Here is a 142,839-nt window from a genome sequence, read left to right on the forward strand (position 1 = left end):
ATAGGCACCCAGACAGGTTTCAGCAAAGGGTCTTTTAATGAAGGGCCACAGCAGAAAGGATTCTGAGGTAGAGATCGCAGCAAGCAGCCCATGGGACAAAGAATAGCTCTTGCACTTACAGACTTCTAAAGGGATACAGGGCTCGATGACAATACCTACTCTAAGGGGTATCTGGGGTACCAGACACAGGAATAGGATTATAATTTGAGTTTCACCTGGCTGAGCAAATGCAGCCAGAAGCTGGGCTTCCTTTCCCTGGCCTATCTGAGACTTGAATGCTCTAACAGCAGCAGCAAGACATCTGACAGTTCTTTACATCTTAATCTGAACCAAGAACCAAGAGAGATTTAGGGAGTCCTGGCTAGAACTCCTGAAAGACAACATTTGGAGACCCATGTTGATATATCAGACCAACTTGTCCTGGTTACTCCTCCTCTCTTGAACAGAGTATACCTTTAACACGGCTGGGGCACTGTGTTTGTTTCTTCATTGTCTCTCTACACTTCCCTCCTGCTTTATTTAATCCCTGGTATCTAACTTCATCTCCTTTGTCCTTTTCCCATTCTCATTTCAGCTCTTGGCCTGTTCTCTTCCCTCCCATATTCTATCTTTGACCCTCAATGTCCACTCTGTACCTACACACTTCCTAGTTACCCTGATACACCAAACTGTTGTGAGTCAACCCTATCCACAGTGGGAATATTCAGCTAAGGATAACCTGAACTCCTTAATTTGACCTTGCCATTCTCCTGCTCTAGATCGCAAGTGCTTGAATTATAGGTACGCATACACACCACAGTTCTAGGGATTGTTAAACCCAGGGAGTCATGTATATTACCAAGCACTCTACCAATCCCACCACAGCTATCTTGTGGTGCCTGACCTGTGCCTGCTTACTACACTAGTATGAAGCCAGTGCCACACAGGCTGTTTAGAAGTTCGAGCCATTAGAAAGTGGCTGCTGAAGTCTGAGAAGGGGCTGGGTCATGATGGTCCTAAATACTCAATTTGTATATGAGGTATTTGGAGGGAGTTACTAGGACAAGTCCAGACTTGTGAGCCTATAGGAACAGGTCCAGTGTTCAGATGGCACTGGGATCCCTGATTGACAAGATTTTAAGTCATAACTTCATAGCCTTGCCAAAAGACCCTCATAGAATCACACAGACTTAGACACTGTGTGATGACACAGTATCCAGGCTAAAGTAAGAAAGCACTGTAAAGTCACCAAGGGACAAAGATACAAACTGACTACACACCCTAATTGGTAGAGAATGAACACACACCCTAGTGGGAAAAACACAGCTTCAGTTAGTGAAAGGCCATGCTCTCAGAGCTGTGAGCTGCAATTAGATTCAGGACATTTCGCTGCTGGATTTAGACGATGAACCTTCCAGAGCAGTGGAAGGTTCCACTTCTAACTTCCTAACTATTTAATACAGTTCCCCATATTGTGATGACCCCCCCAACCATAAAATTATTTTTGTTGCTATTTCATAACTGTAAATTTGCTACTGTTATGAATCTTAATGTAAATATCTCTGTTTTCTGATAGTCTTAAGAGAACCCCTGTGAAAGGGTCAAGGTTGAAAGCCACTGTACTAAGTACCTTTTCTTAAATGACTTTTCTGTGAGCCATCCTCAGAGATTATTGTGGGGGCTTCCCCTATTTCTCCTTAGTATCTTGCACTAATGTATTATCTCTATACTTTGAAGATAAGGAATTGTGTCTTTTTTGTGCCCGACACGTGGTAACTATTCAGGGAATATTTGTGAACTAAGGATTGAACCTGCATTGTAGAATGGAAATTATCTATCTACTAGAAATAAGACTGCTGCAGCCTTTGCACTGAAGGAAGCTTGACATGCTATCTTTACAATATTAATGTTTTGTGATAGATTTCTGAAATGAAACAGGATAGAAATGTCTACTGTCCCTTGACTCCTGGTCACCTGGTTTATAGAGTTATGTTTTTCAAACATTTGAACAGTATGTCTTCCCTTACTATTCCTCTTTACTAAGATTTATGTCCCTTTCAAGAACAACATTCTCTAAGCAGAGAAAAACCATTGAGAAAACTATATCTTCCTGTGCAATATCCCCCTTTCCAGGCTGTACAAAGATACGAGCATCAAAATAAAACAAAACACAAAAACATTTCATCTTTCCCTTCCCGGGGGGTTTTCAACCATAGTTACACGAACTGAGACTCAATCCTAAATAACCAGACTCTGCTACACCTGCTCAGCCTGGTTATTGTCAAGTTGCACTTGACTCAAAGTACCTGTGACTAATAACTAAGTGGGAAACTAATGCACACCGGTCTGTTGGTTATTTATTTCAGCACATTCCATTTGTGAGAAAAGCCTTTCTCTAAAAGAAAACGTAGCTAGGATGGTGTCCAGTGAAAGGGGAAGCAAGATATGAGTTTCTGGAATTGTCATGCTGGTCAGGGCTGCACTCAAGAAGCTAAATTGTGTTCTGAGAATGAAACCAGCAGTTATACTGCAGCTGTCAACACTGGCTGCTCACCACTGCCTGCCAGCAGAGCTTCTGAATAGCATAGCCAAAAGTCTAGCCATGAGCTGCCCCTGGGCTGAAAACCCACCAGGCACAGGCTCATCCCCTTTCGCATTGTCTGCTTGGATACAGCATCCTTACTCCTGACGTGTCTGGATGCTATGATGTCTGCTTGGATACAGCATCCTTACTCCTGACGTGTCTGGATGCTATGATGTCTGCTTGGATACAGCATCCTTACTCCTGACGTGTCTGGATGCTATGATGTCTGCTTGGATACAGCATCCTTACTCCTGACGTGTCTGGATGCTGAGTTTCATTTTCTCAGTGTTTATTTAATTAGCACATTTTGGGTTTGGTGAAGAGTAATTATTGGTTTTTCTTGATGCACATTTTCATTCCAGGGATGAAGTTGTAACAGTTTCTTAGATTAAAAAGTGATCTGCTTGGGTATGAATTCACTAATAGGAACTATTATTTTAGAAGCAAGCCCTCGATGCCAACCTAAGTTTATAAGCAGTACACAAAAATATCTGACAATGAGGAACATACTGTCTATACACTGATTAATTTACTAGCATAACTTCACATTAAAAAGCTGAGGATTTGAGCAAAATGATTCATTAGGAAAAGATGCAGGCCTTACAACCTGAATTTGATCCCCCGAACCTATGTGGTTGTGAGAACCAATTCCTGCATGTCCTTTGACCCCTACACATGAGTAGGCATACTCATGAGCCTTATACACATGCTTCTTCCCTTCTTCTCTCTTTCCCTCTCCTTCCTGCCTCCCCTCCTCCTCTCCTTCATTTTCTCTATTCTTCCTTCCCTCCTCTTTTCCCCTCTCCTCCCCTCCCCTCTCTCCCCTGCTTTTCTTTTCTCTTCCATACAACAAACAATATAATAAATTTAAATGGAATTTGAAAGTGTTGGCATTATAGGTACATTTATTTTATATTTGAAAATGATGACTATATATTTGGGTTCTCTAAAGGAAAAAAAACCAATGGAATGAATATATGGTTTGGTTATTCCAACAGTAGCTGCCTTCTGAGAAAAGTCCAAGACTCCAATATTTGTTCCATCCATGAGGCTGGATGTCTCAGCTAGTCTTCAGTCTATGTCAGATCCTGAGGAAATAGGCTGTAATGCCATGAGAGAGGCCTCAGCAACAGGATTATGAGCTGGCCACTGAGAATGAAAGGAAGCAGGCAGAAAGCAAAAGCTGCTTTCTTCTGAGTTCGTTATCTAGGCTGCCATGAGGTGAAGCCCTCATTTAGGGTGGATCTTCCCACCTCAAATGATCCAATCAAGAAAAATCCATGACAGACATGTCCAACTACTGGAATTTTTAGTTAACTCCAGATGCAGGCAACAAGAATAACCATCACAATTGATGTAATTCATATATCAAAATATATCTTCAGTGTAATAGCGAATAGATATAATGCTTGCTATCTGACACTGACATTTTGAATGGATCTAACTGAATACTCCCAAGACACTAGGAGACAAGGTGGTAGCACCGTCATCAGTTTTGTTCCTTCACAGTAAACACAGGAGGATCAGGAAACTTGGCCCTATCAAGCTAGCACGGGTTAGAACAGGCTGGCTGACCTGGTCATGACGTGCTGTTTTGAATCCTTTCTCCAGCATGCTCTCTTCTGCATCTCTATTGACCTCCATGAGAACAAGTTCTGCACTCATGGCCACTCCTCCTCAGGGTCCCCTATTTTCCTTTCACTGTCTCCAGCATTTACCATTCTCTCCAACTTCCCCCTGCAGCTCAGGGAGACAGCTGTTTGGGATCCCCTTATTTAATTTTCTGAGACTTCTTCAGGAGGCAGTGTGAGGATCCCTCACCCCTTTCCTCCCACTCCTTGCAGCACCTCCTTCTTGGGAAGTTTTTTGTGACTCATAGTTAGGTCTTTTTTACATTCTCTGATCAACCAATAGGTGTAACAATCTATGAATGATTTTTTTTTATTTCAAAAGCAACTTTGGGGCCTGCCATGTAGTGTATGCCTTTAGTCCCAGCACTCAAGAGGTAGAAGTAAGCCAGATATCTAGGAGCTTGAAGCTAGCCTGGTCTACATACCTCAAGTTTGCCAAGACTACATAGTGAGACCCTGTCTCAAAATAGAAACGTTTGGAGTGACTGGTTATATACAAATATGGCGTTGGCAGTTTGGTTCAGTGCATGCCTGTTTTACACAATCCTGCTTGTCCCATTCCCAGCACCAAAAAAAAAATTTTTTTTTAATTCTACTATATCCTTCCATCATTTCCAAGAAGGTTTAGAGGATGCTAAGAAAACCTGTGACCATTTTCAGGTCTCAAACACATACTTGTCAGTTATTACTCTAAGGGTGATTGTAAGTTGACTCATGCAATCCTTGTGACAACTCTCTGAGTTCAGTACTGAAATTATTTATCATCCCACAGATGAAAAAAATAGAGCCATGAATACTAATAACAGGAAAGACAGGATTTGGACAAAGGTAATTGGGCTTTAAGGTTTATCTGCTAAATTACAATATTCTCGGATAGTGAATTTATAAGTCAGACACAACTTCCTAATGTGAGAAGGGTACTTACATTCAATACATCCTGATTTATCCCTCCCCAACTTGAAGCGATTACATTAGGTCTATAAATCTAACTTAATATATTCTGTTTTATTATCCTGAGTCCGTAAAATTGAGATAAGAACATTGCTATGACATCAAAAAGTAAGACATTTTAATACCACTAATAAAATGAGATGCAAAAATCTTTTCATGACTTTAAATGTTATCTATTCATAATAAAACCAAAATTACACCCAATTTCTCCATTGTACGAAATAAGGTACAAATTGTGAAATTTCCATTAGTAAAAATATATCATCCTCCTGTCAAACTTCCAAATTAGTAATCTTCTATTAGATTTTCATAATACAAAGGGAATAGAGCTTGGCAAACTTTTACTTAATGTTGTGCTCACCGTACTTTAAAGAAGGAATGCATGTGAGTCTCTGGGTATCTCACAGCAACTGTCTTTGCTTCTGCTTATCTGTGTTTACACATTGTGATGGCTTATATGTACTCAGCCCAGGGAGTGGCATTTTCAGAAAGTGTGGCCCTTTTGGAGTAGGCGTGTCACTGTGGATGCTATAAGACCCTCATCCTAGCTGCCTGGAAGCCAGTATTCTGTTAGCAGCCTTCAGATGAAGATGTAGAACTCTTAGTTCTGCCTGTATAGTTCTTGCCTGGAGGCTGCCATATTGCCACCTTGATGATAATGGACTGAGCCTCTGAACCTGTAAGCCAGCCCCAATTAAATGTTGTCCTTTATAAGAGTTGCCTTGGTCAGGTTGTCTGTTCACAGCAGTAAAACCCTAAAACACACATCAATATGATAGGCAAATTCCTCTCCACGCTCCAGGTCTCTGTGCTCCATTTCTCTCTTTGGCACTTGGCACTGTTGTGTGTATTGTATATATTATTGTTTACCTGCTTCACTGAGTGCTCCATCGTTAGGTATTTGTGTTAGGGATTTCATTGTTCTGGAATAGCCCAGCAGCTGACAATAAGTTTGTGGACAAAGTGTTCCTGAAGAAAAGATTCCTGCAGTAGGCCTCTCTTCACCCCCAGTCAGACTGAGGAAGATGTAGGGGGAGGAAACAAAGGCAAGAGCCTCACTCTTCCTGAATGAAGACTGCAAGTGAGTGCATGGGGCTATTTGGTACCCAGGGAACTGGGCAGGGTCAGTAGGTCTTGCCATCTGCCAGTAGCACAAAGGACTCCTGTTAATTTTCTTGAAGGGGAGCTGGGAGTTGTCACTGGGATCTTTGGATGTTATGATTTTACATAGAATTCAGAGTTTAGTCTGTTATAATAGTCCTCATTATTCACAGATTCCACATTTGTGGAGACAACAAACTTCCTTCTATGTTGACTATGTTATCAGAGGAATATCTTCTAACTGCTTAGGTTCTATGGGTAGACCTTGGAGTTAGTTCACAGCAGTAACAGAAGAAATGAAGTTTTATCTAGTACATTCTGCAACATGTGTGTCTTCATAAGAAAAATAAAGACCCGAAAAAGTCATTACGTCCAACATCGAATGTATTTCCTTAAAGAAAACTGGTAAATGGTGGACATGCGACATATTGAAGAAACTTGTCCTAGGGGCAGTGAATTGGGTGCCAGTGGTCAGAAACTAGCCAGAGGTGGGAAACGAATGGAAAGGAAGAGTTATTTTTGTACGTTTATTCTGATGCCGACTTCAAGTCTCTGGTGTTAAGAATGTTCTCTCCCGGCAAAGATTGAAACAGAGACTGAGGGAACACCCATTCAGAGCCTGCCCCACGTGTGGCCCATACATATACAGCCACCCAATTGGACAGGATGGATGAAGCAGGGAGGTGCAGACCGACAGGAGCCGGATGTGGATCGCTCCTGAGAGACGCAGCCAGAGTGCAGCAAGTGCAGAGGCGAGTGCCAGCGGCAGGCCACTGAACTGAGGGTAGGTCCCCCGTTGAAGGAATCAGGGGGGGGGGAACTGGAGGAGCTTGGGGGTGCTCGAGACCCCAGGGGTACAGCAATGTCAAGCAACCAGAGCTTCCAGGGACTAAGCCACTACCTAAAGACTGTGCATGGACTGACCCTGGACTCTGACCCCATGGGTAGCAGTGAATGTCCTGGTGGGAGCACCGGCGGAGGGGGAGGCCCTGGGTCCTGCTGGGACTGAGCCCCCAGTGAACTGGACTGTGGGGGGAGGGTGGCAATGGGGGGAGGTTTGGGAGGGGAACACCCATGGGGAGGGGGAGGGGGAGGGTGATGTTTGTCCGGAGGCCGGGAGGGGGAGTAGCACTTGAGGTGTGTGTGGGAAATGCTCAAGTTAATAAAAAATAAATAAATAAATGAAAAAACACACAAAAAAATTTATATCAAGAGCAAACTCAAAAAAAAAAAAAAAAAAAGAATGTTCTCTCCCTGTTCAGTGAGATCATCTTTCCCTTAGGAAACGTTTTGCTTACTCTCATCACCATTAGCAGGTTCTCAGAGCAATGCAGAATAGCGTAGACAGTGTGCAAGTTCCCAGTGATGTCGAGCAAGGCAACACTGTCTTTTTCCTGTAGCTCTCTAACTGTAAACAGCCATCCTTTGCATTCTATTGAGCGCTGTGGATTTCGCAGTTTGTGCTGTTTGTTCATTTGGTGTTTAAATGTTCTGCCGGAGGCACTGCCCAATGCCCTAAGCATAAGAGGTTTTCATACGAGAGTCAATACATATTAAACAAGGTTCCCTTTGACAGAAACACAAGAAACAGTTTCTGTGTTATCAGCTGATGAAAAGGGAACCAAGAGACTTGCAGGTGTTTCATCCCCGTATTTGCCCTGGAAGACAATGTTTCTGCTTTCAGTAAATCACTGTTTGCAGTGACTTCAAGAATGAGACATGGCTGGCAGCCGCTCGAGTGCTCCACCAGACTTTTCTTTCTCGTCTTAGAGACATGATCTCTGTGGTTTCTCATTAGTGTCTTCCTGGGGATAAGTACATGTAAAGAAAAAGCCACAAATGTTTAGATAAACATCCTGAACAAATTATCCAGCCTTTCTGGGAACAGAGTCCTGGTCTGTAGAATTGCTTTCTCAACCAACAGAACTGAAAAGCCCTTGAATGTGCACACACGTAAGGTTTACTTTTTCAAACTGAACAAGAGATTGGGGGGAGGGGAGATTATGGAGTCTTGACATATCTCCCTAGAGAACCATTGTTAACAAATTTGGGGAATTTGCCACTTAGTTTTTCAAGGTAATAATGGTATTCTGTTAACAAATGGAACACATTGTTACTCCAAGAGTGCCTTGGTTGTTTTCTGAGGTAGCAGCAGAATTTTCCTGTCAATGTCCTGTTCTCTGGGGAGATGTCCATAGTTTCCCTAACCCAGGTGTACAAATGGAACCACTAAACAGAAATACCAAAGAAGGGATTTCAGCTGTCACTGTTCAGACTTGAGATCTTGTATGCAGCTTCTCAACTCTCTTCTCTTAGGTAACATTACAGCAGTTCACATCTTAGCACACTATGTTTCATTTTCTCTACAGGATGATAATTGTGGACATTTCTACTCCATATATGTCATGAAATAATTGGCAGGTGTCAAAGCAAAAATGCAACAATGTCAAGGAATAAAAAGCAAATTTCTCCAATTTCACCTCTCCACCTCTGTAGTAATTTCAAGGGCTGCCATTAAAATATCTGAGTAGACAGCTTAAAAAACAGAATATTTTTCTTATTGTTGTGGAGGCCCAGAGTCCTCGAATAAAGTGTAGTAAGTTTGAGTTCTTTATCTTATGGATGGCTGTGTTTTTTTTCTCTCTCTCCCTCTTCCCGTCCCCCCTCTGTGTGTGTATCTTCTAATGTTCTATAAGGATACCACTCAAATTAAGGCCCACCCTAATGCCAATGCCTATATTTTAACATAAATACCTCTTTTTTCCCCTCCATCTTTATTAAATTGGGTATTTCTTATTTACATTACAATTGTTATTCCCTTTCCTGGTTTCCAGGCCAACATTCCCCTAATCCCTCCCCCTCCCCTTCTATATGGGCCTCCCCTCCCCAGCCTCCCCTCATTACCACCCTCCCCCTAACAATCACATTCACTGGGGGTTCAGTCTTAGCAGGACCCAGGGCTTCCCCTTCCACTGGTGCTCTTACTAGGATATTCATTGCTACCTATGAGGTCAGAGTCCAGGGTCAGTCCATGTATAGTCTTTAGGTAGTGGCTTAGTCCCTGGAAGCTCTGGTTGGTTGGCATTGTTGTTCATATGGGGTCTCGAGCCCCTTCAAGCTCTTTCAGTCCTTTCTCTGATTCCTTCAACAGGGGACCTATTCTCAATTCAGTGGTTTGCTGCTGGCTTTCGCCTCTGTATTTGCCGTATTCTGGCTGTGTGTCTCAAGAGAGATCGACATCCAGTTCCTGTCAGCCTGCACTTCTCTGCTTCATCCATGTTATCTAGTTTGGTGGCTGTATATGTATGGGCCACATGTGGGGCGGCCTCTGTTCTAAACTTTGCCTCCCTATTCCCTCCCAAGGGTATTCTTGTTCCCCTTTTAAAGAAGGAATAAAGCATTTGCATTTTGGTCATCCTTCTTGAGTCTCATGTGTTCTGTGCAATAAATACCTGTCCCCAAATGTGATATTATAAGGTACCGAAAGTCAAGTCTTCAATAGATGAACTTGTCCGAAGGTGATTGACACATTGATTTGTCAAAACTGTGCCACATTTCAGTTTATTTGTATTTGGGCCATTTTTTTTTACAAAGTTTTTTTTTATTTATTAGAAATTCTTAACTATCTTTTGTTTTACTTTTTAAAGAAAAGTAACATATGTAATCATATTTTTAGATCTTTAGTCACATGACTTGTAAAAGTATCTGCTTTCTTCTTGGAACATAAATCTTCCTAGAGCTCCCAGTGTACCTCCTGATTATACTTCATCCTGCTTGTAGCACATATATTAGAATTTTGCCACTGTAACAAAATTCCTGAGACAAGATAACTTTATAAAGAGCTTGATTTGGCTCACAGTTTCTGTGGTTGAAAACCCAAATAGCTAAAATGTCTTCCCTGGAGAGACATCACCAAGGTCTACCTGTTATCTCAAGGTTTTAGCAACAAATGGGGGTGCAATTCTGTCAAGTTCACTGTACAGAAAATAATTCGTTTATTGGGCTTCCTTACAGAGCATAGGTGGAGAGTTACAAGAGTGTGGTTGCTTCTTTCCTTTACCCAACATCGGCTAAGGATTCCCTATAGACCCATAGATGGAGTCCTAAGCCCTTGTCCTTTTACCATCTATATCATCTAGTCCTTCCCAGAGACCCCAAGGTCATGTGTAATTAAGGCAGAATTATATACAACTGATTGGAGGGGGGAGTGTTCCATTGAAAAGGTGGCATGAACCCCATTTGTCTCCATTTAATTAAGGACCAGGCCTCATTCAGAAAAGAAAGCCAGAAGGCACCAGCTTCAGGAACCGACCATAAAATCCAGAAACAGGGTCATAAAACCCCCTCTCAAATAGCATCCTGGGGATAGCCACAAAAGTGGGGGAAATAACTTCTTTCAGAATGACCATCTGTTCTGGGCAGTCCTATCTCATCTTATGGTTAAACATTCATGATATAGGAAAGCAGACCACCTGTGACCCCCAGCACCCACCAATGAAACTTTAGATTACCTATTCCTTCTAGAGAGTTCCTCCAATTCCCTATAAGAAGGCCTGAGTGCCGTTATCTGGGGTGCCATTTTGGAAAATAGTTGACCTCCATATATTGGTTATTTCTGCAGACTAAATGCTCAGTCTTTGCATACTATCTGAGTCTAGGGTCTTCCTTCAGTGATTTTCAGACCCTTACACCATGACTTTCCTCACCCACCAATCCTTCTGAGAGGGAACCTCAGTTCTTGTGATCTTTAGTGAGCAAGCTCAGCTAGACTTCTGAAGATGGTGTCAGTTTGGCCCGAAAGATAGTCCTGTACAACATATGGTCTCTGGCCATAGTGATTATAGTAAATGACAGAGCAATGCTGTCTTGGTGGGATGTTATAGTTTTATTTCTCTTGTTGTAGTAAAACACATAGACAAAGGGCAACTTTGAGAAGAAAGGGTTTATTTGACTTAAGAATTCCAGGGTCTAGTCCATCACTGAGGCAGGACCTTGAGGCAGCTGGTCACATCACACCTACAGTCAGAACAGAGAGAAACAAACTTGCTTGCTTGCTTGTACTCAGCTCAGTTACATTTCCCACTTGTAGACTGTTCAGGACAGCTTGCCTAGGGAATGATGCCATCCATGATGGGCTAGATTTCCCCACACTCTTCTATAGACATGGCCGACCTGATCTAGGCAATTCTTCAACTGAAACGCTCTTTGCAGAATATTCTAGGTTATGTCAAGTAGACAGTTAAAACTACTGAGCATATATGTAAAACAGAAAGTCATGCAGAGACAGACCTACAATCCTGAGGACATGCTTCAAGATCCTAGTAGCTTCCTACTAGATAAAACCCTCTTAAAGACCCACTACTATCTGCCAATATTACTTTGGGGACCAAGACATCTGAACTCTTAAGTGGAAAAAAATTAACACCCAAAAACCAGCAGCAGTCAGCCTGAGTCATATTATCTAACATCCAGCTGTTGGGTTGCTTCTCCTTTATTCTAAAATACTGTGTGCTCTTGTTTGCTGGATGTTTTGTTTTGCAGAAGTACTTCTGTGGCAGATGTAGAATTGTGTTGCTAGTCCCTGTCCATCTGTAAGTACAACAGTTAACAGAATGTTCTGGATCCTCCAGACGTTACCAGCCTATGGCCAGCAACTGAACCAGGAAGTGGTACAAGGGCCCAACCATTTCTGCCCTACTTGGGTCTCTTCTAAAGGGCAATCCTTGCTTTGGAACTACCAAGGGTGCTGTCAGAAGCTGTCAGCTCAGCATCACTACATGATGTTTTCCCTACCAGCCCCCCCTCCATTTCCCCATTAAAGATGTGTACATTAAAAATGTATACTCTAATTCTTTCTCAGATTCATCTCCCTGGAGAACTTATCAGTTTGACTTTATCTTCAAATAATATTTATTTTCTCTCAGAAAGATATTTTGAGACTGTATTAATTTTCTATTGCTGTAGTAAGACACAATGAACAATGAAATTTATAAAAGAAAGCATTTAATTTGGGGCTCACAGTTTCAGAGGGTTAGTCCATGGCCATGATGGTAGAAAGAAATGGTGGCACAGCCACCAGGATGGGAGATGGGGTGTAGGGGGAAGGAGGGAAGTGGGAGGGAGAGAGTGATAAGAGATCTACCTGGAATGGCAAGGGCTTTTGAAACCTCAAAGTTGATGCCATGGGAAACACTTCCTAATCCTTTCCAAATAGTTGCACTAACTGTGGACCAAATATTCAAATATATGAGCTTATGGGGGTCACTCTCATTCAAACAAGTACAGAACCTCTTGAAAGTATGACCTTCAGGTGTAGCTGCTATTTTGAATGGGTAGGCAATTCTTTTGTTTTGCTGGGCCCTCCTCTGTGACAGCTTCCAAGGGTTTCACATTTCACCAGATTGTACCCAGGCTTGGATGTTTTTAGCCAGTCCTTCTGGATGGCCCCTTTGCTCCTGATTGCCTCTGCTTTATCTTTCTAGAGCATGGACTTGGCAGTTGTGTTCTCTGGATCTCTTTTCATGCCATTTTAGAATGTTTTTGCTTTCCAGGGTCTGGTGTCCTGGGAGGTATTTGCTCTCTTATTTCCATGTTCCCATGTGGTTGCCAGCTATGACTGATAGATTTTTTTTACCTGAGCAGACATGGTTTTAGGGTTTAAGAACTCAGTTGCTCTCTGATGCTTTTACTATCTGTGTTCTGGTTTTCACTGTTGCAATAACTTCTTGGATTCCTAGAGAAGAACCATTAGCATTTTGAAACTTTTGTTCTGTTTCTCATGTTATTTTTAATCTCTTGGGCCATTTGCTTAATTTGTTAACTTGAACTTTTTTTAAGGTGTTGTTTCCTGACAAACACCCTCTCCCCATTTTAGGAGGCCAGTGGGCTTTCTCATTCATGGCTAAAGACTAAAGAACATGTTGTACCTGATCAAGAGCTCCTACAGTGCCCCACTGTGAGAGTGGAGTAGGGTTGGGGACTCTTCCTTTCCTTTCCATCTCTGTTGCACTCTGCTCTGCCCACCCTCAGCCCCATCTCCATTCCATAGGCTCTCCTAGGCAAACGTTCTGTCTTTGTGAGGTGCATGCTGATGCAGCCCTCCCTTTGCCCTCCTCATTCTGTGATTGAGTCTCTACAATCTCACTTGCTTTTGAACTCCCAAGTATTATATAAAGCCTCTGGGCTGACTGATAGCTTCGGATGTGGTAAAGATTCTTTGTCTTTCTCTTCTTCCTGCTCCTCTTTCCACTCCGCCCTTCTTGTTATATCTATCTTAATTATCTTTTTCAAAGAGGTATGAGGGAAAGCACATTTACATATGCATCCGCACAACCACACATATTCTCCCAACATATTATGAAAAAAGAAATATAACCAGCCAGAAAAGGGGGGAATTTTGCAATCTGGCCTGAGAAGGGAAAGGATTCTCACAGTGATAGACTGGGCTATCCATAAAGCTCAGGGATTTTTATGGGAGCACTATGGCCTTAGAGAAAAAGGAGATGAAGGCACTGAGGGAGGAGCCTTCCTGGCAGTATATCCTTCATTTCCTAGGGCTTACCTGAATGTGTCTGTAGCTCACATTAAATTTTGTTGTAAGAGACAGAAATAAAACAAAAACCAAACAACCCCCCTAACTTCCTGGTCCCCTATGCTTCCTGTTAAGTTGCTTAAGGGTGACTGTTTCTATCACAGTGCAAAGGTGTTGTGACAATGACCTGAAGATAATCACCTTGTTTCCCTCCCTTGCAAAATAAGAAAATGAAGGAAGAACAAGATAATGGCTCTTTGCTCTTCAGTGATTTGGAAGTGGAGGAAAGCAACACTCCCCCAACCTCCATAAAAGTAGTTTTGTTGTTTTAAAAGTCTGAGAAACACTAAATCAACTTTAAAGTTACTAATCCCTTGCATGTAAAACCTGACGTTTTAGGAGGGAACAAAAAGAAAACCTCCCATCATTTTCAAATAAGTGTATGTCCAACCCGTCTTAGGCCAGACTTTAGAGCGCTGCTATTTCAGTCAGCATGGTAACTTCAACATAGCTCATTTTGCTCAAACACCCGGCTTGGTGAAAAGACGCAAGTCGATGAGTGGATTATAAAAACTCTATCTTTAACTACTTAAGTAGGCACAGTATCAGAAAGTGGAGATAAGTACTTAACATTTTACTGTCTTGACTTACCAAGAAGTGGCCCACTTAGGTAAAGTAAATGCGGAAACTTTTGAACTGTACACAAAGTCTTGATGAGTTGGCCGGCTTGAAGGGGGGTATGGGGGTGGGAGAATGTGTGATGGGGGAGGTTCAGTTTCCAGGAAGTTCACAACAGTAACATCAGGGGCCAATTGCTGACCTAGCTTAAAGTCAGCTCCAAAAGCTCGAGCCAGGCAGGAGTCGAACCTACAATCTTCTGATCCGTAGTCAGACGCGTTATCCATTGCGCCACTGGCCCATTCATGAGGACTCTTCTCGGGACTTTCAGGATGACAGCATGAGTTAGTTCTCTATACTCACCGGGACGACAACAAATAGTGATAAAAGAAAAGGGACTACAGGCAGGCCAGGCGACGAAGGAGAACCAGAGCCTAGGCCTCCCGGGGACACTGCTTGGGACCTTTCTAGGCCGCTCGGGATTGCCGGGGGCAGAACGGTGGTCGTGCACATGCGTAAAACGACCCGCGTCCCTGACGTCGCAAGGTCTGAGAAATGCGCATGCGCAACTCCGTCTGCCTGAGGAACTCCCTGATTCAGTTGTGTTTAGTGTCAAGGGGCAAAAAAGTAACTCATGTCCCTTCGATAGCTCAGTTGGTAGAGCGGAGGACTGTAGCTAACTTCCTTGTGAGAAGACATCCTTAGGTCGCTGGTTCGACTCCGGCTCGAAGGAGACAGTAATGTTTTATCCAGGTTTACTGGCCTTCCCCAGAGCCCCTCTCTCAGGCATTGAGCTCCCCAAGTTACGTCTCTGCAGTTCTAGGACTTTACAACTCGGGCCTGTATTCTTCCGTATCCAACCTTTTGCGATCCCCCTAGTGCGAGCGCGCTCAGACAAGTCCCAGACTGCGGCTGCACCACCGCCCGGTCGGTTCCTCACGTACTCCTAGTTTCGCGCACCAGGGCGACCCTTTTCGCGGCCGGATCATTGGGAAACGCCGCGCAAAGGAGTGACGTAGTGTTATGGAGCTCATCTGCCAAACAGCTTGTCGCTCCCTTCGATAGCTCAGCTGGTAGAGCGGAGGACTGTAGGCGTGTGTCTGTCGGACATCCTTAGGTCGCTGGTTCGATTCCGGCTCGAAGGAAAGAGCTTGCCTTTTATTTTAGCCTTTTAATCTCATCTATGAAACATATTCAAATTTCTTTGCCGAGCAGTGCTCTTGTCCTCCTCTAGGGGAGCACAAGATGAGGCGGCACTCGTGGAGGGGGATTAGCTCAAATGGTAGAGCGCTCGCTTAGCATGCGAGAGGTAGCGGGATCGATGCCCGCATCCTCCAATTTTCTTCCTTTTTGCATTTCGGTAAATTTTGCATTTTACTTTTGTAATCCACTTCAGTTCGAGCCGAAAGACAGTAAGTAAAACCCAGTGTGCTGAATTTCAACTTTGTATTTTGTGTGGTGTCCTAAACTCCCAGGCATGCTACGGATATGTAGAAACACAAGAAGGGGCAAAAACCGGAAACCGACCCAGCTCTAAACCCTTGGCTAAGCTGAGGGTCCGGGGCTGTGTGGCGTCACCTGGGGAGCCGAGGCCTAAGGGCGCAGGAACGATTTCCTTCAGAAGACTTTGGGAGTCTAGTTCCCTCCTGGAACAAACTGTGGGGCACTGCGTAGACTAGGGACCAGCACGGAGGGCAAACTGAAAATTAAAAACAAACGAACGAACGAAGCAAACCAAACCAAACCAAACCGAACCGAACCAAACCGAACCGAACCGGTTCCCCCCACCCCAAAAGTTCGATTTAGGTTCACTCCCCTTGTTAAAACACACACACGCATGTGCACACATATACACTTCAGTCCAGGGCAGAATTATTAGCCTTTTGAGGATTATAATAAGTTACAATTCTTGTACATTTTAGAGTTTTGGGCAACTCGTGTGCTTTTGTATCCAGTGTATACAATCTGCTGCATTTCTTGCTGTCTTCCACTTTCTATCTTTCCATTTTTAATCCCATTTTGTTATTTTCAATAAAGTTTTTAGCTGAATCTTTACGCCATTTAAATTTATCCCCCTTCATATAAATGATGTATTTTTCTTATTTTAGTGTCTTGAAACATGGCTTCAGTGGTTGGGTTTGAGCTGCCTGTGCCTCCCAAGGGCTGTGTGGGATGTGTGTGTGTGTGTGTGTGTGTGTGTGTGTGTGTGTGTGTGTGTGTGTGTGTGTGTGTGTGTGTGTGTCTGTGCCACATGATAGAGCAGTGGGTGCCACCCCATTGTGCAGGCCTCTAGCTCTTCATTGTCTACCTCAGCTTTTCCAGAACTGGGGTTCCTGGTGTTCACCACAGTGCTCTGCCACTGAAATCTTATTTGTGAACAGTAACAATAACCTCTGTAACTGTACTCGGTGAAAGAGAAAGGAGTGGCAAGTCAGATAGTAGGAATGGTGTCTACGCCAGAGTCCAGTCACTTCCTGAGGTCAGTCAGACAGGGAAGCACAGATGTTCACCCGTGGTAATCAGGAGGCTGAGTCACAGAGTGCTTAGTCATGAGGGCAGTGAAAGCCAATGGCCTGTCTGGCCTCTGTAGGACCTTGGAGGGGTTGCTCAGCATCTGGATTATTTCCCTTTCATCTTCTGTAAATCAGGGTGGCTGTAATGTTAATTAAGCTTCGTCTCAATTAAGACAGACTTTGGAATCTCTTAGCAGAGAACCTGGAACACAGTAGACATGCTGCTGTTATCAGTAGGAAGTGGGGGGAAGGGCAGAAGAAAGGAGAAAAAGAAAGAGGAGGTGATTTGGGGGGCATAAACAGGCCCTGGCATTTTGCTGGCACGATGCAGAGCTTGGGGCAGGTTTTAAAACCAAGAGGCCTGATGAACATCCCACACCTGCAGGGCCAGAGGACTTACTTGGATCTTTGTATATGTGCTGTCTAAATACATCAGACAGTGCAGCAAAGGGGTGCTAGGCTCTCCCAAGAAAGGGAAATAGACCAAGACTGAAAGTTCAGAATGGGGTTAAACACTTTCTGGGATGGCCATCTAATAGCATATGTACAACCACTGGCATTTTACTAAGAACTTGTAAGAACATGCCGGCAGGGGTGTGTGGTTTCAGTGGCACTAAGGAAGGTCTAGAGCCCAGGTGACAGCATCAGATGTGACCACTTGTTGGACTGTCACTGGATATTTCTAGCACATAAACGGTGTCAAGAAATGTCCAGAAGAAAGTACAGTATGTTAGATTTTACACGTTTCCTCAGAGATCTTCATGGTGAACTGAAATCTATACAGAACAGCTTTGAAGCTGAAGAAGTTATCAAGGTAAATACAGCTTCCAACAAGGAGTTTACAATTGACTCAATAAAAGAAATGCCAGAGTGTCTGAGCACTTTTGAAATTAGCCACTTCCTTGTGATTTTTATTCTCAATGAAATGCTGTTTCTCATCCAAAATTTAAAATCATGTGTTCAAACTCCTTGTTGCCAGGTAGCAAGAAAAAATGGTAACAGGCCAGCTGAGCAGAGGCAGCAGGGGAAGATCTGTAGAGTTTCTGAGTATAGGTAATGACAGGAATCCTACTGTAGAAAGGAGGGCTAGGGGCTGGAGTCTTACTTTTCAGGTACTGTTAAGGTTGATACATGAAGGCACATTCCTAAGATTAGGGGCCCTGCTTCTGTTGTTGCTGTAGGTGGTGGTGCTTTTGTGTAGTCCAGACTGGCCTTGGACTCTACCTCCCACATGCTGGGAAGACAAGCACCCACAAGTCACTCGTGCTTTTCAGGAAGTGTTTTTTAAAATCATAGCTTTGGCTATAGGAAACCAAAGGAAGCCTCCCTGTATCTGGGTGATCTACTGAAACTTGTGTGGAGAAGATGAAGTCCCAGTATATTGTCAACAAGGAGTCGGTGTCAAGGACCCCAGTACCTCAGATCTGTGGAGTGACAAAGCAGCTGTGGCTCATTGGGATGGCAAAGCACTCCTCTGTTCCCAGAACTAGTAAGGAACGATTGGCCTTTCGTTAAAACCAGTGCATGCAGAAATATCAACCACAGCTTCTTTCTTCTGGATGTTTGCAGCCTGAGAGTGCTGTCCCTCAGAGGCCTCCCCTGGAGCAGTTAGCCCCTTCCCTTTGTGATGTACACAATGAACTTTCTGAGTGTCGACTGTACCATAGGTGCTCCCACACAGCATTTCTACACGTGTCTGTGGTTTTTTTTCATTCTTGTGTCCCCTGAGTCATGTTTCCGGGGCCAAGTTGTGCAGAATTGCAGCAGAGCCTGTTCAAACAACAGTACATCCAAATTTTAAGTAAAGTGCGGCCTTCTTTATGGAATGTGTAGTGTATTGTGCTTACAATAGTTGCGGGGAGAAGGAAGGGATGGATAGATGTGTATTGCAGGAAACTACTAACATTTTGTTCTCTTAAGTAAAGAGAATTTAATTTTGTAGCCCAGGGCTTGGCTTAAGTACCCACATAAAAACACTTGTAACCCTAATGCTGGGAGACGAAGACAAAAGACTCCCAGGTGCTCTCTGGCCAGCCAGCCTGTGTGATTGCCCTGTCTTCAAAAGATTGAGAGCATGATAGATCAAGACAGCTGCTGTCACACACACACACACACACACACACACACACACACACACACACACACACACCCAAGAACACTAGATTAATTATACACTGCTTTGCTTTGGTCTGGGGAAATTTAACCAATGCTAGAGTTAATCTGCAAGTCATGGCCTGTTTGTGTGTCCTCGATGTCCACTCTGCCTAAGCCCCCTCAGGGCTTATCAGTGCCTCCAACATTCACATCATCCAGTGTCCTTATCGTGTCTTATTTGTATTTTTCTCTGTTTTAATGATGGACTCAGTCACAAATTCCTTGATTCTTCTGGGTACAAGAGATTAAGCCAGAAGCAAGACTGGCCTTACAATTCCTGTTTTGCTTTCACTCGGTGTTGATCTTGATTGCCAAAGGCCTGGTTTTAGAATCTCCGAGGACGCCTTTGGACATGTCTGTGAAGGCATTTCCTGATGGATTTAACTAAGATGGGAGACCAACCCTGGATATGCGGAGCTCTGTTTCCCATCCCCTAGGGTGGAGTCTCACATCCTGTAAAAGTGTGAGCACCAGCATTTAGATACCCACTGCTTCCTCACCATGACTCAATGACCAGCTGTCCCAGGTTCCTAATCCCTTGCTAGGGCTCCTCCAGCCTCCACACCGTCTCTCCATGATAGATCATCCTCTCAGACTGTCAGTGCAGTAAACCCTTTCCTTCTTAAACTGTTCTCATCAGGTATTTTATCCCAGCAATAAGAAAAGTAACTAATACAAACTGTATCTAATATTCCCTGTTGGTGTCACCTTGTGTCTGACCATAAAGCCTATTTTGTATGATCCTATTTTGTTGAAGCTAAGCCTCCATATTTCAAGGACCTGTGCAGATGAGACAGAAGGGGCTGGGAATGACGAAATGCCCCGAGGTACTCTGGTGTGCTGAGAAAGGTTACCGCTTTTGACTCATGCCTCAAATTCCTCCTGTCCCCAGAGTGTTCTGACCTATTCTGAAAGCTGGAGTAAATATCTGATATTGTTTTTCTAACCACCTGGAGCCAATGGTCATTCACATCCCAGCTATAAGGTACAATCCACCCAATGGTGCTCTCCAAGCTCCTTTTGGAGAATCCTTTATGTAAACACTTCAGTTTCCCCAAGATTTTTTTTTTTAAATTTCACATTCAAGAGCTGTTTGTCCAATAAGAAACCACTCACCACATGTGGCCATTTAATCATAAATGTAAATTAAATGATGCTTAAAAGTCCATTTAAGACTTTGTAGGAAAGTAGAACTAGAGAGTCTCCTACTGAATGAGACCATAATGGTTCAGAAGACGAATACCACATGGTCTCTCACACACGTGGGTCTTAGCTTCTCACTGTTACACATGAGTGTACCTGTGGGGATGCATGTGGGTGGATATGAGTCATGAAACTAGGAATCAGGCCCACAAGACGAGAGAACAGGGACTTAGGAAGGAGGCAGGGTGATAAAGCACAGGCTGCACAGAAGTGGAGATGGGAGTGCTTGGGAAGAAGAGGAGATGGGGAGATGAGGAAAAGAGTTGGGAGGACCAAGCAAAACAAAGCCTGGACTAACCCGTTACCCTTGTGCACTAATTGAAAGGAAGAATGAGGTGGCTCCCCTAGAGCCAGGCCAGAAGAAAAGACCATCAAGAGCTTCGGCCTGAGGCCTCACACACTTCTAGATTCTTCTTAGGACCTATGGACTCACTGTCACCAAAGATACAAACATCAGGCCCAGCTTGTGTCTCCTGATGCTTCAGTATTTTCTATCTCACTGGGAGAAGAGACTTTCAGGGAGAGCTGCCTTCAGACCTTTCTGGTACAGGCTCAATTCCATCTTTATTAGTGACAAAGCTCTCTTAAGGTCTTTCACAATCGTCAGACAAGAAATTCACCAGGTTGTTTTTAGATAATCAGAAGTGTTTTGAGGGTGTGAAATATACCCTAAAACACTCAGGCATAAAACACATCAGTGGACAAAATGGCTTCCTGTCGCAAAAATTTAAGTTTATTTAATATATTTAAAACATTAAATGCCAGTCTAGTTCTATACACATTCTCATCACTCAGTAGAAAGGTTGGATAGTGCAGATCTTCATCACCACAGAAAGTCCTGCTAGGACTTTCGTAGAAAGAGATCCTGGACTCTATAATGAAAATCAACTCTCTGCACAGCCTAGCAACTATACCCCTGGACAACTGTTTCCAGCCACAGCTGGCCACAGTGATAATAACAGCTATTATGGGATATGTGTTTATTTGATGTGCTGAAACAGAAGTAAAAATAATTTTAGAGTCTCCCTTTCCCAGCCCTGACGATCACACTGAGGTTTTAGTGAATGACAAAGAATTTGGCACTGGTCCCAACTTCTCTAAACTCTTAGAATTTCCCGAGTGATGTCATTGATAATTTATGCTAATAAGATGTCTCAGGACAGACTGATCAGGATGGCAAGAGCCACCCTATGATTAGAATGTTGGAGTTCTGAGGCTCATAGTATCATCCAGGCCCCCGTGAAGCAAGGAGTGCTACAGCTAGTCACAGCCAACAAGCAACTTCAGCATGCCTCTGTGATAAGTCTGTACTCAGAAGCATGGGTGAGCCTCCCTGGATAACATTTCTTTGTATGGTCTTGCATCTATGTGCTGGGAGGATGGTGGATCTTGACTCCACCTAGAGAGGACATGCAAGTTCAAATCTGGGGACCGTCATTCAATCCCTCCTGATGTGTCTTGTCTTCTGGCTGGTCTTAATTTTTATCTTTCCCTTTCTCCTCTCTAAAAAAAATTGTAATATTATATTAATTATAAAATATGATAAATATATTTTCATATACATTATATATTCATATATGTATATTCATATATATGAAACTTGCATCAGTTACTTTTCTTATCTCTGTGACAAAATTCCTGCCAAAACCTCGCTGTTGTACAAGGCACCACTTATTATGGAGGGGAAGACAAGGCAGAAGCATGTAGTCAACTGGGACTCCTTGTATCTGGAAGCAGAGAGCAAACCGGAAGTGGGGCAGGCCTGCAACCAGTGTCCTGCTTTGCCCAGTGAGTCTCCATCTCCTAGACTTAAAGATTTCACAACTTTCCAAAGACTCACCACCAGGTCGGAGCCAAGGGGTCAAACACATGGGCAGGGAATGGAGGGGTGCAGGGAGTTCCGGGGGTGGGGGATGGGGGATGGGGGATGGGGGATGGGGGATGGGGTGGAGGGCTTTTACATTTAGCCTGCATCACAGCTGGAATGTAAACACAATGCTTTTCTGAATTATGTGTCACTAACAATGTTTCAAACTGAAGATATAGTGAGAATCCTTGAGTATGTAGCCAGTGGGGGATAAAGTAATGCGGCCTTTGTCCTATCTCAGCAGAATCTGCAAGGCTCTAACTTTCAGCCTGTTAGTAGAAGAGAGAAAAAGGGACTCTTTAAAAAGTGATTATAGTATTTATTACTAAGTTGTAAAAAATTCCCTATGAAAGCTGCCCAAGAAAAAAGGGGAAATGGAATGAATGAAAAAGAGAGATAAGGAAAAATTCTTCTCCTCTTTGACTAAGAAATGTTCTGTCCAAAAAAGTTTTCCTCAGCTCAGCTGTGAGTTCCTCAGCTCTTTTCCTCAGCACTTATACATCTTTCGGAATACATGATCACATGGTGAAAGTTCACCACAAGTCCATACACAAAACGCAAATCATAAATCGAATAAGAAGTTTGCAAGAGTGAATGTTTACGTGCATATCCATCAGGAGTAATTATCTGACTAAACATCCATCACCTGTCACAGCTCCACAGGTTCACTGAGAGTTAAAAACCATAACTAAGTTATTAGTAAAGTTTTGTATAGATAAACTCAGTCAAGATTTTATCTTCTACCCAAGCACCTATAATAAATCACTAGTTCCCTTTTTATGACCTTTGGTTAATGGATTTACAACCTCTTGGAATGTACTCTGAGCTTAGTCTGGTTTCTATCTAGATGCAATTTACTGGTGACACAATGGGAGACTGGCAGAGTTTTCACTGCAGTTTTAACTATCAGAAGAGACCTAATAGCAGCCCCACTCTAAAAGAGCTTAATAAATACTGGTATAATTGTAGGAATTCCTATAGGATCATCATAAATAATAAATAAGAAGTCATCTATTTGTTTATAGAGCATCACTACAAGACAGTACATCTTCGTAGATCTGCAGAGATCTGCTCAAAGGAGTGGGCTAATTGTGATTGTCCTATATGTTTAATAATAGCAGGAAAAGGAGGTTAACAGCAGGAATCTTTCCTAAAATGATTTTCTCCTGGGCCTTGCATACTGTAGTTCAGTTGTAGATTTTAACCGTAATGGTAGAAGATCACTGCAGTTATTAGCTTGTTCTCTGATGGCTCCTGACAAAAAAATTGCTAAGTTATGAACCCTAATCAGTTGTAGATGACAGAACCTAAATCCAGCTTGGTGAAGGTACTTTCCTCCTGCCACAAGGTGAGGCAGCTGCAGAACCCAGAGAGTCTGCCTGCTGACTCACTGTAGCATCCCTTGTAACAGCAGCACGGGTGGGTCATGCTAGGCTAGTCTCCATCGGGTCAAACTGTCATAACCCCAGTGTCCATTTCCTACTGTCCTTTCCAGTGCTACTGCCCTGTATAAGGGCTTGCTGACCCTTGTTTGGATTATTGGAGGCTTCCATTTTGCCTTTAGCAAGTCCCCTATATCACCATTTGACCCAATCATGGCAGGAAGGTCACTCCACCAACACATGAGCTCATGGAAACAATCCCATGAGAAATTTTTGATGACTTTCTAGTGCCTGGTTTGAGTAAGTTTTTAGGACACAACCCTTTAGTGTAGAATTCACGGGGTGGCAATGCGTTCTTCATTCTAGGCCAGACTTCCGAAGCTCTGAGGCTCCCTGTATGCCTGTGCCTCCATGTCTCTGCAAGTGTGTCTTTGTGGAGTTGATTCATTCCAAAGCCATCCCACCACAAAGCTTTCCTGGCACTCCGAATTAGCGCCTTCTCACTGTGTGGTTCTTACATGTGTAAGATCCATCACATTCAGTCCTCGCTCTTTAGTCTTTCAATGCCCAGAGCTGTGTTCTATAGGAACAGATGGTGAATGCTCAGTGAATTGTTTTAGAAGGAATGGGTTACTTCCACCAGAGGCCCTGCCTCAGTGTGCAACTCATGTACCACCTAACAACTTTTCAGTCAGTGACGGAACATTGGCATGTATACTCATAGCCGCATATGGTTACATCACTTGGTATTCTCTGCGGTTATGAGGACATTGATAGTGCATTGTGGACATGTTTGTAGAGATGCTGCTGGGGAGGAGTCTAGGTCGATGTTGTATACTTGTGTCTTCATTTTCTATGAAAGAAACAAAATAAACACAAAAGAGGCTTACATAATGAAGATAGGAAGAAAGTAGTTTACAGCTGTATAAAATAAATGTTTATCAAGCAAAAGTACAAAACTGAAAGATTACAAGGTAAAAATGTATACAATCAGAAGTGGAGAGATGGTCATCAGTTAAGAGCACTGGCTGCTCTTTCAGAGGATCCAGGTTTGATTCCAAGCATTCACATTGTGGCAAACAACTATCTGAACTCCTATTCCAGGTCTTCTATTGGCCTCTGAGAGTACCACATGCACACGACACAAAAATGTATATGGAAGCAAAAATGCCTGTACACATAAAATAAAAATAGACCTCAAAAAATAAAATTACAGTAAGCCAATGTCAAATAGGTTTTGATGTAACATTTATTTTTTCTTTCTTTCTTTCATTCATTCATTCATTCATTCATTCATTCATCTATAAATGCAGTAGTCTGCATTTCTGTCCCAGGCTTCATACTAACCCATTGTCTCAGCCAGAGCAGCTTCCAACCTTTTCATCCTTTATTTCCATTTTCTTGCTGTACTTCAGGTAGGCAATGCTTACCACTAGGCTATAATTGCCTCAAGCATTCGGTCCCAGACCATGCTCTTCCAGTTGTAGTCTAGGAGCAGTAAGATATCCCAGAGAACCCAAGTGCATAGTGACCTCTGCCAGCCAAGCCTGTGTAACTCCAACCTGATGGTCACATACTGATAGACTCGCCTAGGGATTCAGTTCTCAGGATGCAGCCCACTGACAGATGGGTCACGGCAGAACTATTAGTTTAAAGACCGTAGTGGTTGATCTTGGTTGTTAACCTGATTAAAGACTCCCAGTAAATCACATGCTCTGCGTGTGCTGTGAAGCTGTCTCTACAACCAAATCTCATGTCAGTCTTCAAACTGATAGGCAAGACCTATCCAGAATTAAGGGCAGTTGGAATTTCAGAACCAAAAGAGGAAGAGGGGGGCATCCAAAGTTGATGGCATGCAGGGATCTGTTTGAGTGGTTTGGTGTTTGCTGCTGCTGTCATCGCCAGATATTGGACTTCAGTTGACATGAACTTGTATTAGTGACTCTTCAGGTCATTCCTGACCTTATGCCTTGGGCTAAGACTACATCATTGTTCTCTCTTATTCTGAGACTTCCAACTTCTTGCCTTAAGAAGCTATCGGTTTCTGCAGATCTCTAGTCTTCAGAAGGGCATTATGTGTCTATAAAGCCTTTAATGATGTGATGTGATCTGGTCAAACCTTCTTACAGTACTACACACAAGCACATGCACACACACACATACACACACACACACACACACAAACACTCACACACACACACACACACACACACACACACACACACACACACACCTACTGATTCTATTCCTCTGGAACCCTGACTAATAAGTGCATTTCTTTAGTTTTGCTTCTGTACTAGAACCCCCCCCCCACCTTGGAAATCTCATATGTAGAGCTGAGAACTCCACAACCAGATATAAGCAGAATCTAACTGGTGAAGTGAGGAGACGGTGTAATTCATCAGGAAAGGCGTGGATTCCCTTCCTCACTGCAATTGCTATATAAATATTTGAGAGACTCCTCTAAAATTTCCCCCTGATGCTTATCCATTCATGTAACTTCTTATTAGACAACAGGGCTTACAAATACACTATCTACTCACATAGAACAAGATAGCACAGCCAGTCACAATGACCTTCCCTTTATTGCAATTAACAGTATATTGGGGAATTTTTTGTGTGCTATGTTTTGGATTTTTGAAATCATAGAGAAATAAGATAAAAAATTCACACAAAAACTGACATAAAATTTCTTTTGCTTTTTATCTGATTTCAAGTTTTACATACAACACATATTGATTAAAATTTTTACAAATTCCTGGCAAATGTCAGAATTTGTGTTTTGATACAAGAGCAGACCAAGAGTATTAGAAATTACTAGGGATATTATCATTTTAAAAAATTGACCTTGGATGAAGACTAAAATGCACAGACATTTAGGAGCGGATTGGGACGGTATCCAGGACACTGTCTTCACCTCAGCTACTGAAGGCACTTGCATCTTCCTCCAACACATGACGAAATGCAACTATAGTGTGTGATCTGCATGCCGGCTGCTAACCCATTGGGTACTACTGCTGCAAAGTCAGCTTAAGTTTAAAAAGTCTCTCATACATTTTCTTTGTGTCTTAGGATGTATGTGGAGTGGGAGGTAGAGGATGAACGAGGGCTACGTGAGGAGAGCAACGTACTCAACATTTTGGTGCTTAAAGTTTTTAAAACAGAGGTCTGGGGAGATGGCTCTGTGGATAAATCATTTGCTGCATAAGTGTGATGACTCCAGTTCAGATCCGCAGAACTCATGTAAATGCCCTCTGGGTGTGGTAATTCCAGGGCAAACAGAGGAATCCCCTGAGCAAGGTGCTAGCCAGACTAGTCCTACTGGCTAATGTTGGCTTCAACTGAGAGATCCTGACTCCGAATAAGATGAAGAGTGATGGAGGGAGACTCTTGTTACCAACCACATGCTCTCCCCACATGCATATGCACAACATGTTCACACACACATAAGTAAACATGCATACACACTCATAAACATGAGTAAAAAGAAAACGCTCGTGTACACACTTTTATGGTGAAAGCATTTTTAGGTTGGAATTTCCCTATACTCTAACCTTGGCAAAGGTGGAATACTTAATATCACGCATTGCTTTTCACACTATTGCCCTGGACAGATCAGGATGGAGATCTGCAGAACAAGCTCTGCTTACTTGCACCTAAGAAGTTGCTACCGTGTTCCTTTGGATGGGTTGTTTCCTGAAACCTGAAGAAACAATACTTCTTAGACAGTTACACTGTAGGGCTGTGTTCTGCAGGAGCCTGTCACTAAGTTCTTCCCAAGTGCTCAAGAGGGCATGGCTCAGAGACTAAGCATGCATTTTGCATTTGTTGTTGACAACTGTGGGCTTCACATTGCCCTCCCTTCCTAACCCCTGCTAAATGGGGCTTGTAATCCCCTTCCCACCCACTCTCTTACTCCCCAGGGCAAGAATGTTGACTCCTGTTCTCTGTCACCTGTCAGAATCCATCCTCCTGTCACTGGCTTATATGGACAAGTCAGTCCAGGGTCATGTGACCTTGGGTTGCTAAAAACAGCTCCATCACCCATTCTGAGCCAGGCCTGGAACATGTCCTCCACAGAGAGGGACGTAAAGGACACTTGATCATTACAGTCCTTGGAATTACTTCCAGGAAACACTTCCAGAAGCCGTTCGGGAGCACCCTTCCCCTGGCGGCACACCCAGGGACGGCTAGGAAATGAGCACTTCTCTGAATTACAAGTCTTTCTCCAAAGAGCAGCAGACCATGGATAACTTAGAAAAGCAACTGATCTGTCCCATCTGCCTAGAGATGTTCACCAAGCCCGTGGTCATTCTCCCGTGCCAGCATAACCTGTGCAGGAAGTGCGCCAGTGACATCTTCCAGGTAGGTTTGTTTGGGATTTGGAAGCTATAGAGTGTCCAGATCAAAGCCAGTTAGTTCCCTTAGGGAGCTGTCTGAGGCTGTAGTCAGTGTATTTGAATCATTTCCCCAGGTTTGGTCATCAACCTGCGTCCCACAGATCCTGTTATATTTTAATTCTAAGAACCATATTTGACTGTAGTTAAACAAAACTGATTCACTGAATCTGTTTAAGAATTGAAAATGAGTTTCTGCTCACGTCAGCATTGGTGCTTCTGGTTGAAACTCTGGGTTAGGAAATACAGGGGGAAAATACCCCTTGCTGGCCAGGATGAACTGCATAAGGCTGTGGACCAAGGAGGGCCCTGTGTCTCAGGACCTCGTACAGTAAGCCCTGAGGAGTCGGTATTGTGTGTAGGGCCAGAGAGTGAAAATAAGTCTCCAAAAAGCTTTCTGTGGGATTACTCAGTTCCTTTTTCTTGCTTGGCAAGAACAGGCCTCTAACCCGTACTTACCCACAAGAGGAGGCACCACCGTGGCGTCGGGGGGCCGCTTCCGCTGCCCCTCTTGCAGACATGAAGTGGTGTTAGACAGGCATGGGGTCTATGGACTACAGAGGAACCTGCTTGTCGAGAACATCATTGATATCTACAAGCAGGAATCCACCAGGTAAGAGCTGCTCCGAGGGTGAGTCTCAGTGGGCTGATGCACTGCGTGTTTGTTATGGGTCTTGTGTTAACTGTTCACTAAAAGGCTTTTCCACCTCACTCCTTCTCAGTGAGACAGAGTTGCGTGTGGAGGGAAGAAAGGAGCCGATGCGCATGCATCTGTGCCATTAAAAAGAGTCATGTTGGCAGAGGTGGGATCTACCCCACATCCTTGGATTACATTCATTATTGACTTTAGCGTTTCTTGTAGGCTGTGCCCAACTCATTATTAAAGGGGCTGCTTGTCCCCTCCTCTCTCTTTTGGTCTCTTGCTCCTGTTTTCCTGCTTTCTTACCCTTTCCCCACTCTGTCCTTTCTCCCCCCATTCCCCTCCCCCATCTCTCTCCATGTGCTCCTGGTCAGCCCCATTCTTCCTCATCTTCTTCTCTCTCTCTCCCCCTCCACCCCCCCTCTCTCTCTCTGTCTCTCTCTCTCTGTCTGTCTGTCTGTCTCTCTGTTTCTGTCTCTGTCTCCGTCTCTGTCTCTGTCTCTCTCTCTCCCTCCCCCACCCCCTCAACTACCCTTCCCATGCAGTAAATAAACTATATTATACTGTCATGAAGCTGGTACCTCAGAGGGCAGGGATGCCTCATCATGGACCTGCAGGAGCATCGTCTTCCCCACAACATACCGTGCCTCCACCAAACATATCTCTATCTTCTTTTTCTTTTTTATAAAACACAACAATAGGCAAGTTGATATATGGACAGTTCATAAACTCCAGATCCTTTGATATAGAGAAACTCTGGAACAAAAATGTATATAAGTTAAGAAACACTTTTCAAAAATATCCCAGTTCCTCATTGTCTTGCCTTAAAGTAGTCTAAAGAACAGTCATATTTATACTTTTAAAACACTCTGACCTCATCATCTGTCAAATATTGGCGTTTTGGAACATTCAAGGCAAGATATACTGCTGGTCTTTAGAAACGTCATTTACAAAAATGGGAAGGGAAATCAGGCTTCCCCCTGCTACTAAATACTCTTAGTAGCACCCACTTGCTGATTGGTTGGTGTGTCACAGGAATCCATTCATTAGAACACGTAAAAAGGTTTCTTATTTATCATACCACATAAGCTTTCCATTCCTAGAGAGGAGTTTCTTCCTAAAAGGCATGGTGTGAAGACCCTATCTCTATTCTGCATACGTCATTTGAGTCTAAAACCTTGGTAGCCATATGGAAATTGTGTAGAACTAGACCTGTTGTGATCCTTATTACAAGAGGTCTGTGCTTACAGAACACCTGCAGAGCTATAAACGCCCTGTGCTCTTTGCAGGAAAGTTGTTCAATTAATATAACATGTAATTATTGTGACTATTATGGCCATTAGTTTCTGCTCAAGATTCAGAACTAAATTAGATAGCAGCAGGCTATAGATGGAACTGAGGAAGAATTGTTGACGACACACCGCAGACACCTGTTCCCCTTGCTTCCTAATCTCTCCACTAGGAGGAAAGTGTTACCGTGTTACAGATCAGATTGCACTCCATTTTGTTGTGTTTAACAGTTATCCCAATGGATTCATTTACAAATCATTCCCACACCAAAGGCTCAGGGAACATTGCAGAAGAAGGGGTGGAAAGATCCTAAGAGACATCAGATCAGGGAGTTTGCTGTGAGACTGTGTTTCCTATTAATGTCAGAAGCTACACCTCTTACTGCCCCCACAGCATGACTGCTTAAACACGAGCGGAACAAGGAAAACTACAATAGCCATACCAAAGTGGATGGGGAGAGACCACAAGGTTTCAGCACACAAAGAACTACAGGCAGCTAAGGAGTGTGGAGAGCAGGGAAAGGCACACCAACAGGTTATCCAACACCAAACAGACATACCTGAAAACATAATGAGAGTAAAATTGTATAGACTGAGCAGGTCTTATTTAGAAATGTGTACAGGTATAGATATACGTATGTGATATCAATGTAAAAGGAGCCCATGAGTTTGAAGGAGCAAGAGGCATAGATGGGAGGGTTTGGAGGGAGGAAAGAGAAGGGGTAGATGATGTGTCCTTAAGAGATTACAACTAGTAAGCAACCAATTATTAAAAGGCATTTCTGTGACAATGGTTTCAGTGTCAGATCCAGTGCCTTTTACAGAGCAGGGGCTCCACAATGTTAGCTCTGTAACAATATCACAGAGGCTCCACAGTGTTAGCAGCGTGGACAAGCACACCACAGTTTGCTGTGTTTTGTTTATTACAATGATTTTTCTGTCTCTCCACTCACCTGGTGAGAACTTCATACATGAACATGATAGCATTTTGAAATCTAGAAGACAGGAAATGTTAAAATGTGTGTTAATAGGGGTTGGGGATTTAGCTCAGTGGTAGAGCGCTTGCCTAGCAAGCACAAGGCTCTGGGTTCGGTCCCCAGCTCCGGAAAAAAAAAAAGACTTAATTCATCAAAATGTGTGTTAATAAAACTAAAACTACTTTACAAATGAAGTCAGCCTGATGCTCCTTTAAGGGCTGAGGAACAAATTGTAGAAAAACAGGGAGCCAAATCCCTACCACTAAACCAAAAGCCGACTGAAACAGGTATACTTTTGTGATTACAAAATTCTTGCATTGTTTATTAAACTCAAGTTGATTTTGGAGTTGTCTAAAAGGGGCTTAATAACATAAAACTAGCTGTTCCTAGAGTTAGGAAGTCATGACAGACCCGAACCCAAAGCCTTGAGATATGTTAGGTGATCTTAAGAGTAACTCAAAAAAAAAAAAAAAAAAAAAAAGAGAGTAACTCTGGGTATACAGAATTAACTAACCCTAGGCATAGACTTTAGCACTGTCAACAGAAAGGGGAAATGCTGCCATGATGGGCTTTTGAAGTATCATCCAACTCTGGCCTCATACAGGACAGCTGGACTCTTGACAAATCCTGGCCTTATGTAGTGTATTTAGTGCATTCTGTATGGTGGCGCACTATCCACGGTTTGGGCTGGGCAAGAGAAGGTACTAATTTGGTTAATATTATTATTTAACATAGTGATTAATTTGCTAATACAATAAACAAAATGACTGTGTTGTGTGTCACACTCTGTTTAGAAGCTTTACCTGTGAATCTGGTGTGATTCTTTGATTTTCCCAAAGAATCTCTGAGGTGGGTTCTATTATCATCCTACTAAATTGTGTGTGTGTGTGTGTGTGTGTGTGTGTGTGTGTGTGTGTGTGATGCATGCATGACTGCATGTTCACGTGTGGGCAGGTGTTTGGGCATGTATATGTGGAGACCAGTGGTGGGTCAGATGTCTCTGTTGCCACCCACCCTCCCCTTTATCTTTTAAGTCAGGGTCTGTCACTTAAACGGGCACAACTGGCTAGCAAGCTCTAGGGACTCTCCTGCGCCTCAGCAGGTTAGAGTCACAGGCACAAGCAACCACACTGTTTTCTGTCCTTTCTAAAGGACGCTTAGAACTAAATTCAGGTCCTAACACTTGGATGGCAAGCACTTTACTGATCAAGACATTTCCCCAGCCCATTCAAAAGCTCAAATGGGAATGAAATTTTTAAATATTTTAATTTTAAAAGAGTCTTAAACAAGACTTCAAGGCCTTTAGTGAGAACGGTTGTTCCCATCATTCTCTCTCACACTTTTTAAAAATTTTATTTATTTTTTGCGTATTCACTTTACATCTTGATCTCTGCCCCCTCAAGTCACCCCCTTCCACAGTCCTTTCCTCATCCTCACCTCCCCCTCTCTCTGAGCAGGTGGGGACTCCATGGGTATCCCCCCAACCCTGGTACTTCAAGTCTATGTGAGGCTCAGCATAACCTCCCCCACTAAGGCCAGAAAAGGCAGCCCAGCTAGAAGAACACATCCCACATATAGGCAACAGCTTTTGGGATAGCCTCTGCTCTAGTTGTTCTGGACCCACTTGAAGGCCAAGCTGCACATCTGTTACATGTGTGTGGGACCTCTCACACTGTTAGCTCTCACTTCCCAAATGCAATAATTTAATTGTCTTGGCTGTATCCTGCTGTTTATCACCAATGAGAGTTGTGCTATTGGTTTGTCTTTTTGTAACAAAACAGAAAATGTTTCGACTTATTCATTTCATATGTATGAATATTTTGCCTGAATGCATGTATGTATACCATGTACGTACCAGATGCCTGTAAAGGTCAAAAGAGAGTGGCAGATTCCCTAGAACTGGAGTTATGCTTGGTGATGAGCTTACCACATGGGCTGGAAACCAAACTTCGGTCCTCGGCCAGAGCAATATGTGCTTTTAACCACAGAGCCAACTCTCCCACCCCATGCGTATCTTACTGTTATGTTTCTATTTGCTGTTTTGTTTTTCTGTGTTCGCCATTGACTATCAGCTTTCTGCTGCAGAGAGAGCACTTTCAGTGCTGGGCCCTACTCTGATGGAGAATTGTTTTTATTTACTCCCGTTTCAACCCATGTCTTCCCTTTTGGCTTACAGTGTGCTTTTATGAAGTACAATTCCATATGGAATCTCTTAAAATGTCCTCCGAGTTAAATGTCCTGCCCTCACACCCACACCCTCACAATATTCCATAGAGGGTCTGCTCAAGATTCTGGCTGCCATTCTTGAAATTTCCCAGGACTCCCAGCTTCTTGTAGGTGTCTGTCTAGTGGGCAACCAGCAGAAATTGTCTAGACGTTCCCAGTTTTCAGCATTTGGTAGACGCCATCTTACCTTATGTTTGTTTGTTTTTTTAATGTGTTTTTATTCCCCCCTCCTCTTTAGGGAGGTTTCCACAGGAAACACAAATAATTGCCTCTGCTCATTCGGCCACATTTAGTTAGAAGACCCTCAGTCTGTTTTCTAGATGAGAGAAACTGATGTCAAAGGTTTAGTCCTGTGTTTCAGGCCACGCATTAACACATGCAGAAATTGAGCTGGAATTAAACTTTCAGCTCACTTTAACTACAACAGCATTAACTGAACTCCCTCACCAGGACTTCCTGATCACTCTTCAGTATAAGCTATGCTAACCCTAGAGACTTAGGAGACCAGAGAGAGCAATTTATAGGTTTCCACAGTATTGAACAGTGAGAGGCACTTCCAACATTCAGCCCTGAGCCTGGAACTATGACTGTGTGCTCAGCTACTCTAATAGACAGTGTTTACATCTTTAATTCTCTATGCCAAACTTATTTCAGCTCTGTTGTTTGGTTTAAGTTCTACACAGGATTTTCTTATGTACTTATTTAGAAGAGATTGCTCCTAAACAAAGCAAAAACAAAAAGTCCAACCAAACCAACAGCAAAACTACTAATGAATAAGGGAATCGATTGTCGATGTATTATGAAAAAAGAGTAAATTAAATCATAAACAAAAATAAAATATAAGTCTGTCTCTTTCCACATGCTCAATATGTGTGTGTGTGTGTGTGTGTGTGTGTGTGTGTGTGTGTGTTTCCTGCATTCCATCTCTGTAACACTGTCTCAGCTCATTTCTGCTGACATCATAACAGCACAAGGACATTAACAATATGTGCTAAACTGGACCTGCCTAGGAAAGAAAAGGGCCTTCGAATGCCTGTGCTGTGGTTTTCCAGCAAATGTGCTCCAGAGTCCAGCAAAGCCCAAGTTAGCATGATGTACAGAGGGCTTTGACCAGGCAGAGGTCGGCTTGTGGGTCCTAGTCTCCAGATGATCTCAAAGCCTCAACCAATTCCCGTCTCCTCTCAATGTTTCAGCAGGGCTCCTGTGAGGCTCTGCTCTAGGCACAGGCTATACAGAAAATAAGAAGATTGCCTCAAATTCCAGGTCAGACCTGAGCAGGGAAACAGTCTTTCCATGCATGGCCTTGCTTCATTGCTTGAGTCCCGGATACATGGGCGAATCCAGAGGCCATAGATTTCATGAATGTATGTAGTTATGGGGCCAGATAAAAATTCCTCTTGCAAAATCTTGGACCTAGAACCTCATGAAGCTTCCTTAGCAGACCTAGATATTTCCCAGCCTTTATTGATACCAATGTCAAATACTACCCAGTACAGTAGCGATAAATCAAAATGTCCTCTACCTTCTGAGACTGGGACTGCAGCTACATGATCAATCCCACACACCAACACCAGGGAGTTCAAACACTTGGATTCATGACTCACAGTAGACAGTATGTTTGTATGTTTTACATTGTAATACATCTACACATTTACATTGTACACATCTGAATGATATAGAATATATATATATATATGTTTTGATGTACATATGTATTATGCAGTGTGCATATGTAATCCACACACATACTTGACACAAAACTTTCACATGTCAGTACTTTTAATCCTCACTAAAAGTAACTCACAGTTCAGTGTTCTATTCTATTATGACTTTAGTAATCCTGTCCATTAACTGTTAAATTGATTTCTCATCCATGAATCCTATTGTTTTTAAGAAACATATTTCAACAGCAACTGAAAAGAAGTAGTGGCTGCAGTGGGATGCTTCTACATAGCTACATTGGGAATATAAGGAAACTTTTGAATTTGGATTTATTTTCAATTTCTAACAATCTGAGTCTTAACTTTTAAAAAATACAGGTATTTATTTATGATGTGTGTGTGTGTGTGTGTGTGTGTGTGTGTGTGTGTGTGTGTGTGTGTAGTTGATACTTATAGAGAGGACAACTTATAAGAATCAGTTCTTTCCTTCTACCATGTAGGTCAGGCTTGGTAGCAAGTGCCCTTCCTTACCCACCAAGCCATCTTGCTCAGTCTTTATATGGGATACATCAAATATTAAGGGTTTTATGTAAAGAGGTAACACCCACAGCTACCTAGTCCTGTGTCTCCTTGGCCCCTTAATTCTCAGACTTGTAGGTGGGAAATATTTCTGGGGCTAGAGGCTGGAGGGGCAGCACTGAGCAATTCCACTAGCCTAAAATGGAGATGCAGCTTATCAGTAGCTTCCTCTTCTTCATGAGAAACCTATAAGCTCATCTGTGGGCACAGAGCTGGAGGAGTTCCAAATGGCTGGCCAGAGACCAGTGTTGAACTTTCAGGAATTCCACGAGGTCGTTTTTAAATCTTGAACTGAAGCAAACACAGTTTAAAATTTAAATGCTAATTGAAGAATGTTATACATCAGTGTCTCTGGTCCCAAGTGCTCAAGCAGATGGAGATTTGTCAGCACCTCCCACCCAACTGAACGTGAAAGGGCTTTGGGAGTCTTCAGGATAGGGTTGGAAGGTCAGGGACCAATAAGGTTTGCAAAGCTTGCCACCCCTCTGCTCTGCCCTGGTGGATGTTGGTAGTTATTTATCTCCTTCCCTCTTCCCAGGCCAGAAAAAAAGTTGGACCAGCCCATGTGTGAGGAGCATGAAGAGGAACGCATCAACATCTACTGTCTGAACTGTGAAGTGCCCACCTGCTCCCTGTGCAAGGTTTTTGGCGCTCATAAGGACTGCCAGGTGGCTCCCCTGACCCATGTGTTCCAGAGGCAGAAGGTAGGAAGTTCAATTCCTCTCCTCAACCCCTTCTAAGCATTAGTGAGTTAGCTTCATGTGACCAAAGAGGGGAGCACGACAAAGGGGAGGAGGGCTGTAGAAGGCCTCACAGGAAGTAGAAGACCCAAAGGAAGTAGAAGGTCCCAGAGGAAGTGGAAGGCCACACAGGAAGTGGAAGGCCACACAGGAAGTGGAAGGCCACACAGGAAGTGGAAGGCCTTACCGGAAGTAGTCTCAAATTCCATTCCCTTCAAAGTTACAGAGTTGCCCAGAGAGATGGCCAGAGAAAAAAAGAGAAAAAAGTGCAGAAGGACTCTGTGACCTTTGGAGGTAGCTAAAGATACATAGCATTAGGAGGTTGATCAAATGCCAGCTGATAAAGATGACTCGGAGTTAAAACTACAGATAAGAATGAGATGGTCTTCACTCTCTCTTTCCAGTCCTAGAATTATTTTTATTGTTCATCTATAAACTGTCCTCTTGCCTTCCTCAAAGCCTTTTCTCACCAACTCCTTGTATGACCCATAGTCATGGCACACAGCTACAAAACAACTTAAAGTCTGTGCCTCCTGCTGGCCTTCAAAGCACTCTCTGAATGTAGTATATGTCTCTCACTTTCACTCCAACTCAATATAGTCTTTATAGCATCTCATCAGCTCTGCACCATGTAGCAGGAGCCTGGAATTTATGTTTCTATGCAAGTAAAGGTGTGTGTATGTCAGTAGATCAGTCATATTTCAGTTTCTTTGACTTAGAATCATTGATTTCAATTTTATATCAGAGACCGGAGTTGAAATCAATCTGAAAGGCAAACTCTGTGGTACCTGCTACGACCAGTAACAATGACTTGCATTTGTTGCTGTTATTTATTTTCAACTTAATTTTTATTTTCTTTGCTCGGACCCCTTAGCTGCAAGGCCTAGCATAGTAGAACTGTATGGTATCTGCTTTTGACTACTTCTCTCAGAGGCCTGGAAGTCCATGGGATGGTCAGAGGGATGGGAAGTAGGACTCCCAGCTGTTTCTTCTTTGGTCAGAGTAGCTTCTTATTTACTAATAGGTTTCCATGTTACCTTTCACATGTAGAGAAGACTGTAGGTTTTAAATGCCTTATGCCCAGGTTTATTAGACCTCTCCTTTCAAATGTGGGAAAATTCAGGTTTATATTGGTTATATATCTTTCTCAATAACCTTGAGAAGTTTAGGTCAGATTAGGAGGAGGGTAAATAGGAATGAAAAAATATTTTGGGTCAGAAGAGCACAGGGATTTTAAAGTTGTATTGTCACTGCTAAAGCCAGTAACAAGGTACAGATTTAAGCTTGTGTGACAGTCTAGTGAGCATTTGCATGTATCTGCACTGTATTCGAATCGTAGGATTGAAATATACATACACACACTAGGTGAATATTTACTGCATTTATTGCTCAAGTAAAACTAGTCCTGAACTGCATTAGACAAACAATTCATTTTGAGTTCCAAATGACATATTTGTGTCTGTCACATTGTTCTACTTATGTAATGTTTAGAAACCTCCAGCTTCAATACACTATTATCGAAAGCTTATAATTAGGTTTTCTTTGTGTTTTTTAACAGATTCCAGTTCTCCATCAATAATGTGAAAATTATGGAGCCTCATCCCAAAGCCAAGTATATATCAAAGTTTGCTTGAAATATCAAGAGGCTCACAGGTTTCCCATGACTGGCCCCAGCCTCAGTCTTTAGATGGGATTAATTATATTTTCTGGGTTTTGTATAAAGAGTCATACCCCACACCTACCTCTTACAGGTACTTAATTAACACCTTAATTAATAATGACAGAAAATTCTGGCCTTCCTTGGCCACCTTCATCCTCAGAGTTCTTTTCTGGGGTCAGAGGCTGGAGGGGCAGTACTGAGCAATCCTACTAGCCTAAACTGGAAATGCAGCTTTATGAGCAGCCTCCTCTTCTTCATCCATGATAAGAATATGTCTCAGGAGAAATTCATGAGCTTGGAGCTTGTTTGTAGGCTTGCTTACTCCTTAGGGATTAACCCCCCTTGAGGGCGATGCTGTGAGCAGGCCATAACCATCCATGGTTGGGAAAGCCCTAATATCTTGAGTCTTGTTTTCTCTTCATTAGTCAGAGCTCAGTGATGGTATTGCTGTACTTGTGGGAAGCAACGACAGAGTCCAGGGTGTGATCAGCCAGCTGGAGGACACCTGTAAAACTATTGAGGTAAGTCAGCTGACTCGAAGGGAATCAAAACCAATCCTGAGACTCCGAGGAAATAGTGAGTGTCTCAGTGACACACTAGAAACCCCCTCCCAATGTTCCATTCTTTCCTCCTTCCTGATATATCTCTGACACTTTCTGGTGCTTTGGAGAACTCACCTGAGCTTGATGAGGTGGATTTTTATCACAGTTGGTCAGAGAGTTATTGTGTGCACGCTCTTCCTCAGGCAACTCCTTATTGGAAATTAGCAACAAGCCAAATCAGTGGCCAGCAATGGAAATGAGTATTGTTGTTATTATTTAACAAGATTTCTCCCAGGAAATGGAACAGTCTTCAGATATGCTGATCGGTGCTTCAGGAAGTCTTGTAAAGGTGTGAACTACACACCTGTGCTCTCCTGGCAATCATCAGGTTTCCCCTGATTGGGGAAAAATCTCCCCAGTAGTGGCTAACAGGCTGAGACGCTAACCACTCACTTTTGCCACACCCTCTTCATTGTTGTGTGCAGGCCTCTCTTATTATCTCTCGTTTCCCTTTGTCCTCATTTCCCAAAGGTAACAGTTCTTTGTGTGTGTGCACTCTTATAAAACACAGATTGTTTTATACATGTATGTCTTAGTTACTTTCTGTTGCTATGAAGAGACATCATGACCAAGGCAACTTAAAAGACAGCATTAACTGGGGATTTGCTTACAGTTTCAGAGGTTCAGTCCATCACAGTTATCAAGGGGAGCATGGCAACAGGCAGGTATGGCACTACAGCAGTAGCTGAGAACCTACATCCCTACATCGTATCTTCAAGTCTGAGGCAGAGAGACTGAGCCTCGTGGGTTTGAAACTTCAAAGCCTACTCCCTATGACACTCCTCCCCCAATAAGGCCAGACCTCCTAATCCTTCCAGAGAAAGTTCCACCAACTAGGGACCAAAGATTCAAATATGTGAGCCTTAGGGGACTATTCTCACTCAAATCACCATGGTATGCATGCCTTTTAATTTTACAAATGCTATTGCATTGTATTTTCTTTGTATTTTGAATCTAGAATCTAGAATCATGATTTTAAGTCCATACATATTACTATAAGCATGTCCAGTGCCTTGGTTTCCTTTTCTGTGAAAAGGGGACAACCACGCTTACTCTGTAGAGACTACAGGCTCAATGAAGACGCCCAGCACAGTACCTGGCATGAAGTGTGTGATCTTATTACTTTTCTATTATCAAGACAAAGTCTATTATAAGTCTAAGACCATTTCCAGAGGATGGCTTCAGGACTTCAATTGGTTGTAATTATCGCATCTTAGATTTACACATCACCAAAATCAATTTCCTTTCTTCTTCACACTCATATTACTAAAAAGATCTTTGATACACGGAGATTTACTTACGGAAGAATTATTTTCTTTTGGCGAAGAGCCTAAGAGATTCAGAAATGGAGAATATAAACTGTTTCCTCATATTTACCGTGGAGCTCAGTCAGGCGCTGGCCGTGAATCAGCAGTCCACTGTGGGCTGGGTTCAGTCTGCTGTGTTATAAATAGCCTGTTACTTGTGTTGAGCGAGGCAATCTCTAGCCACCTCCTGGGACTCTCTGTAGCGTCTGGCTTCCTGTCTGGGATAAAGACATCAGAAGATGGGTGGAAAGAGCTGTGGTCCACTGAGGTCTTGAGTGAGGGTAACAACTTGATTCAGGCTATGCTAGAAAGGACAACAGGCATCTCTCACAGAGGCCAGCCAGGGTCTCAGCAGGAAGCAGCTGTCTCTAGTTACACTTGAGAGCAAGCCAAGAAAGTACAGGTTTAAAGCTATATCAGCAGAAGGGGTTTAGTTAGGGACAGTATGGAGAGCAGCCAAGGTCAGAATCATCGCCCTTTCTTACTGGTAATGACTCCACCCAACATGGCACACTTTTGTACAGATTTCCACAGATTTCTAAAGCGGGTATATTATCATTACTTCCAAGTCATTAAGATGTTGGTGGTCTTTAAAGTGCTCATTTTCATACCAGGTTTGGTGTTGCACACCTCTAATCCCAGCTACTCAGAAAGGTGTGTCAGGGGGATTAGAAGTTCTAGAGTAACCTGTATAAAAATAAAATAAAAATAAAAACTGGCTGAGGATAAAGAGCAATTTTCTGGTACACAAAGTCACCTAGTCCAGTTCCTCAGTGCTTTGAAGAAAGGTAAAATCTATCCATGTTCATGTGTTTATTTCAGTTGTTGGACTTCTAAAGAAAATAAGATAAAAACAAACATCAGCAGTATTGGGTTATGCATATTGTGTAGGATATACTGGTTCGTAATGACCATTTTGAATGTCTGCACTTATGTCTAACCAGTACTTTCATGGGAGGAAAGGTCAAGAGGACAATACTAAAGGGCCAGCACTTTTAAAAGCAGGACTGGACTTGGAGGTTTCGTTTGTTGTTTGTTTGTTATGACAGATTATCAGCTGTAGCCCATGTTGCCCTTGAACTCATGGTAATGTCCTTTCTCAGCCTTCTGAATACTGGGAATAGAGACATAAGCCATCATGCCTGGCAATTTTCAATGTCTTACTTACGTATTTCTATGTTTTGCACCTTTGTCAAGTGAGCCCAATATTTTTAATAGATAGTAACACTGATGTGAATGAGCAGATGTGTGACTAAGTATGGCTTTCTCATTGTTTATGTGTTACATCCGGAGATGTAGGGGTCGTTAACTATGACTCCTATGCTCTGTTTCAAAAGGGTTGAGATGAGGCAAGCATCCACTTTTCACACCTATAAACCCCATAGGATGGTAGGAGATGGAACAACTTATGTTATTTGTTCAACTTCCCTGCTTTACAGTGGCATGATAATACTGCTTCACACTGTTGTGATGAGAGAATTGGGGTAAAAGGGACATTTAAGGAGATTAGTGGTATATCACGCCACCTTGAATCATCATGGACTATGTACACTTGTCTGGATGATAATCAATTGATTTACTGGAGCCCTGTTGTAAATGTTGTAAGAAGATCATCAGGGTCCTGCTTAGTCAAAATGGCCAAGTTGAGCAGCTCACTCCAGGGAGAAAACTGCAAATGAATGGGAAGTTGGCATTTGCTCTATTCTTGTGAGAATACTGGTAGCAAAGAAGGAAGAACATTTCCTGGATTCATGCTATTTGCAGAGTGCAGTGACTTAATTTCTCATCAAGCTACATGGCTTTCCTGAGTCTGTTCTCTTGCTCTTAGGCTTTACAGGGTTTACCTGGGGGCAGGAGGTTCCATGGTCTGGACTAGCCCAGAAAAGCCATGATGCCAATGATATAAACAGCAAGTATTATATAAATGTCACGTAACTATCCTCCTCACAAGAAGGAACAATGTAATTTAACAGAGTGAGCATCAGTTGGGAGATCTCAGACCTCCGGCCAATACAGAATTATATTGCTGAGCTTGGGAGCAGAGTGAGAGGGCAGGGGCTGAAGTTCAGCCTGTACCTAAAGCTTCAATTTGTTCCTTTATTAGAAAGATTCTAGTCTGTGTTCCTGGGACTCCTTTAAGTGTTTATAACTGGAGCCTTGCAAACGAATGCTTGGGCTTGCTATCTTTGTTTCACTTAAGATGGTTCTTTGTTCGGTATTATTAACTTGATGTCTGTTTTTTTCTCCGGGAGGGGTGTGTGTGTGTGTGTGTGTGTGTGTGTGTGTGTGTGTGTGTGGAATGGGACTGTTGAAGTGCTGTATCTCACATGCAGCTGCATTTCTGCACAAGTGTGTCCCGATGAATGCTGGAGGAATGTGGTGGAGACATAAATGGGTGGTGGAACGGCAGTTGCTCAGTGACAAGTGGCCAGGCTCAGGCTCTATCTTCAGGCTATTTTAGACACAGAGCTGTACTCCTTACATGGTGAAAGCAGCGCTCAGAATCACTTTAGAATTTTTCTGCCATGCCTATGGCATATACCTAAACTGGGTCTGATGGTTATGTCTCCTGTTGGTGACATTCTAAAACTGTCTGGGAATGGAGAAGCGAGTGCTGTAGCCTGAAGAACATCAGAAACATCTCCACATTTCTAAGTTACAGACTCTTGGAGCAGTAGAGTCAGAGAGACATCATCAATTATCCAGTCTGATCTGTCAGAAGTATACGCGGCATCTTTTAACAATTGTCCTGAGGTTAAGTGGTTTCCCTAACTTTGGTGTTTTAAGGAGTGAACACTGTAGCACGTAAGGTTTACTAATGGGTAAGACTGCTGATGGCTTTTCTCTCCCAGCAGCCTGGACAGCCCTATGAATCTACCCAGCAGGGAGGGAGCTTCCAGCTTAGTTCCAGATTGATTATATCCTGCAACCAATGCGATCTTAATTCACTAGCTAAGCACACCCATGCAGATGCAAAGTGCACACACACACACACACACACACACACACACACACACACACAAACACACACACACACAGTGTAGAAACCAAAGATATCAAAAAGAAAATGGAAGCTATATGAAAAAAAAACCTTACAAGTTCATAAACTGTGTATCTTATTTACATTACTATCTATCAAAGTAGGGAAGGAAGGATGGGAAATTGACATTAATCTATGATAAAGTACTATAATATAGAACTATGATTAAAAAAAGCAGGGGGAAATCCTGGAAGAGAATAAGGTTTTGTGGAGAAGAGGGAGATATGGTTGTACTCACATTTTTTTTTTTCGGGCAATGACCATCCTTCAAAGTTTCCTATCTGCAGACACATATATACAAAGAAATCTGCATTTTCCCATAAAGGCAACATTTTCCCCATTCTACTATTCATGTTACTACACAGTGGCCATTGAGAGGAGCACAGGTTACTACATAGTGACCATTGAGAGGAGTGTAGTTACTACACAGTGACCATTGAAAGGAGTGCAGTTACTACATGGTGGCCATTGAGAGGAGCACAGGTTACTACACAGTGACCATTGAGAGAAGCACAGGTTACTACACAGTGACCATTGAGAGAAGCACAGGTTACTACACAGTGACCATTGAGAGGAGCACAGGTTACTACACAGTGACCATTGAGAGGAGCACAGGTTACTACACAGTGACCATTGAGAGGAGCACAGATTACTACACAGTGACCATTGAGAGGAGTGCGGGTTACTACATACTGACCATTGAGAGGAGCACAGGTTACTACACAGTGACCATTGAGAGGAGCATAGGTTACTATACAGTGACCATCGAGAGGAGTGCAGGTTACTACACAGTGACCATCGTGAGGAGTGCAGGTTTATATTTACAGAGTCACAGGAAGGATGTAATTCAGACTGACATTTTATTAAGTAGCACAGGCCTGATCCTTAATTAACCTAAGAAAACTGACAGCCAGGGTGTTTATTGTTTGCTGATGGCATTCTAGTGGTCCTGCCCCCAAAATAGAGGGGCAGCAAGTCAGCCACAGAGGGAACAGAACGAATAAGTGAGACTTGCCATTCTAGAGCTTTTCCTGTGTGAATCACATTAGGTTACCTGAAAATCATATTTTATCAGAGCTTCAGCTTTCTAATCTTAGGATTCCAGGGGTGAAAGCTGAAGTTTCATATTCCAGGGGGAGACTTTTGTTTTTTGTTTTTGTCCCAGTCTGCAGAGAATTATGTTAAAGGCCAAATAGACAAGAGAGAACATGCCTCTTTTCTGCTATAAATTAGAAAAATATATTCATTTTGTTTTGCATTTATCATTTACAATTAATTTTATAATTGCCCTTTCGAAAAACTGGAAAATCATGGCAAAGTTTTGGACTGTGTAATGCCTGGTAGATAGCAAGCAGTTAATTAATTTGTTGACACAATAAACTACAGAATATAAATCTAAAATATTTTGAGAGTTCTTGCTTTAAGAGCCCACTTTCAACAGAGTAGATCTAATAAGTAGTCTTTGCTCAGTTCACAAACATTTTATGTAATTTTATAATTTTTATTGTTTGGGCTGAACTTGGTGGTACACATGTTTAATCCCAGCATTCCAGAGGCAGATGGATCTCTGTGAATTTGAATCCAGCCTGGTCTAAATAGTGAGTTCCAGAACAGCCAGGACTACATAAAGAAACCTTGTCTTGAAAACAACAACAACAACAACAAAAACAACAACAAACAAAAACAAAACACAAAAAAACCCAACTAATTTTTTTATTCTTTGACAATTTCATGTGCATAATGTATTTTGATCTTATCTTCCTCCCAATACCACTGTCTGAATATTTTCTTCTTCCCAAAACTTTCTCCTACTTTCTGTTGTTATATGACTGTATTTACTTAGGTTGTTTTCATGAACCTACATGTGGGACTATTTACTGCAACATGAACAAGTTAGCAGTGGCAATAATTCAGAAAAGAATCCGCCCTTTCTCCCAGAAGCCATTAACTGACAATAGTTCCTAAGCCAGGATAAAAACTCATAAGCCCTCCTCCCCATAAGCAATGTCAGGAGCTCAATCTTGTTCAGGTCTTGATAAGTAACTATAGCTTCTATGAGTTCAGGAGTGCCACCGCCAGGTCATATTCAGAAGATGGCATTTTATAGCATTCTTCCCTGTCTCTGGCTCTTATATTTAGTCCCCTCCCATCCCCCTTCCTCACTTCTGTGATGTTCTTTGAGCTTTGAGGAAGGGAGTGACATAGATGTATCTATCATGTAGGGCCAGGAATCAACCACCACTTGTTCTGAACACTTTGACCAGTTATAAGTATCTTCATGAACCATGCCCAGTACAATGTAATCTCTAAGTATGAATGTACATATTAGATGGCAGTTTGAGAACATGCCCATTATGTAAACAATAATAGAATAGTAGGTTTCCACCTAAGGTCTATGACCTCCCCAGACATGATCCGTAGACCAGGATTATAGTAGAAGTCATTAGTTCCCTAAACTTCAGAAAAGTACATAGTTCTTCCCATAGCATTTTGCCACCCATATGATGGTCCATTAATGGCTAAGACTATTCATGGATTTTCTCCCCTAGCAGCATGAACCAACAGCACCTATGAAAACTACCCAGCTGGGAAAGGTATCCAGCTCAGCTTCACATTGATTATGTCCTCCAACCAATGTGTATGATACCTTTGGTAATAAAGTCTTACCATCTAGTTTTGGTGGCCAATCAGAAGCCATGACATTACCTTGTACTGTTTTAGGAGCCTCTGAGGCCTCCCTGACAACACAGAGGAGAATGTACCACACAGGACATACTCCCGAGAGCAGTGTTATCCACCCATTAGGATATCTCTGGTCAAAGTCAGTTTTGATTATATTTTAAAATTAACTGACAAAGCAGTGGGATTTTTCATACACCCCGAATTTCTGTTAATTTCTCTTCTCGAATCCCACCCCATGCCCATCTCTACTTAAACCTTTCCATTCAGTTTCCCCTCCTCTACCTTTATACAATGCACTATTCTCCTCTCTTCTAAGGCTTCTTCTTCTCTGCTCTGTCATGGGCCTTTGTGCTGTTGTTGCTTCCCAGCCTCTACAGACACTAAATTAAGTTACAAACTAAAATTCAAACTAGGATCCAGGTCCGAGAGAGAATGTGGTGGTTATCCCTACAGACCAGGCTTACCTCACTTTATATAAAAATGTTGAGGCTACTTTCAAGGATGGGCACAGTTGGAGACTTGGGAGTAGCCATGATGAAGGAGTTCAGACTTGTTGACTTCAGGCCAGGTACCAAGAATGGATGTAGAACATCCTTTAACACAACATCTCTGTTGAATTTTACTTTACACAGGAGTGAGCTCATTTATAACATTATAGCATTCTAATGGCCACAGACTTTCAAGATCATATAACTGAAGGAGTCAAGTTAAGGACTTTGAGTCTAAATTGGAAGAATGATGACATCATTGGTTGTGTGGTTCTGGTAAAATTATAAGAGGTTTTCAAAGTATCAATGATATAATGCCTACATTTAGGGCATCAACCAAGCCTGTGTTAGTACTTCCCACACCATTAGGTATAAATGGATGAACATTGCTGTCAAAATGATAAAAACTGGATCAACATCAAATCTGTGGAAATGACTTAAAATCCTAATTAGAAACAAAATAATACTTATAGCTGAAAATAGCAGAAATATAGTTGTTTTATTTAAACCACTGAGTACATTTATTACTCATTAAGAAAATGTACTAGACTCTGTGGTTTCACATCAGTCTCATTACAAATGATTTAAATTTCACTGTCATAGACTTGAATTGCCTCCCATATATTAAGTAACAGAAAAGAAAACCAAAGGTAAATGGTAGGCGTTTTATCAGATCACATCTTAGTATATCATGAGCCATACATGTTGCTAGGATACAATTTATAGAGGAAAAAATATTCTACATTCCTGCTTAGCAGTGGCACTTCTTTTTTTCTTTTCTTTTTCTTTTTTTCCCCCTCCATCTTTATTAAATTGGGTATATTTTTTTTGTTTTTTCTCCATCTTTACTAAATTGGGTATTTCTTATTTATATTACAATTGTTATTCCCTTTCCCGGTTTCCAGGCCAACATCCCCCTTCCCCTTCCCCTTCCCCTTCCCCTTCCCCTTCCCCTTCCACATGGCTGTTCCCCTCCCCATCCTCCCCCCATTACCGGCCATCCCTCAACAATCATGCTTACTGGGGGTTCAGTCTTGGCAGGACCAAGGGCTTCCCCTTCCACTGGTGCTCTTACTAGGCTATTCATTGCTACCTATGAGGTTGGAGTCCAGGGTCAGTCCATGTATAGTCTTTGGGTAGTGGCTTAGTCCCTGGAAGTTCTGGTTGGTTGGCATTGTTGTTCACATGGAGTCTCAAGCCAGCAGTGGCACTTCTAAACATCAGAAAGACAAGTTTCAGGACTGCAGTTTCAGGACTACAGTGGGCACATGGTTGCTGATAAACTTTGGACAAAGTGACTATAATAAAAGATGGCTCTCTTGGAAAGCTACTAGCAGACTTCAGTTCTAATGCATCTTTGGCAAGCCCAACAGTGTCTGATCTAACAGGCCTTTGGTCATTTTGACACTTGCCATCACTCTAATCCTTGTCACATCCTTTCCTGTTTTCATTTCTACTTATTCTTAGGAGACACTTCTAGGAAGTTTTTCCTGAGCCCACACTTGTATTTCCCTTGTCTACACTAAGGGTTGAAATAATCCTCCACATCTTGCTGCTCAGAGATATGGTATGAGCCACTTCCTTTATGCAGCCTCTTATGATACATCATACTATTAGCCCCCAGTTCCCCCCAGTAAACTGTGAACAACTGAAGAACAGGAACCACAGTCCTGTTCATTTTTGTATCTCTTGACTCTTGTGGGACACAAACAGCGTACTGAAGAGTTGTTTGCTGAATGAACCAAGAGGTAGATGGTAGCCATGCCATTTAAATAGTTCCACCTGCAGGATCTGCTACATGCATTACAAGGTGTTTAGAAAGTGAAAATAATGTTCAGGAATGATGATGGTGGTGCATACCTGTGGTCTCAGGAACTGAGAGATAGAGGCAAGAGAATCAGAAGTTTGAGGCCAGTGTTGGCTTCATAGGGCACTGAAGGCCAGGATGGGTTACATGAAACTCTGTGTCACTATGCCCATAAAAAGTGGAACATATACCTTTAATACGAATATGTGGGAGACTGAGGCAGTGTTTTGAAGCCAGCCTGGGCTACATAGTGAGTTTCACGATAGCTTGAGCTTTAATGTGAGACCCTAACGAAAAACAAACCAAAACCAAACACAAACTTCAAACAAACAAACAAAAGACAAAACCAACACACACACCATTAAACAACTAGGGAAGAACTAGAGAGATGGCTTGTTAGTTAAGGGTACTGGTTACTCTTACACAAGACCTAGATTCAATTCCTGTCACCCACATAGTAGTTCACAGCCCCAGTTCTAGGGCATCCAAATGTCCTCTTCTAACTTCTGTGGAGACAGACAAAGCATTCAAACATAAAATAAAGGGAAAGCTAGAGTACAAAGACCTTTTTGGTGTGTTTGTGGAGCAGGCTTCCACTTGTAGGCAGACCCAGAGCCTATTTCCAAGGAAATATTCAAAACATAAGAAGAAGGCAAGACCTGGCCACAAAGGGTTTACTAAGCTGAAAGAGAGTGAGACAAAGGTCCCTACGAGATCACTGGTGTTAGACATGAATTACTTGGGTTGTCATGGCAGGAAAGTGAAGTGAGATAACTGTTTATCTCAACCTGCTTCCAGCCCTGAGGCTCTGGATAAAGAGACAGTCACATCTTGAGACACTGGCACACACACACTGAGCCTCCTAGAGATGTAAAAACCAAAGGCAGATGAATGGGAGTGCTGGAGGGTTAATGGTGATTTAACATGGATTCATGAGGCATCAGCCTCACAGTAAATGTGAGCGTTAGATTTGCAGAAGTTGGGGGGAGGGCTTTCTTTCAACATTTCCCTCTCTTGAGCAGATGTAGGTATGTATCATAGGTGGTGACTATTATGGGATTTCAGAAAGTTAAACAATGATGCTCAGCTTTTAAAACGTTACCACAGTGTTTATACCTACAGATACAGCTGAGGGGGAAAGAAATGTCCATATCTTCCATAGGTAAATGCTCTTGTCTCCTAAAATGTCCAGGTGATTTTCCTTACAACCCATTTGTAACCTTAGTTAACCCAACTAACAGGAGTGCTGCAGAAAGCAGAAACAGGACCTGTGTGAGAAGTTTGATCACCTGTATAGCATCCTGGAGGAGAGGAAGACCGAAATGACCCAAGCCATCACCCGAACACAGGAAGAGAAACTGGAGCATGTCCGAACTCTTATCAGAAAGTATTCTGATCACCTGGAGAATGTATCAAAGTTGGTGGAGTCAGGAATCCAGTTCATGGATGAGCCAGAAATGGCAGTGTTTCTGCAGGTAACACTTTTTGGCACCAGAGACACAAACCCAAAGGGTGGGTGCTGAGAATTAACTGTGATCACATTTTCAGTATTTTATTCATATCTCATTTAAAAGTCTATTTCATTAACTAAAAGCTTCATCCATTCAATATTAAGAGAGAGGGTGCCACTTAAGACCTGAGCTAGGAGATTTAGACTCACAAGTAGAGGAATTAAATCTCGCCAACTTCATGAAAAGAGATCAAGTAAGCTCATCTCTGTTGCTTTCACAGAATGCCAAGACCCTGTTGCAAAAGTGAGTACTTTCTCTTTGATCGAACACCACACTTTCATTTTTACCCAAGGTCACTGGACTTTAAATAGTAACAGAAAATAACAAGTGTCTTTACTGCAGGATCACAGAAGCATCGAAGGCGTTTCAGATGGAGAAAATAGAACAAGGTTATGAGATCATGAACAACTTCACAGTCAACCTCAATAGAGAAGAAAAAATTATCCGTGAAATTGATTTTTCTAGAGGTCTGTTACTTCTTTGATTATCTGTCTTGAATTGTGCATGTGTGAAAGCTGCTGGGTGAGCAGAATGGGGGAGATGTGCAAAACCCTCCAGAATGGACATCCAGATCTCCACAGCATCACAAACCAATGTGATCCTCAGTTTTACTACAGGATCACACGGTCTTTGACTGTTTGTTTTTAATAGTATTTAAATGTCATTATCAAGAGTTTGACTCTGGTTAGTGAAATCCTTAGTAATTGACATAAATGATGATAACTCAACTTCAACTCTACCCTGTAGTATGAATCTAGTAGTGTAAAGGAGAAAGATTAAAGATCAGTTGAAAAGAAAACACAGGATGAGCTCAGATGAGCTAGGTATAATAGTCCCTCAACTTGAGGATGAGATAGTGACAAGTCACAAAGTCAGTCATAGTGTGGAATTAGGATAGGGTCTGTGAGCTATAGCTGTGACTTTCACTTTTGGCTAAGAATTCCCATTCTTAGAAATAGCCTGATGAATTATAGCCTGATGAATTGGTCAAGAGGGAGACAATAACTCTGCATCTGATGCCAACTGTCACTGCCTTTATTCATAGCAATATAAAGAGAAATGCAAACAGTTCTGGGCTAGGCCTCTATTCCATGAAATTGCACCAGCCGCACAGACACAAGTTTAGAGCCAAATCATCATAATAGATTATGATTTGTGCTTAATAAGATAAGAAGATAAGGTCTGTCATTGATGTACTTGAGTGAATTTTAAGGTCAGTAGATTTTAAAACGTCATGATATTTATTACGATGAAAAGTGAATGCATTCACTGAATTAAAATAAGCCATTGTTTTCTGATAGGAAAGAGGGTTGCATTTCCATTTAACAAGGCAGAAATAAGTACCTGACAACCTCCTCTCTCCTCTCTCCAACTTACAGAGATGCTCGCTATGACAGAAATGTGAACAGGCTCTGTGAGTGAGGTTGTATGAGGGGCAGGGCATACAGCTTTATACTGGGCATAAAACCAAAGCAATGGTTCTTTCATATTTGCCCTGCCACGGCACATGTAAGAAGCACAAGGTTTCAGGATGGTAGACTGGACCATTGTCAAGTATCAGCTGAAGTGACTTCTCTATCCCTGGGCTTATAGGTGCTAGTTATTAACTGTTTCCATGGCTACCATAGTAGTTAAAAAGTTTAAAAATACCTTATCTCACTAGAAGAGGAAGATGAAGACGATGAAGGAGAAGTAGATGAAGAAGGAGAAGGAGAGGATGCAGTAGAAGTAGAAGAGGCAGAAAATGTTCAAGTAGCATCATCAGGAGAAGAGGAGACTCTGGAAAAAGCTGCAGAGCCCTCTGAGCTGGCTGCAGAGATCCAGGCTGCCTCAGGGCCACTACTTGCTTCCTCTCCAGATTCAGTTTCATCCCTGCCACCTGCTGCAGATGTCCTGGTGACACAGGTAACCATTCACTAGTTCCTTCCTGCGCTAAGTACTTTAAACAACTTATTCTGCTCTAAGAAAAAGGTAGTCGTGTGCCATATGTGTAGGCGACAGACAGAACATATCAGGACAGTTACAATGCCAGGGAGAATCTAGATGATTCAGAAGGTTCATTACCATTATTGTGGTTAGCAAGATTTAATTTAATGCCACTTTTCTCCCAACAACACTTTCAGATCTGAGGCAATCTCTGTCAAGAAAGTGTGATTGTGTGTGTGTGTGTGTGTGTGTGTGTGTGTGTGTGTGTGTGTGTAGTAAGAGTTGTTCATGGGAATGTAGTCTACCTTTTGTTCCTTAGTCAATGGAAGCATGGGGTACGATGTAGATTTATATGAGGTGAGAAATGACAGTGATTCTACTTCAGCACCATGACTCTCATGTACATAATAAAGGAAGTAAAAAGAGAAACCACAGTAGTTCAGGTAATTGACCCTAAAACACAACTTTGCCTTCTGCTTGGAGGGCAAGTGAATGGAGCTTGTTTTTCCATTTGTTTGTCATTTGAAGAAAGTGTGGTTCAAAGTATTTGGAGACATACCTGCTCATGGCTTCTAGAAGGCCACTGTGCAGACTCGGACTTTATGTGGATTTCCAGTTCACTTCAGTGCACAGAAGTCCAGTCATTGCATGTGCTAGGAACAGCAGGCTCATCAAAGATTCTGGTTCTTGTCCTGTGGGTTTAGATTATTGACAGAGGGGGGAAAAGCACCCAGAGAACCCAGACAAGGAATTGTAATTGGTACTCTGTCTCTATAGGCATATATCCAGATATAACACTTTTTAATTCCCAGAACCTTGAACTTCTGAGTATCCTAGTTACACTGGCATTGAAAGAAAGCACGATATTAATAAGGGTTGGGTTTGATCAATTAGGTCAGTGTTGGCTTTTAAAAATCAGTTTTGTGGACACATGCATAAAGCCAGAGTTAGTTCTGGTCAATAATTCACCATATATGGTATTTCATAAGCAACATTTCACTCAAGGCTTGTGCATTGCTCCTGTCTGGGCTACCACCTAGTGGAAGGCAAGAACAGAAACACAGTCATGTGATGAGCATTTTGCCCCAGCACCCAAAGAGCTCAGGGTGTTCAAACCCAAAGGGAAATAACACCAACTGCTCTTTCCTCTTTTTCTTCTTCTTTTTTTTTTTTAAACTTGCCAACCCATCTGTTCTGATTAAGGGGGAGGTGGTGCCCACTGACTCTCAGCAGACCACACAATCTGAAACTTCAGGCCCTTCAGCAGCGGAAACTGCGGATCCCTTGTTTTACCCTAGTTGGTATAAAGGCCAAAGCCGGAAAATGATCTCCAACCCACCTCACACTCCTGGGGGTGAAGGTCTGAGTCAAATAGGGCCTTCGGCTGCTGAGGATTCCAGTGTGCAGTCCGCAGAAGTAGCAGAAGCCGCAGCCAATGAGCAGGCAGCAGTGAGTGGTAAGGAGTCTAGTTCAACTGCAGCTACCTCTCAGGTTAGTGTTGATGCTCTCATGTCTGTATGCTTTCCCACACCTGCCGCAGTCCTGCTGGAATAGCCACATCCAGAGAGCAGAGTGCAGCATTAGCTTATTCTCCATCGCTGGCTTGCACTTAAGCATTCTACCCAAGAATAAACAAAGAACCAAATAATGTGGATTCCCTTTGTCCATGGTGACCCCATCCAAGGCTTTCCAGGGGATGGGGTGCAAACAAGCCTAGCCCTTAGGCATGCTGTGCAAAGCTGTTTTATCTGCAACAACTGGCTGGCTGGTGTGGCTGGTTCTTTGTGAAGTTCACTTACCTTTATGATCTCCCCTTGGGCTTCCGAAGACTAATCACCTGCTTTGGAATCATTCCTAGCAATCACCAAGAAACACATTTGAATTAGTTTAAATTCGCTTTGTAAAATAATCTTGGATCTGTGTCTTCCAGAAATGTGCTTGCAATGGTTAGAGACTCAGGTAAACCACTGCTTCCTAAGCTTGTGTTCCTCTAGGCAGGAATACACAGGCTTTCCTGTATTTTTATAGAAACACTTGATAAAAATTTTTTTGATATCGTAGCCTGATAAACTCTTACTTTCATAATGAAAATTTGAAGTCCAAGTCTTCCTTCTAATGCTTCGTTAGATGTTTGAGTGTCTCCAAGAGCCGACAGAGCCCATTTACAGTTTCTTCCTGAGGAAGAATATGAATCAGGAAGACTCCTAATAATGTGTGTAAGGAGGACAAGCTGTCACTCAACGTGTGCGGGTCTGTACTCCTCCACCATCAGGTGACATTGAACAGTGACTATCTTACAGCTGCTCAAGTGGCCCCAATCTCCCTAAGTGTCAAAGGAACATCAGTTTGGAGAATTAGAGAGTCATGCTTTTGTATCTGATTTCCATTCACAGATACAAAAATGACAAAACTAAACTTTGTAAAGTAACCTTTCAAGGGCTACTTGTAGGTTAAAAACAAGAAACAAAACAGATAGGATAGACTGATTATTTCTAGACACTTAAGGGGGAATTCTGTATTTGATGAGGAAGAGTTATTTTCTTTAACAGTAGTACAGTGTTTCCACAAGTAACACATAGTAGGTCTCTGGTCTGAAGCAAAAAGTTTGTATAAATGATATGTCTAAAAGAAATGATTTGTGATGATGTCAGTGAAGATTTCTTCTTGTTTTCTCACAGGAGTTAGCAATCTGCCTAGCACTTCTGGCTTTTCTTATTCTCCACTACATCTGGAGTCAGATTCAGTGCTTGATTTTTGCTTTAATGGGTAGGAAATATTTTATTTTCAATTTACTAATGTCTTATGTATTTTCTTTCATAGTGTTCCCCTTTTGTAGGCTCAGAGATGCATTTCTCACAAACCTTGAGGTTTAGCCATCTAAAACTGTTTCACTTAAGGCCTTGAGCTCCCTCCCTATAGGACAGGAGCCCATGTACCATCTCAAGAGACTCATTCCATTATCCCTGCATGGAGAGCCTTGACCCAAAACAGTGGCTTCATAGACAATTATTCAGTAATCCAGTAGGGATGAACCTTCCAGGTGGCCATTAGCTAGGTCCAGCTCAGCAGAGGGGAAAGAAGCAAAGAACCCATTCAGGAGCATGTAGGCCTGATGTAGGTTTAGGAGCAGCATTCCCCGTCTTCCCGGAGACGTTCAGGAGGTGCCCTGTCAAGAATGCTGTTCAGGTCAGTCTCTGGCACTAGCCTAGGACTAAGTGATTTCTCAGTTCTCTTGGAACCTTTATTCTCTTCAGAGTCTTCCCTTGGAGAGGAGGTCTCTGAGACAAAGATACTACAAGTATAGTGGTCATTAGGTACATTGAGGGAAGAGCCGGGCATTAATATGCACATAATAGCCATAATTATCTAAATGAAAGAAAAGCCACTATTTATTGTTCAACAATTCCTTCCTTTTGTTTCAAGTTACACTTCTCATAGTCAAGCTATGATGTTTGCTTTGAGAGTGACATCCTACATTCTGATTTTAATCCTTTGAAAGGTACCCATTTAGTTAGCAATATTCGAAGAGCTCAAGTGCACACACTTGTGAGTGAAGCACTCTACTGGCCAAAGCCCTTGCTCCATGTACCCTTAGCCAAGTCCAGGATCCTTGGAGCTAAAAGGCACCAGCTATTTTTGATTCCCTAACCTGTCATAATAGGCCCCTCTTCTGTCTCATTAGCCATCTGCTCTGCAGTGGCTATAGAATCTGTGTGTACCAGCTGTGTCTGTAACTCTGTGCGCAAAACCCCCACCCACCTTATGCCCAACAGTCAACTGTGAACTTGTGCACATGTAAACGTCCTGAGCATGCATATCATCTATTCATCAGCCTGACTCCTGCTTTTCACATTATCTGTGGTAAAATGGAAGCATAGGCAATGGTCTTGGGCACAAAAACAGGGAGAGGAAGCTACCTGGTTTCTGGGAGCAGGAGCTAACTGTGGATCTGAATAATTGTCTGAAGAGTTCCAGCTACATTCCAAGAATGTAAGTTTGGAACTCTGTCACCATGTATCCTTACGATATCCTCTGAGGCTGTAAGGGGGTTGTCATGCTTCATGGCTGTATGCATTCATCTGCCTGTGTGGTGAGATGGGAGTGAGGCAGGAGGGATGGGGTTTGATTCAGTGGTTTGATATTTGTTGTTACAAAGCCATCTTGATTATGTAGTTTTGTATTTGAGAAAAGGCATTTTTATGTAACAAAGCTAACCTGATCATCATGGGAATCACTCTTGGACCCAGGAAATCAGACATGAACAGGATTGTATAGACCTCACAATGGTACCAAAGTTCGGTGCAACTTCAATACACAGAACCACTAGATAACTATTTGTCCAGTGTACATTTAGCTTGTAATGTCACCCTGTACTTAACATCTTGGATGTGATACCAGTGCTGTCCCAACTCATTGATGGTCATTACTAAATAGTTCTAGGTCAGGAGGTATTGCCTCAGAAACCCAAGCATCACAAGCTAAATTGCTCACCTTGAAGCACACCTCGGCCCCAATGGCTGAGCTGTAAATCCTTTAAGATGGTCCTATTCCCAGATACTTTCCACATATTCCCTGAAAATCCCACCATTGATTCTAGAACATAAGCAGATAATTCTTACATAATCTGGTCATGGAAAAACAGAAATCAACCCCCTCTACACTGGTGGAGGGGTGTGAAGGTGCTACTTTTTAATAGATTGAGGGTGGATTCTTAACAATCTTGTCTTTGTTTTCTATGAAAAATCACTGTTTTCAATATTTGGATTTATCCCACTTGTCAATTCATGTTTTAAAAGGTGCTAGTTCTCACTCGTTGCAGGAAGAACCTTGAACTTTCTCACCTTATTTCTGCTAGAAAACTGGGCAGAGACCTGGTTTGACCAGACTGCTGAGGAAGACTTGTCCCTGTGCACGCTGCCCTTCTGGTTCATGTTCACTATGTGTTTAGCTGAAGCAAAGAGAGTTTGGTAGAAATAACATTGGATGCTTTTCATGTGTTTATTTTTTTAATTGATTTTTTTGGGAAAACTTTATGAGGATATTTTCGAGTTTCATGCAATGTGTTTTGCTCATATTCATCCCTCTGTCAACTACTTTAGAAAGTGAGGATTTAGTGCTGAGAAGTTTAGAATCCATTTCTGGATGTTTTCATGAGAGGAGTCACAGACTTGGGCCTGACGGGAGTCATTCAGAGTCAACAATAATCACACGAGATGCCCAATGAACAGATAATTCTTTGCATTTCTCAAATTGTGTTTACTGTTGCTACATTCTCACGGAAACACCATGCTTTCATGCTGACTTGCAAATATCTCCCTGGGTGCTTATTTATAGCTCAGTGGTTGCACAGGTGTTTCATGAAGCTCATGAAGCTGCAAAGTCCATGCAATCTGTGTTGTCTGCCCTAATGTCCATGTAAGGATTCTTAAGATCCTGTGGCTCATTAGAGGAAGTCTGATGCGAGATGGGAGAAAATGTGTAGTTTTTAAAGCCAGCTTTATTGAACTATACATATATTAAAGCTCACCCATTATAAGTGTACAGTTTAATGAGCTGTGACAAATTTGTGTCATTTTGTAGCTATCAATATGGTTATTTAAAATGCTTCTGTCATCTTTCAAATTTACCTAGTCTTTTAACAGTATTGATTTGAAAAGAAATGTATGTTTAGCTTTTATTAACTTTGCCACTTTACATTTATGTGTTTTGGCTTATATTCTATTTTCTTAATTTAAAATCACAAAGATTTACTCCTATGTGTTATAGTGTTTTATAATTTTAGCTTTTAAGCGCCAATGTGATTTTGTTAGTCTGAATATGTAAGGTGAGGCTGAAGGGGTTTTCCTTTCTTGGTTGTCATGTACCTGCCCATTTGTTCCACTGACACAGTCTCTCTTCTTTGTTGAAAGACTCCCCCTTCCTTCTAGAAATGTAGTTGACTGGACCTGCATGGCCTCTTCTCTTAATTCTCTTTTATGCCATTTTTTTTTCTGTGTTCTCTCCACCAACTGATTGTTTTAGTTTTATAAAAAAGATTCAAGTGAATTAATTTGTCACCTTTGATCTAATTGTAAAATTAATTTTTACTATTTATTAGTTTCACTAATTTTTTTTGAAGAATTAACTTTCAGTTTTATTGGTTTTTCTTGATCTCTGGTCCCTTTTCTATTATGTATAGTTTGCCTTCTTGTATTTACTTTTTCTTATCTCTATTTTTCTCTTTTTAATGATAAAAGCTTCATTGGTTGATTTATTGTTTTTCTTGTTTTTCAATATGAATGTTCAGTGCCATAGCGTTCATTGCTTTATTTGGATCCCAGGAGTTTTTGCATGTGTCTTTTTTAAATTTTCTTTAAAGCATTTGTTGACTGATGTAATGATTTCTTCACTGATGCAGGAGTTTAGACAAGGGTTGCTGAAGTTTGAGAATTGGGGATTTTTTCCAGATTTTTTTTATTTGATTCCATTTGTTTATATTATGAAAACAGAATTAATCTATATGCTTTTATCCTTCTAAATTTATTATGATTTACCTACCATTCAGAATGTGACTTGGTTTGGTGAACATACACTTGGTTTGGGAAATACAAGAGTTTCGTGTTGTGATTGCCTTTCATGTTTATAAATATCTTAAGTCAGTTGATTGATGATGTAGTTCAAGTCTACAATACTCATTCTGATTTTCTGTAATCAGTTCTATTAATGGCTGAGAAAGGAATTTTGAGATATCTTATTATACTTATGAATGTACTTAGATAGATCTTGCAGATCTATGTGGGATTGTTTCTCAGATATTTTGAAATTCTATTTTGGTACTTTCATATTTAACATTGTTATGTTTTCTTCAACAATTGATCCCAAGATGAAATATTTCTTAATAACAAAACTTATCTCTTTTCTGCTCATACTTGTCTGCTCTGGAACACCCCAGAGTGTATATAGATGGTCCTTGTTCACATACCGGTTGTAGCTACCATGATATGTTTAAACCTTGCATACTGATAAAAAGGGAGGAGAATAGTGTTGAAAATCATTAGGTCTTATTCCAAAAGCAGAGTGCAGGAAAAGTTTCATGATCTGGATCCAATATGCCTGGTTTCCATTCTCCTGTAACCATACACAGGGCCAAGGGCGGTACCTAAGCTAACTATGATCTGGTGACCTGTTTGTTTTGTGGGGCTCTGTTTTTGGTTTTGATTTCAGCTGATGTATCAGCTAATATCTCTGATATTATGCCATTTTCATAACATACCTATGCCCAAGAATTTCCCTTAATTAATTTTGAGTTAATTTGCCAGGAATGGAACTATTAGGTTGTAGAGGTGTATAAATAACTTCACTAGAAACTGTCGATCTGTTTTCACACAGCCTATTGTGTGCACCCACTAAGAAAGGAGGAGACCCAGCTACTCTCCATCTTAGCCTACGTGTGCATCGTCCTGTACACTTAGCCATTGTAATGCACGTGTGCACGCCTGTGTGCCTTTTTTAATTTATTATATATAAGTACACTGTAGCTGTCTTCAGAAACACCAGAAGAGGGCATCAGATCTCATTACAGATGGCTGTGAGCTACCATGTGGTTGCATGGGATTTGAACTCAGGACCTCTGGAAGAGCAGTCAGTGCTCTTAACCACTAAGCCATCTTTGCAGCCTCTGTGTGTGTGTGTGTGTGTGTGTGTGTGTGTGTGTGTGCGCGTGCGCGCGCACACGCACGCTTTCTTATGGTTCTAATCCACAATTTCTTGTCAATTAGTTCTGTTTAGCATCATTTCATTTACATTTGCAGAAGTTTCCACAGAACTGCCAGTGCAGCTCTTCCATGAGTAGGTGACTGTAAGCACTCAGTGGTCCGTTGGCTCAGGACTGATGTGTAAGAAGATATAGTACCTTGCCCTGTTCCTTCCTATGTAGCATATCATCTCAGAGACAGAGCCTCAGTAGCAATGTGGGTGGCCTGTGCCTAAGGATCATCATCTTAACATAGAGGAGGGTATGTGCAGGCGAAATGCAGTGGCTCATTTCAAACAGAGGCGAAGGGGACGAGTCATCAAGGAAATGCAACTCATGACTGTCTTAGTTTTCACCCAGGATCTAAAAATGCACATGTTATAAAGATGCCCTCAGAGGAACAATGATGATGAAGCTGATGAGAGGAAGGGAAAGAATGTGAAAGGGGACTGGAAGGAGGAAGAGAGAGTATGTGTAGTGATCAGAAAGATGAGTGTGTGTGTGTGTATGTATGTATGTATGTATTATGTATGTATGTATGTATGTATGTATGTATGTATGTGGGGGCACATGCAGTGATCAGAAAGTCCAGTTCAGGCAGGGGATAGCTATTGCCTATTCTTTATTTCTAGACTTTCGGAGCACTACCTATATCCAGTCAGACATGAACCCTTATCAGATATCATACAATCCAAGATTTAGACCCCTGAAAGCATTCTCATTTTTGTAGCCAGTATGATCAATGGGCCAAAGATCCAGAGCTATAGCCAGTGTGGAACTTTGTATCTCCATCCAGTTCTAAAAGAAAAATGGAAAGAGAAAGAAAAGAGAAAGAAAGAAATAAGAAAGCAAGAAAGCAAGCAATACGATCATTTTTAATGACCTTTGAGATTGGCCCATCCACTACTGTTTCAAGCATGCAAATATCCCTCTAACTGCCACCAGAGATTGAGAGGTAAATGCAGGAAGTAAGAGGGCCAGGAAGCATCTACATGTGAGATTAATTTCACAAGGTATTCGTTGCATTAAGAAATAAATAAAGCTAACAGACACAGGAGACAGGACATGATTTCCCTTGAGTGTAACTATATGTCCTGTGTTCTTTGAAATGATCTATTTAATTCTCCAAAACAGTCTAAAGTGAATGAAAATTTAGCTATGTTCCCTAAATTTAATTGAAGTATTCAGGGTATCAAATTAATTTCAAACAGAGCCCCCACTGAGATGGATTATACAGAGTTTCAGGAGATTCAAGCTTACACTCACTGTCCAGTAGGGTACCTTGTGCTGGAATTCTCACTGCAAGGAAGAAAGTGAAAAGTGATAGCGCCCAGGAATGGCCTCTGTTTACTGGATAAGATTGTCAGCACTTAATAATGCTAGAAATGAAAAGTATTAGTGATACTGAGATGCAGTCACTTTATAAGAGGGAATATAGTTTTCCTTAGCAAGTGTGTTTTGATGAGATCATTCTATTAACATTGCTTTTGCATCTATGTCTTACAACACTGACACTTTATTTATTTTTGCATTTTTATTCCTCTGCTGTTGCTGAGAAAGTGACATTCTAATAATGATCAATTTAGCCATTTTACTGAAAGGTCAAATAGACAAACCAACTTTGAAATTACAGGCTCTGTCTCTCAGGAGCAAGTAGTAACTGTCACTTTAACAGGGAGGTAAAATTGATGTGTCCATTATACAAAGTATACTATGTAAACTGTTTGCAGTCCTGTCATGAATTCATTTCCCAAAGTTTTGTGAGTGAGCACTGGAGAGGGAGCTCTGGGGAAGCTGGGCACTAGAGATGACTCTCTTGGGGAGCTGGGCACTGGGAATGGTGCTGGGGGTAGCTGTTAAGACAGAGATAATCCAGTTTGCTCTGTACTTTTAAGTAGTTTACTGTTCTGCTTTAACTCAGACCTTTGCTAGTGTAGCCCATCTTGCTTGTTACTTTGTCTTCATTTGTGTATCTTAGTGATTTTCATGAAGCACCGTTTTTCTTACGCTGCTGATGAAGTGGGACATTTTGTAAATGTTCCCCAAATTCCCTGGTTTGTGGTGGCGGCTGTGATGTGTGTGTACGTAGCTTCATTTCATGTGTAGAATCATCTACAGAGATTCTTTTGGTTAATCCCCACATCAGCTCCACACAGAAGTAAGAACCTAGGGGCTTGCACAGGATCACAGAGCAGCTGGGGGCTCAGAGCTTTTGTCTATATCCTTAAGCCCAGAGTGAGGTGAACAGTCTAATGAAGGTCACATTGGCATTGGAAAAGAGTGGGTTAATCTCTGCCCCGCACCTCCCTAGGGATCTCTGTGACCAAGAGGCCCTCTACCTTGATTCACCACTCAAGATGGGTTGCAAAGCTTTGCAAAGAACCAGGGGTTGGTTTCTAGGCCTCCACATATGTCCATTTCAAATAAGAGTTTTATTTAAACCGACTTCCTGTCTTCCATTGTTGAGTCAGCCCATCTTGAATTTCATATTTGATTGTTTACTTATTACAATGCAGAGAAGCTCTTGTGTGAAAAAAATTTGGCTCACCCTCAGAAAGAGAGAAAATGTACATAGAGAATAGACCCAGCTGTTAGAGCCATACCTGAGAAGAAGGTTGACTTTCTATCCACGTCAATAATCCACAGCAGGGCACGTCCCAGCACTCTCCTCAGGGTTAGGAAAATGTGAATGCATTAATTCCAGTTGACAGGCCCAAGACTATTGCTCTGGCTCTACTCCTCACTTCCCAAGAAGGATTTTCCCATAGCAGTGCATCTCCCAGGTCATCCCTGGGATCATCTCACCACTCAGGGTGTAAGAATGTAGACCCTCTCACGAAGAGATGATCTTTACTGTTCCTTCCTGGCTTGTCTAGAGACTCACGATTGTTTTGCCCCTAGCATTCATGAAGACTAGATACATTTTTTTCCAGGCCTGTGCTTCATGATATCATATGCTGCTTGATTTGTTCTAAGGAGAAATGCCTGCATTCTTATGAATGGAGTGCCTATGGTATTTCCAAGGCTTAGAGCCACAGAACAGACTTCTGTTGCCTTCACAACTGGTAACTAGCCAAGGATCTGAGCTGTTCTTACTTTCTCATTCAAGAGTGTATAATGTATAAGCTATCAAGACTCAGAAATAGTTCTTTCTGAATAAGTATTCTAAATACTCAGGATTTCTGCTCACACCTGTTTTAAACATCTGGCTTTGATTCTCTGATCCAGACCAGCAGATAAAGAATGGATGCTGGATGGCTGCCCATTTGGAAAACTCAAGTCTAGCCTTATCCTCATTCCTCGAGGCAAGAAGACTTTGTTATAGTTGGGCAAGGGTTCTTTTCAACTGACCTGAAAAGAATGGCATTTAACAAGCAGCAGTAACCAGACTCTTTCAGGTTGAATTTCCCATTGGCATCCACTTAAACTCTTAGGCACTGGATGTCGCAGCCTGAGTGTGTACACTTGGATCTCATCACCCTTCCCCCACTCCACCATTCCTTCAGTGGCCTGATATCATTGATCTCTCAACATTCCTAAGTAATATGCTATCAGGAGGGTGTAGATTAAGTCATCACCATCCATTAATGTCCTCATGGCATTGCGTTTGATCACCCAAAGAGTAGAACACAGGTATAGTAAACTGATGGGCTGTGGTCATGAGCGGCACAGAGATCATTTGGAAAGGGGAAATGACTAGAATTCACACCCTGGGAAGCTGACAGGCAGCTGGAGACATTGACGTTCCCTCTTCTACTTTGGGCCAGCCTCAAAGAATGTCCCACCCAAGTGTGGCTTCAGAAAGTCATGTCCAAGTGGAGGCCAGGACAGCATCTGTTCAATGCTATTTATGCAGGGGACCATGTGAGGCAGATGCATTTAGGTAAAGGGTGCTGCTGATTTAATGCCTCATGCATTGTCACTGCACTCAATTAGATTCCCATGGTCAGCACCCAGGGAATAATTTGCTCTCAAGTGAGTCTGACAAGAGTTCCACGTTTCCTTGATTGTCAAGAATTTTGCCATAGATTCACTTTAGCTCTCTCTGGCCTTAATTAATCCATTGAACATAGAAATCAAACAAAATCTGCACTGAGCATTTTTACTTCTCTGCTTTGTTTTTGTTGTTGTTGTTGTTGTTGTTGTTGTTGTTGTACACTTTCCTACCAACAAACAAACAAAAACAAAACAAAACAAACACTTGTTAAGTGCTATGAGCTATGACTACGGGTAGAGATCTATGACAGAACTGGTAGTTAGAGTGTACAATGAGGCCCTGGGGGCCAACTTCAGCCTCATGGAAAACAAAATCCAATCAACAAAATGGTATTAGTGACAAAGCAGGTCCAGGTGACAGACATATTGACACGGACATATATACAAAGTGGAGACCCCTGGCCACTCAGTTCCACTCCAAGCATAGCTGCTGTGCAAACTCAGAGTGGGCAGTCACCCACTCTGCAGGAGGGAGGCAAGGTGCTTCAGGTTTGCAGGATGAGGGGAGTGGCAGGCACTGGGTAGGCAGGGACACATCCTGTCCAGAACCAAGGACTGCTTCATTCATCACGCATTCCACACAAGTTCATTTCTGCATTGTTTGCAGAACTTCAAAGACCATATTTTCTTATTAAGTCAGTTTTGTAAAAAGGTTGTGCCGGGGAGACAGGATGGAGAAAAACATTTCCCATCTTCACCAGTTTTTTTATCGTATGTGTCAGCAATGTTAACTGTATTTTGTAACCAACCCCCAGACAGTTTTAATCTTGCAGAAATGCAACTCTAGACCTATTAAACAAAACCTTTCAACCCTGCTTCCTCCAGCCTCAGGCCCTGGCAGCCACTCTCTGTTTCTGTGCATATGGCTGTACTAGGAACATGAATGGGAGCATACATTGTTTTACTTGGTGTATCTGATTTATTTCACTTGGCAGAAGGTTCCTTCAGAGTTTGCACATGTCTTGGTGTATATCTGAGTACATTTTAAATGATATTCCATTGTAGGTTCATGCCAAAGCTTATTTATTCCCTCCTTTGGAAACTGCTCCTGCTTCTTGGCTGCTGTGAATAATATTGCTATGACATGGTGTGAAAACCTGCTCGAATTCTTTCTTTCAGGTTTTTTTTTTTTTTTTTGAGCACATACACAGATGTGGAGTTGTTGTACCATATGGTGTCTGTTTAATTTTCAAAAATATTTTTATTATACTTACTTCAGGGGAGGGCAAGAATAATGAATGGTATGTGTGTAGGTCAAGACAGCTTGTGAGTCAGTTCTCTTTTTCTACCCTGTGGGTCCTGGGGAGTCAAACCCAGGTAGTTGGGCTTGATACAAGAATGTTTACCCACTGAGCCATTCCAGTGGCCCATGTGTCTCCCCTGTGCAATGTTCCACACTGATTATCTAGTTCACATTCCCACCGACATTGAACAGTGGCTATCTCTGTATTTTCAGCCCTGAATTTTTGATGTTTATAACTGATTCATATTTTAAAACTACTATATACTGTCCTTACTCTGAAGCTGACCTGCTCCTGCGTCTGCCGCCCAGCAGTCTCTGGCAAGAGTGATTCTAGGTGACATGGGGGTCAAGGGTGATGTCTGCACAGTGCATGTCCCTGTGTGGAAGCACCGCATTTTACCCCGCTCTCCAGAGAGGCAAAGCAATGAGCTAGTGTCACAAGCTGACATTCATGTATCCCTTCTCAAAGCACTTTTAATAACACTGGCAAAAAAATATCAAAGGACGGGGAAATGTTCTGTGTCCCCCGAGGAACTTGTTTTATGAATATCCAGCATACTCTGTCACACTAAGGGGAATAGCAGAGGGAAAGTACGTTATATCCTTCTGCTGCGAATTTTGACCAGATTCCAACAAGACTTGAGACAAAGGTGAACTTCTTCCTCTTTATTCTATTTCTGGTTTTCTTTTTACGAAGAACTTTGAATTTGTCAAATTCGTATCACTGTGACCAGATTCTTGACAAAGGGCGGACAGGTAAGCAAGCAGGGAAGGAGGAAGAGAGGCAGGGAAGGAAGGAAAGAAGGAAGGAGGGAGAGACAGAGGAAGGGAGACATATGGTGGCTGGCTCACAATTTGAGGACATGGCCCATCATTGCAAGGAAAGCATGGAGTAGGAACACGAGGCAGCTGCTCACATTGTATCCTCAGTCAGGAAGCAGAGAGGTGAATGCTGGCACGTAGCAAGTTCCTCCTTTCTCCATAAATGCTGCTGTCCACATTCAGAGTTCATCTTCAATCCTCAGTGAAAGCTCTCTGGAAAGGCCCTCACAGATATGCACTAGCACATCTCCTAGGCAACTCCAGATTCAGTCAGGTTGACTGTAACTGTTGTACATCGCAGCCACCTAAGGAAAAATTTAAAACTTAGAAATAATTTGTACTGGAGGTCCCTTGTCCTCTTCTTCACACAGAGTGGAGGGAGCCACAACCAACACACCGTTCTGCTCTGTGATATACATCTTGCCAAAAGTAATGTACTTTCCACAATGAAAGACAGCCCACTGTTGGAAAGCAAAGCAAAGGACTCCATTTAGGAAGACTACAGGAAGAAAGCATGCTTTTGGTTTTCTGAGTGGTGGTTTCTATGCCTCCGGAGATAATCCTAAGAGAGTTAAACCATTTGGGATAAATGGAAGAGCATCACAGATGACCATGATTTGATCACATGCCCCAAGAGTCATGTGATATAACTCCTCTCCAGTTCTGGGAAGGTGAGGTAGTAAATACAACTACCATACATTCTTTCCTCACTGGAGATTATTGACACGTATACCTTCACCAGAAATACCCCCCAAGTCATTCTGTGTGACAGAGGAGTCTCTTCACTGTAGTTAGGGATAAGAGGAGGACAGAGGGAGGTAGAGAGAGAAAGGAAACAGAGTGAGGAAGCACTGCATATGAAGCAGGCATGTGCAAAGTGTTTTGTGCACATTACATTATTCAATCCTTTACAGCAGCCTCATGACATAGGGTCCAATGTCCATTTCACAGACGAGAAAGCCAAGCTCAGAATGGTTAATCACTTGCCCATGTCAAAGGGTTAGTAAGCAGTTGGTCTGGGGTCCTGGTGTGTTTCTTTGTCGCTGCGATAAAACACTGACAAACTTGAGGAGAAAGGGTTTTATTTGGTTTAGTTATGCTTCACCCTCCCAGGAAGCCAAGGCTGGAAATCAAGGCTGGAACTTAAAGCAGAAACCTTAGGAGATGTTGCTTACTGGTTGGCTTAGCTACATTTCTTACCCAGCACAGACCCAGCTGCCTAGGAATAGTACCACCCACAGTGGGCTAGGTCCTCACACATCAATGAGCAGCTATGCCCACAATCAGATGCAGGCAATTCCTTAATCCCTCTTCCTGATTGAGGTTCCCTCTTCCTGGGTGTGTCAAGTTAACAACTGAAGCTTAACAATGGCATCTGAGAGTCCCTGCCAAGTGGCCAGGGGAGCTTTCTTGTTGAAACGGTTAGTAAGTTTGCAGCCCAAGAAGATAGCATGAACACTGAAGATACTCCAGATAATCTCTGCTCCTGATCCTTTCTGTCACTATCTTCTCTGAAAGGGACAATATCAATCCTACATTACATTGCTTACATTGCTTGAACAACAACAAAAAAACATGCCTGGAACCATTGGATATAAGAACAGCAAATTCAAATGATTGAACCTGGTTTTGACAGCTATCAGTATCAGCAGGTGAAAATTTAAACAGCAGTTTTAAATATTAAAATATTTCAACAAATATTAAATTATTAAATATTTAATATTAAATCATTAAAACAAATATTAAAATGGGTAGGTTTTAATATTTGGTTTAGGAAAGCTTTTATAAGCCAGCAACTTCCAAAAGCACACCAAACATCACGCCAGCCACCCACCCACCCTTGCCTGTTTTGTCTTCTGGTGCTGAGCTGAGCTGTTTGGTTTAGGGTTAAGGGTAGATGACTCTGCTAGGCAGTCAGAGGGCTCTGAGGATTATCTGCCTCGATTTCTCTTTTTTTGAGACAGAAATCATAAGTAGCCCAGGCTAGCCTCAACTTATTATGTAGTTGAACCTTCAACTCCTCCACACGTGGCTCCACCTCAGGGGACATCTAACCCATTACCAAGAAAACCTACTTTACTTGACATTCCAGGTCTTTAAATGTTTTTTTTTTCTTCTGAAAATAGAATGTTCCACTTTTAATCTAATATAACCTCACAGTCCTTATTAACTTGCTACCCGTAAGCAGTTTAATATATATAAAAAAGAGAGAATCCTAAAACCAAATAACTCACTATATTCGTGTTGGTTTTTCTGAATGGCATCTCAGGCCTATGTTTATAGTGAGATCTGGGAATGTGTTTGGCAAGCATTCATTTTCCTCTAGAAACTACTTTGCACAGCAGCAATATGCTTATTCTTACCAAAGTTCTGCTTGGCCTGGCATCAGATCCCCACCCCTAGCCCAGGGCTTCTGCACTGGGTACACAATGCCTCCTCACTGCTTCAGAGCCTTTGGCATTCTGTATTGCTGAGTTTACCAGGGAAGTGTGAGAACATGCTCAATCCTTCCCTTGGGACGAACCAGAACTATCGTGGTCTCTCTACACTTGGAGTGAATACGATCAAACTGCAAGTCTTTTTTTTAAAGGAATTTTTGTTGTTGTTGTTGTTGTTTCATTGAGCTGTTTCTTTAAAAACTCAAAACTACATGAGGTTCATTTATAAGATTGAGTTGATCAGTTGAATTAAATTTACAACCCGTATCAGTCAGATATTTACTGAAAGTATCTTCTAGAAGTTTTGACATTAGACTTGATTTTGTATGAATGTTATAAGATTTTCCTGCCTAGAGATATTCACTTCAGGGTTTGCTCAGTACTTTGACTTTGTAAAATTGAGGGGTTTTGCCAAGTTGAAGTGATTTATAAACATATAAATGTATGCATTACCACACTTTGTCAGCAATATCCTCCAATATGATTCTTTAGATAGCATGGCTTAGTGCCATTGTCCCTGTCTGAGTCTGCGTGCATGAACACCGGTGCCCCCACAGTAGTGAAATAACCTAATGCTGAGGTTGGGGACGCATACCCCTACTGGCGGCACATAAGTATAACCTGGTAGAAACTTCTAATGTCAGCAGTGGAGAGCTGATATGGATATGACTATAAACTGCGATGTCATGATATAGCAACATCATTTTAGTTTGGGCTCCCCACCCCTTCCTTCCCTTCTCTCTTTTCTCCCTCACCTTTCTCTGTCTTATAAGACATTGGGGATGAAACTCAGGCCTAAGATGTGCTGGGAAAGCACTCTGTCACTGAGCTATGAGGATTAGCAGGATTTTAATAGTTTTGCAGATTTTTGTAAGCCTAGATATCTGCGTGTATGAATGAGACTGTCACATCAGTAGATCATGAACAACCTAATTTGGGAAAATGAAGCAGGGAAACCTGGCCCCTCCCCACTAGAGCTCCCTTCCATGGCATGTGCTATTGCTTTTTCTTTTGAATCATGAGTGTGACTCACTTTAATGGCTCTTGACCATAACTAAGATGACCTGAGCTTGCTTTCTGTCCCTAATAATAATTATGCTTCCTGTAATTATGATTATCAACCTCTCTCCTCAGTAGAACAGTGACTGGACCAATTCTCCAAAGGTCTACTCTCTCCTTCCTCTCATCCACATTTTCTTCTTTTGCAGATTGGATTTGAGGCCTCTTCTCCCCAGGGACAGGCTGCAGCCTTGGGGAGTGGGGGTGGGGCTGATTCTGAGCCAGCTCGCCACGTCTTCTCCTTCTCCTGGTTGAATTCCCTAAATGAATGATATTTATTCTCCTTGCTGCCCCCTGTCTGCCTGGCTGAGAAGCACATAGGGAAACCTGGTGGAAATTCACCGTGATGCATACGAAGGGGACCTCTGGACAGGATTTCTAAAACCAAAACAAAACAAGAACAACACCCTTTAATTCCAGATGACTTATCTAACTTGTTGAGAAAATGATTATGCTCAGAACAAAAATTACAGAAAATACTCTGATGAAGAAACTTGATCTTATGCTTTTATTGGGTGAGAAACATTCTGAAGGGTGTGTAGGTGTGGTGCGTGTACACATCAGCTGTGAGTGGCGAGCGGTTACAAACTGGCAGAACACTCTCCTCTCTCTGGGCTTCTTGTTATTTTCGGACACTCGTGCCTTTTGCTTTTCTCCTTAGCATTGCAGGTGGTAGGTGACATTCAGTGTCAGTTCAGAACTGACCCATTTATCAAAATATGGAGATTGGTCACTGACCAAAGCTATGTAGAATGCTATAGAGGTTCCTCTTCCCTACAGATGTCACAGGATGTACAGCCAGAAGTTTTCTTTACATGTGGCCACACTTCCATAGTCCAGAAGGCCAAAGGTCTAGGGCAATTCTTTAGACATTTTTCTAATACTATTTACATATCTCATAATCTTATATCCATGTAACAGCCACTTTAATTGAAGACTTTCTGGGAGGAACTGTCTACTTTCTTATGTGTCTGCCATAGCAGCAATTCAGCAAACTGTGGAACAACTGCATGTATTTAAATATACACACAGTCTCCCCCTGTGCGCTTTCTCTCTCCCTCTCCCTCTCCTCTCTCTCCCCTCTCTCCCTTCTCTCTCTCCATGCTTTCATCACATACGTGTAACGTTACTTTAAATGAACTCCTAAATAAATGTTTTTAAGAACTTTAGTCTCCTAGCAATTTATTCAGTGATTCATGTTTTATTATTAAGCCATTAATCAAGCACATTTCAAGGGCCTCAAGAGAAGTGCCATCTTCATACATACAAATTAATTTTAAAGTATTAATTATGGAACTAAAAATTTTATAGCTGTAACCAAACTACTAAAGCAAATATATTGTCCGACTAATTAGATACGCTGTTTAATTTTAGAAGCAAATAACAGTCCTACAAGTTGCAGTTATTAGGACTGGGATAGAGAGAAATATGAAAGGTATTTGTGGAGCTATTATTCTTTTTTAAGAAAAAATTTCCCAAGTGCCCTTTTACCACAAATATGTTTATTTATTTGAAATGTTTGCATTATTAAGTTTCTCCTAACTAAGGCTGGTGAGATAGTACAGTGGGTACAACCACTTGCCTTTGGACCTGAAGAACCAAGTTCAATTCTTAGGACTCACATGGTAGGAGTCCTCTGACATCCATCAGTTGTCCTCTGACGTCCACCCATTTGCCAGGATGCCCACACTTCCTGGTCCTCAACTAATTAGGCTTGCAAGCTATTTCCACTGTGACTGATCTTCTAGTTGTAAAATTATCAAGTTTTAAGGGTGGGAGGAACCTCTAAAATTATTTAATTCAATCTCAGAAGGGAAATCTGAGATACAGAGGAAAGCCCAGGACAAATTGCAGGGCTAGTGTAAGCTATGTGACAACGTTCATATTTTTAGGAGAAAATAAAATGTAGGGTTTGTTTTTTGGGGAGGGGATTGTTGTATTGTTTTTATTTTCTTGTGCTGGGTCCATTTCTGAAGAGGAAAAATAAAGCCACAACAACCTTTCAGATTTTATTAAAAATATAGTCAACGTTCTCTGACACAACCAAATTGACCAAGGATCAGAAAGATGTTTTATTATTGAAACATTTACAAGAAAAAGTTGATTCAAAGAGCTTACACATTTTGTCCTAGCCACCCCTCAAGAATGAATTCTCTTACACTGTGTCTCCAAATAAAAACAACTGGGTGACTTCCATCTGCTTTTTTAAAGGTTTCCTCCTTGGATCCACATTTTCTTTAAGATATCGCTATAAAGACACTTATTTGCACATAGAAACTAAGCGTGGGCAATACAAATAACGCTGTTTTGTTACTACAAAGAAACACACTTTGTGCATGCTAATTAAGGGGTATATAGGCTCTCTCCCTGTACATCTTCTATGCTTCAAGCTATATAAAAATAAACAAATGATATCAGAGCTGCAGTATGGTACAGAATACTGTGTTTTAAATTTTTTATTTTTACTTGTGTGCTAAATGCAGAATCGTTTTGGCCAAGCGCAACATTTCATTTCCCGATAATCTCCATCAGTTTCCTGTTGCTGTGAGCTTGCTGAGCTAACTGCTCTGCCCTGGCCATTTCCAAGACTTCCCTCAGAAGGTGGAAGGTGAGATCCAGAGAGATGGGCGGCTCCTCGGACCGCCTCTCCCTCTCCAGCGCCCCCTGGTGGCCACCGAGGGCATCCTCGGCGCCGCGTTCCGCCAGCTCCGTGCTGCTGTCGAGCGGGCGCTGAGGCATCTGCAGCTGCTGCAGCAACACGCGGAAAAAGTTAGCCGCAGCCTGGTCGTGCGAGGGGCGGCTGCCGCGACCCGCGGTGAGGGGCGTGGAGTTGGGGGACAGCCGAGCAGCGGGACTTCTGTTGAGGTTCCCCAGGCGGAGGAAGTATTCTTCACCCATGCGGATCAGAATCGGCTGAGGTTGCTGGGGCTGCTCCGGTTGCAAGAAATTCAACGGCTGCGGGGCCCGCGGCGCTCCAGAGACGGATCCCCTGCTCAGCAGGGCCCTGCAAGGCAGACAGGGCGACAGAGCCACCAGCAGCATGCCCGCGGACACCAGCAGCCGCAGCCGCATGTTAGGGGCGCTCTCTGCAGCCGAGGTTGGGGTAGAGGGAGAGACAAGGTGGAGGAAAGAGAAGGTGGGGGAGAGAGGTAAGACTGGTTAGAGTTTAGCTCAGCTGGAAGGTGTAGCGGGACTTCCTATCCGACAGACACAGACAAGACAGGCTCTGGGCTTCTGTGACGCTGTCCGCGGTGCTGAAGCTATGTACCTGCAAAGCTCATATGGTGCGAGCCTGCAGGTGACCCTTCCTTGGAGACCTAAAAGGGACACCCCCTGACTCCTCTTCCTAAGTCTTCCCCAAACTGACTTTCTTGAGCCCGGAGAAGTGCCACAGGTTTAAGCTATTCGCCCGCTCTAATCGCCCCTTTCGGACATCATTTCCTCCTCTCTGTCTCCATTCCTGCCCTTGCTCCCTTTGCTTGCGGGTATGGGACACAATAAGGGAGCCATTCTTTACACAGACTATGAGCAATGAGTGGCAGATTGGATTGAGTGCATAAAGATGAGCAGCCGCAGCCGCCGTCTAACTTAGCTTTTTGCCACATCGCGGCTGTCATCGGAATTTTAAGGCACAGTTAGCGACACACATACATGCATAGGCACAGGCATTCCAGCACTTGGGCAGCTGGCTCCGGGGCGCACCACAGCAGCTCAGGCAGCACAAAGTTGGTGGCGCCCATCTAGGCGCTGCCTACCTTCTCCTCCCTTGGCAGGTGAGCCCGCACTGTTGTTCTGCGAGGTACCTCTCTCAGGATGCCTCCTGCAGGTTTTCTTCCTCTTCTCCTTTCTCTTCTCCTTTTCTTTGCCTTTCCCCTTTCTCTTCAGTTTCTCAACGTACTTGGGCTCTGAGTTTCTCCACACCAGAGCCCGGAGTGAGATTTTATAACGTCGACCCTCTTCAGAAAGCACGCAGCATTTGCCTAATAAGCTGACGCTCTCTTGACAGCTCGATTGCGTGCTGCCTCTGCTCCTGCATAAATAATAGGGCCCTGCCAAGGAGCGAGGGACAGGGTTCTGCTATTTCAACACTGAATCTCACATCCAATTATATCAACAGATATTTATCGCCTCCTTGGTGACGTCAACGAGCCCTAAAATGGAAGGGCTTCTTATGACTTGTCCATTGACAAAAATTCTTGAATGAGATTATCCAAGTGTGGAAAACATACTGACCTCTTACTATGATAGGCCAGATACAGACCAGAAAAGAGGCAGAGTGGGAGAGAGAAAGAGGTGGGGAGTGCAGAGCTGCCAAGAAGGTAGCCACCATTAAGGGGGTGGATTTGGACATTTCCTGGTGTCTCACCACTCCCACCTAACTTTTCTGTCATGTTGTACTCTCAGGAAAGATCTTAGTATCTGAAATATGTCTTTACTATGGCCTGCCATCTTTCTGCCTGGAGGAGAATGAAGAACTAGGGGACAGAGACAACCAAGTCTTAGCTTTTAGCTCCTTAGTCTTCCCAAGAGCAGATAAAAGAATTGTGGATCTGAAGACAAGACCAATAAGGTTTTTGAAACCAGCTGCGTGTTTTTCTTCATGAGAAAAGAGCTATTCTAATAATGAAGGCTGTAAACAAAGACTCTTAACAAAAACCTCAGGTTCAAGTGAATCTCGGGTCTCCTATGGGTCTCCTCTCAGAATCTAAAGTTAATCAGGACTTTTCTGCTCTCCTAAGAAGACCACGGTGAGCTGTGTGCATTAAAAAGTCTATTCCCAGTCTACAGTGCAAACCCAAGGAGGGAGGCATTGTTCTAATTCTTGTGTTGAACAAACATAAGCTGCTTGATAACCTGAAAAAAATCAGTCCTTGAGCCTGTAAATGAGAATCTTTCATTTTACCTCCATATACTATTAAATCATGACAGTATGTATAGCAAGGCACTCAAGTTATTTATTATGTGTTCTGTTCCTTTCTCCAAATTCAAATGTGTACCACAGTGTCTTTAGTAATTGCTCTCTGACACTATTATAGAATACAATGCCATGTCTACAAATCCACTCTCAATTTTGAGTTAAATGGATATTATGTCTAAGTGGGAAGCAGTTACCTTTAATCCTGCAATTCAAGATGCTGTTACAAACTCTAGTGTCTGTGATTCATTTCAGTTGCCTCATAACCACCACTACTGTTTATCCAAATTTTCCTGTTCCCTGTTTCTGGTTATGTCTGCCATTTTCTCTGTCTCTAAAGTAACAGATAATGCAATGCAGACTTCAACCCCTGTTTGGGACCTGTATTAATCGACAACTCTTCTAGAAACAAAAGGAAAGTGGGGGGAAACACTGGGAGTTTGCAGAAAAGTCAGCTCATAGATGAATAATGCACTGTGGGATGCATTTTTGATAGACAAGAAGACAAGAACATTTTCCCTGTCCACTGGGAAAATGTCATTTGTTAATAAATACTGATTAAAGGGGGTTTGCATCGATAAGGAGGCCTCCAGAACCTTCATTATTGTTACTGTGGGCATTTTAGAAGTTGAAATTCATCTCAGTGCCTGGGTTTTTTGTTGGTTGGTTTCTGTTTTGTTTTAACTTTAATTCTAACCCCTTCTCTGCCCATTCATAAAGTTCAGCTTAAATGCCAGTCTGGAGAGGGAAAGCAGCCAATGAGTCCTGAAGAGGAAGTAAGAAAGGGAAGTGCCTGGGAGCAGTCCAGAAGTCAGGGAGGTTCCTTGGGAGAAGAAGTAGCAAGTGTGAGTCCCTTGCTAACCTCCTGACCCTTAAAATCCCTTCCCATGGGGCCGTCTGAGGATGCATTTTTACTGTCTCTCCCTTGCTGTTGCCATGGGGTTTCACTGGAATATAAATTGTGAAGTATCATAATTTACTGAAGTAAATCAGAGAATACTTGTCTTAGAAATAGTCACTTGGTTTAAATGAAAACTGGTGGTAATCTGAAGTTACTTGGCTAGTGATAAAGTCAGAACAAGAACCCAGTTCTTTTGACTGCCAGCCTTACTATTGACACAGCACTGCAGTATCCTTTGTGCTTCCCTTCCCAGCAAAGGTACATGAATGAGCCTAGATGAGTTGAATTTAGGTGGCACAGCATACACATCAGTTCTTGATGTGCCTTTTCTCCGGTTTATTGCCAAGGCATGAGAATACAGAAAGTCTTTGTGCAGTGCCCCTTGCCTTTAAATGTCAGTGTGTGCACGCTGCTATTTTCATGTTAGCTGAATCTTGTGATTATGATGTGATGTGCACTGATGCACCTAAAAATGAAAATGCAAAAATACACAAATAAAAATCACACAAAATAAAAGCATTACTTTTTACCTTTTTATAGAATACAGAGAGTAGGGATTCTTGAAATTATGATATAGATGTGTGATTGGAGAAGTAACAATGTTCTATACAAGACACTAAGAAATCTAGGCTTATAAATCTCACACCAAGATATACCACCTCACTTATTTTAAGGAGTCATAAAAGGACCAGCACAAATGCTTTTAGATCCTGGAAATATGTCCAAGAAATATGGGCACCAAATAGTGATTAATTTCTGTTCAAAATACTTTTTCAAAAGCAATGTAACATAGGAGTGAGTTAAATAATATAGAGTACAAATTAATTAAATAAAAGAAAAACAATAGAGTTGTGTATGGGACTAAGTGCAGAACACTTGCCTTGTGTTCAAGCTGTAGTTCCACAGACACACACAGGCACACATGCACACAGGTACACATGCACACATGTACACAGGCAGACAGGTACACATGCACACAGGTACACACACACACACACATACACACACAGAGAGAGAGAGAGAGAGAGAGAGAGAGAGAGAGAGAGACAGACAGACAGACAGACAGACAGACAGACAGACAGAAAGCAGGTAGCTCCTTAGCGCCGGCTTCTTCTGCACTTTTATATACTTCTATTGGCAAAATCCAGGCAAGCAAATACACTCTTCAAGTTTGCTAACTAAAAAAGTTGTTGCAATCAGTCTGTCATCTTTCCTCACATTCACGTTGCTTAATTATTGTGGTCACTGAACTTTAGATAGATTTGATAGCCATCTTCATAAAATGAAAGAGAAAGGATTTCAAAAACATAAATACCTTACTGCTTCCATGGGAACAGTATTGTCATTTTTAACAGTTTCTTCTGGTGTCACAGCCATACATCCTTTTTATAAAGAGCATGGAAGACTCTGAAACACAGAGTAAAGAATGTAAGCCAGGTGTGGTGCCATACACCTCTAATCCCAGCACCTTCAGTGGACAGCAGGATTGGAAACTGGAAGCCTGGCATACATAGTAAGACTCAGCCAAATAGCAATGGCAAAACACTATACAAAATTCTTCAAAATTTTGAATGTCAAAGCTAATCACGTTTACCATTTTGTTACCTGTCCCCAAGCATTTGTGACGATATCAGATATTTTTCTTTATTGGACTAATACTGTGGTCTTAATTGAGATCCCTACTTTAAAATAAAACCTATATTTTAAAACCTAAATGTAAAAAAGGGAGGAGGGAGTGATTTTAAATATTCTTACCACAGGGAGTGGTATGTAAGATGACATACAGGTTAGTTCCTCTTAGCTGTTCTATCATATATACAAAAATACCAAAATATGTTGTATGCTGTGTGTGTGTGTGTGTGTGTGTGTGTGTGTGTGTCTGAGTGATTTTCATTGGCAATGCACATTAATTGTTTGATTAACAAGTGTTTTGTTGTGGGAATTTCTCAGATTAAATTTAGGACCTGTATCTTTATGTTCTGCTAAAATCATGGATGCCCTTTGGCATAAATCTCACGTTTCACTAGTCACGGTCACAGCATGGACGGTACACATAAATTCCTTCTCAAAGAACAATGGATGCTCCCTGACATGTTAAATAAATTCAGACTCTCTGGTCCATTGAATCCATTCAGTATCCTACTTTCTAGCCTATTGAAAGAATGTAGTGGACACTCTCTTCTGTTTAATGAATGCAGTGAACACTCTCTTCTGTTTAATGAATGCAGTGGACACCCTGTATCCTGCTGAATAAATGCAGTGGATATTCTCAAGTCTGTTGAATGTGTGCAGTGGCTACTCCCCAGACTTTTGAATAAGTGTAGTAGACACTGTTGAATGACTACAGCACATACTTCTTGCCTGTTGAATGAATGCATTGGCCAGACAGTAAGCTAAGTAAGTGCAGTGGATACTCCATAGTCCACTGAAAAAATGCAGGACAGAAAATTCATCTACAAGTATATAATCTTCAAATAACTAAATAGCACAACTGTATTCTATTATTTCCTGTTGCAGTAGGCCAATTAATCCTGCTCAAATTGCCCCACTGTGCTCCTTGCTATCTGCCCCAATGTTCTGGGTTCCTGAATGACACACACACACACACACACACACACACACACACACACACACACACGCATACACACACACAGCCTTCTGTTTTAATATGCCTTAAACAGCTCAATGACTGGGCACTTCTAAACCTCCATGCAGGTAGCACACTCTCTGCTCTGATGCTCCTGAATTCTTATTTACTAAAACCTGTATTCCACCCTGGCCACCCTGGGCCCAGGCCTGAAACACTCCTGGACCATGACCCCTGCTCTTACGTGTTGCCAATACTCTCTGTGTCCTACACTTCTTAGGCCTGATCTTTCTCCTTTTCTGGCATGGTAGTTCTCTCCTCCTTCCTCTCTGTCCCCTTGCCCTCGAATCCTAAAATCCTGTTGTACTGGCTGGTTTTGTGTGTCAACCTGACAAAAGTTGGAATTATCACAGAGAAAGGAGCCTTCCTTGAGGAAATGTCTCCATGAGATCCAGCTGTAAGGCATTTTCTCAATTAGTGTTCAAGGGTGGGAGGGCCCATTGTAGGTGGTGCCATCCCTGGCCTGGTAGTCCTGGGTTCTGTAAGAACGCAAGCTGAGCAAGCCAAGAGAAGCAAGGTAGTAAGTAACATTCCTCCATGGCCTCTGCATCAGCTTCTGGTTCCTGACCTGCTTGAGTTCCAGTCCTGACGTCCTTTGGTGATGAACAGGAATGTGGAAGTGTAAGCTGAATAAATCCTAAGACACCTGCCTCTGTCTCCCCACCCAGCTATTGACCACCAGCAACTTTATTTACCAATCAGAACCAACTAGGGGCAGGGACTCTCTCAGCTTCTTACGTTCGGATTCTCATTTTTTGGATCCCAATTAACATGATACAAGTGCTAGAGCAAATCCACAACAATTTCCCCCAAACACTTAAAATGTGGCACAAACGTTTGCCTTTGACCTAATTTTACTGAATTTTACCCCTGGAAAGGCCATTTCTCAAAAATTCAGTTCATTCTAAGATCCTGGGCATTAGAATTTCAATACATGAATGCAGGGAAGATACAGGTCAGCTTCTAACAACAGCTTTTATAAAATTGTACTGTTTGGTTTTGGCATAATGGGCAGACATCTCAATGCCTTGCCTTTGCAGAAGATGAGAGAGTTTGAATCTTGCATACCTGGAATTTCAAGTGTCTGTCCTTGGCCTTGCCCCTATTTCCCAGAAAGCCTTCACTTCTGCCTGCCTGCCATAACCTTTTCCTCTGGATTCACTCCACCTTCTCTATTTTATTGCCCCTGAGCAATAGCTTACATCTGTTTTCTTCATTTTGCTTCCTTAGACATTACTTCTTTTTTTCTCTGATATTATTTCAGAAGTGTGTCAAGCTCTCTCCCATACATATGGTTCCTTTTCTATTCTCTGTCTTACTAGGGATTATAGCTCACCAGGATAATACTGCCATTTTAGTGAGTTCAAAGAGGGAAATATAAATGTAAATGCCTTCCAAATGCAATGTAGAGAGCAGGCTGGAGGGGCAGAAAGCATTAATTCTCTCTCTCTCTCTCTCTCTCTCTCTCTCTCTCTCATATACACAGACACACACACACAGACACACACACACACACACAGACACACACACTCATATTAGAATTATTCACCTTCAGAGTGGATATCTCGTACCTAATGGTGATTGGAGCAGCACAAAGCAAAAAGAGGACCCAGAGAGCTCGGGACCCTTCACCTGTGGACATCCTGTGAGGACGGGGCTTCATCTCACTTCCCACTAGTCAGTCATTCTCTCAGACCCAGGAGTCATCCCTGGATGCCTTGTCCTCTTTGCCCAGAACATGGCAAGGAAGTTATCACCTCTTTTTCCAGAAGTTAGGAAGTAACTGTGCCTGATGCAATGACTCAGAACATCAGCAAAGGAGCATGTCCGGTTCTCTGACAAGCCCCAGCCCTCTGGTCATGATAGACATGACTGACCTTTCTATTCACATCATAATACATCGAATTTTCTGTTCTAGTCTCAGATAATGGATGGAGGGCAGTGGGAGGATGTGTGTGAACTCTCTGTCAAGAAAGGCAATTTGCAGGAACGAATCATCTTACAACCAAGTATCCTGAATAGACATTTATGTTCATAAACATTACTAGGCTCTGAAGAAAGGTTCCTAAATAAGGCTCTTAAGGATGTTAATAGTTTTACAAAGAGGGAAGGAGCAGAGTTAAAACAAGTTTGAACATAGATTTTACTGGAGGATTTTTAGGGTTTTTGCACTTTCATTCAGTAGTGTCCTAAATACCCAAGGATTCAGCCTGAGACTAACTGGGAACAGTGACCCCAGCAGCACTCCTTAGAATCTCGCCATGTTCTCTTCCTTTGACACCTCCCATTTAAGGCAATACTTAGACCTGCTAGTTATTTTTACCATTTCTGGGAGGAAAATGGCATATTTTGCTGTAGAAGAGCAACTTGGAGTCTGATGACCCTGTATGTTGTCAGGGTGCTCGGGATTTTCTTGCCCTTGAAAGGGTCACCTTTCAGCAAGATGTGTACTGATGAGAACATGGGCCTCTCTCTATTGGTCAGATGATGGTACTGTTTTCCCTCGGTGCAAGGTTTCTGAGTCTGGCTCTTAGGGGAAGTGACCTAGACAGAACACAGAACTGAGTTTGGCAAGAAAATATAATTTTGGTTTTCTGGAAATTTGGTTACCCAAGTGGCAGTAAGAATGAGGCAGCCAGCATTCAGGAGCAGTGGATTTCAAAGATGTTATTCTTAGCCCTGTGTTCATCACTGTTGTGAACTTTAGAAAAGCTATTTTTCTTCTCCAAGGCTTCTTTGATCCACAGGTAGAACGTGGGACATTAGCTTCCATCACAAAAACTACAACTGTGCCACCATCTGTGCACTCCTTTGCCTCTCTCTTAGTTTGATGGTGAACTCCCCTTGCCCCCTCCCACACACATGCTTCTTCATAGATGGAGACTTAATACACAGCTTACACCTACTGAGTATTGGTTATTGGAGGTTTACTGTGAGTCCTATTTAACAGAGAGGCCACATCAATTCTCGATGGCTCTGTATTTCTGATAGCCAGTGAATACTTGGGGGCTTGTGGGGAAACTCACGTCTGGAGTAAGGATTGTTTGATTTGCCACATTTGCCCTCCTTTTGCATAAGTTTTAGGAGTGATCTAAGCAATATCTCCAGGATAATAGAAAAAGGCTTAATGGCCCCAAGCAGCAGTGAGACTTAATAGTCTTATTCATAGGAAGTTAAATATAGAGGTGCCTTTGAGTTCCGTCTAACTTCCTAACTTGTTGTCTTTGTGCTCTAATTCTTAATAGCTCTAAAATTCTGCTGTGTGCTAATGTACTCTTAGCGTCCCAGAGACAACAGTAATTGCAAAGGTGGGATTTTTTTTTTATTATTTGAATGGAGAACTATAATTACATAACTTCAAAGGTTTCTTCTGTAAAAAGTGTTGCTCAGCTTTTGAAGAATTGCACTGTGTAATAAACGTTTCGTGAGTGTGATCTCCAAATTCCGAGGTCAAAGTCTCTTTCCCACTAAGATGAGATTTGAAGATGAGACCTTTGTGAGATAAGTAGAATATGACTGCAGAGACACTCTGAGAGAGCTTGGCACTCTCATAAAAGAGACCCCTCTCTCATAAAAGATGATTTCTCTTTCCCTCTAACCCTTTGCCATCAGAAAGCAAGATGACCCACAGCAGACACTATACCCACCAGAACCTGGTCTTGAACTTCCTGTCCTCCAGAACTGTGAAAAATCAGGGTGTTTTTTCCCCATTCTTTAAGCCACCTAGTTCATGACCACACTAAAGTAAATGACATTTTTATGGAAGTTGTCAATAGTATCTTTTCTTAAAGATTTTAAGAACAAAATTCTTCAAATAGCTTTGCAAACATCCCTAATGGGATACAGACCTCTGGCATGTAACTTGCCAACTGGTGTACTGTACACCTGACTTTGTTTCTTTTTAGCTGGGTGACCTGGACCAAATGGGAACCTGCATTCCACATCACCTCTCTCCAACACGGAGAACTTTCCTGGGTAAAGGACTAGGCTATGAGCCAAGACTAAGACCGTGAACAAACATGAGCCATAGCTGAGCATTAATGTTCAGGGGTCTTATGAAATATCAGGCCATCACCTTAGCATCCCCTAGAACATTATCAGGAATCCTCTACAGGGATTTTCCAGGGCTGAGGAGCTTCTCAGAAGTCAGACCCAGACTTTTCTGCTAAGAAATTTGGGGCACTGCAGCTCCCTCTTTTTGGGCCAAGAAAAGTACAATAATAGCTTCCTTTGTTTGTGCTTCTTCCTGAAGCTTTGCATTTTTGCCTCTAATCCTTTATCCCTGAACCCTGCTGGGAAGTAAGAATTATTATCTACATTACAGAGATGAATAAGCAGAGCGCTGGAATGGGTACGTTGCTTCACATCTTCCAGCAGGTATGTGGAAGGAGCTAGAATGCTCTCATCTCCCCCTCTCCTTATCACTCAGGCCTCCCAGGGGCAATATTGTGGTTTAAAAGGAACAGACCCAATAGATGTGCCAGGCTTCCAGGATGTCTCCTTCCTCATCATTAACCACAAGGTGTGACGATGAAAAATGCCACACCATTTATGCTTGTTCTACAAGACTCCAGCAGCTGGCTTAGCATAGAATACTAATCATTCTGCTGCCCACAACCACATTCCTTCTTTAATTTTGAATTCTCTTCCTCTTCTGTATAAACCATGCTGGGCATCCCATTCTGTCCTGCAACTACTGGAAGGGACAGTGGTTACACTAACAAATGTGCTTTATAGAGACCCTCAGAACAGATTCCAATCTCCCCAATCCACATCTCTCTCCTTCAAAAGACTTGCAGTGCCTCCTTCCTTTGTAGGTATAGGCTGCTGTTTGTGTCTCACACTGGCTTCTAAATTAATATTTTCTGTATAGAAAGATGATAATTAGCGTGTACCTTCGCTAAGATTTCAAATCAACTATTTGAAATGGAAGGGAAGCAGAAAGCAACGTGTAAATTCTGTGCATAATGAAGTAAAAAAAAAAAAAAAGACAAGCACACAACAAGGAAGCCGAATGATTACACAGCATAGTGTGATTCTTTTATCTCAGAAGACAAAACAGAGGGAGCTAATTAGTCCTCAGCTTGGGTGAAAGGCTGGTTCATCTTTCTTCCCTCTGCTTTTTGTTAAGGTCTTTGCAGCCACGTTGCAGGTCACAACGTTTTGCAATTTTGTGTTTTGTTTTTCTCCTAGCCCAACACAGGTATTCCTGTTATGATTTTCTTTAGGAAATATACTTCAACTGTTACATATGAGTCCAACAGAATATCCTACACCAGGCTCTAACCACTGGACTCCAACAGACAGAGAGTACTAAGAACCAAATACTTACTATGCTCTGGTCCCTGTGCTTGATGCTGGAGGTTAAAACAGAAAAGAGAAAGGTCTACTACTCATGGAGTAAGACATGTGAGAAAAGAGCTCTTGGGATGTACGATCTGTGTATAGGCAAAGAGGAAGACCTCTGCCAGAGGAAGGAGGAGGATAAGAGTATGGAAAGATCTCTTTGGAGCAAAAGGTGATACCTAAGATGAGACCAGAAAATGGAAAAGAGAAGCACTGGGTGGGGGGGGGGAGTATTCCAGAGAAACAACCTCAGATTGGAAGATGAAGACTATGGGAAGTCAGCCAGGGTTTCAGGAAGTGCAGTTTCCTGCAGCACATGAAGATGGCAAGGAGTTCAGAGGAGGACAACCGGAGAGGTAAAGCATGAACAGTCATCAAAGGCCAACTCTAAAGGGCCTGGCCAGTGAGGACTTTAAGTGGGAATGGCTGATTCCGACCTCAGAAAGTATACTCGAGCTGTCTGTCCGCACTAGATAATGGATGGCAGGTGAAGTGGTGATAGTCGTAAACAAACCTCGTGCTGAGTGCAGGAGGCACGAGGCTGAGGATCTGAAGATCAGCACCGCTCGCTCGGTAGGTAGAGATCTTCAAGTGGATTCAGGCAATCTAGAAGCAACCAAGGTGCTTGAGAACCTGTCAATCAAAAGGTTGTGATCTGCTACCCTAGATCCAAATTCAAGCTCTGTGAGTCATTACGGATATAACTAGGCAGGCCAGGTGACACTCTGAATGTTGGTTTATTCACAAAAGATAGGATCCTCTTCTTAGTTATTGCTGTGAGGATTGAATGAGTTGATACATAAAGCCTTTAGCACCTTTGGAACATGTCAATACCTCTGTTTGGTAAATGGTAATTCTCATTGTATGAACTATGGTACGGGTAGGACTTAGTGGGGCAGAGCAAGGTGCCCGAAGGAATCTCACTGTTTTGCCTTGGGCAGTGAGGCACATGATAAACACAGGAGGGAACAGTGAACAAGGAAGACAATAAGATTTATGTGGGAGCTACGGAGAGTGGAAAGCCTAAGGAACACAGTGATGGGATTATCTTTCTTGCCACTGTCACAAGTGTGAGTTCTGAAGACCAGTCTGAAAATTTGAGAGCTCGAATTCTCAATAAGCAACTAAAGCTGACTGACTGGGGAAGAGAGAGTAAAAGGCAGGAATGGCTAGGGAGACAGTTTGGGAAAGACCTAGACTTAATGAGTGGCTGAAGGAAGAGGTCAGCACTGGGGAGACTGAGCTAGGACAGCTGGAAAATAGTTGGGGAAACAAGAAAGAACAGAGTCTTGACTCCATGGGAGAGTAATCAGAAATGTACTAGGAGGCAGAGGAAGGCTGATGAGACGTGGGAATGGCAGCCACTGGGTTGGGCGGTAAGCAAAGACTGGACAACAGCGGAGGCAAAACTTAGTTCACAGGGAAACTTTGATATAGGAAGTGGGAAAACAGGATTTGGAGAACTGAAAAAGAAAGAAAGAAGGCCAGAGAACGTAGTTGCAGAAATAACTCCCTCCCTGGGGCGTCAGGAAGCAAAGAGGAGAAGCTCAGCCTCTGAGTGCTGGGTGCCTCTCACATGATCCTGATACCTGAAGTACAGAGAAAGGGCCCTAAGGGAGCGGAAGGTCCGTGAGGGAAACTGCTTAAGTGGAGCTGCTATTGCCCTGGAAGCTTGGAAGATGAGCTCTAAAGAACAAGGTTGAACCTCTTCGAGAACCTGAGGGCAGTTCGAGGTTGGGGGTGGTGCAGGAAGTGAGAGATTGACATGCAGAATTGTTACTGAGTCATGCTAACACCCACAGTAAGCAAACAGGAAACAGAAGCCTATTCTCACCCTTCTTGCTTTCCAGTCTCCCCGGAGTGTCCTTTATCATCAAAACAATGGAAACCAGGTGATGTCAGAGAAATGTAGCCTGCACACTCCAGGCTCCAGAGGCCTGCCGTGGACTCTGGAACGGTGTCTTGAGGCAGTGTGATTTGTCAATCTGGTTTTAATGTTTTGGAGGAAAGCAATGGACTGAGAAGCAGAAATGTAGACAGCGAATCTGGACTGTTTTCTTTTTAAAAAGCTATGGCTCCTCGCAGCAGCCTTGAAAACCTCCTGAGAGATTTTGTTTTGTTTTTTGATGGGCACTTGGCACCAGGCTGCCAGTGCTGTCAGCTCAACTAGGACAAGGGTACTTGGGTCAAGTCCCCATTGTCAAGGTGTTAGAAGACACTTCTGAGTGCTCTGTTGATGCAAAGGATGGAAGTTTACTAACTTCGGATGTGTGTATGCAGGATTACAGGAGGTACCCTGTAGACTTTCCAGGGTTAGTCTATTTGTTTTAGAGCAAATTCATTCAGTGAACCCAGAAATGCTCAGGCGTCAGATTCCCCAACAACACAAATAGGAGTCTGTGCAGACACAGAAGGACACATGCATACTAGAGAAAACTCAATGAGTGGGATCACTTGTGTAGTGAATTGTTGCAAAGGAGATATTTGCCTCCAACTGTCTGACTTTTAAAGTATTATTTATAAATAGTGGAGGTTTTTATGAATTGAGAAATTTTCTTAAAGGAGTCATTTCCCAAACTCGAGTTGCAAGAATCAGTAATTAAAAAAAAAAACCAAAATAAAACAACAAAAACCTCAGTATTTAGGTGGCTTTTGTTCTAAAGAAGGGTAATTCTGATGAGAATAGCAATGTGTTCACTGAAACAGCAGCAGCCTAAAGCAGAGGACGTGAGCTACTGGTAAGGACACTAGATTAGAAGGTAACTGGGCTAGATTGTTTTAAATTTCATAACATCTTATTAAGAAGGAACCTGTATCAGCATTTCTATGTAAACAGTGACAGATAATCAAGGTAAACACATCAGGGGTTATGTAGACAGTAACTTACATTATCCCTCATATAATCAATGTACAATATTTTAAAAAAAGTTTGATCCTTATTAAGTAATTTTTTTTGCATGCTGCTGCCTTCTCTTTATCTTTCTGTGCCTTTATTATTTGACTTTAAGAAATTCTGCCTGGATAGCTTTATCTCCTGAGGCTATCTCCTGCGGCCTTCTTAAGATTGGCCACTGCTTGATCAACCATTTTAATTCTTGCCACCCTTGCAATTTTAGGTATAGTACTTTGGTGTTTGACAGGTCCATTTCTAGAACCTCCAAATGACTGTCAATTTGACTCCTTCAATTTATAAGCACCAACATTCAGCACACAACTTAAGCTTACAGGTTGCAGTCAGAATGTATGTGCTTCCTCAGTAACAGCCTTTGAACTATCTGCGTACCTTAAAACCTTGACAAATTTTCAATTATTATTTATTTAATTATCTAATAATTTTTTTAGCCACATCCCAGTTCTGAGACTTGAAAAAAGTATTTCCAATTTTTTTAAGTCTTCAGCTACTAATAAAATTGTATCTACATATTTTAAATCTATATCTGCATCCCCAGTGAAATCTGAATGACCATCATCAGACCCATCTTTGGGGAACATTCCCCAGTCACCTCCTTCTTTCTCTTCTCCACATTCTGCAATAACACACAGTTTGGCAGGTTTTTCACCACTTCTTTGCTTTTAAACATCCTTGCCACACCCAGCCTTTTAATTACTTGAGCAAATAGAATATGTTTCCCATCCAAATAAGGAGTTGGAACTGTTGTGATGAAGAACTGAGAATCATTTGCATTCGGGTCTGCGTTTGCCAGGCTCAGCAAAACCCTCCTGATCATGCTTATACTGAAATTTTTTATCTTCAAAATTTTCACCAGAAATACTTTTTCCACATGTCCTATTCTGATTTGAGAAGTCTCATCCTGAATCATACATTTCTTAATAATTCAGTGGAAAGAGCATTCTTTAAAATGGAGATGTTTTACAGTTCTGGATTCGGTGCCCTTTTCTTCTGTATACAATGCACAATATTTTTCTGCAGTTTTGAGAACATGTGCAAACCATTATAAAATAATTTGGCTAGCATCCCCCCCTCCACAATGTCCACATCAAAGAAGACCAGTGGGTTCTTGGGATTGGAAGGCTTGGCTGCTGGGGATGGGTTCAACATCTTCACTGTAGGCCGTAGAAAGAAACGAGTGGGAACCTCATTGGCAAGAGGGGCTCAAAGCCACAGCACCTCTCCTGGGCTGGATTTCTGCTTCTCTCTCTGTGTGTGAGTGTGCACGAATGTGTGTATGCTTATGTTAGTGTGTGTGTGTGTGTGTGTGTGTGTGTGTGTGTTTATGTGTTCATGAAGATTGTGTGCATTTGTCCACACGTATAGAAATCAGAGATCAACAATGAATTCTTTTTTGATTGGTCTATAACTTATTGTTTTGGAAACAAATTTAAAAGACAATTTTATTAGTGTTTGAGAGGAAAACAGTATAAAACTGAAAATAAAACAGAAGACAACAACAACAAAAACCATGACACTGAAATTCAAAAAGGTAGTAGGAACAGGAACACTAAATAGTAGAACAAAGGAAAGGAGATGTGATATATGAAAGGAAAGATAAGATACACAAGAAATTCTAGGCAGCCTCACATCTGATTAACTTGACTGAAGGAGAAAGAATACAGAGGAGAAATATCACAAGGGTTTTCTTTTTAGAGGCAAAAGACATGAGTCTCAAAATTAAGAAGCCAGCTGAATGCTCGAATCAGCTAATACCAGTAATCAGAAATAAAGAAAAGATATTGAGACTATTTTTAATAGAAAGAGAAATTTAGAATAGTAGTATATAAAACAAGAACTTTGACTAACAGAACTCTCACTATCTGTTATACTAGACAAACCCTTCCTCCTGCTCCCACTATGCACAAAGTAGACCAGATATTCTCAGCAATTTGAGGACTCACCCCACAGTGTTAGCTTTAGATCTTTGGTCACTCCCTGGTTCCAGGAGGGTTCCTACTGATGAATGCTATATTTCTTTCACAGAACCACATGAGCTGCCAGGCTGCATGTTGAATTTTAGTCAGCCCTCTCTGTCAGTCAGCTCTGCACAATTACAATACGGTACCCAAGGAAGTATTACCTGTAAAAAAATGATTTATTTCAACCATAATTGTAGAGGTTCAGTTTCTAAATAGGTAGGCTGTTGATTTGTCCTCTCATGAGTGCAGCAGAGGGTACACATCATGGTAGAAATGCAATGTAAAAAAATTTTGTTTTGTTTTATAAAAGAAAGCATTAACACATTTAATTGGTGGCTTGCTTACAGTTTTAGAGTGAATTCATGACCATCATGGTGGGGGTTGTGGTGGCAGTAGGAAGGAAAGCAGAAAGGCACAGAGGCAGTAGCTAACAGGTTGCATCTTATCTACAACTTGGAGGCATACACACACATGCACACACACACACACACACACACACACACACACACACACGGACAGAAGGGGAGGGTCTTTGGAAGCTCAAAGCCCACCCCATGTGACACACTTCCTTTAACAAGGACATACCTGCTAATCTTTCCCAAATAGTTCCACCAAATAGGGACTAAACATTTGAGTCTATGCTAACATTCTCATTCAAACTGCCACACATACATATATCACATAAAAGTTTAGAGCTGGCCTTGCTTGGGTCCATAAGTCAGTTCTCTTCCAGCTTTATTTTGTCATATTTCCTTTGATCTCCAACACCCAAGTGCAGAACCCAAAGGCAGATGAAGAGACAACAGGCATTCTTTATTCATTTGGCCCCTCAGCCCCAGGATAGCTACCACATAGACAGTCTTTGTGGTAGCCGTGCCATTTTCTTCAAGGTGCTTGCCACCTTTGCTCTGCAACATCAACGAGTTCTTCTCACTGATGTCTCCTATCTGCCTCCATGGATGGGCTGATGTCATATATTCCCAGATTAGCCAAAGCTCTGCCTATTGTGAGACATTCCTTTTACCAGTATAGCTACCCTTCTCATTCCCACTACAGTCCTCTCTGCTGGTGACAGTGAGTGGAAGGGAAGCATCCAGTTAATATTAAAAGAACTTTTCTCTGGGAACATATCAACTATACCATTAAGAATGCTATGTCTGTGATACATGTTGTAAAATTCTAGGTGGTAAATATGATATAATAAGAACATAAATTCTTTCTTATATTCTCCTGCAAGCTCTGGCTAGGACTTGTAGGATTTCATACAGGTGAAGGCAGGTACAGTATAGAACGAGGTCTGTCATTGGACGAGAAGGAAGAATGGGTGGGAGAAAAGGGAAGAGGAGGAGACTGGAATGGAAAGGATGGGAGACTGGAGGAGACAGCAGGAAAGCTGCCAAGAGAACATGGAGGCTGACGTTAAGATTCCATGTTGTACCTTTACAGGTTGTTATGAATGTTATTAAAGGATGGTTGTGTATAGGGCTTTGTATGCTTAGCTGGGCAATTATATCTTATCAATTGGATTAGAGGTTATTGGACTGTGTGTTCTTTCTTGTGGCGATTTGAGTTGGAAGAGTATGTGGAGGTAGAGACACTGGGCTGCCAAGGAACTGGGATGTGTGCTTCTGCCAAGATATGTAGCAGATATCTTGGGGCACTACAGTGCCAGAATTAGTGGGGGTAAAAGACAAACCTTTAATATAATTTTACAACAACAAGGACTTACATGAATAGCCATCATGAGTAAAGCAAACACAACATCTGAAGAACTCATTACATGCTGATATTTAGAGTCATGAATCTAATAAGTGGTATTAAAAAAAAACAATACAGCCACATAGATATGTGTGTCTTCAGTGACCACATGTTCCCAAGAACTTGCCATTATTAACATATATTTTTTCTTTTGTGGTAAAAGTATAAAATTATCTAAAAAATGGTGCAGTTACCAATCAAGATTGTGGTCAGACACTATGAAGAATTTTTATATACTCACAAACAATAAATATTATGATCTCATCTTTATTCATTATTTTAAATTGTTTTTTTTTAGCAAAATACTATATCCCAATATTGGGATCATGAGTTCCATAATGCTTTTATATTTGTAATTTAAAAAATAATTTATTCTTCAAGACAAGAGTTTGCTATGTACCCTAAGATTGCTTCAAATTCATCATATCCAAACCTTCTGATGATCACTCTGGGTCATGCCTGGTGCCTCCTAATACTATTCTAATCAAATAATTTGTTAGAAAGAAACCTTAAAACTTGTCTAAGTTTCCATGCACATTGGAACAGCCCTGTTTATGGGAAATGGACAATGTACCCCAGTTTATCAAATAATTCTAGAGAAAGAACTCTTAACATTCAGAAAACATGATATTTAACACAGAAAATTAAGAGTCAAATCCAAGGGTAACGAAATCAGCACAAATATAGAAGTTAACTGATATAGGTCAAAAAAGAATGGAGAATTCCTGGCAGAGAGATCCCTTAATAAATAGCATGTGTAGTTTTAAACCTTTGAAAGGAGCAAATGACAATAGCAAAATTATAATAAAACACAGGCAGTTATAAATGTACGGAAAAACAGAAGTTCATTTAAGAAAAGCAATGCAATCATTCTCTTCCATTTGTCTCATACCTTGCATGTATGCAACTACCTTGGGTAAATACTTGTTATTAATTTTAAGCTCTTATATGCAACTTATAAATAAATCATTCAATAATTAAGATCATATAGAAGAATATTATAGCATTGACTTTAAAAACACAGAGGTAAAGATTTAAATGACAGGAATAGGGGAGAGGGAAATGTAAGGAAGATTTTGAGGCCTCATAGAAGAGGGATTCAAGAGATCCATTTTACTGATGGATAGGGTGAAATATAAAGAGAAAGAAAGGGGCTGGGAATTTAGCTCAGTGGTAGAGCGCTTACCTAGGAAGTGCAAGGCCCTGGGTTTGGTCCCCAGCTCCGAAAAAAAGAACAAAAAAAAAAAAAAAGAAAGAGAAAGAAAGAATGCTGTAGCCTTGTGTTTCAAAGTGTGGAGAGGATTATGAACTAACAATAAATTTCAAATATATGTTAGCCCATAAAGGTACTAAACATAGCGGTGACATTTGGGAGGGTATAAGACAATAGGTTCAATGAACAAAATGTCTGAATCTACTGAATGGTAGATGCCAAATAACAAATAAGATTGAATTCATCAAGACATCATCTTTTGTTGGAGTTGAGGGGCAATTGGGTGAGAAACTTGCTTTCCATTAGAAATATTTTATTTTTAACCTATATTTTCTACTGGCATTTCTTTTTTAAAATTAAATTATAAATTTTAGAAAGTTGTAAACTATGTTTGGGCAGGATGATTTTGAAGGTTCCCTTTGTGTATGAAACCCACACAAACTGCTCCTGAAGTTCATCTCACTCTACCCTGGAACCCTGGAACTTTGTCTTCTAGGTGTCTATTCAAGCTATTATGTGATCAGAAAGCATCAGTTTAGGCACTGGGAACTTTTTGAACATTATTTTAATATATGTCAAGTTTCCACTCTTGACCTTATTTTATCTCCTCAACATCTCTATTAAGTAATTATTTCAATCACCAGAATCATATAGATGAGAGTAATTGTCCTGAATGGCATGGGCTTCAGATTATTTGGGCATATGAGCTTATTCAATCCTTTCCCTTTCACAAAGGTGTGGGACACCTAGAGAAAAGCGAGAAAGAAATCTGAAGAGCTGAGATGTCTGGAAATTCACTGCCCTCTGTTACAGGCTAGCACTTTGGGGAATCTGATGGAGGTTGGAAACTGGTAGCTTCCCTGTCCACTTGAGCCCATGAATACCAGTGGTATGAGAAAACTTAGCTTTAATGGTCTGGGCTTCCATTAAAAGACCTAGAAGTCTTACTCGATTGATTGGCACTGACTTTGTATACAACAATTTGGAGCCCCACAGTATTTGTCTTCTTTCTGGACATCTTTTTCAACTTCCACATCATGGTGAGTTACACTTGCATTTCTCATTTTTACTATAGAGAGGGGAATGCTCCCAGTAAAATAGCCTTGGGGAGTGGAAAACCCAAGGAGCGTTCTTGATGGGAAGCCACTTAGGCCTGCCTGAGAGAAAGACGTGAGTCTTTCTAGGGAGTGCTAGCTCACACAGGCTACCTACAGTGAATTCCATTTTGGTGCATAGGGCTGCAGAACTTTTAATGAAAGTGTCCCCCAATAATAAAACTCTTGCCTTGTAGAAACTCCACAAGACTCTGGAAAAAGCAAATTCCTCATGAAAATATTGCCTATTTCAAGTGACTCTGCCATACTGGACATTGCAACCTCATAAAACCTTCTTTTGGCCTTCTTGGTCCCCATTTTCTTCTTTCTTTCATTTTAAGTGTCCTCAGTTCCCCTCCCCCATGTTACCCATCCAGGCATTGGCTCCGTGACCTTTACTCTACTTGGCGAGAATAGCATGGCCTCTTTAGGTGTCATTTTCCTTCCTCACCCTCTCCAAGACACACTTAAGAGATAAGGTGAGTGGACACCATTTACTGTGCATTGATTCATTTTTCCTTCATTATTGCACTTGTGCTTTTCAAGAGACTTTCCTGATAGGATCTATACAGCAGGCAGATGAAGAACTCTGTGGATCCTGTGGCAGGTAAACTGATGTCACGGCGACTTTGGGACAAATGAACCAGAAGTCCTCAAATCTTCTTGTGGCGGTTACACTCCATATCTTTCACACAAGTGAGACCTACATGGCAAACTATAGTCCTGTGGTTCTACTGCGTAAATCTGGGATGTTTTTCCTTAGCTCCCTCCCTATTTCTCAGTGTCATATTTTATTATTGCTTCAGTTTTATAGTCAGGTCTCACTGATCTCAGTAATGTTCACTTTATCACAATTATAGTATCCACTGAAAAAAGTCAATATTGCTAGAAATCACTCCTCATGCCATCCCCCAAAAGTACATAAAATCTCTTTGATATGTGAATTTATATTTTTAATTCACATTTTTTAAATACTCAAATGAGACATAATCAGAATACTTTAAAGACTGAAATTCAGGCAGGGAAAACAAGAAGTAAAAAGACAGCAAAATAAATATTAAAAGATCAACTATGATAAATCTCTGAGAATACATTTCACTTCGATTGTGTTTTGAATGAAAAGCAAACTGTCAATTATGGGCTTTTTCCTCATCCGCCTTTCCATAATTAGATTCATAAATGTAGCCCAAATTCCTTTAATAGATACACAATAAACTATTTATAACATCATTTTGTCCTATTTAACTTATGACTAATCTTAAATAATTAAGAGACTCTGGTAGCTGAATACATAAAGAAGCAAACTTCTCAAATAAACAGTCATTTCTGTATGAAACCCAAAGCCTGAATCCCACAGAAATGTGGCTTCCATATTATAATAGCTACTTATGGAAGATATAAAAGAATCCTTTAGAATTCTGTGGTCTATAGTGGAGTTAAGAACAGGGTCTTTCAGATCTGGATAGCATGGTCACCATGCAGGGGAGTGAAAGACCTTCTTGTGCACAACTAAATGCTTAAATGGCAACTTTCAGCTACCAATATCTCACACAATTCTTCCACATGGACTCTTATCTTGAAAATTTGGGAGACAAAACCCAGAAACCACTTTCTGCTGCTTCTGTGTAACACCCACATTGGAAACATTTCTCATCCCCTCAAGACAAATCTTTTATACAGCAGGGCTGCCCCCAAAGCCTATCATTTTACCAACACTTAAAAATATTTTCTCAACATTCTCAGCCAGTGCTCAAAATTGGCCTGATATATTTAGAGCCTCCTTTGTGGAATAACAAGATTATTTTTATCATTTTCCGATTCTCAAAAGCCCAACCTGTCACCAAAGAACTTCTAAAAATACCAGGATGATAATGATCTCCTTCGTCATTCCCCTCTGTGCTTATGGCTTCCTTAGGAGAGTTGGGGTTTTATTTATTTTCTGGGAGGTCTCTCCAATTATGACATACTTTTCATTGCCTCAAGAACATCTAGGGTAGATGTTATCACCATCCTGGGAAGGTGGTTGGTTTTGTTTCCACCTTTACAGCAAGTATTTTTTATGAAGCATTGAATTTGATTCATTCTCTGCTTATTTTTTTTTTTTGAATCACACCTTTGAGTTGCAAGTATGTTGGGATGAAGCCTGGAAAACAAATGCTCACTGAGGAGAATAATTTTGTTTTTTTGCTAAATAATTCAGCAGCAGCAGCAGCAGCAGCAGTGAGTATTTACTATGTGCTAGGAGTAGAAGGATGAGTGCAGTGCTCTTTGCCTTCGGGTATTGTATTGCATACTAATATTTTATGAAGGGAAAGCAATCACACACTGTCATTGGGGTTGTAAAATATTGCTATTTGTACAAGAACTAGTACATTCATATAGGGGCACTTGTACTAGCAAACGATTCTGCAGGTAAAGGCATTTGCAGCCAAGCTTGACTACCTGAGTTCAACTTCAAGAAGTCACATGGTGGTAGGAGAGAATCGATTCCTCAAAGGCATTTTCTAATCCAAGCTGGATCTGATATAAATGTCTCCTCCCTGAGGACTAGGTTTCATGAAACCAGAAAATGACATTGAAACTTCCAAATTAGGAAGCCACCAATAGTGTTACCCAAGTAGGACTGTTGTCTCTGTGTCTGTGAACCAAAACAACCAGTATGGTACAACTACCATAGTGTCATGAATAACTTGACACTGACTAACAGCTCTCTAATTAGATATAGACCTGGTGAATGAGAAATAAAGTGGTTCCAGGTACTGGAAATCCAGCCAACTACTCAGGGTCATGGAAGTCGTATATCTTGGAAAAGAACTTACAGCTGTCACTTACTAATCCAACATAATCCCTAAACTACATTCATAGTATCTGTCATTATACACACAAGTATATAGTTACCACTTCTCATCAGGGAAACCTATCTTTGCAACAGATGGAGACAATTACAAAAACCACAGGCAATCAAACCACAGAGCTGCAGAGCCCAGCTCCAACAGATACATCTACAACACAGCTCCTGCACCTAAGGTTCAGGGATCAGACAGAAGGGGCAAGGAGCCAGAGGATCAGGTAGATTGCTGGGAGATCGTGTCCCCTAGAAATGCGAGAAGCTACATCCATGAAGTCTCACCAACATGGCTGCCGAAACATGAGCTGAACAAGAACAACACCAATAAATGGACTAACATGGATGAGGGGGAAAGCTCAGAAGGCCTCAGCCCTAAACAATGAGCTACGGGTAAGGACAGAATGCTGAGAGCAGGAGAAATCGCCTTCCCCAGGGAAGAGTACACCAATTGATTATCCAATTCAAAATAATCAGTCTTGAAAACATATATATATATATATATGCTTTATATGGGCTGAGCAGATTATATTTATGTATTTAAGAACACACACACACACACACACACACACACACACACACACACACACACACACACAATGCAACCATAATTTTTAAAAAAAGAGGCCATGAATTTGAATGAGAGCAGAAGGGGCAAATGGGAAGAGGAAAGAAAAGGGGGTAATCATGTAATTATATTATAATCTCAAAATATTATATACAATTGTCCTCTAACTTCCATATGTGTGCCATGGAACACATATATGTACATTCACACACATATTAAACAAATAAATGTAATGAAAACTATAAGGGAAGGAGCTGGAGAGATGGCGCAGCAGACCCAAGTTTGGTTCCAAGTACCTACTGGATACTTACAACTGTCTCCAGTTCCAAGGGAACCAACACCCTCTTTGACCTCTGGAGGCACTAGGCACACATAGGATGCATATACATGTATGCAGACAAATCAATCATAGACATAAAATTTTAAAACAAATAAATTGTTAAACATGAGGCCACCAAATACTGCTTAACTAAATTGGAAAGGAAATATAGTGGGAAAATAAATGATATTTTAGATAGATTCTGACACTTCCCTGTTGTTCAGAGATGAAATAGTGTGTCACTCTTTGTGTGTCTTAGGGGGAAAGGGAGGCTTATTTTAGAGAGTTGTTGGAAGCATCTGCTCCTTGAGTAGAATTTAGAATATATTCTTGAGAGTAGGTTCTTCAACATTTATTCTTGGCTGTTGGTTTTGGTGAGTCTTTTTCAGTCATGCATATATAGAAATTCCTACTTATTCACCCTGCTGGAACCCTGAATAAAAAGTGTCCTGACTATAGATGCATCAAATGGAGACTCTCCATTACTCTAACAATGGCATTCTGTCTTCTCATAGTGCAATAATTATACAGCCAACTCTCAATTTGTCCATTGCTTTAACAATCATTTTCCTTTATTTTGAATATCCACTTTGTAAAAGAAAAGATGGCGTGCACTCGAAAGGGGGTGACAGCTGATGGTCTGCTGGCAGAAGAGGGGCTGGAGAGATAAGTAGAAACGGATCACATCACAGAGCAGGACAGTGGGCTCCTGAACTACTGATATATGATATCTGTCTGTCTGTGTATATATATATATATATATATATATATGTATATATATATATATATATATATGCATCTAGGGGACATGGAAGCACTCTTTGAGCATCCCCACAAATATAGAGAGAGATCCCCTGGGCACTCTGCAGATATTACACTCATACCTGAAAGAAAGACTGAACTAATAGTAAAGTGCAATTTGTCTAAGCCAAACAGAAGATAAATTGTAGGGAAGTCCTTCAATTGACTGATGCAAATTTAATTTGCTTAATATTTTGAAGCTATGACATCAATTTCAATGTGCATTATCAGCATAAGCAGATATGTTAGATATTACCCGGAATCCCACACCAGATGATGTAGCATTGAGTCTTAACTCTGCATGGCTGTGTTTTTCAGGACACAAATTTAGCTTCTCTGAGCAGCAACTTTAGAATCTGAAGAAAGAAACACAACATACAAGCATAGTTTGACCATAACTGAGACACTTCCTCCAGTTGTTTGGTCTGGAGGAAGGACATAATAAAAAGTCATTATCTGTTTCCCTAATCTGAAGTACATTTGAAGAAATAGTGAATACCCAAGAGGATAGGATGCAGACATTGAGAGTTTGTGTAAGCAATCAAAACATGTTAGATGTCTGAAGTCTTCCATCCCAGGGTTCCCAGGCTTGGCCCCTCAACAGCTGGTCATGGGAGAAGAGTGTGACTTTCCAAATCACCAAATGACTTTGCTCAGTCTGAATTGCTAGGATGTTCATGGATTGCCTATAATTGCCTGCACTCCCACGATGCTAGATATAAATCAGTGAGGCTCTGAGTGTCTATAGTTTAGAAGACATGGAAATCTTGAACTTGCTCTAGAAGACTCCTGAGGATAAACAATGCCATAAGAGGAGTCTTTTGCATGTCTGTTAGCTACTCTTTCCTAACATCCTAAGTTTGTGAAAAGCCAACATGTTTCTGAAGCATGTACACAGTGGGTGTTCAAGTCCTAGTCATAAACAATGGATCCAAACATCCTAATCCCTGGAGTTTAGATAGCAAAGACTCATTTTATTTCCTCATCATTGTCATGTAAATTGTCCTTTTCCCCATGTCAAATGCATCTCAGGAAAGAAGGCATACCGGCTTTTGAAGCCATTAAAGTGGCCCTGGAGAAAGGATCCTTGAAAGGTTGGGAGGTATAGAATTTAGCTCCAGTTCAGTCCCATTGTAACAGAAACTTTTAGATAACTTTGTAGTTGTTTGTTTTTAAGACCAGAAAATCTTGACAAGGTATTGGGTTATCTTTCTGGGATGTTTAAAGCACCCTGATGACTCTATTAATCTTATAATAATGAACTGAGCTGCTAGAATCATCTGACTAATAGGGAAGAGTCATAGTATCCCTGGGATGAAGCCTACTTGATCATGGTAGATGACATTTTGATGTGTTCTTGGATTCAGTTTTTAAGTATTTTATTGAGTATTTTGTATCTATGTTTATGAGGGATATTGTAATTATCTTTCTTTGTTGGAACTTTACAGGGTAACTATAGCCTTGTAAGATAAGATGTCTTCTGTTTCTATTTTGTGGAATAATTTGAGACGTATTGGCATCTTCTTTGAAAATCTGATAGAATTGTGTGCTAAAGCCATTTGGTCCCAAATTTTCCAGTTTGAGTACAGTTTTTAAAATATGTCCTTCTCATTCTCTGAATTTCCTCAGTGTTTGTTGTTATATCCTGTGTTGTTAGAGATTAATTTTGTTAATTTGGATCTTCTCTCTGCTTCTTAGTTAATTTGACTAAGGATCTGTCAATTATACTGATTTTCTCAAAGAACCAACTTTATTTCATTAATTCTTTGTATTGTTTTTTATTGTATCTAATTTTTTATTTTAGCCCCAAGTTTGATTATTTCTTGGCATCTACTCCTTTTGGTTGTTATTTCTTTCTTTGGTCTAACTCTCTCAAGTGTGCTGTTAAGTTGCTAATATAAAATCTCTCGTTTTTTATGTAGGCACTAAATGTTATGAACTCACCTCTTAGAACTCCCTTCATTGCATTTCATTCAATTCTAGGACATGTTTGATTTCTTTCTTAATTTGTCTTGAACCATTTTTAATTAAGTAATGAAATACTCAGTACCTATGAGTTTGTAAGCTTTCTGTTGTTTCTGTTTTTGTTGATAACCAGCTTTAATTTGTGATGGTCAGATAGGATTCAGAGTGTCATGTCAACATGAGACTTGTTTTGAGTCCAAGTATGTGTTCAACTTTAGAGCCAGTTCTATGGGGTGCTGAGAAGAAGGTATATTCTTTTGTGTTTGGGTGAAATGTAATGTAAATATCTGTTAGGTCCATTTGACTTAGGCCATCATTTAGGTCCAGGGGTTCTGTTTAGTTTTTTTTTTTTCTGGATGACCTGTCTATTTGTGAGGTATTCAAATCACATATTACCATTGTGTGTGGGTCAATATGTGATTTTATCTGTCATAGCATTTCTTTTATGAACTTGGGTGCCTTTGTTTTTGGTGCACAGTTGTTTAAAATTGTGATATCCTCATGGGTGATCTTTTCTTTGATGAGCATGAAGTATTCTTTCCTATCTCTTCTGGTTAGTTTTGGTTTGAAGCCTATATTGTCAGATGTTAAAACAGCTACTTACACTGGCTTGCTTCTTGGGTACATTTGCTTGTAATATCTTTTTTTTTTTTTTATCCTTTTACCCTGAGGTAATGTATACCTTTAATGTAAGGTATATTTTTTTGGATGCAACAGAAGGATAGATCCTGGTTTTGTTGTGGTTGTTGTTTTTGATTTTTGTTTTGTTTTGTTTTTTATCTGATTTTTAACTTGTCAGTCTGTGTCTTTTTACTGGGGACTTGAGGCCACTGATGTTGAGAGTAATCACTGAGCAGTGTCTGTTGACTACTCTTGTTTTATTATTCTATGTAGGTTTTTATACCCTTTTGATTTTATAATCTGAGATTATTTATTCCTTGCGTGTCTCCTATTCAGGACAATGTTTTCCATTTAGCACCTTCTGTAGATCTAGGTTTATAGATAGATACTACTTACATGTGTTTTCTTCCTCTTGGGATGACTTCCTTTCTATATCTATTTATTGGATATACTAATCTGGTTGGCATCTGTTTTCTGTTAGAGCTTGTAAAACATCTATTCAGGTCCTTGTGACTTTTAGAGTCGTCATTGAAAATTCAGGTGATTTTCTGATAGATCTGCCTTTATATATTGCTTGGTCTTTTTCCCTTGTAACTTTTAATACTTGCTTTTGGTTCTGTATACTTAGTGTTTGGTTAGTATGTGCTGAGGGGACTTCCTTTTCTTCTTTTCCAATTTATTTGGTGTTCTGTGCACTTTTTATACTTTTATTATAGGTATTTACTTATGTTAGAAATTTTTTCTTCTATGATTTTGTTGAAAATATTTTCTGTTCCTTACCTGGGTTTCTTTTCTTTCCTCTATCCCTATTATTTATAGATTTGATTTATTCATAAAGTCCCTGATTTTCTGTAAGTTTTTTTGTTGTTTTGTTTTCTAGATCTAACATTTTATTTGACTGGGGTATTCATTTAATCTGTCTTGTCTTTAGTGCCTAAGATTCTTTCTTCCATTTCATGTGTTCTGTTGGTGAGGTTTACCTCTAAGGCTTTTGTTTGACTTCCTAAAATTTTCATTGCTTTAGTGGTTTCATGTTTACTTTCATATCTTGAACTATATTCTTTATTTCATTCCACTGTGTTTTCATAGATATTATTCATGGATTTATTCATATTCTCTTTAAGGTCTTTGATCACATTCATAATAGTTACTTTGCTTTCAAGACCAGATTTCTCTGTGTAACAGTCATTCCTGGCAGTCCTGGAACTTGATCTGTAGAGGAGGCTGGCTTCAATTTTAGAGATCTGCTTGACCCTGCCTCTAAGTGCTGAGGTTAAAGGAGTAGATGAGCTACCAGTGCCTGAATTCATAATAGCAATTTTGAAGACCTTGTCTTGTGCTTCAGTTACATTGCACTTCTCAGGGCCTACTGTAATAAAGTTGGTGGGTTCTGGTGGAAACATTTTGTTCTAGTTGCTATTGATTGTATTTTTATGGTGGTGCCCAGACATCTGGAACTTGAATGGTAGGTATTGATATCTTGTTTTATCTTTCTTCAGTGGGTTTCCATTTCTTGATTTCTGTCAGAGAGTGTGGTGGTTGTGGATTACTTGGCAGGTTGTACTTTTAAGGCCTGTTAGGAGGGGCTGCTGGGGTCCCAAGTAGAGTGGGTTTTTAAATATTGAGAGCTGACATGAAGAAGGGCAGAGGGATGGCTAAGAAGACCACAGGACAGAAGAGACCTGGGATTCCAGCAAGGATCTGCAGAGTCTCCATGTAATGGAGATAGAGAAAGATGACAGGGCCCTGCAGCTAGCCCACCACAGGGCTGTGGATAAGGCCAGAGAAATGGGGAGCAAAAAGTAATATAGCCCACTTGACTCCAGGCTAGTGTGGCTTGCAGGTTGCCAGTAGAGAGTGTCTCAGGGTGTTAGCAGCTGAGACAAAGGAATTTGGGAGGAAGGAAGGCTGTTAGATAAGATGTGTGGAGTCCCTTGGGAATGGGAGCAGAGAGGAAAGACCCAGAAGATGGTCTACTGGACCATCTACTACTGGGGGATAGTACTGGAGATTTGGAATTGGAGGACAGGAGGGAGGGTGAAGACAGCATACTTGTTTTCCAAGTCAGTGTGGCCAGTAGGTTCCTACGTAGAGTGTGCCTCCAGGGTTAGCAGGTGAGACAGAGGGATTCATGGAGTAATTTCTTGTCTCCCATCAGAGTGCAAAGCTGTTGATGCCAGTTTCCTTGTTAGGAACCAGTCTGCTTGTTCAGGTGGTGCCTCACAGTTTGTGTCACTGGAGAACACTGTACTTTGAGAACAGAGAAGCAAACACAGATGTGAAACTGTGGAACAGAGGCTGAGAGTTTAGAGATGGGTCCAGGGGCTTACATTAAATGTGCTACTCATGCACCTAGTCAGGGGAAGCAAGGCTATTACAACTGTGGAACATTTCTTCAGCATCTGGAGAACATCCTCTGTGACTGCAATCAAAGAATCCCTCAGTTCAATGCCTGACTTCTCTTTCCCTATATGGTATGCACCTGGGATACAGTTTTCTCCAAGGTAACTGATGTCATCTTAATAAGATAATGAAGTCTTCTGTTGCTTTCCTGTCATGGTGTGGAAAATCTGCCCTGTTCCCTATACACCCCAACCTGTATCTCCTTCTTGCTGAAAAGATTTGGAGGCCATCTAAAAACTTGGTTGGTTGCTGTGGCCTTTAGTCCATGGGCCCTAGGTGCTCCAAGCAAAGCATCAATGCAACATAGCACAAATCCATAACCTTACTTAAAATATAATGGTATTTGTTTGTAGGAACTGGAATGTGCATTGTGACATCATGTCTTAATGTCAAAGGTTGGATGTGCCTTAGTAATGCTTCTGCGAAGATGAGCCTCAGTGAAACTTGCCAAACAGCTATTTGTTTTTTCTAGCACAGAACACAAACTGTCAGAACTCAAAATAAGAAAAGGTTTCACAGAACTATATATCTAGAGAGCAATAAGTGGGCAGTGGAAGGTGCAATAACAAACAAAACAAGCAAACAGCAGACAGACAAACAACATCTGGAATCCTGGATAATCCCAGCCAAAATATTCCAGGTCAGAAAGGCAGAGATGGGGGAGGGGTGTTGTAGAGCTTGTCTTTCACATCACTGTCCTAGTGACTTCCTGTCTTCCTGCTTCCCAGGTGATAGACAGAGTTCTCTAGTTCTGACATCATGGTTCCCTTAAACAAGAACAAAAGTTGTGACCCATCTCCAACAAAGCCATTACTATTCTCTCTCCCTTTAGGCAAAGTGCAACACTGAATTACCTGTTTGAAGATAAGTGATGGTACCTGCTTCACTGTTTACAATAAAATTGATTTGCTTTATTAAACCTGGAAAGACTAGGGGTTGGGGATTTAGCTCAGTGGTAGAGCGCTTGCCTAGGAAGCGCAAGGCCCTGGGTTCAGTCCCCAGCTCCGGAAAAAAAAGAACCAAAAAAAAAAAAAAAAAACCTGGAAAGACTAGAATAATCAGTTATTTAGATACAAGCTCTATTAGTTCAAGATGAGAAGAGTTCTTATATTTTTCTCTGAATCATCTACTTTTTTTGTCATACCATGTTGATTATTTAAGCATAAATATGTTGTCTTTAATATTTTAAAATATTTTATTATTTATTTATTTAATTAATTAATGTATATGAGTACACTGTAGCTGTCTTCAGACACACCAGAAGAGGGCATCAGATCCCATTACAGATGGTTGTGAGCCACCACCATGTGGTTGCTGGGAATTGAACTCAGAACCTCTAGAAGAGCAGTGAGTACTTTTAACCACTGAGTCATCTCTGCAGCCCTGTTTTTTTTTTTTTTTTAATTTTTAAAGGAAGAAAAATAAGTTAGCATTCTGTCTAAGCTCCACCCCACAATTACCTGGTAACAACCAGGTATGCCTGATACTATAAAAGGGGCTGCTTGCCCACCCCCCCTTGCCTTCCTGCTCCTGCTCTCTCCCAATTCCCTTTTCCCCTTTCTCTTCATATGGTCATGGCCAGCCTCTACTTGTCTCCTCTCTCTCTCTCTCTCTCTCTCTCTCTCTCTCTCTCTCTCTCTCTCTCTGCCTCTGTTCCTCTGTCTCTGTCTCTCTCTTCCTTTCTCTACCTCCACTACTCTCTTAACTACCCTCCCATCCCCTGAATAAACTCTATTCTATACTATACCTAGTGTGACTGGTCCCTGGAGGAAGGGATGCCTTAGCGTGGGCCCACAGAGGCACTCCCTTCTCCCACACCTCCATAGAACACATTCCCCCTCTCTTTATCTTTTTATAAACACATCAAAATATACATGAGAAAAAATGCTCTAGTCAAGTGTCTTATATGCCAAAAAATGCCCATGCAAATAGCACTTAGCCTCAAAACAGAAAGTCACCAAAAGTCCCCCTTCTGTCACTTCCCTGAGTCATTCTTCCTCTGGGGTAACTATTTTCTAGTCTTCTGATACTGCAAATACATTTTGCTGTATGTATCTTATGTCACTGAAATAATACAGCCTTATACCTGTTTTCTTTCAACACTATTCATGCATAGTGTGGCATGTAACTTCAGATCTTTCTCTCACTATACAGTTCGCATCAAGAACAACATACCATTTTCATGTATAGAGTACCCTATAACTTCCAGGTCAAAGGAGCTACTTCAAATGTCCACAAAGTACATTTTCATTCATGACTTTGGTAGATGTGAAACACACCATAATTTAAAGAACACTTGACCTGAGGGTAGACCACAGGGAATATTTCCTTTTCCTAGGTCCCACCTTAGGAAGCTCATGAAGAAAGTGTGTTTTGAGGGAATTTAGGAATCCATTGAAAAAATAAAGAAGTAAAAGGGAAAATAAGATGACTTGATATTCATATAATCTCATCACAATATATTGGTAGTTTGCTCCCTAAAACCAAGAGGCAACAACCAGCTTCTATACAACTCTGCTTCTCATAGCTGGGAGGTTGCACGCACCCTCCTGCTGCCTCCTGACAAAGACTTGCAATCACCCCAGCCATGTATCTTCTCAGCTCATATAGAATTCCCCTTTTCCCTTCAAAAGTACTTCTTCCAAGTCTATTTCACCCTTTAAAGTTCTCTGGCAATTTGAAAACTAAACTATTCAGATAATTCTGTCCAGTTGCCGTCTTCAAAATCACCACAGAAAACGGCGATGGAAGAAGAGTGAGCTTCGAGTTCTTCACAGATCTTCTGACTGTGGTTTGATGGCAGGAGGTGAGAGGAGTAATTGAAACATGGTCTTGGGCCTCCACAACATGGCTGTCTGACAGATTGTGTGTGGCAGGCTAGACTGGGTTGGGGATGGCTGAGGCTCTCCTGTCTGCTGCCTTTGGAATATATTTTCTAGGGTGAACCTGTACATCAGATGAGAGATGTACTGGTAGTGCGGACACCAGCCAACTGAGCTTTCCCTTCCTGGCCCCAGATGTGGTTCAGGAGATACTTGCCCTGACTGGTTCCTGTGAGACAGAACAAAATATGGCGGTGGTGGTGACTGTGCCCCACGTGCGCACTGTGGCAATGCATGGACACACAGGTGCACAGACACAACTAACCAACCAATCAAATAAACAAATGTAATAAAAGAGAACAGGGTCTCTTTGGATGCCCTTCAGGAAAGAACGCGTCTGACAGGAGCCCCAGATTCTCAAGACCCTCTGTCATGTTCTGTACCGTGATCCTGAGAAATAGACATATTAAAACCGCTAATAGCCAGATTTCCTAGTTTCTTCTCACAAGGAACCAATTCCTTATCTACTGGCTTCAGACAGAGAGACTCATTTCTAGAAGAACACATGTAGTTTCCTTTGAGAACCCTTTTCCCACCTCCGTTAATTCACTATAGTCAATAGGCCTTGAGCTTGGACCACAACCTGAGCAGATTCAACGTGGTTTGAGAACTCAATCCCAAGTGTTAGAGATGGGCTCTAACACTTTTAGTGATGTTTGTTCTTTCTAGAGCTAGAGAAGGACAGAAATAGAAAGCTATCAAGAAGAAAGCCTCCTCCAGTCTCCTATCACACACAACCCTGGGAGATTAAGAGCCGAGCCACAGTCCTTACCACCTCACTTTTCCATCAAGTTTCCTTTGGCATGAAAGGCAATGTGTTTAGCAATTGGGGCAGACTCCAGCCCAAACCCTGTGGTGGTTTAGAATTCAGGCACTGCCATTTACTAGCTGATATTTTGTATAACTACTAAATCTCTTTGAGACTGCTTTCTTCTTTATAAGATGAGGATAATAATAGCATTTACCTCCTGGAGGGGCTGTACTAATGAACACATTAGTATAGGAAAGACCCTTTAATAACTGTGCCCATAATGTATCTGCTATGTTAGTGGAGGAAAGGAGCTGAGGATTGGGATAAAGAAAGGCAGTGAGGTTGTTTTCAGAGTCCCTGAAAACCAGACGCTAATTCCAGATATTGAGGCTACTACTTATACCACTTAACCATCAACACCCATGATGTTCCCCTCTGCATGCAAAGCACATTCAGCAGCATGGAAGGACCCTTCATATTATTCTTTGTCAAAAGCTGGCTTTAGTATCACAGGGTAAAACAAAGTAGGCACCAAATTGGTAAGGTGTCAGCCGTTGCGGGGCCAAAAGCTGCTGACTTTTGGCAATTTAACTCTTTCTTACAATTGTGGAGACAAAAGTTGCTGGCTTCTGGTAATTTAACTTTTTCTTTCTCTGGGGCCAGAAGCTGGTGGCTTCTGATAATTTAATTTCTGCTGATAGAAGCAGGGGATTAAGAAACAAAAAGCTTAGTTTCTCAGCTCTTTTCTCTTTGGTTCAAGGGCTCCTCAATGGCCAGGTGAGAAGCTCAGAGTTTTTCATGAGCTAGAGAGAAAAGAAAAGGAAGAAAGAAGAAAGTCAGGCTTACTCACACACACCCACACACACACACACACACACACATACACACACACACACACACACACTGGCTGTGCCCGACCATCTGTTTCATCATATTCATAAGTGCACATGCATACACACATTTATATACATATACCTACATATGTATATATGTACATCATGTATATACATACACATAGACAGACAGGCATATATACATTTTGTGGATGGAGCAGAGCCCCCAACAGGAACACTTTATTTTTTCTCTCAGTCTTCTTATACCTTCTTAGACAAAAGTTCTTTATAAAATTACCTCAGAGATAAAATGTTACAAAAAAGGGGAGTTTCAGATGGATGTTAATATTAAGTTCAAAGTGGTGTTTCACTCTGTAAACCATTATAAGTTTAAATTCACAGTTTCACATGGCCTTGCTTTACCACAGTGCACACCTGTGGCTTCATCCTTTAACTTGACTTAGGATGAATGTTTGTCTTTGATCACAGATCTGTCCCAAGCCTATGTCTCTCCTTAGTGTAATTTATGAAAGTTCATTGTATTCCTTATCATGCAGCCTTTATTTATTATTCTATGATGAGGGGGTACACTCTATTCTTGATTCTAACTTTATTACATTTTTGTGGCAAAGCAACTAAAACCATCTCCTCCTTAAACTTTCTTCCTAAAATTATTTTAATCAAATCAGGAATGCTATAAAGTCATTAATTCATCTAAACAGAATTCATCTTCTTGTTGATCTGCAGGGAATCTGCCCAATAGGTTAGGTTAATGCCCAGGAATCATTTGATTATGTCATAATTGCAGAGAAGGCGTATTAGCAATGAGAAGCAATCCTGGGACAAAGTCTCTGGGGCTGTGTCTCTCCAGAGTGTACATATTGTGGCTATGCAAAATGGTGGGCCATCTCCAGGAAATTCAGTGCTTGCCATAGTCTTTCCTAGATGGCTTCTGTCAGTTCTTGCATCACCAGGAACTATAAGAAGGCATAGAGTACTACTATCTCCATTCCTGTGTAAGTTCTCTGCCCGGTTGACAAGCTGCCCCGTGATCATTTTGAGGTCATAATCGAGGATTATTTTTTAAAATATTGGAAAGAAAACCATATCAAGAAGAAATTAAGGTGGACTGACTTCTCTTACCTATCAAATTACTTAAAAAGTAAGTATGCAATAAGCAGGAAGTGAGTATGAGGAGGCAATCTGTCAGGGCTTTTTCCAATTATGAGCCAAGCCTGCCCTTATTCCATAAGTGTTTTTCATGGTGAAGTGACTAAGTTCTGTGTCCTTCCGTACAGCACAATATTTACATACATATCAGCCTTGCTTAAAACATGACAAATAGATGAATAGATGATACATTATATGTGCATATATATGTTTGTACATATACAGATATACTATAGATGATATCTAAACATTTCTATTAACACATAAGTACAAACATACCAGAAACATACATACAAGAGGTAACAACAGATTCGAAGTTGCTGTGATACGCAATCCATTTGCTGGATGAGTATCTAGTTCTTCACAAATCCTTAAGTTCTTAATTATGAAAATTTCTGGATTTTACCCAAATCAGTTTTCTGTGCAGCCATAGACTTCCTGTGCATATCATTATAACACAATTGTCATTCCAATTTCCACTAAAATTTTATCTCTCATTTGATGAGCAATTTTGATGCTAGCTGAGACATCAGCTCAGACTGTTTCATAAAGCATTTTTATTTCAGTGGAGAGGATATGATGAGCTGTTCATGCTCACGAAACCAAATCACTGCTGAGTTTCCATTCCTTGGTTCACCTAAAATTCTAATTTGTAGCTAAGATGTTTAGCTCCCTTTACCCTCAACTCTTCAATTATCCCAGTTAGCAGCACTGGGTCACTTCCTTTTTCATCTCTTTTAATTTCAGAAATAATTTTCATGAATGGTACCATTAGTTGTGGAGTGCTGGAAAGTCTGCTGGGGGAACCCACTAACATATAGATCTCTGGAAAAACTCTCTTACTCATCTCTAGTTCCCATGACATATATAATGCTCAGTTTGACTTGACTTACACTTAAGACAATCCAATTCCACATGAATATTCACTAAAGAATGATATCAGTGATGTCAACATTTCAGACTGATGTCTATAAAGTAAGTCCAAGTTTGGTTCTCTAAGTGTTTTTGCTAGTCAGCTTTCATTTTCCTTGGTAACAATTGTTTCTATGAGTGATGATGATATTAATTTAGAAGTGAGGTGAGGGAATATTTTTTAATAAGGAGTACTATCAAATGTTCCATGCCATGAACATGTTTGCAACTCAAAAGTGCGTGACCTTGTTCTTTGAATTTCTTTTCAGGTCTTTTCCCTAGAGTTCATTGTACAGCTCATTTTTGAGCTTGATTTAAAGGACTGAGCTTTTCTTTACTTTTCAGGGGTCAAGCCTTGCAAAGTACCCTAAATGTGGTCTTCTGGTGCGAATTTGCCTGAATATTTAGACAGAGCTCCGGAAATTGATTAAGCTTGCATTGTGAGTCTTGTAGCAAAACTGCAAAGGCTTTCATGTGATAATCTTAAATCAATCCCTTAAAGCAGAAGCTACTCCCGGGTCAAGATTCCTTTTGCTCTCTATGTAGATTCTGGGTCTATTTTCATCATGATCTCAGCCCAGCCTCATTAAAAAGCATCTTTCCACAGACTGATGACTAGAAAGAAAAGCAAGGCATGGGAACCACAACACCATAGCGATGCCTGGCTTTGGAGTAATGCTTTGCCTTTCCGGGCTCTAAGCTCCACAGATAGTGACTCTCTTCTTGGAATGCTCCAAGGGAGATGGCTGGCACAGTGAAATGCTTACAATTACTTCTTAGGGCTTCAGGCCCGATGTGAGACAATCCTGAGAGGTTCATTCAGGGCAAAAGTTGTAACTAGATTTCTAAAGAGCGTGCTAGGAGACTTTGAAATAAATTAAAAATTTGTGTTGCACTTGACAAAGAATAAGTGACTTGGACCTATGTGGAGAAGCAGTTCCCAGTGTAGCGGCTGTGATAAAGCTCTAGCTAGACAAAGGTGCAACTGATCGACAGGGGTACACGTTCACTTTAAAGAAGCAATTTCAACGGTTCCTACTTCCAAAATGTTTATCAAATTTTGTATTTTTCACAGCTGTGTGTGTGTGCAGTGGGGGCATTCATACGTGGCAATTTGAATGCCACAATATACAAGTGGAGGCTAGAGGACAACCTTCAGGTGTTAGTTTTGCCTCCCACATTGGTCTTGAGTCAAATTCTCTCTGCCACTATTCAGTGTACTCTAGGCTATCTATACCCTAAACTTCTGGATCATTCTCCAAGCGTGCTATGATTATTGATAAGAGCCACTGCATCTGGCTGTTTTTGTGGGCTCTGTGGATCAAACTCAGCTCTCCAGACTTGCATAGCAAGTGCTTTGACCAATAAGCCATCTTTCTGGTCCCTCTTCCAAGACTTTGAAACACTTAGAAAGTAAGAAATAATAGAACAAAACTTCAAAACTAGATTTCCATTCTTTTAGAGAAATATTTTTAAATTTATTTTTTAAAAGATTGCTAAAGAGATTAACTTTGATGGAACAATCTCCTTCCTACTCCAAACCCTGGTATCTACATAGTGCCTCCAGTATGGAGGACTCTTCATCACTCAACCCAGGTTGATAACCTTCTGATCTCTTCCCTGGTGGCTCAAGGCTTCTCTTCCACATTGGAATTTCACTCCTAAACATGATAGGTCTGTTGCTAAAGACATTGTGAATAGACTCAGGGTCAACAAAAACAAAACTGTGTAATTTCTATTATTAATGTGCATCTTACCTTCTATTATTTTTTAAAGATTATATTTATTCATTTTATATATGATGAGTACATTGTCACTGTCTTCAGATACACCAGAAGAGGGAATCGGATCTCATTACAGATGGTTGTGAGCCACCATGTGGTTGCTGGGAATTGAACTCAGGACCTCTGGAAGAGCAGTTGGGTGCTCTTAACCACTGAGCCATCTCTCCAGCCCCCTTACCTTCTATTATTAATGTACATCTTACCTTCTATTATTAATGTGCATCTTTCCTCATTTGAGGGCACCAGTAGAGAATTGGAGACTGTCATTATATCTCTCAGTTCTTCTGGGTTCTATATCAACTTGCTTTGCAGCTTTATAGGCTAACCTATTTGTTCATTTCTCTCTGTGACTCTTTCTCTCTCTGCCTTGGTTACTGGTCACCAACCATGTTAAGGGGCCACTTCACAGACCTATCCAGATCTTGGCCTGTATAGGTCCCACTGTAGAATTCTCAGGAACAATAACGAGAAAGAGAGACAGAGACAGAGAGACAGACAGAGACAGAGAGACAGACAGAGAGCCAGCCAGCCAGACAGCCAGACAGCCAGACAGAGACAGACCGATACAGACAGATACAGACAGAGACAAACAGAGAGAGAGACAGAGTCACAGATGACCCAAACTAACACACACAATAAAAGAGAGACAGCTGACTTCTTCATTCAGTCTTAGATTCAGTTTTTATTTCTGCCTTCATTAACTAGTGATCCAAACTTTCCTATATTTTTTCATCAACTAAAATACATTTTTTCTCTTAAAGCTGCAATGACTGTTTAATGAGTTCCACTTGAGGAGTACCTGCCACGTGCCTCCTGTAATAGGTATGTAGTAGATTCATTCCTTGATTGTCCTGCAGCACGGAAGTAAGGTAATGCGGGTCCTATAGGCCTGCAAACTATCCATTAGTTTATTGGTTAATAAACTCTACTGCCCTGTAGATACTGCCTCTCTCCTAGAAATTTTAAAAATCTTTAGTTCCAGGCTTTCTGGGTGCAAGTTTTAGTATTTGGGCCTTCGCCTTGGGCCAGGGATCTCCCGTGTCCTCTGTATCATCAGGAAGGTGTCTGCTTAGCCTTCTGGCCTATGAGTAGGCCTACTGCACATTCCTAGCTTACCATTGCTTTCTCCACACACTCTCAAAACTACTCACGTTAGTTTGAGTCCTTCAGTGTTAGGTGCATGGGGGAATTAGGTGGAGAAATGCCTGTAAGGACAAAGAAGAGGAAGCAAGAAGATCCTAGTGCAAGTATCTGAGATGGTAGATTAGCCTCTAGGACTACTAAGTTCACGGATGGAAATCCTCTCTAAGAGTCCCATCTGTTGGAGGAGTCCGTGCATCATTCAGGAATCAACTTCTATTAGTATGCCTTGGCTAGTGGTGGCTGCCAGTAAATGGGGGCTGGTTGCACATATTGTGGAGTCTCCAGATTGCTAATAGCTAGAGGTGTCAGCCAATGGTGCTACCTGCAGCAAAGCTCAACCTTGTGCTCTCATGAGCACCACAATGCTAACTTCCAAACTTGATCTGTCCAAGATAAGTGGTGCTCATAATAGCTTAGTGTTAGTGATCTGTATCTCATTCTTGTTTTTATAGGTCCAGACACAAGAAAGACTATGACAGAGGATTTTTAAGACATGTAGCAAGACTGATGGGGAAAATGATTTCCTGCAATTGAGTTTCCTTTGCCTTATTCACATCAACCAAGAGATATGATATTATATATAAGAGATACATACAAGAGATGTGATAGCTGAATGATATTATTTTCTGAATAAAGACATGTCCCTACTATACAGAAAATGGAATGATACCACTTTAGAATTTAAAAAAAAATCCCATTTGGGAATTGGAAGAAAAATGCTCAATAAAAGTCTATTTCTGCCCCTCTGACATAGATAGATAGAGATGTGAGCAGTTGCACATGAATGAAGCAATTTTTCCACTTGCAATTTTAATAACCAGGGCAAGGATGGCAATACCTGTCTGTACAGATTCTTCACAATGGAGGGAGACCTATCGGTCATGTTCATTGTGTACCAGTCTACTTGGCAGTTAAACAGACTTGTGAAAGATTCTCAACCCCAGTTCTTGAGGTCAGTATATTTTAATAGAATGCCTCTGTTCTGAGGTAGTCTCATTGTGTGACTAGACAGCTCTAGTCTAATGATATTTTAAAAGTGTCTGAATCAAGGGATTGGGGAGATAGATAAATTAATAAATGTCTTCTCAAGCCAACAAGTACCTGAGTTTGATCTTCAAAATCCATAGAAAAGACAGATTCAGTAGCTCACTTCTAATTCTGCTAATGGGGAGGTAGAGGCAATAGGATCCCTGAGGCTCTCTGGCTAACTAGCCAAGCCTAATAGGCAAGGTCCAGTTCCCAGTGACAGATCCTGTCTCAATGAAACAAAGTGGTGGCTCCTAAGCACCAATACTGGAGATTTACTTGTGTCACACACACACACACACACACACACACACACACACACACACACACACACATGAGTTAAAAGCAAGGGCTTGCATATGAGATAAAAAATGTCTTATTTGTCTGTCTTTCTGAGTCTAGGTTACATCACTGAATAATTCCAGGTCTGTATGTTTTCCTTAAATGCTATGATTTCAATTTTTGTTATTGCTGTATATGTATATATGTAACCATTTTTAGTTATCCACCCATCTAGACTGCTTCTACCTCCTCATTGTTGTGAATAAAGCAGCAGTAGATAGGTATAGGTGAGCAATTATCTCTGTGGTACAGATGGAGTCGCTTTAACTCTTGTCCCTAGCCTACTTGTCACACACTTTCTCTCTTCCCTCCCAGCGCAGCCCAAGGAAGGCAGCATCACTTTTGCCTGGCAGCTTGTAAGACAGACTACATACCTCAGGTCACTGCAACAAAACCAGAATCTGTTCCTTAATGAGATTCCTAGTGAAACTTTGTGCATCTTAAACTTTGGATGCTCTATTCCTACAGCACAGCGAGCAATCATTTAATGCCCGCCTCAGTTTCCTCTATAAAATGAGGAAAAGAAAGGAGCTCCCTAGGAGCCCTACAGAGCCTCAGCTCTTCCAGACTTTTTCCAGTTACCTTGAATGTTCTCAGGAGTGGTTCCATAGCAAGTGTGACAGCAGGGGAAATTGATGACTGATTTAAAGATGCATTTCCTTTCAATATTAATAGTCATAAATGAGACTCTTTACCACAGGAGGGATAATGCACTAGCTCTGTAGCATGGTCACTTGATCTATCTCTGTCCTAATCGAGTCCTAGACTTTAACCGAGTTCCAGAAATATAATGCAGTACAAGGCCCATGTTACAAAAGGCTCAGAGGTATCTTGTCCACAAGGGGTGGGGATAAGAAAACACATTTTTATGGGAGCAAAAGTTCAGGTTTCTTTAGAATCAGCTGAGCAGAGTTTACGGTTTTGGCTAGCCATTCATTGGGGGTGTTCCTTAGGTTGTAAGCAGGAGTTAATGGTACCACCTCCAACAGGAGTTGCTAGGGAGCACATATGAGATAAATGCTGTGAGATGCTTAACCCAGAACAGAATGAATAAAGCCAGGATGCTGTTTTCCTCATTACTCTTTCATTTCTAAAACAATTATTCTAGAAGGTTGCAATAGCTAATGCATATAAATATATTATATCCATATCTAACAAATTGCCTAAAACCTCCATATTTTCTTGGTTTTATTAACCATGCATAACATAGAGGTCAAATACTAAGCAAAGATATTAAGTATCTGACCCTTAAAAATATTAAAATAAATAAAGTGAAAAAGAAGAAAAGTAGGGACAGAGGAGATGGTTCATTTGACAGAGCAATGATGGTACTACTGTGAGATTGAGTTGTGATCCCCAGCATCCCATGAAAGCTGTATGTTCCTGTCACTCCAGTGCTGGAGAAGTAGACACGAGAGATTTCCTGGTGCTTCTGCCTTACACAGAGAGCTCCTCCATTCAGTGAGACTTTCTTTAAGATAAGGTTTAAAAAATGAAGAAGAAATTCAAGGTTCTCTTTCCTCTGGCCTCAACATACATATGTATGCATACTAACAATGGCGTACATACCTGTACCCACACATACATGGCATGGGGGGAGAAGGGTTGGAGGAAGAGGGAGAGAGAGAGAGAGAGAGAGAGAGAGAGAGAGAGAGAGAGAGAGAGAGAGAGAGAGAGTCTGTGTGTGTAGATAAGAAATGAGCCAAAAGAAGCAAGGCTTCAACCAAACTGAATCCCTTTGTATAAACACAAGGGATTCATACAAATTTATATTCATCATTGCCCAAAATATTTATCAGTGTTAATCAGTATTACCTATTTTCAACCTGTTTCTCATCACCACTGAGCTGTGGGAGGTTATTCTGAAGTTGCTGCTGCATAAAAGACGCATCACAGTTGGTGGCAAAGGTACTGCCCTCTGCTCAGTGGCTGCTTGATGGGAATGACATTTGAGAGGACAGCTCAGCGTCTCCTGCTTTACTGTGCACAGCGTCAAAATACGAGAAACGAGTTGATTCACTGCACTGTGTGGACTTTATTTGACACATTAAATTCTAGCAGAGACATCAGTTGTCAAGGACACTGGCTAAAGTCATAAAAAAAGTTGGTCTAAGTGTAGTAGATGTTTTATATTTAGTATATACTTATACTAAATTGTTTATATTTATATATTATCATATAGCATATACCATGTATCATATATGTTTTCCCTGGAAACACTTGGGGACTTGGGAATCTCATCTTTACCCTGCACACTTGAACAACGAGGGGTTATATCTTTTTTTAAAATGTTTTGTCAATCTACTAAACTTGGACCAAACTATTATCGTGTGTGAAAAGTAGCTTCATTTTCATATAGTCGTTGCCTCCTCTTCCTGTCCCCACTCCCACAGTTCCTTATCCCAGTCCTCCTCTCTTCCACTCCACCAGACCTCCCTGCTTCCCTGGGGTCTCAAGTCTCTCAAGGATTAAGTCCATCTTCTCCCACTGAGGCCAGTCAGATGGACCTCTGTATTTTCATGGTGGGTGGCTCAGTCTCTGGGAGCTCCCAGGGATCCAGGTTAGTTGAGACTGCTGGTCTTCCTATTAGGTTGCCCCCTTCAGCTTCTTCAATCCTTCCCCTAATTCAACCAAGTACTCCCCCACCGCTCCCCAACTTCAGACCAATGGTTGGGTATAAACATCTCTGTCTCAGTCAGCTCCTGGTAGGGCCTCCCAGAGGACAACCATGCCAAACTCCCATCTGTAAGCACATCATAGCTTCAGTAATAGTGTCAGGGCTTGGTGTCCCTGCCCCCTATGAAATAGATCACTGGATTCACTTTCCTTCAGTCTTGTCTCCATTTTTGTCCCTGCAGTTCTTTTAGACAGGAACAATTCCGGGTCAGAAATGTGACTGTGGTTTGGTAACCCCGTCCCTCCACATGAGGCCTTGTCTATCTACTGGAGGTGTACTCTTTGAGTTTCCTCTCCCCAATGTTGGGCATTTTGGCTAAGGTCACTCCCATTGAATCCTGAGAGTCTCTCACCTCCATGTCTCTGGTACTTTCTAGAAGGTCCCCCGAGCTCAAACTTTCTGAGGCTGTTTATTTCCATTTATTCTCCTGTCTCTCTAGGTTTTTCTCCTGTCCTCCCTCCCCATACCTGATCCTATTCCATTTTCCCTTCCCTGTCCCCTCTCCACCCAGGTCCCTCCCTTCCTCTGCCTCCTGTGATTATTTTCTTCTGCCTTCTAAGTGGGAGTGAAGCATCCTTACTTGGACCTTTCTGCTTATTACACTTCTTATGTGGATCAACCTTTTAAAAAATGACTTTAGCCAGGAACATTCTTAACAATTGATGTCTCTTAAGAGACTTCATTCAGCAGAGGATGGAAACAGATGCAAAAACCCACAGCCAAACAGCTGCAGAGCTCAGGGAGTCTTGTGGAAGAGTCAGGGATATAATTGAGCAAGCCGGAGGGGTCAGGGACAGCACAAGACGCATAGTGTAAATTAGCCTGGGTCCATGTGGGCTCAGAGAGACTAACCACCAACCAAAGAGCATGCAGGGACTGGACCTAGGCCCCCTACACATTTGTAGTAGATGTGCAGCTTGGTCTTCACGTGGGTCCCTTAACAATTGGAATTGAGGCTGTCTCTGATTTTGTTGCCTGTCTTTCGATTCCCTTCTCCTAACTAAATTACTTCATTAATTCACCTGGTTGGGCCTCAGTGGAAGAGGATGTGCTTAGTCCTGCTAGGACTAGAAGCCCCAGAGCAGGGTGTTACCCAAGGTGATATAAGGGGATAATGGGGGGAGGGATTTGTAAGTGTGAGATTGGGAGGAGGGTGGGTATGATCAGGATGTAAAGTGAATAAATAAATAAATTAATGAAGAAAGAATTAAATAAAGAATATCATCGAAACGGCAGTTCAGAAGTCAAACAATATTATCCTAAGGTTTGCCCCTCCACCCATGGCCAACATTCTTAAAACCGTGTACAAAACTTCTGGATTTGTAGTGGGTTACAGAGGGCTGCGAAGAGAGAGCCCATGTGAGGCAGCTCAAGGGCTGCCGCATCAAATTGAGTTGTGAGGCTGTAAGGAGCTGTTCTAAGCCATTAGTGGTAATAATGATAACAACACCAACAACAACAGCATTATGCTGTCCTCAACCAGACAGAACTGCCATGCTATTCTTGTCTGTAGAAAATACCTCAAAATTGTCCTAGGAAAAGATGATAAAAATTTACAGCTAAAAGGTAGGAAGATAATACTCTAACAAAGGGTCAGGTACATATTTTTGGATAGTTGTTGTTGTTGTTTTAATTAGCTTTTGAAAAGTCTATATTTTTTCTGTGATTCCTTAAAATAATCCAGTAAGCATTTTGAGAGTTTTCATTTAACACTCTTTGTCTTTGAAGGAAACATAAAAACTGTAATTGCGTTTGATTTAGTTTCCTACTAGCCTACAGATGCTCAGGTAGAAGACGTTGTGATGTTTTTGAAGTAAACAAGACTTGAGACTTGACTCCTAATGAAGTTTCTTTTGCAGAGTGATTATTCCTTTTATACCCAGAAGAATATAAATTTACTCTAATTTGAGGAATATGAGGTAATTTTTATACAAGAGATGTCATAAAATAAGAAAGTCTGTCACACAATAATTTCAATAAAATAATCACTAAATATTAATTAGGTAAATGCTTATAATACATGCTGTGGTCGATTCCAGCTCTTTTCCTATAAATAATAATGAGAACATATATTTTATTTGGGCTAATTTGACCATTTCATAAACTAAATGGAAGACAGCAGATAATCAAACTTAACAATTGAAACTGAAATATGGAAATGTAATATCCATAATAAATATAAATAAAAATAAAACAAAACCAATAATGGAAGGAAGGAAAACAGGGAGGCTATAGAATAATGAAGTCACTCTCCCTCAACTCTTTATGAACTGGTTATAACAAGAGTACAGAAATAAAATAAAAAAGATTATTTTAATTACAATACTCTGTGGCTTTAGGCCCAAGTAACTTTTTTTGAAAATTATAAAGGGAAACTGTCAAAGAATATGCAATTTAGGTAAAGACGAAAAGACAAATATTGCAAACTATCTTAATCACAGTACATTGTATGCTTGAAAATTGCTGAAAGAATACATTTTAAATGTTCTTAACACACAAAAAAGTAATGGTACATCACAACATAGCATGGTAACATGCTATAGTTAGATGTGGAGCCCCCAAAGAGCCCAAGTATCAAAGGCTGGAGATCCAAGTCCTTCTGCCTCCCTTTAAGAGGCAGAGTAAGGTGGAGAAAATTAGGTCAATGAGAGTTTGCCTTGGGAGGTAGTACTGGGATGACAGCTTCTTCCTCTCACACTCTTCGCTTCTCTGATGCCATAAGGTAATGTTCTCATTGGTGTTCTTTCTGGTTGTCTCCAGGTTTGAGCTTTTCTTGTTTAAAGAATTGAAGATGCACATACAAATAATAATGTGGCAAGAAGTTTTGCTCAAAAGCCAAGCAAAGGTACAAATCAGATAGGCTACCAGAGAGGGTAGGAGGTGACTTGAGTGGGAGTACTCAACAAGGCTTGCCAATGCTTGGGGCTTCACTTAACAGGGTCCGGGAGAAGCTGATTGCTGTGGGTGAGGCTTGAGTGGTTCTCTGCTTTGACTGACAGACAAGGACTACTCAAAGCTTGACTACTGTAATGTTCTTTTCCATCATTAATCTGGTTTAGTCTTATGCACCTTCAAGCATGCATATGCAAAAGATGTTAAATAGGGGTACATGCACTCAAAACCAGTCCAGGCTTGACTGTACCATTTCCCTTGCTTTCGAATGTGCTCTGGGACATGTTTGAATAGAAATAGAGTGTCATTAAGGGGTTGTAAGAGGAGTAACTTATTTTCATTGTTCAAAGTGTGTATATCTGCAACCTGAGGCAGGTGGGAGTTCCCAGGGTACCAGTAGGTGACATTATGTTGGTTCAGACAGGAGTGTTTAATGACCTTATCAAGTGCTGTACCAGATTACTGTGCTGTTCTTTATGCCTGTCGACCTCAAGCTGACCTCCTCCAGTATTTGTTTTTACTGTGATTTGTTTTAACTCCAAAACAACAGGGTCAAGGAACATAGACTAAGACTTTTGAAACCATAAGGCAAAATAGATTTCTCTTTTTCTTTTAATGTTTTTCTGACACAGGGCCTCCCTATGTAACCCAGGTGTTAAACAGAATCTTGCAATCCTTCTCCTGCCTTCCCAGTGCTGGTGTTAGGTGGTTATAGGCTCATACCATAAGTCTAAGCTCTTTCTTCTTTATAGCTTGATTGTTTGAAGATGACGAACACTGCACAATCATACGCATGGTAATTAGTTTAATTTACAATTATTCTTTAGTGCACACAGGTATTGAAACATTCTATATATAATAAATAATGCAATTTTTTGCTTGACAGTTTAAAGAATTTAGAAAAACAGTTTCCATTAATGGTGCCTTTCCTTTTCTTTTTGCTTTTGACCTCAGTTCTCCATTAAGACAGATGGAAGTTGAAGAGAACTGAACTAACACTATCAAGCCAAGCGACCCATAAGTCTAAAATAGTTTACTGTAAACACTGAGTATAATAGAAAGAAAACATTATATATCAATACTGGCTCTTTTGTGAGGCACATGTATAGATTTAAGACAGGGTCTCACTGTATTATCTAGGCTGGCCTCAAATCAATGATCATCTTGCCTCAGTCTTTGGGATGCATGAATCACAGCCATCAGGCCTGGCTTAAATCCCTTGCTTGAGATATAACAATATATGTAGAAATGACAGAACTTGTTGGAATACAAAATAAGGCACTTAGAGGAAGAAAACAAATAGAGAAAATTTAGCTGCTGTTTAACATGTTTTCTTTGTGATTAAAAACACAACTTAGTCTAGCTGGGACAAGTCCCTTTGAAACTAGCAAACCCTGTCATTGTAGATTTAGTATCAAGCCATTGATTGAGTTTAATGGCTCTGTTAGGAATACAGATCTACCTACTTAATGGCAGTTGATCTTCAGTTCTATTGCTTTAAGTAAACATTTGCTACTTTTAATATGATGTTTTCAAAATTAAATGTAAGTTAATTAACTTGAAAGTGTCCCTAATTTCTTCATCAGTATTAATGATGCTTTCCCACAGAGATACCCTGAAGAGAAAATGCTTACCCTGTGCATGGTCCCATGTTCCCCCACTGCATTCAGTTTTAATATATGTAACAACTCTTTGTGCTCAAAGTGCTTCCTCCTGTGGAGTTTTCCTAAGTGCACATTGAAGTATGTTTATACATTAATTTCTCCTAGAATCACAGGATTCTCCTCCCTTTATATCTCCTCCCTGAAGGACCAAAATGGCCTCTTAAGTGACTATCAGTGTCTCATTATAAACACTTAATTAGATACTGTGTCACCAGTGGAGTGAATCAGGTCTGCACTTTCATGCCAACAAGCGAAAGCTTTCAAACTGTCCAATATCTGCTGTACGCTTTCCAGTGCGATTTTAGAATATCAATCACTTCCTTAAGAAATGCAATGTTCTTTTCCCTCTGGCCTAGCAGTTGCCACTGGGAAATACTTATGTATAATCCCTTCCTGGCTATGCATGTGCTGTAGCAATAATCAAAGCTTGACAGCCAAAGGAGATATTGTAGAACTTGCTATAAGGGGCCATATAACTTCCAGCCTTCCACTTGACTCAGATGTGTATCTGTGGAATGTACCTCTGTCCATATGTAGGCAGTCCACTGGGTTACTTTTCATCTGTTAATTCAACTCTGTTTTCACTATGCAGCTGGGTCCCCACCTATAACTCCTTCTCCCTTTAACTAACCCCATTCTCGCTTGGGTGCTTTGTGGCCCTTCAGGCCTAGCCCATACAGCCCTTAGATATTTTCAACTGCATTTCTTTCATTCCTACTTCTTGGCATGGCTCTGTTCTGCTCACAGCATCGCTAGCAGTTCCAAACAGGTCACGGTGCTAATGTGTGCTCCCGCCTTTCACCTATATCCCTTTTTCCCACGGTGTCTGTGGAGTCCTTGACATCTCTCTATCAGCCTTCAAAACTCGAGTTCAAAGCTTTATCTCATGGGAATATTCTCTGGTGTCCTCAGCCACCATGTGTAATTCTCTTCTCTAGTTCCCATAGTAATGTAGGTCCTTGTCTTTCCTAACAATCAGTAAGTTCTCCACATTCAAGAGTTTGGCTTCCATTAATGTCACATGCACAACCAACTATAGATCTGAAATATTCTGGAGGAATGGGTCACGTAGAACGTGTGGAATCTTTCGTTTTTTTAAATTTTTCTTCCTAAACAAGATACTAGAACATTCATTCATATAGTATTTATATTTTGTATTACATAGAATCCAGGTGTTTTTGGAAGTGTACAGGAGGGTGTACATAGATGCTGCAGACCTCCTCCATCATGCTCTCTTGTCTTCTGTCAACTTGACAGAGGCCACAGTCATTTGGGAAGAGAAAACCTCAATTGAAAAAATGCCCCTCCAAACTGGCCTGTGTGAAAGTCTGACTTGAATATACAATGCCCCCAGGCTCAACATTGAAGCCATGCTGCCCAGGCAGTGGCATTATTTTGTTATTTTGTCTTTTTTTTTTTTCGGAGTTGAGGACCGAACCCAAGGCCTTTCACTTGCTAGGCAAGCGCTCTACCACTGAGCTAAATCCCCAACCCCCCAGTGGCATTATTTTGGAGAAGTTCTGAAACATTAGGATGCAGAGCTGGCCTGAATGTCACCGTGGCTTTATCTACCTTTCTCAGCCTTTTCTTACTTTTTCTGTGCATTTGTTACAGCATACATCTATTATACATGTGTTGTGTTGTACATCTGTTATATATTTTCTGCACATGTGTTACACAGTACATGTGTTGTACATCTGTTATATATGTTTTGTACATGTATTATATAATATATATTTTGTATATCTGTTATATCATACATGCTTTATACACCTTACTTCATGTTAGGAATAAGGAGAGAGTAGCAAAAGTAACCTGACAAACATCCACAGTGATTTCTATCATATATCTCAGGAAAACCAAACCTCACTGAAGAATAAGTTGTTGTCCTTCATTCAAATTCTAACCTCCCTGCTCAGTGGCAGGTGAGTGAAATAGTAAAGTGACACACTTCAAACTGTCTTACAAAGCCCCAAACAGTGAATGAGTTGTGGGCTATCATGAAAGCCCTAGATGGTTGAACAGAGGTTTAGAAACCCAACCTCTAGAAGCAGCATGGCCCCAGAAAGAAGTCAAAAATCAGTGCTTACAGGCTATAAGGAGCTGGAAAGAAGGTTCAGGGGCTTGTCTACAGGGTCTCCACCTACCTGATGGCTGCCAGAACTCCTCAGGAGACGGAGGGGTGGGAGCAGGGGCATTTTGCAACTCATACCCTGTCTGGATGAGATTTGGGCATTGGTTCTAAGAAGGAAGAGTAAACCTTTGCTGAAGGTCTCAGGCTCACAGAAGTACTAGGCCAAATCTGAAATGTGTGAAGCCCATCTAGCCCCATAACCCACTAGTTTTGACTTAGTGCTCGTGGTATGTTAATCGCAGATAGGGGAATATTTTCAAAAAGTTAATTTAATATTATCTTTATACCTAACTTCCTCCAATGATAACCATTTTATTGTTTTTAAAAAATTCCAACTGTTTACTATTGCCTCCAAGACACCAAAAAGTCTAGTTTCTGCCTGATTCTTAGGGTGAACCCCCTCCCTCTCCCCTAGCTGACTACACACTTTCTTCACTATGTATCTCCATAGTGGCTATCAATCATTTCTAAGACCAAGCCAACACCATGTTGACAAAGTCACATGAAAGGACAGATGCTGAAATGTGTCTCTTTGCTAAACTTATCAAGCTATAGATGGTGGAAAGAACTGACTACATTGGGAGGCTTTTCTGAACTCTCCATCCCTGATTAAATATGGGTCTTCAGAAAGATTTTCTGTGGTTTGTAGTGCCCTCTCTGAGCATTTCACCCACTATGGATGATTAAATCCCATCACAGTAAAGGGTCACACACAGACAACCCTGTCACATGCTGTCATGTCTACCATAACACCTATGATTCATAGACTCACTCCTCTTTTCTAAAGATCCTTTCCCTTCCTCTAAATGGCCAACATTCCCTCTCCTTCCATATTAAAATAGTGTATAAACTCATAAATCTCTATGCTTTCCTGAGCATTTATTCTTTTACTTGCAATGCCCCATATAAATAATGTTAACATTAGTGAGTCTTTTAAATATTCCTGTTTTATACTCATCTTGTGGATCAAGCTGTGGAAGCCAAGAGGGTGGAGGAACTGTCTTTCTGCCCCTGGACCCTACCTAGCCCTAAACTTTGCTGTCCTTCTCATTACTTGGCTTTACTTTTTCAAGACACAATCACCAGCCAAGCTTTTCTTGATCTCCTTGACATCTTCCTGCAAGAATGGGATGCAACCCAGCCTCACGGTGTTCCCTTCCTCCACAAACACTTGTCAGAAAGGCAAGAGTGGGAGTGAGGAGCTGCACATTTCCCCAGTGTCTGCAGGTTCCCCTTTCAAATCTCCAGTTCTGCTTCTTGTACAAAGCTCTAGGCCTTCTCTCATCCAGCAAAGAGCCCCTGTTGGATCTCAGAAGAGAAGTTAATCTGAGTTCTGTCTTCTCATTGACTTGCTACAGGTCTTATGGACCATGCAGCCCAACATCTAGTTCAGTGATGGCTCTTAAGAAAACTTTTGTTGAAAGAATGTGTGAACCTGGAGTAGGATTATAATGAACAAGTTGCTCACAGCTCTGAGAGTATGTCTATAATACAGTTGCTCAGGACTATACATCAAGGCCTGAAACACATGCTGAATATCTCCTAAAGAGGTTTTTAACAGTACAGAATCTGTGGCATGGGTATATGTCTTTCTCAGCACTAAGAAGGCAGAGGCAGGTGGATCTCCATGAGTTCAAAACCAAGCTTGTCTACATAAGGAGTTCCAGGTCACACACATTTATATAGTGAGACCCTGTCTCAAGCAGCAGCAGCAGCAGCAACACCACCACCACCAACAATAACAATAACAACAACCACATAGCACAGTCTCCTGGCTCCACCTTGCAGACTCTGAGCTCTCAGGATTAAGAAGCAGATGAACACACAGGTTTCAGAATACTGGCAACTAGACTTAAGGGGTCATTGTTTAAGTGCTACATTCTTCTTCTTCCCCTATTTGGCCCATTCTCTAGAATTTTCAGGTCACCACATGACTGTAGAGCTCTCTTGGCCATATGGGACCTTGTGCTCTATTAACTACTTGGTAGCTATCAATTAGTCTCAGTAGCAATAAAGCTTCACCTTCTAACAAGAGGACCTAACAAGAATCCAGTCCTTACCTCTCACTGCAGACAGTCAGACTCCATGGCTTAAACAAATATTAAAGTCTTCCACACAGTTTTGGGATACAATATGAGTAAGTCCTTTCTGGAGAAGTTGTTGCAAGAAACATGGGTGTTAGCTTAGCCTGGCAGAAGAGTGACTGCATTGTCTCAAAGAGATATAACAAATGCCACAAGAGTCACTGGAGAAGAATTGACAGAAAATCACTGACAGAAAAATGACATAACATTAGGTGTAAATAAAAGAGTAAATGAACGACTTCTGATAGATGACTAAAAAAGTAAATGTAGTCTCATTTTGAAAAAGGTGAAAGGTGAGAGGAAAGAGATCTAGTACGAAGCATGACCTCCCAGCTTTTAATACTAGTGCTAATAGCATAAAAAATGGCAGCTAGGTAGCTCTTCATAGAAGACAAAGTACCTCTCCTTGCCATCTGCTTTACCCATCTGGTGTCTGCTTGGTGCTGAGCAAGATTAGGATGGAGATGGGGACACAGAAACACATACAACTGAGAGTCATGCTGTCAATTGAGGTGTCAGATCCAGTGGGCTTTCTGAGTCCAGTGGTTGCTCCATGACACTGGCAGTATACAGTGGCAGTCCTGAAGTCCAGTAAAGATGAGCAGAATCAGGAAAATGGGTCCTTTGATGAGGGGTTGTTTGGGCACACTGGCAGACCAGCTCATCTTTACTGCAGGTGTATGGATAAGCACACACATGTCATCTCAGCTCTGGGCAGCAGTGGTCCATTAAATGTGGCCAAGGGATTCACGTCTAAATCCTGTCCATCCAGTTTGCAATGTGGCCCCTCTGAGCACAGTAGATGACCTTTAATCCTCTCCACATATTTCATAGGTGACTCTGTCCATATCTGGGAGCTATTGAGACAAGCCCCTTCAGTTCTTATGTGGAACCGAAGCTCCTGCCATAACTCTGCTAACATCTTCCCTGTTCCTCAAACTTAGCAGGCCTTGAATACCACACATCTTCCCAGACCTGCAGCTCCTCCTCTTCCCTTCTTCCTCAGAATCCTCTCAAATTGCCTTCTCCCTGTGTTTTAGTAGTCCCAAGACTTCACCTCCTCACACACTGGTTGGGTCAGGCCATAACTCCTGAATAACTTCACTGCCTTCTTCACCAGGGGTCTATGAAGCCTGTGAGTCCATCTCCGCAGTCCTGCCCAACAAGAAAGTCAACTGTCAAAGATCCTTCATAGTCTCTGTGTCACTTACAACAAAATGCACTTTTGGATATGACATCAGGTTTATATCTTGTGGGATTAAGCAACAGACTCCTTTCCAGCCTTTCTGATAACAGGAACCAGGGAGGCAGGGAATAGCCCAGAAATTATCCTGGAGAAGAAAATGGATATCTTTAAATTTTATTTATGTGTATGTATCAATGTGGCACATGTCAGAGGACTGGGGGAGTGCCCATCCCATTGAGGCAAAATGATGTTAGATCTTGGAATTGTGGTTACAGGCTACTATGAGCTGCCTAACATGCATGCTATTCAGGTCCTCTGGATAAGCAAGGTCTATGTAACAGCTGAGCCATCTACCACATCCAAATTTTCTGATCATAGAACAGAACACTTGAGACTTGGTAATTTGTAGCAAAAATTTCTCTCCCTTTCCCCTTTTATTGAAAAATAGACTTTCCCCCCTTACACAAAATATCCTTCAGCTTCCCCACCCTCCACTCCTCCCAGTTCCTACCATCCTCTCCCACCTAAATTCACCCCCTTTATGTTTTTCATTAGGAACAAAACAGGATTCTAAAGGATATTAATAAAACAAAATATAATAATGTAAAACAAACTAGCATGTTGCAGTTTGTACAAGACAAACAAATAGAAGAAAAGGAGTCAAAGAGAAGGCACAAGAATCAGAGACCCACTCAGTCTCACACTCAGGGATCCCAGAAAAACACTAAAGTGGAAGCCCTGATATATATGTACACAGAGGACTTGGTGCAGAGTAGGCAGGATCTGAGCTTTCTGCTTCAGTCTCTGTGAGTTCATATGAACTTTGCTCAGTTAATATAGAGGGCCTTGCTCTCCTGGTGTCCTCTGTCCCCTCTGGTTCTTACATTCTTTCTGTCTCATCTTCCATGAGGAAAACAGAAATCTCTTATTTATCATAGTGATGGGGGTCTGAGAAGGTGCCATATCTGGAGAAGGATGCTGCCCGATTCTAAGTTGGCATCCATTTCTTTGAAGGGGACAGATGCTATCTTCCAGGTTAGGGACACTGAAATGATGAGCTCACTGATGTGGCCTTTTAATAAATTACTAATCCTCTCATGGCCTAGACATCTCCTCAAGGTCTGACTTTTATCACTGGCCTATTAAAGATCATATCTCATGTGAATTCTTATAAAAATACAAACATTTGGGCCAGGCAGAGGAAAGGGGACTCTGACCCGCATCAGACTCTCTATCTTAAACTATTACCTCAACATCACCTGTACATTCCAGCATTTCATATATCAGCAGAAGGCCTCAGTTTTTACAGTGGGTTTGGGGAGGGTGTATTTTCGTGGTTTCTTGGCTGAAGTCATATTACACATTTTCAAAATAGATCACTTTTAAGATCCCAGTAATGGTGTCTTAAATGCCTAACCTGGTAATTTCCTCAGTAAAAACTTTAATTCCAAATAGAAGTGTGGATCTTTTATTTTGGGTGCTATCAGCTCATAATGGTTCTGAAACTTACAATTTGAGCATAACTTCTTGGTCGAGCTTGGCTGGGTGCCCTTGCTTCTTGAGTGTTCTGCCATGTCCTTCGCATGCTACACTGTGGAGTCCACTTTCTATTTATTCCCTTCTAACTGTAAGTTGGGTAGGGGAAAAGGAATCTATCTTTTCTATATCCCCAGAGCCTTTTCAGCTCACTGCCAGGTACACCTTGAGCATCAGGAGTTTGTTGATGAATGGGTGCAGATGGGGATGCATCCCGCCAGCTGTGGAGCTGGCTCCATTACCTGCCCTCACCACAGGATTAGAAGGGAACACATGGACAGTGGGCTCTGTCCAGACTCCGGCCCTCAGGACTAGATGAGCTAGCACTTTGGGACCATTTGTCTTATGCCAGCCTGCTCTTGACAACTGGAAACTTTTGGAGAAAGAACCCATGAGTAAAGCTTCTGGAATACCAAACTCTTGTCTTGAATGTCATCTTTTAAGCTCTGGTCATGGATGGTTGACAAAATTGAGAGGGTTCCTTTTCTGTTTTTCTTATTCAGTGATCATTCTTGGTGCTGTCTGGGAACTGTCTCAATGATGGTCTTTGAGGGGGCATCATGGAAGAGGATTGAGAGCCAGTGCGAAAGTTACAGCTTGCTTCTCTCCCAGAATACAAAAACCTGTAAGACTGAGTTGGCACCTATGTCTATAAGCCACTCAGGAATGTCTGGAAAATCAGGACATGAGTTTGTGCCAGGCCTAACTTCTATATGTAGCAACTGCCCTGCCTAAAGTAAGGTTTAAAATTTAAAGCACTGTTTTAAAAATTCAAATACTTAAAAACTACTTTTGAAGTATAGGCAATAGCTGTCATTTAATTGCTGGCTTTCTGTGTTCATCTTTTTACCATTGTCTCTGTCCATTCCTCTCCTGTTAGACTGGGATATTTAGAAAGAGCAAACACTTATTGTTCACAGTTCTGGTGATTAGATAGAAGACCCAAGGTTTAAAAAACAGCACTTTCTATGTGTCTTCACATAGTAGGACCAACCCCTCAGGTCCTTTTGTAAGGTACTAACCCCATTAACAAGGGTTCTTCTTGCTACTGTATTGACACTAGGTTTCGGTATATAAATCCAGGTGAGGTGTATACTCTCTAACGTAAGCTGTGACAGAACCCTGTTTTTGTTGAAGAGGAGTTCACACTCAGCACACATTTGCCCCCAATGTGCTCTGAAGTGACAGCAGTGGAGTGCACTGTTGTGGCAGCAGAACTGCAATTTGCCCCATGTGTCCTTTGGATGTTCTAAGATCCTTCATGGTGGAAGCAAAACAGGTGAGCATGTTGTGAGAACTGTCATCCATGCGGGAAGGAGTCCATCACTTCTACCAAGTACTCTTCAGTGCTGAGTCTTTAGAGCCCTTCCTGGCCACCATTGGTCATTGCTTACTGATGGCTTCTTTTATGTTAAATGTGAATCTATTAATATAGCGATCACTTCTAGAATACTAACACAGCAACTTTCTGAACTAGACACTGTTCTCTTCCTTAATTTATTGGAGAATCTCTAAGAGCATTGATGTGGTCAGAAAGTGACAGATCTGTGTAAGATTATAGCCTAAATCAGTTCAATTCTGGCCTAAGCTGTCTTGGCTAAATTATTACCATCATCAAATTTTGAGAAATCAAGTCAGAACTAACCTTTAAGCTAAGTAGAATTTCACATCTGCATATTCTATAGAGCACTTAAACTGATTATGCTGACATACTAGCATCTTCCTCTGGTTTTTCCTATCCTCCTTCATCCCCTAGTCATTGCTACAAATGATGGCCTGAGGGCAGAAGGCTACAGCCTGGAAGTGTAAAGTATACACGTATATATATACACAAGTATATCATCCTTGCATAGCCTCATTGTAGCAGCTAGGCTCTTGGGTGCCTATCATGTACCACCTACGGGCACATCTATAGACTACAGAAATTACAGTGCCCCCCACATACTCATGGAGGAAGAAAGTTGATTTATACAATGCAGAAAGAGATGAAATTATATCACATGTTTTTAAGCAAGTCATTTATATACCAAGGCAAAAGACTAGGTTAGATGAGTCCCGGCCTATGTCACACTGTCTTTCAGAAATGTGTGTATGAAAAAAGGAAGCTAAGAAAGACTTCGTCTAACCCCAATAGAAAGGACTAGATACATACACAGATTTCTTCCTTTTTGTCCTAGTGAGTTTTTATCAAATTAATACAAGCTAGAGTCACCTGGGAAGAGGCACTTTCAAGTGTGTTAATGTCTCCATCAGATTAGCCTATAGGGCAAATCTGTGTAGCATTTCTTGATTAATGAGTGATATAAAAGGGTACAGTCCACTGTGAGCAGTGCCAACTCTGGGCAGCTGTTCCTGAGTTGTATTTAAAAAGCAAGTGGAGGAGCCACGGAGAATAAGCTGGTAAGCAATGTCCTTCCATGCTCTGTTTCAGTTCCAGTTTCCAGGTTCCTTCCTTAACTTCCTCTCTGGCTTCCTTTAGAATAGGTGATGGTCCCTACTTTTATGCCACTCTTTCTTCACCGAGTGAGTTTTGGCTGTGGCGTTTATCACAGCAACAGTTAGCAAACTATATAGACATTTTAATCTGTGTTTAACTTATGTACTCCACATCCTGGACATGTTAAGACAACTGGACTTATCACTCCTGTGAGGTTGATATTAAGCTTTGGTGACCCTGCAGAAGCACCATGGTGGTGAATATTACCCTTAACAAGCAGAAAGGTCCCTGAAAGTAGGGCTCCAATTATTGTATTCTTTCTATGCATAACATTGTTTCAATATCATGTTAACATATGTCCTGATGAGTGAACGAGGTAAATAAATGAGCACAGAAGCTTGACACATTGCCACTGCCCTCAAGAGGCATCTTTCACTTGCTATTATTGTTTTCTCAGGTCTGTACCATCAGAGGAGAATCAAGCTAAAGGTCCACTTTAGCATTTAGATTTCTACTGTGTCCCATTGAAATTAGAATCCATAAACTTGCACCAAGGCTTCATCCATCAGATACCAAAGGCCAAACCTGCCATCATCAATAACCAGGATGATCTTAACACTGGCATTGGAAATGAGCAGAGTGATTTAGGCCCAGCAGCTCAAGGACACCAGTAACTACATGGGCTTTGAAAGATCTCCTCTGGGTTCTATAATATTGTGTCTATGAAATAAAGCGGTCTCCCATGCAATGAAATGAGAACTCCACAGACATCCAGCATTGTGTGTTACTTCGTCACTAAGATGTATATTAATTTTTGATTTAGTTTTAAAGATATGTCAAATTGCCTTTACAGATAAAAGCATGCTGTTAATTACCACTGGCCTGCTCAGGAACGCCTCTCCTCTCAGGAACTGAAGTCAGACTGTTTATTCTTTTTTTCTTTTTGGTTCTTTTTTTCGGAGCTGGGGACCGAACCCAGGGCCTTGCGCTTCCTAGGTAAGCGCTCTACCACTGAGCTAAATCCCCAGCCTCCAGACTGTTTATTCTTAAGATTGTCTTCGCTGGGCCAGAAGGTTTGGCAGTTTGGTCTGAATGGCTATTCATTTTGTCAGTGAATCCAAATTCAAGCACCTCCCATACGAACTCCACGCAGGGACTTATGTCTTTGACATAATCCCAGCTCTGAAAAAGTGGCTCTGGAAAGGCAACTATTAGGCTGGCCACCCCTCTGGAAAGCACCCTTTGTTAACCTAAGTGTCCTAAGTATAGTTTATCTGTTACCTGTACCTTGGCCAAGGGTGAGTTAGTGTGTGTGATACTTGTACATTTAGGTTCACTTCTATGAATGACAACAGACTGAGATTTGGGATGGTACTTTGAAGACAACTGCACACACACACACACACACACACACACACACACAGAGAGAGAGAGAGAGAGAGAGAGAGACAGAGACAGAGACAGAGACAGAGACACAGAGAGACAGAGACAGAGAGACAGAGAAGAGAGAAGAGAGAGACAGAGAGACATAGACAGAGAAACAGAGACAGAGAGAGAAGCTTGGAGGGCAAGCATATTTTACGATATGAACTAAACAGTAAAGAAAGTCAGTGTGAAAAACAAACGGGTATCACAAAGGCCAGAATCAAGAAAGGAAAATGACATCTTAGGTTTCCTTACCATGACCTTCAATGCTTCCTCTCTGCCATTACTCCCCTTCTAACCCCAACCCTTCTCCACTGTAAGCTAACTATATCGTAAAGCTCCAGAATGATCTGTTTGCCCCTCACTGATATACCTTGGCTTGATTGACAGCTGGCTCATAAGGGTACAACTTAGGTTCTATACTGTGCTTATCTTCCAGGACACTGCCTAGAAATATTGCTTCCTAGCCTGAGGCCTAACATGGTGCATCAGAGGTAATAGTTAAAATCTACAGGGTGGGTGTCCATATCACCATTCCTACAGGCTGTCGAAGAGGGCTGCTCATCTGTTTGCTCCCCACATACCAGCAAGCCAGTTTGTGCACATTCTTACAATCTCCCATCACTGCTTCTGAACATCATTCTACCCTTACAAAAGCAAAGCTAATAAGAAGCCAACCACAGCTACTCTCCTCTGAGGCTGTCATTTCAGTCACCCACTCATCAAAACTGCATCCCTTAAATCAAGTTCTCACCTTCCAACATGTTGGCCATCAGCTCATGGATCTTTCTTTCAAATCAAGTTCTCAACTCCTAACATGTTGACCATCAGCTTGTAGACTGATTCCTTCCTCTAAATATCCTTCCTCAAGGTTTCCTAAAACCCATTGCAGGAAACAATTGGAATTGGCCTGGTGAGAAAAAATAGCTCTGGGCTCAGGATAACTAACCAATTTTGACCGTATATGACAGCATGTGAGCAGCTAAAGTTTTAAAAAACATCAGCTTAAGAAAAGGTTCTTTTCCTTCCTAATGAGCACATTGATCTGGTTGTTGTCTTACACCCCATTAAAATTAACCTGAAAGACATTACAGATTATAACACTTCATTCAACACCACAAATAATATTACAGACTCTTTAGATTGCATCTGCAACAGGACTGGACAGCTCACTTCCAGAGCTTGGGTAGAGAAGATGCCTTTGAAACAAGACTAGGTGCACTGATAGATCGATGAAGTTTCTTGTTGTAAGCCACATACAGTGAAAGCTAGCAATATAGTGTGTAATTGGCACCAGAGAGCTTCCCCGAGCTGCAGGGTCAGAGAGACATCAGTGATATGATACTTATTTACAGCAGCAGCTCTAGAAAGGAAGCCTCCCATATCCTGCTAAGCAGAGCAAATGTGTCTTTCCCTCCTCCAAAATGTACCCCATTTTTATATCACAAAATTGCAATAGCCCTGATGCCTATCAAACTCAACAATTCAAATCTAAGTGTGTCTAGGAAACTTCTGGGAGTTAGATCAGATAGCTGCCAGAGTCCACACTTCAGGGACAGAAACGTATAACATTTCCAGAAAGTGACAGTAACATTTCCAGAAAGACAATCTGGCCATTTATATTTTTAATTGATAAGGCTAGGGTAGGGAACTGGCCAAGTTACTAGGAAGTAAAGACTTAGAGAAACAAGATTACCCTCAAACAGAACAGTGAACTGGTCAGTGGTATCATCCACTGATTAGAAAATTATCAGAAACAGAAGGGCTGAGGAGATGGCTCAGTGGGTAACATGCTACATGTGTAAGGATGGAGAACTGAGTATGTATGCCCAGTACCCATGAAAACATCCAGGAGTGGTAGTGTGCACCTGCAACTGCAGGTCTGTGACAGTAGAAACAGAGACTCCCTGGGACTCTCATGGGACAGCCAGTATAGCAATCTGTGAGCTACAAATAATGTGAGAGCCACTGCATATAATAATAACAACAACAACAACAATAATAATAGTGATAATAATAATAATAATAATAAAATGGAGAGTGATAGAAGATGATGCCTAATACTTTTATATCTGACCTCCACACATACATGTACACATGCACACAAGCATATACACACATCTACTACCTTCACTACACATAAAGTTTCAGGAATGTTAATACCTTTAACATTATGAGGGGTTATTCTATTTTTAATTGAAAAAATATAATTTTAATATGTTCATGGGACACAATGTGATATTGTAATACATGCACATAGCATAATATAATGAAAATAATCTAATACACCCATTTTGCTTACACTTTTACATTTAGAGGTGAGACTATGTAAGGCAAACTTATCATGGTATGGCACAGATTTCCTCATCCCTGCTTTCTTTTTTTTTTTTAGATTTATTTATTCATTTATTATATACAAGTACACTGTAGCTGTCTTCAGACACACCAGAAGAGGGCATCGGATCTCTTTACAGATGGTTGTGAGCCACCATGTGGTTGCTGGGAATTGAACTCAGGACCTCTGGAAGAGCAGTCGGGTGCTCTTAACCACTGAGCCATCTCTCTAGCCCTCATCCCTGCTTTCTAACTGAAACTTTCTATCTTTTACTCATCATCTCTCTATGGACATAGATTTAAAAAATAATAATAACCTTCATAAAACACTGACTCATTAGTTACTTTTCTTACCACCTTAATCAAATGATTAACAGAAGCAACTTAAGGGAATAATAAGTTATTTTAAGGGTTGGGGATTTAGCTCAGTGGTAGAGCGCTTGCCTAGGAAGCGCAAGGCCCTGGGTTCGGTCCCCAGCTCCAAAAAAAAAAAAAAAAAGTGTGAACAATAAGTTATTTTAGCTCTTGACATACAGCTCAAGGACATACAGTTCACATCGGCTGGGGAAACAAGGCGGCTCTGCTCAGAACAGTAGGAACTTGCAGCAGGGCTGTTCCTCACATCTCGGTGATTTAAAAATTCTAAACAAAGAATTCTCAGCTGAGGAATATCAATTGGCTGAGAAGCACCTAAAGAAATGTTCACTTTTCATAGTCATCAGTGAAATGAACATCAAAACAATCCTGAGATTCCACCTCACACCAGACAGAATGGCTAAGATAAAAAAACTCAGGTGACAGCAGAAGCTGGGGAGGATGTGGAGAAAGAGAACCACTTCTCCATTGTTGATGGGATTGCAAACTGGTACAACCACTCTGCAAATCAGTCTGGAGTTTCCTCAGAAAATTGGACATTGTACTACCTGAGGACCCAGCTATATCACTCCTTGGAATATACCCAAAAGATGCTTCAACATATAACAAGGACACATTCTCCTCTATGTTCATAGCAGCCTTATTTATAATAGCCAGAAGCTACAAAGAACACAAATGCCCTTTAACAGAGGAAAGGATACAGGAAATGTGGTACATCTACACAATGGGGTATACTCAGCTATTAAAAACAACAACTTTATGAAATTCATAGGCAAATGGATAGAACTAGAAAATATCATCCTGAGTAAGGTAACACGACCATCAAAAAACATACATGGTATGCACTCACAGATAAGTGGTTAGCCCAAAAGCTCGGGTTACCCAAGATACAATCTACAGACCACATGAAGCTCAAGAAGAAAGACGACCAAAGTGAGGATGCTTCAGTCCTTCTTAAAAGGGGAAACAAAAATATTCATAGGAGGGGATATGGAGACAAAGTTTGGAGCAGAGACTAAAGGAATGGCCATTCAGAGCCTGTCTCACCTGGAGATCCAGCCCATATACATACAGCCACCAAACCCAGACAATATTGCTGATGCCAAGAAGTGCATGCTGACAGGAGCCTGATATAGCTGTCTCCTGAGAGGCTCTGCCAGAGCATGACAAATACAGAGGTGAATGTTCGCAGCCAACCATTGAACTGAGAATGGGGTCCCCATTGGAGGAGTTAGAGAAAGGATTGAAGGAGCTGAAGGGGTTTGCAACCCCTTAAGAACAACAGTACCAACCAACCAGAGCTCCCAGGGACTAAACCACCATCCAAAGCATACACATGGACAGACCTATGACTCCAGCTGCATATGTAGCAGAGGGTGACCTCCTGCCAAGACTTGACCCCCCCAGTGCAGGGAATGTCAGGGCAGGGAGGTGGGAAGGGGTGGGTGGTTAGGTGGGGGAACACCCTCATGGAAGAAGGGGGAGAAGGGATGGGATAGGGGATTTATGGACAGGAAATGGGGATAACATTTGAAATATAAATAAAAAGTTCCAATAAAAAAATAATTTGAGACCTTCTACCAGAACTGAGGCCAGGTATCAGCCTCAAGGCCCACCCTCCAGAAGACCACTTCCCTCAGCTAGACCCCACCTATTAAAGGTTCCACAACCTCCCAAATGGTACCACCAGCTGAGGATCAAACTCATGAACCGGTGGGGTCAGTCCTCACTATGAAATAGAATTCAACAGCACATTAAAAGAGTCAACTACTGTGATCAACTGTGATTTATTCCAGGATACAAGGATGATTGAATTCAAAGCATATTTTAAATCCCTATGATAGGCCTTGTTAATTAATCAGATAGAAATGGGTGCATTCCTAGTTTGAGCTGCACAGTTTGAATTCATCTTGCTTGTAATATAATGGAAGTCTACGCGTAAGAGAATAGAGTTAAATAAGTTACTACATTAAATAGAATATTATGACACATTTTTTAAAAAGAATCTAAAGGGTGTGCAGCACTGTGCATATCTTTAAGATTTAAATAAAAGGGCATAGAGAACGAATGTGTGCAGTAAATATGAATTTGAATTTTAAAATGATACAGGTAAAGAAATTATACATATATTACATATTTAGAAGATGGGATTTCGGGGGTTGGGGATTTAGCTCAGTGGTAGAGCGCTTGCCTAGGAAGCCCAAGGCCCTGGGTTCGGTCCCCAGCTCCGAAAAAAAAAAAAGAACCAAAAAAAAAAAAGAAGATGGGATTTCAGTTTTTTCTTTCTAATCTCTTTTTAAATTTAATTATAATGCACAATTTTAATAAATGTGTTTTAATAAATGATAATTTGAAATATATGGAGATGAATGACCACATTATTAAGAAGTCATATCAGATAGACATTGAGGAGCCAACACATGAAGTTAAATTCTTCATGTAATGCAAAGGGAGGAAAATAAACTGATTTGTAAACCACTAAGCAATTGTTCACTGGAAAATAGATAAATAAATAGATTAAATAATTAACTAATTATTAATATGAGACCCTGTAGGGATGATGCCATTATACAGGCAGAGGCAAGTACAAGATAGAACGAGTCCTGTCATTGGATGAGAAGGAAGGATGGGCAGGAGAAAAGTTTTCGAGAGGAGAGGACACTGGAACAAGGGAGAGAGAAGCAGCGGAGAGAACATGGAGGTGGATGTTCCGATTCCTCTCTGCACATTTTCAGGCTGTTATGATATTCTTAAGGGATGGATGTGTACAGGGCTTTGTATGTCTAGGTGGGCAATTATATCTTATCAATTGGATCAGAGGTTATTGTGTTATGTGTTGTTTCATATAGCGAGTACGTGGTGGAGAGACACTAGGCTGCCATGAAATTGAGGTGTGTGTCTCTGGCATAGTTGCAACCTTCCTTGGGAACTAGATGGGTAGAGAGATTGTCGCCAGGATCAGAGAGTAGCCATTGACAATGTTATATGGGATGGAGCAAAGTGGGTGAGACACTTTGCTAACTGAAATGAAAATAACTACCAGATATTCTGGTGCACTATGGTGCTGGATCTAGCATGGGATAAAATACAGCATTTTTTTATAATTTTACAGCAGTGGGACCCATATCGTAGACAAGACTTTCTTCTGTTTTACCATAAGGAAAGAAAAGGAACAAATGGTGCTTTCCTCTAATGAACTAGAAGCAGGCTCCCAAAAAGCTGTCTTGTACTTGAACTACTTTAAATAATGGTTTCCTGTTATCTTCTAGGGTTGAAGCACCCTTTCTACTCTAAAATGCAGAAACTAGAAGCATATGTCAGGCATTGTGTGATCCTGAAAGAAGCACCGAAGGGCTCTTGTAGGCACGAGGGAAGTATGAAAACAGTCTGAGCAAGGCACACAGCACCGGCAGGTTTTGCCTTTTATCCTTCTACCATTTGGTGGAAAAACATCAGATTATAGTCCTAAAGCTAGTCTCCAAGGTCTATTCCCTTATTTGACCTCTTCCTTCTTCTAAAGATGATCACCAAGGTCCAGCTATCAAAGTATTGAAGTACAGCAATCAAAATCTCACTTTTGGCTACTCTAGTTAGCCTGCCCAATCAAAACAAACGAACTCATTCTAACTCAGGGTTTCCCTTTTCCCCTTTATAAGTGCCATTTGCTTATGGGTCATGTCTGTCTCCTTTCTATTCAAAGGCAATCCTTTGTCCCTTTGGGGTTAATATACCTTCCTCCTATCCCGTGTTCTTTTTCCCTTCTCTCTCAGCCTGTCTCCAGTCTTTGTCTCTAATTCCTTGGCCTTTTTCCCTCTGAAGCAAATAAATCTTTGGGCTGAGGACTTGGTTTTCATATGCCCTGTGATGACTCTTGTCCTTTCAACTATAATTTCCAAAGACATGTACAACTCATCAGAAGACTTGTTCCTGTGGATAGAAGTTCTCACTGAACTAGAGTCAACTCTGATTCATCACAAAGAACCCAGTGTCTAGCATGTGCTAGAGGATGTTCTGTGCTGAACTGGGCAAAAAAAGATGCCTCAAGATTTGTCAAGTGAAGTGTTTTTCTTTTAATAATGGTTAGCCAGAGGACAGAATTGGAAGTGCGTTGAAGTTTAATGAAAAGTCTATCCCATTTGGCTGCTAGCATTAATTAATTAATTAGTCTTATTGGAGCCGCCCTGAGGTTTCAAAAGACTTGTGGGATTCCCAGTGCTTGTCCCCCATCTCTCTGCATCATGGCTGTGGCTCAAGACTTGAACTTCTTCAGTCTGTCATTGTGGACGGACTCTCTGAAATTGTAAGCCAAATTAAATGTCTTCTGTATAAGTTTCTTTGGTTATGGTGTTTTATTACAGCAATAGAAAAGTAATCAAGATGCTACCGTTGAAATATTAGGAACTCAGGAAGTTCTTCTTCAGAATAGGAGGATGGCTTGGAGGAACCAGAGGGATCAAGGACACTCTAACAACACAGCCCACTCAAATTGGCTCAAAGAGATAAGGGAGCCTCTATAGATCTGTCCTAGTTCTTCTGCATATATGTTATGGTTGTGTAGCTTCGTATCCTTGTAGGACTCCTAATACTGGGAGTGGGGGCTGTCTCTGACCTTTTTGCTTGCTTTTGGGATCCTTTTCCTCCTACTGAATTGCCTGGTCAGCCTTAATATGAGAATATGTTTCTGATCTTATTGTAGCTTGCTATACCATATTTAGTTTGTCCCTGGAAGGCATGCTTTTTCCTTAGGGAGGTGAAGGGATAGCAGGTCAAAGTGAAAGCAGAGGTTGAATGTAGTGAGGTAGGGAGAGGAAACTGCAATTAGATGTAATATCTGAAAGAATAATAAATAAAAAGGAAAAAAATTAAAAAGATGTTATGGCCGCAATATACTTAAATGTCGTATTTTTAAATGAGCTTAAAACTTCATCAGGTTAAAACACATAATATAATGTTAATTTCAATAAAGTTAATTCATTCTATAGTTTTGACACAAATATCCCACACAGTACTGTGTGTTTTAACATTTACAGTTGTGGGAGATTGTGGATCCCTTAGGAATAGAAGCCTCTCTGTAAGGACTGGATCACTGTCGGACAGCATTGAAAATTAGAGTCTACTCTTGTTTCTGGGTACATTGTATCTGCTTCCTGATCTGCCCATTTGTGAGCAAGCTCACACTATCACATGTGTGATCCCCAACTGACAACACCATGCTTCTACCAAGATAGACTCCACACTCAAACCATGAGCCAAAATGAAGCCTTTCTCCCTTAAGTTACATCTTGTCAGGTTATTTGGTCTCAGTAACTAAAAATATCTAAAGTGGTAGATTAATGGGCTATTATGTAGATAGATCTAATCACATAGTTTATAGGTTTTGGAATGGCTCTGAGGCAAGGGAATGATGATAGGGAGGTGGACAGTAGAGACCAGATTCTGAGGCTTAAGTGGGAGTCCAGGACTGTATGAGTTCAGCTAGAGACTATTCTTTTTTGAGATGTTAATAATTATCATAATTAACTAGTAATTAAATAATCATTAAGTTATTTAAAATATTAAATTCCTCTAAATTTTTTAAATAAAATTAAAATATTACATTAAAATAATTATTAAACTAATAAATAGTAATTGATTGGTTAATTTTTCTTGGTTCCTTCTGAATTTCTCATCATGCACCCCAATCCCACTCATATGTTGAAGCAGTAGTGTGTCACAGTGTGTACTACAGTCCACACTTCTGTTTTCATTTCAATGAGTCATTGGTCTGGTATGAGGCCTTTGGATTCTGCTACACTATCAATAATGGAACCTTATTGGGACTCCTCTCTGATACCTGTTGTTGCCCTTTGTCATGGAGATATTGTTGTTTTGGTCCCTTGATGCAGTTCATTGATGGAGTAGATGCAGGGGTGGGGCAATTCAAAGCCCTGGATCTGGGCCTGAGAAATAATCTGAACTGGTCAGCTTACAAGCTCTCCCTCAGTCATCTGGGCAAGCTTTCCTGCCCTGTTCCAGCTGGCCCATCCAATACTACAGCTGGCTAGGGGTAGAGCCAGCTCTCATGCTCTCCTGCCCTTGTGGTTGACTCATCAGGGCCAGCTCTACTCTGCTGCCCAGGTGAGGTGCAGAGCCTCACCTGCACTGTCACACAGTAGATAAGAGGCAGTGCGGGCTCTTCCTTCCTCATTCTCTTGGGGCTGGCTTACCCACAACTTCCTCAACCAGGGCTGGTTCTACTATGGTTCCTGGATGATATTCAGGGCTTGCTATTTTGTGTACTGCAGCTGGCTAGGGTCAGGGTCAGCTCTCTTGCTCTCATATCCTCAGGGCCAGCTCTTCCACAGTTTCCTGTGTGAGGGGTTGGGCCAGTTCTGCCCAGTCTTCAGACACCATCAGGTTTCTGGGCAGCAGCCCAGACCAGGGACATCTGCCTGAGGCCACTCAATGTATTTTGAGAAGCATGTATAGTCCTGTTCTTCCTGACTGTAAAGATCTAAGTGAGACTGAATTCAAAACTAATAGATAAAGTTGTTTGGCAGAAGAAATCTTAGCATAGGAAGAGATTCAAACCGTAGTATGATTGTGGCTTAATGCCTTTACCCAGATTCTCAATGAGAATAGAAATATGTGGAAAATGTGGAGTCCCGTGATAAAAGGAGTGTGATCTTGGTAAAAATTACTGCTAACATCAAGGGCAGTGTAAAACAGGCATCAGGATTATTTAAAAATTAGCACCACCAAGAAAAAAATTAAAAACAAAGACCATCTACTTTGCAATAGATACCTTGAAGCCAAGATCTTACCCACTGATAGCCCCGGGGTGCAGCAATGTAAAGACACTTGACAAACTTTCATCAGAGGCAGGAGATATAACTTCATGGTCCAAAGCATACTCTGCTCTTGCATGGAGCCTGAGTTAAGTCCCTAGAACCCATGTCAGGTAGCTTGCCACTGCTACTCCTCCAGACCCAAGAGATCTAATGGAAACCACTATCCTTGCAAACCAAACCCATGCTGTGATGACAGTTCTTCCATTAATTCCCACCACTCCTTGGAACTGTGTTTGTAAGACTGCCATAGTTGTCATGGCACCATGGATGTCACGAAAATGGAAACAGTCTAAACCTCAGAGCTGGATAAAATAACAGGTGCTAGCCAGTATCTCCTGTAATGTTATACTCAGAGACACTTATGACAGGTGGCACCAGGAAACTCCATTCAGTCAAAACTAATTTTGTTCTACTTTTCCTATCATCAGTTTATAACTTGTCACTGGTTCTTGTCCTACATAGGTAAATTTTAGGACTTAGTTGACATTTCTTTCTATCATGTCAGCACATCAGCTCTCTGCCATCTCCTCTGTCAATTCCCAGAATGAATCCAACAGTAAAATCTTTAAATAACCAGAGTCCTGGCAAGCTGCAAGTCCTTTTCAGTATCAAAGCTTCGGGTGATCCTTTGCAAAGCTGAAGCTGAGATAGAAGACTTTAAAAACCTGTAAGAAACTGGAATGCTAGGAAAAGAGTCTTGTAACAAGGTCTTTCAGGTATAGGAATGACTTTCACACAATGAAAAGTTACTTCTCTCCTCTAAGTAAAAATAACAAGAACTCTATTTAATTGAAACCTGGTACAAGTTAGGTACATGCAGATTGTCTGCTGCCTATGACATTCATTCCCTGAAATTATGTTATCATATGGAATACATTTCATTTCTCTAAGTTAGCTTTAAACAATTCAGTGTGAATATAGGAACTGAAACAGATGGTCTTGGTCTTTAAGTACCCTCCATTTAAAATTTATTTGTTTTAATTGATATGTCCCTGTATATGTGTGTGTACATGTGTGCCAGTGTCACAGAGGACAGAAGAGGGTGACAGATCATGTGGAGCCAGAGTAACAAGCAGTTGTAAGCCTGTCCATGTACCTGCTGGGGATCTAACTCTTGTCCCTTGCAAGAATATCAAGCACTCCTAACACTCCAAGCCATCTCATCAGTTCCAGGGACTCTCCATCCTTATAAGCAGGATTCAGGAGCTCAAGAGGGTTCTAGAAGGATGGTTCAGTAGTTAAAGTCTTTGCCAGGCAATTATGAGGATCTTAGTTCAAACCCAGGACCCATGTAGAAATCAAGTCCACAGAAAAAGCCAGTGGCAGAGGCAGAGAAAGGAGGATTCCTGGGGCCTGTTGGTCAGCTAATCATGTTCAGTACAAGACCCTGTCTCAAAACTACGTTAGAGCATCGTTAAGAAACATACCCAATGGCAACCTCTGTCTTTCATATGTATACATACATACATACATACATACATACATACGTACATATAAATACATACATACACACATCAACACAAACGTACACATAACACTCACATACGAGAGAGAGAGAGAGAGAGAGAGAGAGAGAGAGAGAGAGAGAGAGACAGAGAGAGAGACAGAGAGAGAGAGAGAGAGAAACAGAAGGGGTGGATAGAAAGAGAGACATCTTTAAAAAAAGAAAACACACCATGCCCTTTGATGGCTGATTGAACTCTAACAAAGATTTCTAAGCACTGGTAAGCATTTTCATACAGTTTTCACATCTTTTTGAACCTTTGGTTTCCTCTCTTTGTTTTTATTAGCTCTGTCCACCCTTTCCTGAACCAGGGTAGTGACCCTTTTATACTATATGACTCACCATAAGCATATACTTTCTTTTGCAATAGAAAAAAAAAAAAACGCTTTCCCCTTAAACCAGACAGTCTTTTGAAAAAGAATTATTATTAATCCTTATAACTTAGTCAAATTCCAGCTAGAGAAATTATATTTTATTTCTCTACAATTTTTCTTGCTATTCAAATTAAAAATTCTATTTCATATTTTACTCAAAATAAAGCCTATTTCGGAAAGTGGGCTGCCTAGAGGGGCTTGCCTTTTCTGACACAGTAGAGGTAACATTTTAAGGCGTGTGACTAATCCCCCTGGGGCAGGAGCTGAGTACATTCAGCTCTTTTGGGAGTAAAGGTACCTCCAATGCATCAAATTGGTTTTCATTTTATGCCTACAGAAGACAATCTTGTTAGACAGATTTTCCCCTCCAGAATTTTACAGAATCTTCTGAGATTCATAATAAAGGCAGAAGCTGCTTGGTAATGATGCATGGATGACGCATTATCGAGAGCTGACACTGACATCATGTTGTCTTGTTCTCAGTGAGAACAACCCTATGTGCCTTTGCTGCACACCCCTGTTCCTCTCTGAGTCACTGAATGATAGCTCGTCCAGGAAATGAGAGGGATGCTCTCATGCCTGACAACTAAGACTTCCGGTCTGGGAATGAGAGGGAACAGTAAATCCTGTACACAGCAGGTCTTCACTATTGCTTTGTTTCCATTTGTCTCTTGACTACTGGTTTTTCCCATTGTTCAAGTCAAGGTTTCTCATGGGACTGTGGTTTATAAATAAACATTGTAAGTTTTTACTGTGTTGAATGATTTATTTGCCTCAAATGTGAAATTTGTTTTTCATAACTAAATTTTCTCTTAGGACAAATTTTATCATCCCATGACAGGGAAAGACAATGCAGAGGATCCTGCAGAGGTTCCTCCAACCTATATTCTTGCCAAAGCCATTTCATGTTTAACTAGAATTTGATTTCCTTGATGGAGAATACCATGGAAAATTACCAAACTTTGTTCTAGGAAACTGAGGTTAAGATGCCCCTACTACTTTAGCTTCTGTTAAACAGCCTGTTTGTGAATACCTCTGGCTCCAGCAAACTGCTTATTTTAGCTTCTGTTAAACTGCTTGCTTGAGCCAAACCTCCTCCTGCTCCTGAGCAAAGTAAAAGGACATGGGGTTTATCTTTAGAGATCCTTTTACTCTAAATGCTTGTGGCTATACTAGGGGCCCAAATACCTGAATGTAGTCCCAGCTATCTAAAATAAAGACATTCAATTGTCCATAAACTATATCTGAATGTTTATATCTTGGAACAGACCATACCTTAAAAGAGTTTATCACCAAAAAATGATAACATAAATATGTGCATATTATATATTGTGAATGCTAAATACACTTCCTAACATGAACCTAAATTAACTCTTCCTTCCCCAACTGGTTTGTCAGGTAGTCTGTGGCCACAGTGAGGTAGATAATGTGCACAAGGACAGCTAGGATGCTAGCCTGCACTTTTTACTCTTCTTAATCCTGGAAGCCTGTGCAAAGTCTCCCTACTGTTAAGTGTTACAAAGTAAGCACCACTCATGTCTGAAGATTCTTGTAAAACAAAATCATTTAACACACACAAACTTATAGCAAATTTGAATAGTAGAATATGAAAAATATGAAGGAAACTTACTAAAGGAAAGATAAAATTTTCCTTTTAATTTTCCTAAAAGTGTAGGCTAGTAACACAGCTGACCTTGTGCACATTATCTACCTCACTGTGATGACAAGCCAGTTGGGAAAGAAAGTGTTAATTTATGCTCATGCTAGGAAATTAATTCATCACCACAGCAGGAAGGAATGGCCATAGGAGTGTGAGGAAACTGGTCATGTGGTGTCCATGGTCTGTGACGCAGGGAGAAATAAATGTTGGGGCTCCTTTCCCTTCCTTTCTTCTTTTTATCCTATAATCTCTCATCCAGGAATGGTGCCACCCACATTTA

The 142,839-nt window shown here is 41.4% G+C and overlaps 2 protein-coding genes, 2 long non-coding RNA genes and 3 other non-coding genes across 10 annotated transcripts; 3 read left to right on the forward strand and 4 right to left on the reverse strand.

The window, feature by feature from the left end:
• Window positions 1–11,170: 11,170 nt before the first annotated feature.
• On the reverse strand, window positions 11,171–14,852 carry RGD1562890. The gene is made up of 2 exons (NR_037704.1): window positions 14,429–14,852; window positions 11,171–11,262 (listed from the first exon to the last, which is right to left on the reverse strand). It is a non-coding gene; the product is annotated as an RGD1562890 (long non-coding RNA).
• Window positions 14,624–14,696, reverse strand: Trnar-acg1 (transfer RNA arginine (anticodon ACG) 1). Its single transcript has one exon. It is a non-coding gene; the product is annotated as a tRNA-Arg (tRNA).
• Window positions 14,853–15,034: 182 nt separating the features above from the next.
• Trnay-gua8 (transfer RNA tyrosine (anticodon GUA) 8) lies at window positions 15,035–15,128 on the forward strand. The gene is made up of 2 exons: window positions 15,035–15,071; window positions 15,093–15,128. It is a non-coding gene; the product is annotated as a tRNA-Tyr (tRNA).
• Window positions 15,129–15,450: 322 nt separating this feature from the next.
• Window positions 15,451–15,540, forward strand: Trnay-gua2 (transfer RNA tyrosine (anticodon GUA) 2). Its single transcript is given in 2 exon segments — window positions 15,451–15,487; window positions 15,505–15,540. It is a non-coding gene; the product is annotated as a tRNA-Tyr (tRNA).
• A 12,023-nt stretch (window positions 15,541–27,563) lies between these two features.
• Trim55 (tripartite motif-containing 55) lies at window positions 27,564–69,505 on the forward strand. Of its 3 annotated transcripts, XM_006232181.4 has the most exons (11): window positions 27,564–27,879; window positions 28,352–28,524; window positions 35,822–35,987; window positions 38,109–38,204; window positions 48,851–49,084; window positions 49,341–49,363; window positions 49,463–49,587; window positions 50,784–51,025; window positions 52,250–52,537; window positions 53,725–53,812; window positions 68,486–69,505. In XM_006232181.4, the coding sequence occupies exons 1-11, from the start codon at window positions 27,712–27,714 to the stop codon at window positions 68,494–68,496; spliced, it is 1,614 nt and encodes a 537-aa protein (XP_006232243.1). In that variant the 5' UTR covers window positions 27,564–27,711; the 3' UTR covers window positions 68,497–69,505. The 3 variants fall into 3 exon arrangements, with proteins under 3 accessions (XP_006232243.1, XP_006232244.1, NP_001012218.1); NM_001012218.1 differs by lacking the exon at window positions 53,725–53,812 and having other exon boundaries at window positions 27,584–27,879; window positions 68,486–69,500; XM_006232182.4 differs by lacking the exons at window positions 52,250–52,537; window positions 53,725–53,812.
• LOC120100781 (uncharacterized) lies at window positions 37,390–51,782 on the reverse strand. Of its 2 annotated transcripts, XR_005500805.2 has the most exons (3): window positions 51,606–51,782; window positions 39,587–39,810; window positions 38,302–38,435 (listed from the first exon to the last, which is right to left on the reverse strand). It is a non-coding gene; the product is annotated as an uncharacterized LOC120100781 (long non-coding RNA). The 2 variants fall into 2 exon arrangements; XR_010064190.1 differs by having other exon boundaries at window positions 37,390–39,810.
• An 881-nt stretch (window positions 69,506–70,386) lies between the features above and the next one.
• Crh (corticotropin releasing hormone) lies at window positions 70,387–72,251 on the reverse strand. The gene is made up of 2 exons (NM_031019.2): window positions 72,092–72,251; window positions 70,387–71,422 (listed from the first exon to the last, which is right to left on the reverse strand). The coding sequence occupies exon 2, from the start codon at window positions 71,406–71,408 to the stop codon at window positions 70,845–70,847; it is 564 nt and encodes a 187-aa protein (NP_112281.1). The 5' UTR covers window positions 71,409–71,422; window positions 72,092–72,251; the 3' UTR covers window positions 70,387–70,844.
• Between the last annotated feature and the right edge of the window lie 70,588 nt (window positions 72,252–142,839).

Source organism: Rattus norvegicus, chromosome 2, assembly GCF_036323735.1.
Source record: "Rattus norvegicus strain BN/NHsdMcwi chromosome 2, GRCr8, whole genome shotgun sequence".
NCBI classification, from domain to species: domain Eukaryota; kingdom Metazoa; phylum Chordata; class Mammalia; order Rodentia; family Muridae; genus Rattus; species Rattus norvegicus.

Coding starts and splice junctions, on each gene's coding strand:
- Trim55 (NM_001012218.1), top strand. CDS start 27,712: ATGAGCACTTCTCTGAATTACAAGTCTTTCTCCAAAGAGCAGCAGACC. Junction 27,880..28,351: donor GCGCCAGTGACATCTTCCAG/GTAGGTTTGTTT, acceptor TGGCAAGAACAG/GCCTCTAACCCGTACTTACC. Junction 51,026..52,249: donor CAGATGTCCTGGTGACACAG/GTAACCATTCAC, acceptor GTTCTGATTAAG/GGGGAGGTGGTGCCCACTGA.
- Crh (NM_031019.2), bottom strand. CDS start 71,408: ATGCGGCTGCGGCTGCTGGTGTCCGCGGGCATGCTGCTGGTGGCTCTG.